Raw genomic sequence first — 121,530 nt, forward strand, 5'->3', positions numbered from 1 at the left:
GTCCAAACAACAACCCATAAAATCACAAATTGGCATATTTAAACAAAATCAAGTACAACCATCAACAGTTCCACCCGTTAAACTTCCTTTTCATTCTTACCAGTGAAAGGTAATACTGTGAGATCTGGTTTGTACTGTAAACCTGTTGGTACACTTTCACATAAAAATGAATGGAATCTGGAAAGGAATCTTCTCCGTGGGAAATGGTCATATTGATGTGCTTCCGCATAGAAATAGTAGGAGGATGTTACCATGGATATTCTTTCAGAGACACCGCTGAAGTGAATTATTTCAACTTGTTGCAATCTGATTTCCTTTATTTTGACTCCACCTGTTGGTCAGTATGGCTCACTGCAGGACGCTCCTTGTCCACAGTGACCATGGTGTCTCTCCTCTGTCTGTAATGTGTCTGACATTTTTTACTTCTTCTTTTGCTTTTCTTTTTCATTAGATGAGGTTAGAGTTAACGTTAGAGGCAGACGATCGCCCACCTTCAAACTTCTTTCGTTTGAATCCTCCTTTTTTGATTTTCTGTTCAAGAAATAGCTCTTGTGTCTCTGTAATGTTTTAACTTCTTAATTCTATTAAATTTACTTGCAGAACAAAAACACACTTTGTAACTGTATAAAACTTGTAGGAGTCATTGTAGGAGCTGATAAAAATAACATAACAATCATTATTCTAATTATATTATTGTAATTAATATAGCCTAGGTTGAGTTGCTGTTACAATACTGGTGCCTGAGAATGATTGAAGAACTTTCACCAAAACCCTGATCATTTTCCTCTAATGTTAACCTAAACCTTGACCTTCAATATTCTCAGTCAATACAGCACGCATGACTGACTCAAACCAACAATTATTACTATCAACGCTGACCAAAACTTTCATAATTTAAGTGCCAAAATGTTCCTTGAAGTGATGGTAAAAATGAGTTTTGAGCTCCATGTCCTAAAAACATGAATTCATCTTGTGTTATTTTTATATTGTCTTCATAGCAGTACATAATTTTTAATCACAATCAAAACAGACTTGTTCAAGCAAATGTGGAGTAGGGGTACAAAGCCCTCTATGATCTGACCTCCTGATAACTATATAAACCCTTAATGAGATAAATTCATTGTTTCTAACTTTGTTAACTTCGTAATTCTATTCAATCTACATCCAGAGAATCCACTTTGTAACTGTAAGCAACTTCTTAATTTTGTAGCTTAAAATGAATGAAGGGATTCTCACCAATGCCCGGTGTAGAATATTCTGCAGAAGAAGAAGTGCTGTATGGACACTTACTTCCTTAAAGTGACAATGGATAAACAAGAGTAATGCCAACAAATGCATACATATCATTTTTATTTTGTTCATGTAATCTCCTTCAATATAATCCTTTATTAGAATCAGTCCCTTTAGTTTCTCAGCCTGAATCTGTTGCTGATAACAGATGACTGTTACAGACTGTTACATTAGCTCTTATATGGATAATTTCTTGCATCCTGGGATCGTCTGTGTGATTCTGGTAGGTCACCAGGGTCACTATTAAACTTACATTGTGTTTGATTTATACAGAAAAGATTAAATAAATAATACAACATATACATTTATCATTAACCTCCAACTTTCAAATAATATGTTTAATATCTGAGGATGACGTTAAAAGCTCTTCCCCACAAACATTACAGCTGCACTACATGTTTTGATTATTTTCCCTGTACATTATGTGTGTTTACCTATGATTGTGTTTTTTTTTTTTTGTTTTTTTTGTGGTGCCCGAATGCAGCCAAACATGGAGCCACCGCTGCTCTGCAAACTCAGAGCCAAAACCTGGTGATTTGGACAAACACATTTTTTACTGTGGACACGACAACAGCACAAAATACACAATGGAACCACTAAAACCGCAATAAATATCAGCCACCAGAAGTCCACTAGTTCAGTGGAGTCCACGATGAAATAATCTGAAATGATAAAACAGTTTGGTATTAATACATGAATAAACTCAAAGATGCTAACGAAATAGAAATAGAAAAAACTGTGTTCTACCTGGAACATGTATGTGAGCCTCTCTGGTCTGGTGGATGTTGTTCTGTTGGACTCTACAGGTGAAGCTGTTGTTGTGTCTCTTGTCCACAGTCACTCTGCTGCTGACAGTATAGAGATGATCAGGACCTCTGACTGTCTCTGGAGGTCCAGCAGAGAGCAGGTTTCCCTCAGCGTCCAGCCACAACACCTCAGGCTCTGGATACCAGCCTCTGGATTCACAGGATAAAGTTGCTCTTCCACTCATGTTGGAAATGACCGTAATGATGGGTGTAGAGACTGAACCTGATGAGGAGACAATTTTCAAACAGTGAGCTCAGTTCAGACTGAACTAAATATGTAAGTCTTTATCAAAAGGCCTCAGTTAATGTTCTTAAACAGTTTGACTCACCAACAATGAGTTGGATGTAATCTTCCTTCTTTATGGATGGAATCAAACACTTGTATTCTCCTCCATCAGACACTTTCACCTTCATTATTTTCATGGAGACGTTTCCATTCTTCAGTTCATCTACAAACAGTCGTGTGCGGTAATAATAAGATGGATGTTGACTCTGGTAGACCAGTCGTCCATCTTCATGGACATGGACGTACTTTGGGTCCAGACCAGGTTTGGTCCACACCACTGTCATAGAATCAGCTCTGATGGAAGGTTCAAGACGACACGGTAGAATGACATCATCACCAACCAGGGCTGCGATTGGTCCACGGGAACAAACTAGATCTGAATAAACTTAAAAAATGAAATAAAATCACAGATTCATGAACTCATTTCAGCCTTCAGGCACTAGAGGTCAGACTAGATCTGCTTCAACAGTGATTTATTTCAACAGTCAGCTGCTCTCTTGTGTCACTGATGCAGTTCCCTCCAAAGGTATTGGAACAGCAGAGCAAATTGCTCCTAAAGCTGCTGCCCCCGTGACCCGGACCCAGATAAGGGAACGAAGACGAGACGAGCTTTTATTTCCTGGTATTTACATCTTGATGTGTTAAACAACTTGGGATATACCACTGTTTGTTTGAACCCATCCATTTTTCAAGTGAGCAAAACTATTGGAACATGTGATTGACAGGTGTTTCTTGTTGACCAGGTATTGCCTTTAAGGTTGATTGTTCAAACAGTAAATCGCTCTGCATGATTAGTCTACTTGTTGGCCTGGGTTGAAACCTAACGTACGCATTTCTTGTGAAGACCAGAGAGCTGTCTATGGGGGAAAAGCAAGTAATTTTCAAGCTGAGAAAAGAAGAAGATTCTTATGGACTGATGAGGCCAAGATTAATCTCAACCGAAGTGATGGAAAGACCAAAGTGTGACGAAAGAAAGGAACTGCTTATGATCTGAAGCATAGAAGCTCATCTGTGAAGCATGGTGGAGCTAATGTCATGGCTAGGGCGCTTCTGGAACAGGCTCATTAATATTTATTGATAATGTAACTGATGATGGTAACAGCAGAATGAATTCCGAAGTGTACAGAAACATTTTGGCTGCCAATCTACAGAGAAATGCATCCAAACTAATCGTGAGGAATTTTATCATGCAGCAGGACAATGACCCAAAGCACACTGCCAACAAAACAAAGGACTTCATCAGGGGAAACAAGTGGAAGGTTTTAGACTAGCAAAGGCAATCACCCGACCTTAACCCAACTGAGCAGCATTTCACCTCCTGAAGAGGAGACTGAAGGGAAAAACATCCCTAAACAAAAAAAGAACTAAATTTGTCACAAATGTCGCAGAAATGTGAATGTGTCAGTATTGTGAAGTGTTTGTAGATTACCTCCATGTGACTGCAGCACAACAATGAAGACGACAGCATGAAGGAGAATAATGTCCCTGAAGGACAAGCTGTTATCGGACGGCATCAATGGACGTGTCATCATGTCTGGAAAACAAGAACATTAGTCTAATTAGGTTCATACACGTGGAATCTGACAAAATGAGTGACTATATTTCTTTTACTTTATGGGTTGTGGTCAGATGGAGACATTAATGATTATATACCTTTAAATGTTTGTCAGATTTCTAAAAGTCAACAAATACAGTAGGCAGGGAAAATAAACACACTGTCAAAAAAAGATATTAGATATTAAAAGATATTAGACAACAACTTTCATGAGTTTGATTCTTACCTGGTTGGTGAGCTTCGCAATCCACAGTTGAACAGTTCCTCCTTGATGTGATGTTTGTCTCACGGGCACCTGACTTATAGTTGTGTTGTATCTGGAGACAGTATTAGGAAGTGGTGATTCCCGCGGCTCTGCTCTCAACTGAAACCACTGTGACAGAACCTCAGCACTTTCACTCTGACCTCTGATAGACTCCGCTGCAAAGCTTTAACGCCAGGATAAGAAAAAGTTATAAAATAAAAACCCTAAAAACTGGGGCGGCTGACCAGCCGGGGGGTGGACCCAGAAAGCAGGAGACTATGAGACTCGAGTAAAAGTCAACCATATGAGTTTATTGAAATCTCTTCAAGGAAAAACAAAAATCCGAAAGGGTTAAAAGGCAAAACTGGAAATTTCAGGGGAAAAGGCAAACAGAAGACGCTGGTTGTCAGCATCAGCCTTGTTGATTTCTGGTTCCTCAGTCTTGTTGTAGTCAGACCATATTTATTCAAACCCAGTGACATTTTAAAGTTGTTCATTTAGATCTTGGTGGTGTGGATCAGTGATCACATGTGTCCTGGCATCCAGCTTGATGTGGTAGGGAGGGGGCTGATGGTTGAACTGTTCCTTAGACAGTATTCATGTCCATTCTTAGTAATGAAGTGCCTGTGTGACTATGCAGGACAGCAGTGAGGATGGACCATCTCTGTGGTAAACGTTGCATTTGATGGTGACTTCTGCAGCTTAGTGACTGTCAAGGCTGAGTTAAAAGCGTTCTTTTAGTTCTGCTTTTTTTTTGCAGGAAACCTAGTTTCATAATAGAGAGTTGTTTGCCTCTTAGACCAAAAAGTACATGTGACAGGTAGACATGAGTGTTTCATTTCCCAATTGACCTTTTTGTTGGTAAATTCTGACTAATGCTGATTTTTAACTCAGGAACTCTGACGTCATTGAAGGTGGTACTACTGTTTCCTGCTCCAATCCCTGTTTTTCTTCTGCAGGTTAGTGTTTGTGTATCAAAATCAGACAATCGTTGTAACTTTTAACAGGGTTTTTATGGCAGCATACTGTGCACAGGTTTGGTCACCAACAGGTGCTGAAGGAGGATATTTTCCTTTCCTTCAGCCCAGGATCTTTACACCTTTTAGAAAGGATAGTCCATCTATGCACAAATCACATGACATTTTTTAGCCTGTTTCCGGTGTCGGTGATTGGTGTGGCAGGATTAAACCAGACCAGCCAACCAGGAGTCAGCAATCAACCCCAGCCTGCTTTAAATACCATGTGTGCCCACAGTTCATGGCGGCTGTGAAGTGTTGATCAGTTGCCTCGCTGTTGGTTGCGTATTTGGTGGACTGTACGTAGAGTGCTTGTACTGTTTTGTATTGGTTATTGTTGGCCCTGTGTGGCCTCTTTTTGTTATACCTTCATTGTGGAAGAGCACTGTCCTTATTTAATTAAACGTTTTACCTCAACCTGAGCCTGACCTGTTCGTTCCACCTCATTACCAGTCACAGTTTTATGTTACTGCCCTCCTACACGAGCCGGGTTATAACAGAGCCTGTAACACTGTAAACCTTCACCGTGTAAGAGGGAGCGCTTCCTATTTTTAAAAGCCATATCTGATTTTAAAGAAATGTGACAGCTATAGTTACTATCTGAGTGTGCAAAGCTGTAGCAAAGCCAGAACAACTCTTTACACGGAAGGATCACACTTGGAACACTTGTGTTATACAAGCTGAAAGCTTAGAGAAGAGGGAGCCTTGAATTTACATGTCATTTTTATTTAGTGTAATGATTATGAATAAATACACTGCAAAAAGAGGGTGTCTAAAAACAAGATAAAAACACTAAATCTGAGGGTGATGGTACTAAAAGCAAGTGAAATTATCTGTCCATGATTTCTTAAATTTAGACTGTTAAACACTTGAAATAAGAAGTTAACTCTTAAAACAATTATCTTACACTTCTAAATCTAAGTTGTTTTTTTTTGTCTCGGTAAGAACCAAGTAATTTGCAGTGTATCATTTAGTGGTAAAATAAAACGGTCAAAAAACATTTAGACCCAATCTCATGTTAGCTCCAATCTTTTGTTCAAGGAGCTATTTATTAATTTTTTTTTTTTTTTGCAAATTTAAGAGCCATTTTACATGAGCTCGTGTGATATCTTTGTTTTTGTTGTGTTGTGAACTATTTTACAGTTGAAAATAAACGTGTCTTGATGTATTTTTTTATAGTAGTGAAATGTATCCAACATTATTGATGGTGTTACTAATTATAACGTTAGTGTTCTAAGGTTAAGGGAAACTGTATTTAACACTGTTCATGGGGCTGAGGCCTTTACTCATCAGTCCCATGAACAGTTTAATGTGTTGCGCCATCTTGTGGTTGAAATGAAACATTGTTCTACTGTAAATCATTTTGAAGAGACATGGAGCAAACAGACATGTTTAGTTTCCTGCTCAGCTGTTAGGGATCACTCAGAAACTCTTTGGTTCAGGAAAAGTGGAAAAATGATGGAAAATGAACCGAGGAGACCACCATCACTGGACAATAAGGACAGTAATAAGGTGACATGAGGTGGATTCATGAATGATGTAAATTTACAGCCACTCAGTGGCAGCTAAGTTGGTTGGTGATGTTTTTATATTTGTCAGATTTTTGTATAAAAAATGTAATTAAGGTGATTATTTCCCCATTTAGAAAATACCATGCGTGTTTCAAGAGTAACATCACAGAGGTGTGGTGTTTTCTTTCCGTGTTGTTGACTCGGTTTTCAAGGGGTACAGGCGTGACGCAACCTTCAGAAACTCGCTCAGCTGGATCGACTGGTCCATGAAACAACAAACACTGCTGAGGCACGTGCAAGTTAGAGTGAAGCCTCTTAATTGTCCATCCTTGTGTGATTGAAACTTGGTCAAATAAACAGGAATTAACACTTTGGAAATAATCTACACTGATCAGCCACAACATTATGACTACTAACAGGACAAGTAAATAACATTTAAACCATCTTGTGATAAGTCAGTGTTCTGCCGGGAAACTTTTGGACGTGGTATTCATTCATGTGGATGTTACTTAGAGATGTAGCAACGACCTAGACCTACCACGACACCCTCACACCCCTTGATGGCAGCAGCCATCCTCAGCAGGATGCACGACTGACAGCATCAAACACAAACCTTACCAAAAAAAACCCCAAAAACAACAAAAAAGGCCCTCCAGGAGGTGGAGGATTCCACTAGAGGGCGCTGTTCATTGGAATTCTTGGAAATCCATGAGGAAGCAGCAGAAGTTCCTAAACAGTTGACATTATTAAAATTTCCCTTTAAGTTAACTTACTTTCTTTTTTAACTTCCTTTTACTTATCGTGTCTTTTGCAGCTAAAGTCAAGGAAACTCCTTTTAAAAGTGTGTCAGCTGTTTAGCCTTGTAATGATTTTTTAAAAAATCTTAGACAAAAGGTTTAAATTTGATGTGGACAGTGGTCGAAACCATTGACCATGTTTTTACAACTGTCCTTACAACTATCCCTTGTCAACATTTCTCTTTTTTTTGCCTATATGATATAATTTATTTTATGAATGGTCCGACCCGCGACTTCTGGCGATGTGAAAGCACCAAAGACAAGTCAACATTATGTTGACGCATTGACGCACTTTTAACATGCCGAGTACCAACTGAAGCCTGTAACAAACTATAATTAGCTTGCTGCCAAGTTTTTGCTTTGGCGAGCTTTAAGCCTCAGGTCACGGATGTTACTACTGCTTGTTCCTGCTGTAATATGATACGTGACATGCACTGGCTGTTCATAGACAAATTTTTTTGTTTTGCAAATTAGCTATTAATTTAATATTTCAGATGTTGAGACATGAGAATGCTATTTTTAAAAATAAAAGGTCAGAAATGTTGTCTTTGTCGTCCATTTAGTTAATTTTATTTCCTCAATAATTTTCCTTGATTACAAATCTAACTCAACTGGTGCTTTAACATATCCAACTTTGTCACACAAGTTTTTTTGTATACTTTAACTCCTCCTGCTTGTACTTCTACTTTACTCTGTGCTGTTGTTTTTTCATTAAGTGTCAATAAAACTCCAATAAAAACGCGTAGACAGTATTAACACAGTATTAAATGCTAAAATATATAAGAATATTTCTTTTCAAGGATGGTAGTTATTAATATAATTAATATGATGTTAATGAATGTTTCATTTTATGTAGCATTGCTTCGTATAAATTAAACGACAACTTGGGTGTATTTAGAGGAAGTGAACGCGTTGTCCATCTTTATGTACCGTCTACAGTGGAGAGGTAGTAAAGACGGTTCATAAACAAAATCAGTCAGCTTCAACATCTGGCTTGTATTTCAGCTTTCTTGTGCATGTGCATACGCTGTTAACCCTAATACTAACTCTAACCCTAACCCTAACCCTAAGATAACCAGATTTCTAAAATGAAAACCGGGGACAGCTTTAGCTGACGCTTTGGGGACTGTCCTCAGATATTGGGGATGTCTAATGTGTAGTTAGACGTGTTTTGCAAATGAGATACACATGAATTTATAATCGAAATGAGAGCTGGAGTGTTTGCAAACTGGCCACTGAAGCACTTCCTGAAGTTTTATTTATGCTGTTACCACTCCTCACTCAGGGGGAGGAGGAAACAGGCCACAGAGGACAGAAGGGAGGGAGTGGTAGTCACACACCCACTGCCCTATATTTGGAATTTGTATTCTGATCTGTTATGCCTTGTTTGATTCTGTAATCTCTTTTTTGTATAAAGCTGCTGTAAATACAACTTTCCTGAGGGAGTCATCCCAAAGGCATCAATAAGAGTCTACGTCTATTTAACAGGGCAGAGTCTGAGTCAAACTCTAATGATCACTTGTGTTGCATCACTTTCAAACTTGGACTGGGTTTCTCCAGCCTCGTGTTGCTCTGCTCTTTGACGTTATCACAAAGTTATTATCAGGGCCGCAGAGATTGAACATGTTCTGCTTTTTGGATTTCACTTCCTAGCTTGTGATACATTGGAGGAAAAAAACAACAAAAAAAAAAAAAACAGCATGGAAATTCCCCGGTCTGCCCTAACAGCTACGCACGCATAGTTCACGAGTTCACGTGTCCACAATAACTGCGGTAATTCAGAAACGCTTGCTGCCACTTAATGTATTTATTTCTCATTTATTGCATTTTATTAAAGAAACGTGCCGGTTTTGGGTATTCACCAAGCAAAAAGCGCTTAGTTCAAACAGGTGAGTGTGGTAAGCTTGGTTCAGCTGCCAGCATTGTTTTATCCCGGGAAAGGTGAACGCACCATAGAGAAGCCACGCCCTCCTCTGACTGTATGAATGAACCTTCACAGACAACCAGCCTGCTCACATCGGAGCGCCTTGCTCCACTGACCCAGCTAAAGAGGAGCGGCCCTGGAGAAGTCTACACCTGGGAATCTGCTTCATTAACACCTGGAAAATAATTCTATCTTCAATGTTTTGGTGATGAATCTTCGCCTCGTTCTCCTGCTTATCGGTCTGCCCTCCTGCCCAGGTGTGAATGAATTTATCAGTTTTTTAATCATTAATTTTCTTCTTATTATTATGATTATTGTTAAAAGTCTATCATTGTAATAGTAGATTACAAACTAACTGGTTTAAAAAGGTTATACCACGTGCAGCAGTCGGGTGAGAGTTGAACTATTTGCAAACACAACTGACTTCCTCGAACTCAAAGTGCGTCAAACTGATCGTTGAACAGATAAGTCGCTTCACTCGGAGCAAATCAAACACGATCCACCTGATAGCAGAAGTGCACCCGAGTGTTTCTTTTGTTGATAATATTTGAGTATGGTTTAGTTAATTCCGAGAAGTTTTTCCTAAATACCGTGCCACGCGCCGATGCCTTCAATGACCCTCGAATCTGCATCGGGATACTCTGTGGCTCTTTGACAGCGCGCAGCTGAAGTCAAATGCCTGGGTCCTGTCTAAACCTCCTGATTCAGATCTGAAGCAAACCAACAAAAACATAAACTGAACATACTCCTGGAGTCAGACTAAACAATGCACGATTGCTTTGTGTTCTTTTATCTCATAGTGCTGCTTTGCTACAGATTGTTCAGATTTTGGTCGTATCATAAGTCTCGACCCTTTTGGAAACAAACAAAAACAAAAAACAATATTACAAAACCCCATGGGTCCGGGCTTCTTGTACACCGTGTCAAAACACGTTCAAAGACGCACATTCTGAATCTGTGACGCATTCAGGGCCAAGATTTCAACAACAATCTTCTATGTGGTGATGGTGGTTAATCCAGATTTTTAGCAGGTTTTAAAGCTATAGGCGAAGAAAAGGGACAGTACTGGTTGATACACACTCGCTATAATACAAAGCTTCTGCTCTCCAGCATTAGTTGTCATTCCATTTAGTGGTAGACTACTACCGAGCTGATACTCTTACTTTTATTTTGACATAGTTTTCCTTATCGTCTCAAACTCTCCTTCACGGCTCCTTCCAAAATACGTAACATAGACTTTATCTTCTCCCCACCTCACAAACTCCATCCCCCACAGTGACAGTCCAGGAGAATCATTCACCACCTTTATGACGCCGTCTCTACATCAACTCGTCATTAAAAGATAAGATTTAGTTTTAGAGCAGGGCTGTTGCGTTAGAAGACATTTCACGTCACTAGTAGTGGAGCTAAGGCCTGTTCAGCTCTCAAATTAACACATGTCCATGGATGCAAGTGGCCAACAGACGGAGACAGATGAATAAATACATCAAATAAAGTGTTATTGCCTTATTATGATGTCAAGCTCCATCCCCCACAATGATCCTCCATTAGACATTAGAACAGTCATGAAGGCTTGTTAGACTGCATTCACTGGTGTACCTAATAATTTGGCCAGAGAGCCATGTTTTATGAAAAAACCAGTAGTAATTAAAGACAGATGAAATCAGACACCACCTGTTCAGGTTGTAGTGAAACCAGGGCGTGGATCCAATGGTTTCACTCTATTTTCCTCGTAAAGCAGGTGTGAGGTTTAATATTTCAGGAGAGTAGCAGAGCCAAGTCAGGCTGCCGTTTCTTTGCTTCTTTTTAATAGTAGCTTCAGTTTAGTTCCTCTGCAGAGTCCAAAACATTTCCAACATGTCTTTGCTGTTTACAGCAGCTAGCCACGATGGCTAATAATAAATATATAAATAGTTCATAATAATAACAACTGTCACTGCTAACAATGCTAATGGCCATGAAGTGAAGCTATTTTTTTATTGTATTGTATCCATGTGGCAAACTGAGGATTTGAAAAAGAGTCTTCAGGCTTTAAGCCACATGCAACTCTAGTTATTAAAAAAAAAAAAAGGGCTGGACAGGTCTGAGTCAGGTCCAGGAAGCAGGAAGTTGCCCGTATGTGGGAGTCATGTGATTCGGCATTTACTACAAGCTTACACACAGTTCTCGGCTCAGCGTTGGGAAAAGAACAAGACTGCAAAAGAGGTGGAATGAAACCAAAAGTAGTGAGTGGGTGGTAACTGTAAATGCCCAATTTTTTTCTTTTTCTAATGATCACAGCTCATAGTTGCAGGCCTGCCCACATATGCAAGGGTCGTAGGAGTGAGTTTACCACAAATTCACGCCCTCTGCAGAGAAAAGAACCCAGATGGCACTTTTTTTTGCAACGACAGTAAATAGTTTTTAGTCCTTATACTTACGGCTAAAACTATGCCACTGTTTGTTTGTTTTTTAATATTCATCCATTTAACCGTCAATAATTGTGAATGGCCTGAAGCCAGGCAAGAATTAAGTCTCTCCACTTAAAAAAAAAATAAAAATTCTTCTTCTTTTGGTTGCCTCGGGTGAAAAGAAAAAATGATTTTTGTAAACATTTCACACACGAGTCTTATTTGCTTTATAAGTTCCCATTCTGGACTAAATAGACAATAAAGCAAAGAATACTTTAGGGCATAGGTCTTCAGTAGGGGGTCTGTGGAAGTACGATGGGAGAGGGGGTCGCATAATGTTTGGTTTATTAGACATTTTTTTAAATATTTGCAATATTACCACTGATGCCTCTCAGTGAGAAGGTCCGCGTTTGGTTCCAGCTTGGGGCTTTCTGTGTGGGTTTTCTCCGGGTACTCTGTTGTCCGCTTTCCCCCCACCTCCAAAGACATGCTCGTTAGGCTAATTGATGACCCTAAATTGACCCTAAGTGTCATTGGGTGACAGCTGGGATAGGCTCCAGGGCTCCCCACGACCCTACAACGGTCTGAATGCCAGACCAGCCATGTTTTTTCATGACAAAAAAAAAAATTGTTTAAATGTACTTCCTCGAATGTCCACTAGAGGCTCCAACTAGAGTCAACCCCCATAGACCCCCAATGTTAAAATTAACATGCTTTGTCTTCTGTTTAAATAACGTCCGGGCTGGAGTCGCATTGCCAAGATGGCGACGGCCCAAGACGACACACACTGAGCTTCAGAATAGCTCTTTAAGGATCATGTAGGTGAAGTGTTAACACCGTCTTTATATACTTGGTGAAATGTATTAATATTGCAGAGGGTTAGGTTGTTGTGCTCCCATTGGGTGCAAGAACTTGATTCTTGCCAGTCAACATTAATAATTGTGGGGGATAATTATTAACATCTGTAAATAGTTACTACAGGTAGTAAACCTCAGACACCACTCTTTTCAGGGACCAAGTCAAATTGCCTACGATTATGATTCCAGCAAATATCACAGTGTATAATCACAACAAACAACACAATGCTAGATAAAATTATGAAATTATTTATTATAAGCGGTGATTATCTTACAATAACATTACATCATAATTTAATTATTAATGCTAAAACTAAACTAACTACTCGTTGCGGTGCGGACGCACCAGACTTTGTCGTTCTGGGTTTGACTGGGGCTCCTTGGCTCGAACAAACAACGGCATCTGTACTAGCTGGTGTAAGGGGGGCTGATCCTCGGCAGCATGTGGGCAAATACAGCGCGTCCATGGGTCGAAGGCAATTCTTCTTCTTTTTAGGACTCCCTGTGTTTGAATTTTACAGCACTTTCTTGTGGTCAGGCTGTAGTTGAAACATGTAGGCCCAAGGTGTACAACAAAAAACAGTGAATGCAACACTGTGATGAAGTTATTGATTAACATTTCATTTTTCTGCTTGATGTTGAAAGGTGATTGTCTATTTTTATTTATTTTTTTAATTGCATAACATCTACTTTATTTGTTTATTTATGTGTTTATTTGCAGGCGAGTCCTCCGTAGATGATGGTCTCCTGGAGAGGGTCCAAGCCTTTGCTGGTGGTCATGCCATTCTGCCCTGCAGCTTTGAAGCCGTTGACCAAGAGGACTCTCCAGCATTCGAGTGGTCAAAGGAAGGCCCGGGTTCAGGAGTGGTCTTTGCATATCGTCAAAGCCGTGAGAACTATATAGACAGGAATCCCGAATTTGACTACAGGGCGAGCGGCATCATGAGAGAACTGAAAGATTGGAATGTGTCTTTGAGGATCTCCGGGCTGAAGCTTGACGATTCAGGAATATACAAGTGTATGGAACTCAAGAACAACCCATCAAAGAAAACTACAAGGGTGGAGCTTCTTGTGGGTACGTCGACTTTTATTTAAATAAAGCTGATTCCTAGACCTTGATTTAACAGCCACTCTGGGAAATTTGATCAGCTACAGCTACTGCATCTGCTATGTGTGCCCTGAACATACAGCAACAACAACAATTGTGCCTCGCCTTGTTTGTGTGAGCTAAGAGTGAAAGGGGAGTAATGTATGTCGAAACCGTGGGTGAGAGAACATCCGACCGTCACTATTCCACCTGGCAGGCTCAACTAGTTGGTAATTAACTTTTCCTGGCGCCCACGCAGTGCGAAAAAAAACATCAGCTTTGAAGTTATGGGTTCATACATGCTTTTCTCTAATGTCTATTTGATTTGATGTTTATTGGAGTATCTCCCACATTAACCCTTTTAATAGTTTAGTGTTCCATATTTGATATCAGTTTCTGAGAAAATATTTCATGGAAAAACCTGCTGTAAACAACTTGAGACATGTCATCTGCCCTCTGGTAGATTTATCCAGGCTCTGCAGTCAGTCAGTAGCTTTTGAAAAGAAACGAAGGAAATTTAGTAAAGGCCGCCGTTTAGTTTCCCTTTTTTCCCCCCAGGGAAATCTTAGCTAATTTTGAAAAGGTTGTGTTAACAATATAAATGATGTTGTTACTGATATTTCAATATAAATATGTAAATGTAATTTATTCTATTGGGAACCTACAATTACTTTATCCAGTATGTCAATAAAATCATGTTGAGTAGATAGATTGATAGATATTGTCATTTATGTCAATTGTTACTGTAATGCCTTCCCTGGTTCACATTGCATTATCAACGATTTTAATTTATTTTTTCCATTTTCAATAATGATCGTTTTTCTGGCTTCAAAAGGTAAAATGAAAACTAGAACAGGAAATTGTGACGTAGTATTTGTTGTATTTGTAGTATTTGTTGCATACAGGGTTCAGGGCCACGCCTGTGTGTAACCCTTCCTTTTACTGTTGCAGTTGCCGAACCCAATCTCTCCATGGTTTCAGCCAAGAACGGATTAGTGACTCTCATGTGTGGCACCGGCTGCTGGCTGCCAGACAAAGAGCCGAGGATGACGTTTCTGGATGACGATGGCAACGAGATCTCGGCTATAGACACGATAAGGGAATACGATGAGCGTGGATGTTACAACATGACAATGATGGTGACTCTCCAGAGAAACACAAGCAGGTTAAACTTCCTTAAGATTCTTACCACCTGTAGAATGTCAGTGAACACAAACAATTATCCTGCGAGGGCTGAAGATGGGCTGGAGTTTATATATTCACTCTCATAGGGTTAGGGTTCGCACAGAGAAGGCCCAGGTTCAAACGATCAATTGTTCGAACGAAGTGATATGAGCAGACGTATGTGTTTATATCAAAATATCACTGTTGATGAAGTGGTTCTGCTGCTTTCTTCAAAATGGAAATATAAAATAATGAGAGGAAACATTTGGAGAAGAAAAAGAAGTCAAAGAAAGTGAGACGCAAAAAAAAAAAATTCAAAGAAGTGAAGTCAAGAACGAAGGTACGGGACGCAGGTGAAAAAAGAAGAAGTGGAAAAAATGGAAGAAGAAATCCAATATAGAACGGTAGTAAAAATGAAGTAAAAAGGTAGAAAAACGCAAAGAAGGTATGGGATGCAAGAAAAATAAGCTATGGGAAGAAAAAAGAGAAGTGGAAAAGTAAATGGAAGAGAAAGAAATCCAATGTAGAGGAAGAAGTTGTAGTAGAAAGTAGAAAAACTCAAAGAAAGTGTGGGATGCAAGAAGAAGTCAAGATTGAAGGCATGGAATGCAAAAAAAAAAAAACTTTGAAGATGAAGGTATGGATGCAAGAAGAAGTTTAAGAAGGAGGCATGGGAAGCAAAAAGAAGTGGGAATACAAATGGAAGAAAAAGGAGAGATCTAATATAGAATGAGAGAACAAGAAGTTGTAGTAAATTCATCTGCATTATTTCAAGCAGTATTGCAGTTTTGCAGTATACAAAATGTTTTTGACTTCAAGACGACAAAAATTCCGGCTTGGTTCATCTTTTACAACACTAGCTGGAAACTCTTCACCCCATGTTTGCCCCACGTTGAGTGAACATGCTCAGAAAGAATGGATTTATTCCAACCAGAGAGAAACCAGCCCATCAAGAGTTTACATGGTCATTAGGAGATAGGGTTATCAAAGATTTGCACCAGCCCATGTTAGATGAGGTCGTTTCATTCTGATTATTAGTGGAGTATTACACAAATACTTAAACAATGTCCTTTTTTTCTCATAGAAAAGTCACCTGCAGAGTTCATGAGCCTGAGTTCGGTCAGACCAGGGACTCCTGCATCCTCATTGCAGGTACAGGTATGTACCTGCAACTCACAATCCACACATTCCTCATTGACTCTGAATGCCCCGCATCCACCTTCCTTCACTGTAGCAAGGACTCTTTTAAAAGTCATAAACTCATCTGAATCAGAGCTATAATTATAATTCTTACGCTCGTATTTTGGCTCGTGCTACGACACATTGGCTTTTGTCTTTAACAAGTCGGGCTTGCAGAAAGCCTACATACATTTTATATTTACAGGTTCCCTGTTGCATTTTAAACAAGTGCCCATACTTCGAGATCAGCTGATTCAAACATGATGGTCTAAATGATTTTTGTTCTTTCAGATGACCCTGAGTGTTCTTTGGCATTGCCCATCATCATCACCATCGTAGGGACAGCTGTAATTTTTGGATTCATTTTCCTGCTATGGAAGATTTGTGTGAAATCTGGTAAGTCAAGGTTTCAGTCAGTAAACACGGTAAAATCATAAAGCCGGGGTTTGTCTGGTTATACAGCACACTGATCAGATGAGGCTTCTCATTATGTACTGACCACAATCTGACACAAGGTGGCAGACGAGCTCCTTTTAGACAGGAAACGCTCACGGAAAAATCATGTAGAGCAGAGCAGCGAGGAGGCGTTCAGAAATCCAAAGGCGCCCTCTTTAGGAGGAAATAAATCTTTCAGACACATGCAGGATATGTTTAAGTGCATTACTCAGATCATAGGTAAACACATAAAGCAAGCGTGGAAACACAAACTAAGGATTCCTCAATGGAATGTCCCTTTTCTTAGGGTTCATGATTCAATGCATGAACAATGTAATTCTGCTGTTTTCCTTCAAATGGCAAGCTGAGTGCAGACCTCAATATGAAAACTACCTCACAAATAAACATGTTTAGGTACAGGAGGTCATCATCAGCACACTTAAGGTGGGTATTTCCCTGGTTTTCACCCCACTGCCAAAGATCCATTCATTATAGTGGCACTTAAAAGAACAGTTAATCCAGTAGAAATGTTGTGGAAGGACCTGAAGCAAGCAGCTACTATTAGCTAAGAGGCCATTAGCTGGGAGGCTAGGAAGCTAAGGAAGAGCTAACTCCAGAGTATTTCTCAGACAGACTTGTTACACTGCTGATTCAGCTTGATGAATCAGTGGGAACTTGACAAACTGTAAAAACCTGAGTCATAGACGCACACTGACAACAACAAACAACTGACCATCGGCTTGTTCTCATGATGTAATAGAACCTGTAGCCAAGGGCATGAAAATATAGTTCCACGTCGTAACAAACATAAAATATTTTTCAGTAAATTTCAGCATTGCTAACAGCAGGACATCTTTATTTTTTGTATTCAAACAGCTGAGACTAAAAAACCGGCTCTGCAGCATCAGAAATCAGATGAAAGTATAAGGAGTGGGGCATCTGAAACAAGGATCCTTCTGCCACAAAGCAACAGCACCATGAAGGCTAACAACGAGCTCAATGACACCATTGAGAATCTGAAAAAACAAGTGGCCGATTTTGAGTCAAAGATTCGTGAGAAAGATGGGATCATCTGTCAACTCCAGAGCAGCTCTCCAATAAGTCCTGTTCCCTGCCACCAGGACAAGCCAGTGACTGGAGGGATTCCTTTCAAACTTGCACCGGACGTCCCAAAACCCCTCGACCAACTTTCTACACCTTCAACCAGCAGAAACCCTCCGAAATCTGTCAGCCTACCACAAGGCCTAAATCAAACCCTCCAAACATCCTTCAACAATCCAACAAGTGGCAACCCATTACAAACCAGCCACACTCTTCTGTCTTTGCATCATCAAGATCCAAAAGAGAAAAAGCAAAAATACTTGAAACGCTCACAGAGTTTCAACCACGACCTCCTCAAAAGTGCTCCTCTGCGTAGACCATCCTTAAGTCATTTATCTGCAAACCGCTACGATGTCCTGGCAGAGTTACCTGAAGATGTTAGCTAATGTTAGCGAGGACATACTGTACGGTTGTTAGCTTAGATCTGTTAAAACACGGTTAAAGATTATGAATAGGAAACTCAGTACCTTTTTGAGAAAGCTTGGTTTATGCTAATGATTTAGTCGCATCTTGTCTATAGCTCTATAAACAAGATGCGACTGAATCATTTTTTAAATGGATTTAATTTTGAACCTGTCCACTATCTACCATCTTGAACTTTTTATGCTTCACTGGGGAATCATGAGGGAACATTTATTTTACTAGCACACTAAAAAAATCTGTATATATATATATAATCTTGTACAGCTGGTGCAAATGTAAATAACACAACTTGTTAAGGGCATTAATATATATATTAATTGTGTATATATGTGGGGTTTAATACTGCTTTGTATATTGCATTTGTATGTACTTTTTTACCGTTTGTAATGCTATGTCACTCTTTTATGAATTCAAATAAACATATTTCAGTTTAAGTACTTACTTGCATGCAATCAGTTTTTCCAAACATTTATTTTTTTCAGTTTTTACATGACAAGTGCAATTTTTATCAGACAGAACTGACCAATATGAAAAATTCTGCTGCCATTTGTTCAGTTCACTTATTAACTATAAATGGGAAAAGAAATGTGTAAGAATTAGCACACCATCCTCATCAAGCAATTTGTCATTCAACACTTTAAAATTGACCATTGGTCTCCAGCTGATGTTCTAGGCTCCTGTATATTCCTTTACCATTCATTCATTCTTTCCTATTTTACCATTCTTTTTTTGATTGAGAGAAAAAAAAAGGTGTAGAATGAAGCCAAAACTAATTAGATGCAGATGAAGCCACGGTAGTAGTGGTAGTGGTAGTAACACATTTTCAATCTCTCATGTTTACGCTAACATCATTATCATCTCTGCTGATAGTCCTGCTTCCCCCAAGTGGCCAAAAACTAAAATGAATGAGCAACTTTACTTTTTTCTTGAGAGGAACAAACACGTTTTGCATGTGTGTGACAGCTATAACTGAGAGAGGAAGTAGCTCGGTGCTTCTGGTTGTCAAGCAGTTGGTAGAGAGACAGGATGCAGTTAACACCGTTCTGCCTGGTCCTGGGTGAGTATAAACATTTAATGTATTTCTGAGTTGAAAAGTCATGAATTCAATTTTTTGCATTTTGTTACATCATTGTCTTATTGTGATATTTTTCTGTTCTGTTTTTCTTAATTCTCTCATCCTCACTTCTTCTTCTTCCGTGAAACTTTTTTCTCTACCTCTTCTCATTTTTGTCCTTTATTACTGTTGTCCTTTGTTTCATATTTTACTTTCTCCATTTCCTCTCCTTTCTTTTGTCATTTATATTTGCTTATTTCTTCTCCTCTTTACACCTCTTTCTTTTTCCTCAATTCATGTCATTCATACAACACTCTATTTCCTTTTTTCATCCATTTATGTGTCCCTCATGGCATTTAATTTTTCTTACATTACCTTAAACCTTCCCCTCAATTTTTCCCTCCTTCCTTCCTTGTCCATGGAAGCCTGTCTTCGGGTCAGCCCTGACAGAACCCAGTTCTTCAAGCTTGACTCCATCTCTCTAAGCTGCGAGAATCAGGTGAACTCCACCGGCTGGAGGGTGAAGAGGCAAACGGAAGGGGGTGGCATCCGGGCCTGTTCCTTCGGTTGGGGCTCAGCCTCTTCAGGACCGACCTGCATCATCGACATCAGCTACCCATCGGACAGCGGGGTGTACTGGTGCGAGTCAGACAGCGGGGAACAGAGCAACACCGTCAACATCACAGTCACAGGTACTGCACACCAGAAGCAAGTGGTGAAGCTGAGCAACGTCCGATTTTGATAAAATTTGATACATTTCTTTACATCTTCAAGAGCGCGTTGTGATAATGGAGAGTCCCTGCCTCCCTGTGTCTGAGGGAGATGCCGTGACCCTGCGCTGTAAACATATAAAAGACTTCTCAGACCACAAGTTTAATTTCTACAAAGATGACCAAGTGATCAAGAGCAACTCCACGGGAGAGATGACCATCACCAGTGCTTCTAAATCCGATGAAGGGCTCTACAAGTGTAGCATCTCAGGAGGTGAAGAGTCGCAGGGCAGCTGGCTGGCTGTTGAAGGTGAGAGAAAAACTCATGCATGTGCAAACATGATGATGCTTACATTTGATTTTTAAGAGCAACTTATAAAAGAAAGTGTGACTTCCAGTCTAAAAGTGCCTGAACACGTTTTGACCATTAGTTGAGGTACAAAGCTAGCAGGCTGTCCATCGGCTAAACACTGAACCCTAAGTTCTAGTAAGATCACAAGCCAACAACCAAAAAAAGTGTTGATTCTTTGACTTCGGTGGTAAAAAACGTATTTCTTTCCACAGCTTCCCCTCTGTCCACAACTTTATCTCCGCCCACAGCTTCCTCTTCATTGTCTGTCTTCAGACTAACGTGTCATCTGGTGGTGGGAGTGCCTTACCTGCTGTCCACCATCTTACTAGGACTCATATACAGAGACAGGAACAGAGGTACATTTAACCTTGGAAACATCAAGGAGGCATCTGTGCTTCTTCTGGCCAAATAACGCAGGCTATAATACAAAACTGTGTTGTGAGTCAGTTGGACTGTTTCCTGTTTAGTCCTAAAAATAAAGGCTTGTTAATTGTTCATTTTCTACAACATAATTATTAAGTTGTGACTTTCAGAAATAAAGTTGTCTAAAACTAGCCAGGTGTCATCTGCATATTGGTTGACTTGCTCGATATTGGTTATATAAAATGTATCCAGTCATCTGAATGACTCAATTACTCTTTTCCTCCAAAAAGGGATGGCAACATATTGTATTGTACATCTTCACCTGAATGTTAAGCTTCCTGCATGCCCACAAAATGTACCCTGCTAACAAAGGAGAGCAAGCAAGCAAAGGAGTTAGCCATGCTGTGCAGATGACTTAAGTTAAAAAAGGTTAGAAGTTTTCGCTTAGAGAAAAAGAGAACAGCTGAATGAGTTTTAAAATGTAAAGAAGCATGACCACTGATATTGTTTTTCGCTTCCTCCTCGCAGCAGCTCGGACACCAAAGAGGGGCAGCGACGTCGTCATCATGGACATAGTTGTGTGACCAGGTGAACACCAAGTGTCAAAGAAATTCAGGACCATGCAGCGTCCCATGGCAGTATTAGAGTCAAAGGCCAACAGAGACTTTACAAAGCATTTGGCATCTTAGAAACACTGCTGACCACTGAACCTTGACTATGAACAAGTTGTGTTTAACTCCCTTCGCCTACCTTTAAATTCATTGTCACTGGCTTCACATTCACAAAATCTTCCAGATGTTGCAGCAGGATTTTCGCTAAGTTTCCCATCAGTGGGGGACTTCAGACCTCAGAGACAGTCAACATTCCAAAATGATTTTGTGCGTATCCATAAAACTTCTGATATCAAATTATTTCATAATGTTTAAAGTAGACACATTTGCCCTTGTCACCATAAATGTCCGCTTTCATTTTGAGTGTTTATTTATAAGTGCTTACTGTGTACGTTCAGAGTTGCACGAAGAACAGTCAAGAGGCCCTTCATTGCCTGAAGACTGTGGTTTGCGTTACACATGCTCCTCCTCTTTGACATTTTTGAATTAGCTGTGAGTTGTGCTGCTTTCAAAGGAGTAGAGAGAGCGACAAGCTACAACACATTTTCAATGGAATCCGGTGATAAGAAGTGATGAGCTTACGTCAGACCCTTGTCGCTACACGTTGGGCCAACCAAGCACGCTACATTTAGTGGTCCTCTGGCACTTAATCCAAACATATGTGGTTTCTCCACTTGTTGCTGTGTTATTTTTACAGTCAATGCCTGTCCCAACGTCTCCTCAAAGAAGGGACAGATTTACCAAAAGAAAATACACATCTTAGTCAGATGGTACTTTAAATTTCAGCGGTGCTTCAGCAGAAACTGATGAAAATCTTAAAATCAGTTATGTATTCTTCAGTCTGGAAGAAAAGAACCAGAATATGTCATATACGTAAGACATATAAAAATCTAATATTTGTAGTAGTGTGTATGTGAACGTACTGACTCCTTAAGCTTTTAAAATATTTCTTAACACTTTGTTTTGGTATGAAAACTTACAAATGACATAAAATGAGTCCAATGTATGGCAGCGGATGTGAACTGCATAATTGTTGTGTTGTGTGTGAAAAGGAAGTGGAGCTCTTATTTGAGAGGTGTTTGTGGTTTGCCCTGCAGAGATGTCTTCATCTGTTCTTGTCCACCTGTCTGTTGTTGTTTTTAATTTGTTTTTGTCTTGACATTTAACCTACAGTGTACCTACATTTCCTGTATCCATGTCTTTAACTGCAAATATCACACTTGACAAATGTACGTCAATGGAAAATTATGTTGGTTGTCTAACATGAACTATAAATCACCAATAGGGGAAAGTTTTATTGTCAGATTTACAGAATCAGCTGTTTATTCTCATGTGGGTCAGCTGTGGTTTAAGCTGTGCCTTCTGAGAAGACACTTTGCCCTTTTAAAGCCCACAACTAAAGAAAATCAGGTTGTCTCTTGTTGTGAAACATGTAAAAAATGAAGTGTATGCACAATCGAGACAGGTGGACAAGTATGTGCTTTGGTTTTTTTTTTCAGTGTGGATGGAAAATGCTGTGGTTTGGCTGCTCTGTGAAGTTGCTTTCCGTGGCTAAAGTTGTATGAATCCCCCTAAAAGACTAGAATTACATCGAATAGGGATTTTTCTTGTTCTTTTGTTGCAAGAATGCAGCACAGGCAACACTTCTTAGGGCAATTTATTTGAATGTGTTCAAAAGAATAACATAGAACATGTTGGTCCAAGTAGCTGTGGAAGTAGGCCACAAAACCATCAGACTCAACACCATCATTGAACCATTGAAGGTTAGCAGTTTTTCTTTGTACTTCAAACAATGGTGACAGGATATGGGCAGCTGGCATTGGAGCTGATAAATATTGAGCCACAGTTACTTTTCAGTGTGATCACTGTAATGTGTAGAAAAGCTAAATAAATAAAAATAACATAAAGATGACACCTGGGTAAAAGAGAGATGGCGTTGGAGTAGTGTGTTGGACCCATAAATCTCTTTTGATAAACATATACATTGCCGTGTCTCCTGATGACCCAGGGCCGATTGATGACCTTTTTAACTTTATTTTAGATATTAAGATGTGGATGGCAGAGAACTTCCTACAGCTCAACCAGGACAAACCTGAGCTTTTAGTCATCAGTCCTGAGACTCAGAGAGAGAAACTTTAACCAAAACAACAGACAACATATGTGTCTCCCTCAGAACAAGTAAAAAACCTGGACTTTATTATCGACTCTGAGCTTGGTTTTATCCCTCACATTAAAAACGTAGTAAAAACGTAAATCCTTTACAATTACTTCAAAACTCAGCAGCACGTGTGCTGACGAAGACCAGAAAGAGAGAGCATATTACACCTGTTTTAAGCTGCATTGGCTCCCCATGTGTTTCAGATCATTCAGGTTCTTTATTGGTATTGAGTCTTAATGCTTGTCCCTCATATTTATCAGATCTGCTTTTACCATATTGGCCCCTAGCAGCCCTGAGGTCCTCTGGTAGCAGCCTTCTAGTGGTTCCTACAGTTAAGACAAAGAAGTATGGTGAGGCATCTTTTCAGTTTTATTGCCCACGTCTATGGTACAGCCTGGTGGAGGACCTCAGGGCTGCACAGTGTTGATATTTTTAAGAAGAAACCCAAGACCAACCTTTTTAGCTTAGCTGTTAGCCAATCTTAAATGTCTATTTTTGCTTGGTTTACATACGCTGGACTAACACTTAGTTTATTTATGTGTTTATTGTTTTAATTGGCATATCCAGCGTAAATATTTATTAATTTATGTTTGTATTAATTTATTTTTTATTCTATTTGCTTACGTTATATAATTATTATCATCATTTGTATGAAAGGTGCTATATAAATAACTGGTGGTTTGCCTCCAGTGGACATCCTAAGTTCTGGTTGCCCAGGTATCCCGGTGAAAATTAGACAATAAAAATATTGCCGCAGTATCAAAAGAGCTACTTCTTATTAAAGAGAAATTACACCAATGATGCACTAGATGGATGCTGTGGTGGTGACTAGCAAGATGTGGCATTAACTGAGATTGAAATTGATTATTTGATGTAGCTCTGGCCTTCCTCAAACCCTAGCCCTAACAGCTGGTCGTCTGGTGCAGTCAGAACCACCTGGAAGTAAACCCACTCAAAACTATAGAGATGATAGTTGACTTTAAGAAGTATACCCATCAACCCCTCAGTCCCTACAGTGGATTCATTCAGGTTCCTAGGGTCCACAATCTCACAGGATCTGAAGTGGACCTCCCAGATATTCTCTGTTTAGAAGAAGAGGTTGGACTTCCAGGAAGTTCATCCTGCCCCAGAAGCTGCTGATCATCTTCTACACAGGAATAATCAGGTCTGTTCTGACCACGTTCATCATGGTCTAGTTTGGATCAGCCACCAGACAGGACAGGGACAGACTACAGAGAACATTATTGGTACTGACCTTCCCTCCATCCAGGACCCGTACTGGACCCGGGCCAGTAAAATCTCCATGGACCCCTCACATCCTGGACACAACCTGATTAGACTCCTCATACAGATCACTGACTGTACACCAAAACCACCCACTATAAACTCAGTTTCTTCTCCCGTGCTGTAGCTCTGACGAACGGCCAAAAGGGGGCAACAGACAACAATGAAAAGACCTCAACCAGCTAATCTCCAGGTTAAAGATACTGCTCATTAATGAAGGAAATAAAAGCAGAAAACATCCAAGCTGATATATTTCAAACACCAGCTTCAGATGTTTCTTTGAAAAAATTATACTTTGATGAAGTTTTCTTATATTAATCAACCAAAAGTTCAAATTAAAGTGATAAAAGTGTTTCGTGAGAGACACCTATGTAATGTGTCTGTGAAGGTTCTCAGTCATCCAGGTCATGGTAATCCAAAAGGCGTTGAATAAGGTCAACTGGACTTGTAGAATTTCTTCAAGACGTTTCGCCACTCATCCGAGTAGCTTCTTCAGTTCTGATAGACTAGTGGGAAATTCCAGTCCAGCTGACCTTATTCAACGCCTTTTGGAGCACTGATGTAATATTTACACACTTCTTGGTGTCATACCCATATCATTCATAACAAGGCAGCTATCGCACATACAATGGGAAGAAACCAAATAAAAACATACAGGTATTTTTACTTATTAACTCATTTGTTGACAATTTACATATATATAAAAAAATACAAGACATCTTACATTCTAGAGAGGAAATGCAAATAATATACTTTACATAAAAAGCTTGGCAAACAGAACTTTTACAGATTAAATGTCATATAAGCAGAGCCAATAGATTATATATACAAAGTTTGGAGCCACCGTCTTATTCAATTCATTGAGACAATGTGTCAAAACTGGTTTTCACTAGCTGTGAATACAGGAATTTTTTTAAAAGTCTCATCTCATCTTCCATACCGCTTAATCCTGAACTAGAGTCGTGGGGGTTGCTGGAGTCTATCCCAGCTGGCATCGGGCGAGAGGCGGGGTACACCGTGGACAAGTCGTCAGCCTATCACAGAGACAAACAACCATTGACACTCACACTCACACCTAGGGTCAATTTAGAGTCACCAATCAGCCTAATGAGCATGTCTTTGGAGGTGGGAGGAAACTAGAGTACCTGGAGAAAACCCACAGAGAGAACATGCAAACTCCATCCAAAAAGGCCCAAGATGGACTCGAACTCGAACACATTTTACTTTTGACAGAGGAAATACTCTACATCAAGTAAACATCACAATGTTTGGTGATTGAATGTCATGTAAGCATAGCTAATAGCTTATATAATGCTCTTCTGCTTCTTCTTCTTCTTCATTGCTCATCATTCCAGTACCCGATGAACACAAGCTCTCTTTTTGCCATCAGCTCGAGCTGCAGGAAGAACAGAAACCATGTTTGTTGGAGTCTTTTTTTTCTTAAGGAGAATATATTGCAACACACTATAAAAAGGCACCAGCTCACTAAGTTCTCCTGGCTGGTTTCTATCATTTAAAGCAACTTAAGATAATGAGAAAATAAGAAACTTCAACTTAATTTAATGAGTTCTTGATGTTCCAACTTAAGGGCTTAAGCCAGTTCAGTGGAATGGAAATTTCAACCTAACTTGACAACGTGCTTTTGACCATTTGTTCCTGTTTTGTTGATGCAGAGACTGACTTCCTTTGACCTCTTTAGCCACAACCACTGGTCTGTATCACAGGAAGAGTTCAGATCTTTAAGTTCAACTCTAGTTTACTGGTTTGTTGTCATCCTTGCTTTTATTTAGGTCAATCACCATGGAAACCGTGTTGACCAATGACACCAAACAAGACTGATATGAAATCTGAGGTCTCTGTGTTAATAGTGTGATCACGTTAATTCAACCATATTCACCACAGAGGAAAACAATAAGTAAAATTTCACAGAAGAAAATTTTCAACAGAAGTTAAACTCTTATAAATAGAAAGAGAAAACTAGAATGTGAATATTTTAAAGTGTCATTAAACCTTCTGAAAACAGAAACTCACTGAATGATGAACTGCTGAGCTTATAAATTCATAACATGAGAACAACGTGGTACAAAACAACACCAGGACCATGATGAAAAGCACACAGAGCGATTTCCTCCCCTCACATGATCAGCCAACAATAATTAAGCATAGATTCAGCTCTTTAGTTTAGATTCAACCAGCACACATTCTATGATAAGATTATATTAACCTGATCACACAGCATGGAAAAAAAAAACTTGTTCTGCAGAGCAACAAATTTCTGATTTGTAGAGCTGGATGTTTTGTGGTAACAGCTGATCAGTGTCTATAGCAGTTTGGAGGAAATTGATCCCATTCCTCAGAACAGAACCACTTCAGTTATGAGGTGTTGGTGGTTTCTGGAAGACATTTCAGTCTTCAGTTCTAAATGACAGTTCAGGTTTTCATTAGAAACATTTGTGGGTGGTTCTCACCAGAATTTCCAACTAACCCTTACATACTGTTGCTATTTTGTACCCTCACTGTATGGTCAAATAATTCCCTTGTAACAAGTATTTTCACAAAAATTATTAACTACAAACCCATTAAGAATGTTTAAATAGCTACTTAGAAAAATGAAAGATTAATTCTGCATAAATGTTTTTAAAAGAGCAGGAAAGCGTGTTTTTTAATTGGAGCCCCCGTCCACCCAGTTGGTGTTTCATTCTCGGTGTGCAAAACTGTGTAGCACCTATATAAAAATATAATTAATGAAAACATTTTTTTTTTTTTGTAAGTATTATGGGTCACTTCAGGAAAAGTCATCAAATTTCAGGCTAAACGACTGATGTTTAGGGTATTTTTTCTCTCAAATTTGACTTGAACAGTATGTGAGGGTTAAAACCAAATGAACAGATAAAGGGAATTAAGACACATCAGTTTGACACATTTATATTTTCAATGGAGATGTTTTCTCACCTCGAGCACACCTTCGGTACAAATGCACAGCCTGTACAAGGATGACGGTGTAGAAGACAAACATAAGGATGAAGCCGATCAGCCTGGTCAAAGTTATGGGAGGAGGAGGAGCAGGAGGAGGAGTGGTTGGAGCAGTTGGATTCTTATGTCTAACTGTGAAAAAGAGAAAGAGTTTAAGAAATCTGTTAATAACACAACAGTGTCTTTAGGATCTGAATGCAGCTGGAAAAACCTCATCCACACTATCAATAATAATCAATACCAAATCCTGAAAAGGGCTCAAATTTAAATCTAATGTTGGGATAAACGTTTCGAAGGCAAGATTAATACATATGTCTGTATCTCCAAACCTCCTCAGACAACCTTACCGATTCTTTATTGATCCATAAGAATCAATTTGAAAATCATGGCAATAGTGAAGCAGCTGGAAATACAAAAGAGGAAACACTACTACATGGAGGAACAAACACAGCTCTTGTGCTCTGTAATAATTAAAATAAGTTAAAAACAATAGGTGGATAATCCAACATTTCCTTGTAACTGGTGGAGGTAGACCAGAGCGTTGTATTAATTAAATGAAAACGCCAGTGAGTCTGGAGGAAGTGTGGGCGGGGCATCAATGTTGTGGCTCCGCCCTCAGACCATACTGATCAAAAAGTCACAACATGGCTCCTTCTATATCCCGGTGAAAATTGCTTCAGTTTGGTCAATGAGAGGAAATGGAGACATGTTGTACATATCTATATACATTCTATGCTAGTTACATTTCAGAGGTCAAACTGAAGCAGAATAACAAAGCAGAATAACTCACCACTCACTGTGAGCAGGCTCTGAGGTGACGCTCCTTCTGAGGGGTGTTGACACTTATAGAAACCTTCGTCCTTCTTGGACACACGTTCGATGGTCAGCTTCCCTGAACTCTCATTCCTGATGAAATCACCATCTTTGTAGAAGAAGGCAAGGAAGTCTGACTTTATTGGTGATTGCTCATCTTTCCTGTAGGAGCAGCCAAGTGTCACGTTGTCCCCTTCCATCACAGGATACACAGGGCTCTCCAGGATCACAACACCATCTGACATGTGGAGGGACAAAAACAAAATTCAATGCTCATCATCCAATGTCCAATAAACAACAACAAGCTCTGTGCACATATCATGGTGTTACCGGTCACTGTGATGTTGATGGTGTTGCTGCATGCCCCCGTGGTGGATTGACACCAGTACGCTCCAGTGTCCGATCTGTACGAGTCCTCAATGAGGCAGGAGGACTCCGCAGGGAGTGCCCAGCCGTGAGCACACTTCTCAGGAGTAAGTGTCTTAGTTCTTCTGTTCACTGTCCAGCCAGTGGAGTTTGCCTCACACTTGAGAGAAATTTTTTCATACGAGAAGAACTGAGATCTGTGGGGAGTGATGCTCAGTGTGGCTGCAAAGATAAAACAGGAAGAACTGAATGTGAAGCTTCTCTATCTATCTATATCAAGCAATATTATGACAAAAATCATTGTGCAACATCTTATAGAGGCAGCAGATGAGAAACTCAGGAATGAACAGGCAGGATTGCGTAAGGAGAAAGGGTGCATTGATCAAAGATTTGCACTTTGTAACATCATCAATGCACAGAATGGCAGAGGCAAATATACATCAATTTTGCTGACTTTGAAAAGGTATTCGATAGCATGTTTGTGGAATAGGTTTATCATTACAAGTTAAACCATCCCTAGCATATAGATATACACATGTGCACCCCGTGTCTTGCCCAATGACAGCTGGGATAGGCTCCAGCAACCCCCTAGTGAGGATAAGTGGTAGTAGAAGATGAGATGAGATGAGATGATATGATATGATATGATATGATATGATATGATATGATATGATATGATATGATATGATATGATATGATATGATATGATATGAGATGAGATGAGATGAGATGAGATGAGATATTTTATATTTTGCAACCGGAAGTCGCCGTTTTCAGAGTAAGAGCATGTATGAGGACGGTGATATGTTTCTGGCCAGAGTGCCCAAATATACGACTTCTATCTGTGGTTTCCCTAGACTAGCCCAGGCTAAAATATCTTTGGAACCTTACTCTGACGTGATGTCAAAACAAGGCTTGGCATCTGCTCTTTCCTGATGGAAGAGGTAGAGTGCAGAGATGGACACGGCAGGAACATTAAAACAAGGACAAACAGACTGACACCGCTTTCACATCAAAAATCCTGCCTTTGGTGTACTTTCACATTGGCAAGTCCCAGGACAGACCTCCCGGGAACTGCATGCCTGTTTTTTTTTTTTTTTTCCTGAAGAATGGATTGGTCGAACCCCCGCTCCTTCAAAAGGCTGCTGATATTATGATAAATCACTGTGGCCTGCACAGATCCCGGTATCTGCCACCAAATCTCCTATTTTCCTCAACTGCAGAGAGCTGCCATGATCATTAAAAAAAGTTAAAAAAGGGGTCAACTGGGTTTGGCCCAGTGTTGGAAAAAGGAGCCACAATCAGGATTCACCGTTTTTCCTCTTTATTGGAAGTCAAGTGCAGGTGCCAAGGTACAAAAATGTGTATTTGTAGAGGAAAACGTCAAAAACAAAAGGCTAAATGCTCAATGGTGTATCAAAAGGTTACTTAATACACAAACAAAGGAAAACGACTTGTACTAGACCCTGACTATGGGCACTAGTAGATATTGGCTGTCATTAGGCCCAAACTGCACACATCCAAAGAAAAATTCTCCCTCCGCTTTTATACGGGAAGCTCCTCCTATATGACAAACCGTTGTTAGTTTAAAATCAATCAACCAGTAGGCTATATTTGCCTATCTCAACACTCTTATAGGAATCCCTGTTTTATCTTTTAAATCAGAACTCATTTACTATTTAAACCCTTAGACAAGCCTTGCTATATCATGCAACTGGCTTACAAATTGGTATACTCCAGGTCTCCCTCTCTACTTCAGTCTTGGGAACCTCCTACATCCGGTTTGACCGTAAGATCCAGAACTACACTAACACACAATAGGCAACAGCAAAGAAGAGGTTACAGCATGAACATGTCTACTTGATGTGGGTGCAACAATTTACCCACTTCATCGATTTATTTTCCTACGATCTGTGCTCAGCAAGTTGGCCGGACAACATACATCGATCTAATATCGTTTTAAAGGGTAATCAATCGATTGTATCGATACTAGGAAATAACGCATTGGATTTAAGGACGTCAGACCTTATATGGATGACTCTTAATGATAAAGGCGTTAAATGTTACCTGATTCAGTCTGCCTGTCTGTGACATATATATATATATATATATATATATATATATATATATATATATATATATGTATATATATATTTGAAGGACTCTGGCTTCCTCCCACCTCCAAAGACATGCTCATTAGGCTAATTGGTGACTCTAAATTGACCCTAGGTGTGCTTGTGAGTGCGAATGGTTGTATGTCTCAGTGTTAGCCCTGCGATAGGCTGGTGACTTGTCCAGGGTGGACCCCGCTGTTCGGTCGATGCCAGCTGGGATAGGCTCCAACAACCCCCCGCGACCCTAGTGAAGGATTAAGCCGTACGGAAGATGAGATGAGATAAATTTGAAGGAGCAGCGGCTAGGATTTAGGAATAGCAGTATATACAGTCAATGGGAATGGCCCAAGCCAATCCTAAATGAATGTAGAGGAAACGAGGAATAGGTATTTATTTCAGTCACATTTCAGTTTAATTTTTGGCTAAAAAGTTAATGAATCGATTTCAACCACGAATCGTGATTCGAATTGAAACATTTTTACAACGAATCTTTACACCCCTAATACTTAAATAAATGATACCCCCTTTCAGTGTGTGCTTCCCTGTGACTGTTCATCATGCTGTTAATGTCTGCTGCTTCCTGGACTAGCCCACCAACGAATGCACTGTTTGTGTCCGTTAGCTTAGCATGCTAACGCTACCTACGGACTAGCTCAGGTACCAGACAAACACAGTAAGTATGCACAACACCACAAGTACACTACTCTACCTGCTGGCATGTTATTATTAAATAGACTGGGTGACTCTGGGCTGTGTGCAGAAGCTGTATGATACACCCTCAACAGCCGGCATGAGTTAACCCCATGACACCACACTTAAGACTGTAGGCTGTAGAACAATAAAAAGTTTCAATGTTCACTAGCTAACAAGATAATGATAAAAAGAACACACACACACACACACACACACACACACACAAAACATTTTAAGCTGTTGTCTTTCTCCTTTTCAGCCTTCGGTCCTGACTTTCACAACTCTATCTGGGCTTTTTCAAAACACTGGCTGCCTTCAAGAGGGTCGTGTTTACCGTCTTCAAAGGAAGAGTTCATGCACGGCCCTTTCTTGTGGCATTTACCACCTTTTAAGTGGAAATTTTTCTAGTCAAGTTGCTTTTTGAGAATTGCTACCATGAGCTCATGAGAAAATTAGAAGAAAATTAGCCAAAAAAAAAAAGAGAACAAAAAGCATCGCTTTTGACATTATTGTCCAGAAGAAACTTTCATAAATACAAGTTAAGTTTAATTTATTCTAGGCTGGTTCATGAGGAAACAAGCACCAATCAGAGAAAGTTTCATTTCCAATGCCAGAATCAAGGATAGAACAACACCCTCAGGAAAAAGAAAAGGTCAATTACTTACAGATCATCAAGCAGAACGATGCAATCGCCATCGTGCACCAGTGTGTTGTACCTTCGACATGTAGTCTACCACATCCTGGCCTGAAAGACAGGAAATTACGAACCACTGCTCAGATAGCAAAAAAAACTCAACACCTATCTCTTTGCTGAAAGCCACAGGTCCGAAACAACCAAGAAGTTGCACTGTACTTGTATCAAACACCTTTCTTTGCATATTTCATCATCACTCAACACTTTAATGAAACAGTTTGGGTTCATAACGTCTGTCGAGGTTGTTATTTCACTTTCATGGGAATATGAGAGTCCAGGGCACTGTTTCATACCATATTTTGTTACTGTGTTGCACTGCCTTACATTCATGACCGCATATCTTTTTCGACCGCATATCTGCTACCAATCAGTTTTAACCCAGATTTAGTAAACGAATCTCCTGCAGGTTTGTGATAAAAAGTCTTCCAGTAACACAAGAAAAGGAGGCCTGTTGGAGTCAGCTTAGTGATGACATCTAGTGGTGAGCTGGAATACTTCTAGAAAAACAGCTGATAAAAGAGAAGCATGCAAGAGGAACGTCTGGATGAACTGGCCTTGGTTTTCTACCACGGAAAGGGAACATGTCAGGTTTCATTCGAATGTGTCCTGTTGTGTGTCAAATAAAGTCAGTCCTAAAGCAGCATGGTGAAATGTTCTGACTCTTGACTCAATGTAGAGACTAAAGGTGTGCAGCTGTCACCTGTTGATGCTGATGATGATGATGATATTGTCATGTAATAAACGTAGACCCTTGTTAGCCTGTTGCTATGCTGCAACAAGATTAAAATTCTATATTTTATTCCAGTACCACCTGATATCACAAATATCACCTCATGCCAACACAAACTCTTCTGACTCTGCTTCAGAAAGTTTGATGAAGTGTCTGTGATGACATGTCAACTTTTTATTTTCTCTAGATACTTGATTTACAGTTGTTCACTTTTGATTTATTAAATCCTCTGGTATTTTTGAGCAGGTCTGAAGTTGTGATTTATGGAAAAAGCAATAAAAAAAATATTCATGTGTGAGGATTTTACATCTGTTTTTTTTTTGCATATGTACATTTTTGCCACAAAGGTGTCCAGAGGGTGCAAACTTTTCAATATGACACCACATAAATAACAATGATGCAATCAAATCAATTTTATTGTTAATCCTTCACATATTCAAGGCTCTAGTACCACCAAAGCCCCATCATCCTACTGTTTATTTTATGAAAAATAATTAAATTTTTGTCTTTTTTTTCTTTTTTTTTGTAAAAATGATTTAAAACTTAGTATTTTCTGACTTGCATTTAAAGGGTTAAAATCCGTAAAACTCTTGAAATTCTGGTCATTTTGAGCAGGTCTGAAGTTGTGGAAGTGATTCAGCTATTCTGGACCTGGAGATGGTAACTATAATCTTTGTTTTGGTGACAGCAGCATGCTGCTGTTTTACTCTTAATTTCTATAAAAATATGATAAAATCAAATGTGACACGAATAAATATAAGATACATGAATTGGTAGAAATTAATTTCATGTGAATTTGAGCCATTGTTCTTGATTTCATCTCGTTTCTTGTTATATGAAGATGGTATGATCACATTATTATTTATATTCATAGAGATGTTGTCTTGTTATAATACAGCATTTAAATGTGTCTTATCTATTTTCTATGTGTTTCTATTCTATTGTTTCTTTCTATGTGTTAATTATTTGACGGCGTTAGTGTCAAGTTACTGCTTGGTTGTTGTTGGTTTACTGGACTCCCTCCTCAGTTTGTGAATGACTCATCAAAGAATGTTGGCGTAATAGTTTAATGGAAACGCGTGACTTGTTGAACGTCCTCTTCCGCCGTTCACCCCTCAGTTTTTTAATTCGCGTTTTTAACAAAGCAGTGGTGCATCCCGTTTTTTTTTTGTTTTTTGTTTTTTTTTAGTTCTTTATCGCTCGACAATAATGTTCTGTTGGAATGTGAAGTTAGCGGAACTTTTATTTGTTTTTTCCTACTTCCTCGTCTGTGCGAAGCTTCAAAGTACAGGTGAGTCTGGATCTGTTTGGATTCAGCAGCTGATCTTTATTTGTTTTGGCATTAATTCAGATTCTTCTCACGTGTCCGTCATTCGTTTAACATTAACCAGAGAATCCGAAACATCCCAGTAGTTTCCCATGTTGTTGTGGCGTACTTTTTTTTTTTTTACTTTCGATTTTCGAAGCTGGGCGTGAATCAATCCAGTCGCTGCTGTGAGCTCCTTGTTAACTAAATGTTTGTGATAACAGCTGATCAGTGTCTAGACTTGAACTTATCTTTATTGATCCCTTTGGCATGACTTCCTCAGGGAAATTATATTTCCAGCAGCTATATAAAAAAGACGAAATAAGAGAAATAAACAATGTACAAAATAACGATAAACTTTTTTTTTCCCGCATTTGTCTGCATTTGTCTGCATAGTTGACTATGCAGTCAACTATAACGATAAACTCTTAACAGATTAAATTGCAAATTACAAATATTGCACAGTGGGTGAGTGACTACCACTACTCTTTCCCTTCCGTCCTCCGTGGCCTGTTCCTTTTCCTCTGGTTGCTCATGACGGTGTGCAGAGGGCGGCTGGTATTGTCCATAATGTCCAGCAGTTTGTCCAGTGTCCTCATTTCTGCCACCGTCACCACAGAGTCCAGCTTCGTGCTGACTACCGAGCTGGCCTGCCTGATGAGTTTATCCAGTCTGGATGTGTCGTTCTTGCACACCACAGTGTAGAAAAGGACACTTGTGACCACAGACTGATAAAACATCCACAGCAGTTTGCTGCAGATGTTGAAAGACCGCAGTCTCCTTAGGAAGCACAACCTGTTTTCCCTTCCCGTACAGGTGGTTGGTGTGTGTCGTCCAGTCCAGTTTATTGTCCAGCCACGGCCCTAGGTATTTGTACGATCCCACCGCCTCCACCTCGGCTCCCTCCAGCACGAATGGTCGCGTTCTTGGTGTAGACCTCCCAAAGTCAATGACCAACTCCGTTGTCTTAGAGGTGTTGAGCTGTAGGTGGTTAATGTGGCACCACTCAGCAAAGTTCCCCACCAGACGCCGGAGTTGTAACAGAAGTCCTAGGTGTCCAGGGTGAAGAGATGAGGGTCCAGCACTGTGCCCTGGGTGGCCCATATGCTGCTGACCACAGTGTCAGACATGGTGTCCTTCAGCCTGATGTACTGTGGCCTGTCGGTGAGGTAGTTGGACATCCAGTCTACAAGGTAGGGGCTGGATGGAGTTAAAGGCGCTGGAGAAGTCCAAAAACAGAATCCTCACTGCTCCGCTTCCCTTATTCAGATAGGAGTGGACAAAGTGTAGCAGGTAGAGGATGGCGTCCTCCACACCAACACCTGCCTTTTATGCGGACTGCAGGCTGTCCTGGGCGTGTTGCATCTGGGCCTTGTACCAGGAGCAACTGCTTCCATAGATGAAATGAAAACTGACTCAGCTCCTTTATTGAATTGTTAGACTTGTCATTTAGAGTCCTGTCATCATCATCAGTCCTTGTTCACTTCAAATTGTTCCTCCCTAGTGTCGTAGATCATCATCCTGTCATGTAGAAGACTCCTAATCTAAATTCACTGTTTGTTTCTCCAGTTGAGCCTGAGGTGATCGGCTCCGATGAACCAGTTGTAGGAGTAGTTGGTGAAGACGTCATCCTGCCGTGTCACCTGAAGCCTCCACATGATGTGACAAGTCTAACAGTGGAGTGGAAACACTATGAAAAGAACACTGTTCACTTCTATCGTAGTTTGGACGATAGTGTAGTATCTCAACACGAGCAGTTCAAAGGCAGAACTTCTCTCTTCCGTGATGAAATGATTCATGGAAACATTTCCCTGAAACTGACCAATGTGACTACAAATGATGCTGGAGATTACACCTGCTATGTTCGCAAACGGAACAGTCAGGTCAAGAAGGGGAAACTTTCCTTAGTTGGTGAGTACAGCTAATGGTGAAACATTTTACAATGAAAGAAGAATCATTTTACATTTTAAACATGTCAATGTTTAACTCACTTTTTCATTTCAACAGTTCAGGAGCAAAGAAACATCAGTAGTTCTAGTGAGTGTGAATATTTGTTTTTACATCTCACTTCAGGTCAAACTGTTCATTTCTTTCATCACATATTTAATGTTTTGTTTCATGTTCATTATCAGATCAAACTTCCAGAGGAGAGGAAGAACGTGACAAAGGTAAGAACTGAAAGAGAAAGTTCCTCAAATTTAACTTTTAAACCAGAGAAGTGAGGGAGACATTACATAAAAAATGAAAGAAAACACAGATATAACTTGTTTTGAATGTCAAGACATTTACCACCTGCAGGACTGAAACTGATTCAAGATGTTTATGCACAGTGTAGTTCCTCTGATGACCACTAGAGGCTGCTCCATCGTGACAGACCTCCACTCACTCTCCAGTTTTTCCAGCATGAAAATAGTTTGAAACTGAATCAATGGAAGTTTGTCAACTGTTAATATCTGCTCTGTAGCTTGTTTTATCTCAGTGGACTCAACTCAGTGTCTCTTATATTGTTCTAGATACTGTGACTGGTGGGATAATAGGTGGTGGTGTTGGTGGTGCTGCTGTTCTTCTTGTCATCATTGTCATCATCGTCATATTGATTTGGAAACGGGATGAAGGTAAATCACCCCTTTCTTCTTCCACACATCTTGACATTAAACATAATGTAGAGGATGTGAAACCATCCGTCCACTTCAACCTGATTATTCAGCTCAGTTTCCTCAGTTTGATTCATGATGACGTCAACGTTTGGTTGGATGTAGTCAGGTGGAAAACATCAAGTTTCTCCATTTCCAGTGTAGTCAGTCAGCTCTTAGCAGTAGTTCAGTTTGATCAAAGACTGTGAAGCATAAAATCACATCCCAGTTGTTGATAGAAAGATGGAGAGAAAAGCCATTGACTGTCTGACTGATTAGTGTTAGACCTCAACTTCTGTCATCACCAGTAACTAGAGACATCACAACCAGGACAGAGATGATCCAGACTGACTCTTTACATTAAATGACCTCACTTTTCTTCATCCAGTTCTGACCATCAGTCTTGTGTCTTCTTTGTTTTCTCAGTCAGAGACTTCTTTCACCATGAGGAAACACCCCAACAAGGTAATCCTATGGAAATCACAGACATCAACAGCTGTGTCATTGTTTGTTGAACCAGTGGTAGTAAGGCTGCCTCCAGTCGTACACCAGGCTGCTGCCTTTCACTATCCACCTATAACTCCACCCAGATCTATTCACAGGGTTACAGTGTAATAATGAGACCAACATTTACCTCATGTTAAAGCAAGAATTGTGTTTTAAATTAACGTTTTTTACTCACATATACTGGTCCCAGTTATTAAAAACAAAACGCCTACCCAAAATATGAACACTTTCAGTTTCTACTGTACTACACAGTTTTCATTTCATACAGTGGATTCACCTCCAAGTAATCAAGTTAATATCTGAACTTCCTTTGAGTTTTACTCATTGACCAAACACAACAATTCTGATGCTGCTGGTTTTATGTCTAACAGATCAACAGCCACAGCAGAACGCACAACAACCGAATGATGCTGAGCAGCATGAGCTGAAGCCTCTCAATGAGTCTGCACAACACCAGGAAAAGAAAAGCCCCGCCAGAAAAAGGAACACTCGCTGATTCCATTATTTTTATTCTATGGTTTTAAATCAGGTATGTTCAGGACGTCACATAAAATAACTATTTAAATAGGAGGATGTTCTTTCTTAAGTTGCTAAGGTCTGTGTGTGCTTTCCAAATGGTGTTCACATCTTAGGCTTGTAGCCTTGAGTCAGTTTTGGAAGCTGTGAACCATCTGCTGAAAATGTCGATTTCTTTTCTTTTCTTTTTTTTTTTTAGAAACTATTTTTAATGTGATTACTTTTTTTTAAAATGCAGTCATTGAACCAAATCTGTCCTAGTGAACTCAATGTTCCACAGTTAGATTTTACTGTCATCATCTGAGCCCATGGAGTTGAAATGGAAATTAAGCGTTGTGTTTTTTGTTCTCTGTATTGGTTGAACACCACCTTGTTTTGGTTTTAGTTTTTCCACACACAAACACTTTCTGGTTTTGTCAGGGTTAGGGTTAGGGTTAGGGTTAGGGTTAGAGGGATTTAGGGTTAGGGTTAGTCAGATATGCCGCAATGCTAGAGTTTGTAAAGCTGCAGAATGAGTTAGTTCAGTTGTGACAGAGGCTGCAGACACACTGTGAAAAGGTGGAATATTTAATGTGTGCACAAACCAAATAAGATTCAGGATGTAATTCATGGGCCAGTTCATGTCACTCAAGAGTTCTCAGTTTATATATGGATCCTTTTAAAGGTAAATGAAGTAAAAAGGTAGAAAGTAACTCATCTGGTAGGTTTAGTCAAAGATCAAGGGAATTAGTTTGGTTAATCAAGATTTAGAACCTCTGAGCTGTGGACCACATCATCAGTAGTAGTAATAAATAGGTTAGAATAGGATTTATAGGACTTCATAGGATGTTTCAGCCATTACCACCAACAGGTCACCAGGGTCATCCCCAAGCGAGGACCAGGGAAAGATGGTGAGGAACAGTTTGGAATGAATGTTAAAATAAACTGGTTGTTGCTGCTGCATTTTAAAGTTTACACTGAGCCACAGTTTGGAGGGGAGAACCTCAGAGAAATAAGTTTTAGATTTACACTCATGAATCATTTAAGCCTCTCACTGTGACTCCTCTTGTTTGTTATTACTACTAATCCTTTGAGTTTGAACAAGCTGAGGATGTGATGCAGCTCCAGCTTGTTTTGGCATCACTTTAGGCTGAACTGGTTTTAAAACAAACCTTGATTGATACAGCAAAGCTCAGTCTAAAGTCTAAATAGCCCGGCTCTATTCTGAAGTCTTTGTTTAGTGGCAGTGATATCACAGGACAGGCCCACCACGTCAGCCACAGCAGGACCCGAGGCAGAGCCAGTATATAACAGTAATAAAGAATAGATGACAGTAATAGTAATTATAATAGTAATAGTAATGTCAGAATTATCTACCTATTCCCTCCTCCTCATGCATCCCATGCCTTGTAAATTACTTGATAAGAATATTAATGAAGTTACTGGCAGAAGTATTGAACGGAGTCATGTTTGCAAAAATGTGACAAAATCTGACCAGATGGCCTGAGTTTCTGTTTTTTTGTTGAGATGAGTTTTCCAGACAGATGTGGTCTGTGAGAACATTCTTCCAATGAGCCAAATTTATGTTATTTTTTGATTTCCAGTTGTTGAGGATAGTTTTCTTGGCGATAGTTAGGGCCATGAGTAGTTTATTGTTTGTTTTGTCCGGGCCAAGAGATGTTGAGTCTCCTAAAAGGCAGAGTGGGAGATGATGGGATGCTATAGCCCAAAATGATCGGACAGTGTCTCTGTGCCTGTGGCGGTGATATGTAACCACTTTCAGTCCCAGTGTGACTGAACTAAAGCACTGTAAAAACAGATACGTAGGAGATGAAGGTGAACTTTTATTTGAAGTATTTCAATGACACTGCATATTTAATGACTGAAACAAAGCCAACAATCCAATGTGAAATCATTAAATCATTAACAGAGCTGCTGTTACAAGTGAAACTATCCAATATGGGTGTGTGTTGTGTTGTTGTGTGGACAGACCTGTGAAAACTGTCCCCCTGTTTGAGCTTTACACACCTACCGTACTTACTAGTGTTTATGTGACTCTACAATGGGAGATGGGTTTTAACTCAAGGAGGACTCTGAGGAGATTGTTTCTATTACTGTTCACAGATATCCAGATTCATCTTTAATGTGTTTTTAAAGCTTTAATATCAAATAAACAACTAATCAGATGTACATTTTTATCGTATTGTGTTGCTATTCAATTCATTTTTGTGTGTTTTTTACTTCTTTTATCAAATGTGAAAATATTACTTCATTATAAATGAGTCCTATTTGTTTGCCTTGACCCTTTCATTTCCTTCCAAGTATGTTGTTTTTGATTATTGTCATCATCATATTTTTGACTATTTCTGTGATTATATGCACTTTGTAAATTATATTTTTAATGAAAGGGGTGTTGGGAGATTTATATGTATGTATGAAATGTCAGAATAACATTAAATAATGATAAAAGTTTTGAGTCAAACGCTGGATCTCTCTTTAACTGAAACCAGATGTTTGTGTTGCTGACTTACAGCTTTTATTCACATGCACCCTCCTCCCTGTTCTGATCTGGGTTTTTATTATATTCAGGACGTGATGTTTGAAAACAGGACTATTCACCCAGTTATTGTTTATCCATACTGTGGTTATTAGAAGTTTACACTTTGTCATTCAATCAGAAACAAATAGCACCCAACAACTGATTAAACACTTCCTCTGGTATATTCTGGGTAAGGGTTCCACACACACCACTAAAGGTTCTTGGTGTTAACAGTTGGTAAAGATAAAAGGTATTCCTAAAGAATCTTCCGAGAGCTCCTAAGGTCAACTAACACATTGATGGTTGATTTAATGATTTCATCTGTATAAAGTTAATAGTCCAGCAACATCTTAACTTTGCTCTCTAACATCTGTCCAGACTTTGATTTTTAACATCCTTCATAATTCTTAAGAGGCAGAAAAAGATGCAAATAAAACAAAACTCTCTAAAAAGTAAAAACTCACCCCTAGAGATGTTGATTCACACTGGTTATGTATCAGAGGACCTCTGTGTTAAGAGGATTATGGTTCAGGTAATATGTGGTGTAATTATTACTTTACAAATCACAGACATGAACATTTCATACGGGATTAAGATCACAGACGACCTCTATAGATTTGATGGTCACTTCTATGTTCATTATCACCAAAGGTGTATTTGTATCCAGCTTTTAGGATCAACCAATCACACCTTTTGAAATGATGCCTCATCTCTAACAACAGGGTCAACCACTTAGATGTCTTTAAATGTCGTTAAAGACTCTTTAAATGTTCTAAAAGAACATTTCCCAAATAAATTAACTCAAACTAAAAACACACAATAATTAAATTCCATAAAATAATAAATACCAGGTGATGTGAGCTGAGGCTAGTTTCAGTGAGCAAGAGAGCAATGAGGCCACCACATTAGCCTGCTGCTAGCAACACATACTAATAGGTAGCTTAGCATGGTACAAAGCTAAAATAGTGCTGACAATTTGTGTATCAAACATTAAAAACCCCAACTGTAACCCTAACACCAGCCACAACCCTAACCCTAACCCTAACAGCTGGTCCTCTGGTGCAGTCAGAACCACCTTGAAGTAAACCCAGTCAAAACTGTGGAGATGGTAATGGACTTCAGGAAGTGAACTCCTCAGTCCCCACAGTGGATTCATTCAGGTTCCACAATCTCACATGATCTAAGGTGGACCTCCCAGATATTCTCTGTTTTCTGTCTGTTCTGTTCTCGTCCATCATGGTCTGGTTTGGATCAGCTGCCAGACAGGACAGGGACAGACTGCAGAGAAGATTATTGGTACTGGATCTTTTATGCCTTTTATCTTAATCTTAAACCTATTTTATGTCCCAATGTGAAGCACTTTGGCTTCCCCTGTGATTTTTAAATGTGCTATAGAAATAAAGTTGATTGATTGATTCCCTCCATCCAGGACCCCCACTGGTCCAGGGTCAGGAAGTGGGCCAGTAAAATCTCCACGGACTCCTCACACGCCGGATACAACCTGTTTAGACTCCTCATACAGATCACTGTACACCAAAACCACCCACCACAAACACAGTTTCATCCCCAGGACTGTAACTCTGACGAACGGCCAAAAGGGGGCAACAGACAACAATGAAAAGACCTCAACCAGTAAGACTTCACAGGGCTGATCTCCAACTTAAATAGATGCGTCCGATAAAAGTTTCTCTTTAAACACACACAATATTTACTCATTTCTCTGTGTCTACATACCAAAAACAGCAATTTATAACAAGGCAGCTATCGAAACTACTGAAAACTACTGGTGATGCACAAATCATTTTTTTTGAACACTTTCATATCTGTCTGTTCATCCGACTCTTTGATGAAGGCTTAAATATCTCTAGTTCTGCCGACCAACAGGAAGAAATCATTTTGATTCATTAACTCATTTGTTGACAATTTATATTTTTTTTAAAAAATGGCAACACATGTTACGTTTGAGAGAGGAAATGCAAATAATATACAGTACTTTACATAAAAAGCTTGGCAAACAGAACTTTCACAGACTAAATGTCATGTAAGCATAGCTAATAGATTATATGATGTCCTGCTTCTTCTTCTTTTGTTCCAGCAGAGACTCATCATTCCAGCACCAGATGATCAGAATCTCTCTTTTTGGCATCAGCTGCAAAAAGAACAGAAGACATGTTTGTTGGAGTCTTGTTATAAGCAGAATATGAAACAACACACTACAAAAAGGCACCGACTCAATAAGTTCTCCTGGCTGGTTTCTATTATTTAAATCAACTTAAGATAATGAGTTAAGAAATTTCAACTTAGTGAGTTCTTGGTGTTCCAACTTAAGGCTTAAGCCAGTTCAGTGGAATGGAAATTTCAACCTAACCTGACAATGTGCTTTTGACCATTTGTTCCTGTTGTGTTGATGCAGAGACTGACTTCCTTTGACCTCTTTAGCCACAACCACTGGTCTGTATCACAGGAAGAGTTACTGGTTTGTTGTCAGCCTTGCTTTTATTTAGGTCAATCACCATGGAAACCGTGTTGACCAATGACACCAAAGAAGATTGATGTGAAATCTGAGGTCTCTGTGTTCTATGTGTGATCAGTTTAACTCAACCACATCCACCACAGAGGTAAACTATAAGTAAAATTTCACAGAAGAAAGTTTTCAACTGTAAGAACAGAAGTAGATTTAATAAGCAGAATGTCAGTGAAAGAGAAAAAAAAATTGGAAAACAGAAACTCACTGAATGATGAACTGCTGAGCTTATAAATTCATAACATGAGAACAACGTGGTACAAAACAACACCAGGACCATGATGGAAAGCACACAGAGCGATTTCCTCCCCTCACATGATCAGCCAACAATAATTAAGCATAGATTCAGCTCTTTAGTTTAGATTCAACCAGCACACATTCTGTGATAAGATTATATTAACCTGATCAAACAGCATGGGAAAAAAACATGATCTGCAGAGCAACAAATTTCGGATTTGTGTAGCTGGATGTTTTGTGGTAACAGCTGATCAGTGTCTACAGCAGCTTGGAGGAAATTGATCCCATTCCTCAGAACAGAACCGTATTAGTTCTGAGATGTTTCTGGAAGACATTTCCTCCAAGTCTTCAGTTCTAAATGACAGTTTAGGTTTGGACCAGCACAGAAATAAATGTCTGCCCTGCTGTCTGCACCTTTTCATCAGAGTCATCTTCATCAGATGAGGAGTTTTCTTCCACGTTGTCTTCCTGCTCTAAATCAGTATCAGACTCATCTTGGAAGAGTAGATCCAGGGCCTGTTGGACATTCAGTCATTGAAATGACAGCCCATACCTACCTTTATAATCTTATGACCCCCACCACATGCACATCCCAACCCAAACAGATTCTAATTTGTTTGGGTAGGGAAGTGCAGGTGCAGATCTTGTGTCTGTGTGAAGGCACTGTCTGACCTCTGGATGACTTCTGTTCTCTTCTGTTCCCATATATGATCACTCCCATGTTGTTTGTTGGTATTTCAATATTTTGGGATTCACCTGCCCCTTCAAAAACCAGCAGGTGTCCGTGTTTGTGGGAACCTGGGCAAGTGTTTTCAGAACAGAGTTCTCATGACAGCGGTGAGTTTCGCTTGGACTTTGTCAACTCTTTTGCATTAACATGCACACAAACATAACATGTACACTGTCAGTGTTTCAAGATTTTACAAAACAGCAAATTTCCTTTATTTGGCCCACACTGGTAGATCTAAAATCTATTTTTTCTAAGGGAAAATGCTTTCAAGTCATATTTTGTTCAATATCTACATTTATCTTTCCATTGTAGTTGTTTTCTTACCTCGAGCACACCTTCGGTACAAGTACACAGCCAGTATGAGGATGACTGTGTAGATGACAAACAACAGGATGAAACCGATCAGCCTGGTCAAAGTTATGGGAGGAGGAGGAGGAGGAGCAGGAGGAGGAGTGGTCGAAGCAGTTGGATTCTTATGTCTAACTGTGAAAAAGAGAAAGAGTTTAAGAAATCTGTTAATACCACAACAGTGTCTTTAGGATCTGAATGCAGCTGGAAAAACCTCATCCACACTATCAATAATAATCAATACCAAATCCTGAAAAGGGGTCAAATTTAAATCTAATGTTGGGATAAACGTTTTGAAGGCATGAATCATACATATGTCTGCATTTCCAAACCTCCTCAGACAACCTTACCAATTCTTTATTGATCCAAAACAATCAATTTGAAAATCGTGGCGATAGAGAAGCAGCTGGAAATACTAAAGAGGAAACACTACTACAAGGAGGAACAAACACAGCTCTTGTGCTCTGTAATAATTAAAATAAGTGAAAAACAATAGGTGTATAATCCAACATTTCCTTGTAACTGGTGGAGGTAGACCAGAGCATTGTATTAATTAAATGAAAACACCAGTGAGTCTGGAGGAAGTGTGGGCGGGGCATCAATGTTGTGGCTCCGCCCTCAGACCATACTGATCAAAAAGTCACAACATGGCTCCTTCTATATCCTGGTGAAAATTGCATCAGTTTGGTCAATGAGAGGAAGTGGAGACGTGTTGTACATATCTATATACATTCTATGCTAGTTACATTTCTGGGGTCAAACTGAAGCAGAATCACAAAGCAGAATAACTCACCACTCACTGTCAGCAGGCTCTGAGGTGACGCTCCTTCTGAGGGGTGTTGACACTTATAGAAACCTTCGTCCTTCTTGGACACGCGTTCGATGGTCAGCTTCCCTGAACTCTCCTTCCCAATGAAAGCACCATCTTTGTAGAAGGCAGCAAGGAAGTCTGACTTTATTGGTGATTGCTCATCTTTCCTGTAGGAGCAACCAAGTGTCACGTTGTCTCCTTCCATCACAGGATACGCAGGGCTCTCCAGGATCACAACACCATCTGACATGTGGAGGGACAAAGAGATAATTGAATGGTCATCATCCAATGTCCAATAAACAACAACAAGCTCTGTGCACATATCATGGTGTTACCGGTCACTGTGATGTTGATGGTGTTGCTGCATGCCCCCGTGGTGGATTGACACCAGTACGCTCCAGTGTCCGATCTGTACGAGTCCTCAATGAGGCAGGAGGACTCCACAGGGAGTGCCCAGCCTCGACCACACTTCTGAGGAGTAGGTGTCGTAGTTCTTCTGCTCACTGTCCAGCCAGTGGAGTTTGCCTCACACTTCAGAGAAATGGTTTCATACGAGAAGAACTGAGATCTGTGGGGAGTGATGCTCAGTGTCGCTGCTAAGATAGAGTCAAACAGAAAGAACTTATGAATGTGAAGCTTCTGTATCTATCTATTTAAAGCTGGAACCAGGGTCACAGGACTTGTGGATGTACCCAACCAGTCCAGGTGTTGAATTTTATTTATTTTATCCTACATATTAAATGCAAATAGTCATCAGCAGTTCACATGATACACCCTGAAACACTTTCTTTGGCTCTGTTCAGTCTGATCACTAGTGTCCATCCTAAAGTCCAGGTGTGAACACTGATCTGGTGTCAGTCCACATGTAGATGTGGTCTGGGACACATGTAAGAGGAGTTGAACTCATTCATTCAACCAGGAAATGATTGTCTAAATAAACAGTGAGAGCCTTCACAAGACTCTGACCTTGGAGCTGGTAACTAACTGAAGAAGAAACAAACCTAAATGAGAATCAACTCATTAGCTTCCAGGGTTCAGTTCTAATCTGAGCTTTGTCTCTCGAATAAAGGAGACTTCCCATCTTGTTCCTAAATCTGGATCATGTCCCAATGTCAAAAAACATCTGTTCCTGGTTCTGATCCAGTGGCAGTTAGAGATTCATTTGAAACAGCAACTGATACAGTATTCTACAGTGGGGAAAAAATCAAATTCTTATAAAGTATATTTGTCTCATTTCTAGTCAAAATATTTCATTACACTTACTATAGACACAACTGCCTAACAAGTACCATTTCAGCAAGATATAGGGACATGTTTTAAGACAATACCACTTGAATATCTTAAGTGTCTTGAAAACATCTTGTTTTGAGTCATATGTCATATGAAACAAGCTTTTTTGACATTTGAAGAGGCTTCTAAGCTGTTGTGTTGTTTGCAAAAGATAAATCATCTCGTTTCAGGAATTAGACTTGGAAATAAATCTTGTTTAAAGGAAAGCCTTAAGTTTCAACGGAATTTGACGAAAACTCATCAGATAGTGACTTTCTGGAGTCTCCGCTGTTTGCCTCATGGATTCCCGGAATGTTGAAGTATTCCTTTAATCAAAATAAAACTCCAACAAAATGGAATAAAATACAATGATGCACAAAGCCAGGATTTTTTAATGTTCAGTTACATAAAATTAATTTCTGCCATAAATCCCTGTTGTGGAAATGGCAGCAGTCTATGGTTCAGAAGCATTGGCAGTTTTACACAAGGGCCAACAGGGGCCAATAGTGCCCCTGTAAAATTGCTCCTGGCCCCTGTTGTGGCCCCTGTGCTGAACAGATAATAGATTTATTAATTTCTTACGGCGGCTCGAAGATCGGAACTAACTAACTACTTGAAGTGCTACACACACAGTGTTACCCTCTATTTTTATTGCGCTTAATCATGGTCTTGGTCTTGTTTTATTTATGAATAGCAAAGCTACTGAAGTCAGTAAACATGAGGTCATGCTTGGGAAATGGGTAAAATAACCAACAGCATGTAGCTACTTGTTTAATGAAAAACTTGAACGGCCTTCTGAGAGAAGATGCTACAATCCTCTCCATTTTCTTCTTAGTAGGCTATCAACATGAAAAGCAAGAAGGACGTTATGTCCTTTTTTTATTTTTATTTATATGTTTCCTCCTGACTGTGCATAAATAAAGAGTGAGATGATGAGTGTGATTTAAATAAAGATAGTGTGGTTGTACATTTAACTCTCATGCTGTGAAAAAGAACTACCACTGTTCAGAAGTGGTCAGGCTGTCTCGCTATTTTACGTTACTGCGCGGGCCTCATTAAATATTAAACGAAAAATGAGAGATGGCACTACTGAGCACATGGTGACGCTGCTACTTAGTTACACACACACACAAACTGATATCAGCATGTAGAGACACGTTAATTAACACTAAGTGTCGACACAGGAACTTAGAGATGGACCCTTGTGATTGGATCGCCTGGGATGGTCTAGATGGGGCCTTATTTTACAGAGCAGAGTTACAGAGCCTTAAAGAAGCTAGTTAATGAGACAAAGTCTGAGGGACTAAAGGAAAAATATAGGAAATAGTACCAAGAAACAAACAAATCAGTGTAAAGGAAAGTCAGAGCAGACAAATATCTAGAAGGAGAGCAAGAGGAAGTCTACAAGGTCAACGAAATTTTGAGTGGCAAACACAGATGAACAACTGAGGCACCAATAATAGACAAAAAGTGTCAGTTCCTGCCAACTGAGTCATAACAAGAGGCTCTATGGGCAGAGCACTTTCTGGAAGTTGCACCACAAACCACCACCCAGAATAGAACCAGATGTCCAGCATGCAGAGAATGGACCTGGAAATTACCACTGAACCACCAACTAAGAAAGGAATTGTCTTAGCTATCAAGTCCCTTTACCTATTTGCGAGAAAAAGGAAATACTTGATGACTGGTCGGAAGGAATCATCATAAAGATACCAAAGAAGGGTAACAACTGAGAGAGTGTACACGGAATGGTGTGGAAGCCCACTATCATCACATCTCATCTTCCATAGCACTTAATCCTCACGGGATCATTCCTATGTTCCCTGGTTCCTATGTTCCCCGCTTTGTATGTGACTGGGGACCCTTTTCTTAAAAAGCGGTTAGACACTGGCTGCCTTCAAGAGGGTCATATTTACCACCTTCAAAGGAAGAGTTCATGCACAGCCCTTTCTTGTTGCCTTCACCACCTTTTAAGTGGAAAGTTTCGTGGTCAAGTTGCTTTTTTAAAATTGCTACCATGAGCTCATGATAAAATTATCAAAAACAAAAACATCGTTTATGACATTACTTTCCAGGAGAAACTTTCACGAGTTTAAGTCAAGTTTAATTTATTCTAGGCTGGTTCATGAGAAAAAAAGCACCAATCAGAAAAACTTTAATTTCCAATGCTAGAATCAAGGATAGAACAACACCGCCAGGAAAAAGAAAACGTTAGTTACTTACAGATCATCAAGCAGAACGATGCAATCGCCATCGTGCACCAATGTGTTGTACCTTCAACATGTAGTCTATCACATCCTGGTCTGAAAGACAGGAAATTACAAACCACTGCTCATATATAAAAAACTTAACACCTCAAACAATATATCCCTTTGGTGATAGCCACAGGTGTAAACCACCAAGATGCTGCACTTTGTTACATTTTCTATGTGTAGATGTGCAGACCTTTATTTGTCTCGTTTGACTTCACTTCCTATTGACCTTCTCATCTCCTTTCTATGCATGTATGACTCAAGAAGTGGAAAGTAAACTTTCATCAGTTCCACATGAAACAAACATGGGGGGCTGGGGGTATAATATCTGTTAACATGGGAATTAGCACACTTGGCCTACATTTAGCACAGTAAGCTTATGGTTAGCACAGTCAGCCTACATTTAGCACAGTTAACCCAGAGTAAGCCTACATTTAGCACACTTAACCAACATGTAGCACAGTTAGCACACTTAACCCACATTTAGCACAGTTAGCATACTTAACCCACACTGAGCACAGTTAACCCACATGTAGCTCGGTTAGCATACTTAACCCACATTAAGCACTGTTAACCTACATTTAGCATAGTTTGGTAGAGTTAACCCACATTTAGCACACTTAACCAACATGTAGCAGAGTTAGCATACGGTTAGCAGAGTTAGCTTACGGTTAGCACAGTTAGCCTGTGTGTGAGAAAGTAATTCGTGCTTATGCCCGTGTGTGTTTGTGTGTGCATCCTACAACTCTCCATGTGTGTGTATCTGCAACTGTAATAACATAGTTATGTGTTTTGTGTGTGTGTGAGGAGGGCGCACTTATGTATGAGGGGCCGTCAGGGACATTATTCAGAATTATCATTCACTTACACTACCGAAATGCTCTCATACACACTACTGAAATTTCAGTGTAACAGGAAGGCGGCTCAAAAGAGGAAGTGTAGACTATTTTCTTCTACGGAGCATTCTGAGGACACACGTGCTGTTTACATGGTGGATGATCGCTGGAGGGAAGGGACAGTGCTTAAAATGAATCTTCATCCGTTCCTCATTGTTTTTTGTTTATTAGTGCAAACTTTATTTTATGACGTGAAAGGGAATGAAGAGGATGTAATAAGTTTTTTTTTTTTTACAAGCGCTTTGCAGTGTATTGAATTGCTTCAATAATTTGACCAGGAAAGGCTTTATAGAGTGCTTGATGACTATACAAGAACTATATCTGCTCTTCATGCGGTGGTGTCCAGATATGATCCTTTGAATAGGGATGTGAGTCACCTACTGGGATCACTGCACAGGTGTTTTCGCAATTTGCTTCATGCACACGAGGCCAGACAGAGGTCTGCTGATGCAGATTTGTTACCCCCAACAACCTTCACTGGTCTCACTGGCCATCCCAGATACACCATAACCACTGAACAGATTTCTCACCTTGTGTCCATTGGCATGACATGGCAGAGAATTGCATCCTGCTTTGGGATAAGCAGAAGAACTCTGTACAGACACAGACAACTATTGGGAATTGAACCATTACGATATGCAGTTATGTCAAATCAAGAACTGGATATCCTTGTGACTGTAATATTACAGAGGACTCCAAATGCAGGGGAAATATCACCCCAGTTCTCAAGTCTTTACATTGGGAGCTACAGGATAGATTTTGCTACTGGTTTACAAATCACTGAATGCTTTAGAGATGTACACTGGAAGTCCTCTTAATTGTTTTAATGTATGTATGTGTATGTGTGTATACATGTGGACACTACATGCCAAAAGTTTGGAAGCAACATCAAATTGATCAAAGTGAATAATGCAAACTGTGATTTGTCTTTTTGTACCTTTGCACTGAAGTTATGACTCTTGAAGGCTCGAAACACCCTTAAATTAAGCCCTTCTTTTCTTTTGTTGACATTTACTCAGCGATGGTCTGGTAACACCGATGTCTACCTAAAGGTAAATTGAGGAAAATGGGGCATATCACTGAAAGGTCTGATTGTGCAGTAAATGTGTCCCATAGAAGTCATGCTGGTTTTTAATCCAGCAGTGTGAACAAAAACTTGAAGTTGCTTCCAAATGTTTGGCCTTTTTATTTCTTGTACTTTTTTTTTTTAGTAGTAGTAATAAATGGGATAGAATAGGATGGATAGGACTTTATAGGATGTTTCAGCCATCACCACTAACATCAGTGTCATCCCCAAGCTAGGACCAGGGAAAGATGGTGAGGAACACTTTAGAATGAATGTTAAAATAAACTGGTTGTTGCTGCTGCATTTTAAAGTTTACACTGAGCCACAGTTTGGAGGGGAGACCCTCAGAGAAAGAGAAGCAGAGAAAGATGTTTTAGATTTACACTCATGAATCATTTAAACCTCTCACTGTGACTCCTCTTGATTGGTATTACTACTAGTCCTTGTGTGCACCTGCCCATGTTTGCCTGTAACAATGGCAAGTACTAATTATTGTACCTAAGGATAAAGCTGTTGATTGAGATGAGTTGTCCAGACAGATGTGATCTGAAACAAGGTTCTTCCAATGAGCCAAATATATATAAGTTATTGTTTGATTTCCAGTTCTTGAGGATGTCAAGGTTCTGTGTATGCCTTTTATTTTGTGATCATGTTTTAGAGTTCTCTGTTTTCTTTTGTCAAGTTTCTTAGTTTTCATGTCTATTGTGCTTCCTTGTGTTTTTGTCATGGACAGTGATTTTAAACTGGATCGTCAAATTGATACTGTACTGTAGTTAAGTTTTTTTCACCTAAAGTGGCTGGCAAAGGTGAAGCCTTCATTACATCTCAGCTGGATTAATGTAACACACTGTGTTTGGGGGTCAGCCACTCCTCCCTTGAACGCCTCCAGTTGGTCCAGAATGTGTGTCTCTTCACTGGAACACGGAAAACAGAGCATGTAAACCCCGTTCTGGCCTCGGTTCACTGGCCGCCCGTGCACTTTAGGGTCCATTTTAAGATTCTTTTAAAATGCTCTGCCTTACCTCTCTGAGCTTCTTCATCTCTGCACTTCTGCTCGGCACCTACTGATCCTTTGTTCCTGAAGGTACCGAGGTCCAAGCAGAAGCTCAGAGGGAACAGAGCTTTTTCTGTTGCTGCTCCTAAATTGTGAAATAATCTACCACTGCACATCAGACAAGCCGCCTCGCTGCCCATTTTTAAAACCCCTTTTAAACCAATTTTTATTCCATGGCATGGAAGTCTGCCCTCGATTGGTGCTTTTATTGCTTTATAGTATTATTATCATTTTACTGTTTTTATTCTTTGTTTTATTGCTTTTAATTGTGTTATGTTGTGTTATGTATGCACTTTGTCTCGGCTGTAGCTTCAAGTACGATATAAATAAAGATGAGTCGAGTTGAGATGTCTGTCCAGGTCATGTGTTGTGTTTCCTGTTTTATTTTGTTTAAGTTTCAGGATTTCCTGTCTTGTGCCTCCCTGTCTCTTGATTATTACTTGGTTTCTCCTGGTTTGATTGCCCTGACCTGTTTCACCTGTGTGTTGTCATCCCTGAGCCCTCTTGTGTATTCAAAGCCCTGATATCCCTTTCTTCCTTGCCTCGTCGTTAATGCTACTTACTAATGTTATTTTCTCCATGTCACATTCCTTATCGTCACATTCCTTTTCTCCATGCCATGTCATGATTCTCTTTGTGTTTTGTATTTTCCTGCCTAGCCTGCAGCACTTTTTGTTCATTTTCATAAAAAAAAATTAAAAAAAATCCCTGGGTTTCCCTCACCTAACCACCTCACTCTATAAGTCTATTGATTTGATGCTCCATTCCATGTTCATTATCACCAAAGGTGTATTTGTATCCAGCTTTTGGGATCAACCAATCACACCTTCTGAAATGACGCCTCATCTCTAACAACAGGGTCAACCACTAAGATCAGAAATTTTGCCTATTCCTCGCTTAGAGTTCTCCAAGAATATTATGTATCACCCTTAAGCTAACACTCCTTTCTAGGAATTTTTAGTCTAAGTTAGAAGCTCTCTAACAGGAAACTAGTCGTCTCTGGAAAAAAGAAATCTAATGAAGCATTCCGTTATGAATAACCAGACAATGAAACTATCAGTTCTGTTTAAGGTCCCCACACCACCACCAGCTTCTTCTTTTCTCTACGTAGGCGAACTCAAAAGACAAACTCTCCCTGTAATGGGGGGCTTTACATTTACAAATATTAATTTCTCTCATGAGGACATATTATGTCTTTGAAGAACAAGAACAATTTCACCGTGTTAAGATGTTCAATTCATAAATTCAGTGTTATACGTCTTCAAATGGCGCCATCTAGTGTTGAAATCACTCTTCACATTTTCATCTTTAAATGTTCTAAAAGAACATTTACCCAAATAAATAAACTCAAAATAATTATATACAACAGTTAAATGCCAAAAAATAATGAATACCAGGAAATGTGAACCAAGACTAGGTTCAATGAGCAACTACAGGGAGCAATGAGGCCATCGGTTTAGCCTGCTGCTACACATAACAGCAGTTAGTTTAGCATGGCATGAACAGGAAATCATCAAGTTATGTATCAAACCTAACCCTAACCCTAGCCCTTACTTGATATTTGATATATTTGCTCACATTAGATAATCCACTTTTCCACATTATGCAGACTGTTGTTCCCCAAACTTAATCCACCAGATGGAGCTAAGGTGGCAATCCATTTCCTGCACAATGTGGAAAAACACAAGCAAATCATTTTATTCATTTTTATTATGTCCAGGTTGAATAAAAAAAAAATACAACTTTTTATATGTTACAGTTGGATGTGGTCATTGCAGATTCATGTATTTTAGTTCTCTGTGAGTATGAGTAAAAAACAGCGTATGAAATTTATAAAATCATCACTCTCCCGGTCACAGGAGAGCTTTGTGACTTTCAGGTCTTCTCAACATCCCTTCAAAGCCCACAGTGCAACGCCAGCATCATGGCGAGAGATCCGACACTGAACTCCACACCAGTAACTTTTCCGACGCCACTTCTTTCAACAGCTGAACATATGCAAGGAAGAAGCAGGAGGAGTTCTTTGAGTTGTTTTATAGTTGTTTGTTGTTGTTTAAGTGAAGATATCAGATGGAGTTTACCTTGCACATCGATCACCACGGCCGTGTTTGTCCAAACCTCTGCCTCACTTGTTGGAGCTGTTCAAATATCACAAAGTCAGATATTAGAGGATTTTTTGATATTACTGCATGACCAGACATTTAAACCAAAGAAACCCTCAGTATGATGAACCACAGTAGGTGCAGGCAAATCATCTTCTACTAATGTTTGTGACAGTTACTGTAGGGCAGCTCAAAAGATTCTGATCAGTGTCTACAGCAGCTTGAGGAGGAATTTGATCCCGTTGCTTCAGTTGTGAGATGTTGGTGATTTCCTCTCATGAACTGGTGCTTCAGGTCCTTCCACAACATTCCTCTTGAGGTCAGGACTTTGACTTGGACGGTCCTAAACATTCATCTCATAGACGCATGTCCTGACATTTTCTTTCAGAATTCACATTTCATTGGTACGTCGTTGATGAGCAGATGCAGCAGAACAGGCCCAAACCAGGACATTAGCGCCCCCCATGTTTCATGGAGGGATGAGGTTCTGATGCTGGAATGCAGTGTTGGTTCATCTCCAAACATGAAGATGCCCAAACATTTAAACCAAACTATTCTACTCTGGTCTCATCTGTCCACTAAACATTGTCATAATTATCTCAGAGTATTATGAAAAAAAATCCACATTTTCCAACAGCTGTCTGCTGCAGATGTAAAAGGACACAATGAAAACAGTGTCTAAAAAAGGAGTTCTAACTGGATTACAAAATATTGTAATCCAGTTTAGCATTTAAAGCTAACAGGAAGATGATCTACAGCTCACATACCGAGGGTAGTGTCGGCTGTAGTTTCCAGGGCAGTCGTAGGCAGTACAGTTGAAGTTGTTGGTTGTTGAGTTGTGGTGGATGGTCCTGAAAACAGAGCCAACAAACAAGGCAAACAGAACAGTGAGAAATGTTGGAGGAAAATAATTAAATATATGAACAAATATCAAAGTGGTGACTCACTGGGGCCAACGCTCACGGTCACACATCGCAGATCAGAGTGATACTTGGTTGGACTGAAAATAAAACACGTTAAGATGAATGCAAAGCTTTACATGATATCTATATATTATATATAGAAGAATTAATACTACACTGACCTATTCTCTGCCTCCACTACGAAGCAGATGGGATGGTCTTCTCCATCCTCCAAGTCAGACGGAGTCCAACTCAGAGTAAACTGTCCTGATCCTCTGGGTTGGTTTACAACACCATGCGGCCCACTGAGCAAAAGCTTGGTAATTCTAAAGGACAAAATCACCATCAGCAACAGAGAAAACACCGTGGTAAGTCAGCAGATATTTTGACAGGTAAATGTGTTGCTTTTGTTGGTTTAACTCACACAGAGTTGGCTGTGTCTGCCAAGATGTTGATTTCCAGAGTCTCGTTAATATAGGCGTAGAGCCGAGCTCCATTTACTGGGGTTGGAAGCAGAAACCTGGGCAAGTAGTGTCCTTCAGTGCAGGATGGCACTGCAGGGTCCACTACAAGAAAACAGGAGCTTTAATCTAAATCTTTAAATCTGCAAATTAGATTTTAATGGAAACAAACAACTGGTCACTGTTCTACATGGGAGCTGTGCCCACGATCTCTCCCATGAGTAGACAACCAGGATGGATGCTGAAAGTCTCTGGTATGGGCATCTCAGAGTTGCATCTCTACTTTTTGCAGATGATGTGGTTCTGTCGGCCTCATCAGACCCTGAACCTCAGAGACTGTTTCCAAGGTCCAAGGACATGGTGCTCTGCCAGAAAATTGTGGCCACTTCTCTCCGAGTTAGGGATGAGTTTCTGTCCCAAGTGAAGAGGTTTAAGGATACTGGAGTAGATACTGATGAAGAAGGGGCTTAGGTGAACATCAATACTCTCACCCATCGTTGCAAACTTTGGGCAGTGATTGAAAGAAATCCATGGGTTGGTTGAGCGCAGCTGTAGGATTGGGGTATAGTTTTATACAGTTTTGGGCAAAGGGATACCCTGGGTATTTTAGCTAGAGGGGGCTCTCAGCTGAGGGACTAGCATGCATTAGTCCCTAGGCATGCTAGAGTTCTTCACTAAGTCTTGTGCCACATAAACCTGACCTTAGGTAAGTGAATGGAAATAGATGTATGAATGAATTCAGTCTGATTGCAGACATTGTGTTTGTAGAAGACATTCAAAGTGAGGTAAGGTTTAGTGTCTGTCCAGCTGACAGTAGTAAAAGCTGTCGGATCAGGAAATACTGACAATAACTGGCAAACAGTTCTCACCCAAATTACTGCAAATTTTCAAATGTCTGCAATATATATTTGCTTTAAGCCATACATATTGTCACCAGAGGGACCTCTGGAGTTCATGCTTAGCCGAGTCGCCCCACCTAACCTATGATAAGTGGATGGAAATGAATGAAGTTTGTCACTCAGGCAACAAGCTCAAGAGGAAGAAGTCGATGCAAATACATGATGTTTCCTCCGGCTGTCTTTATACAGATGAATAGAAAAAAAAGAGCCACCTACCAATGAAAGCAAACCTCAGAGGTATTTTGCTGAGAGCGTCGCTGGGAGTCCTCGTCGTCTCCTGGCCATCACTCTGAATGAGTAAGATGGTGTCTGTGGGGAAGTCCTCCATCTCCAGCTGCACTGCATATGGACCTTGATTACCGATGCCGGTGGATTGAAAGGTCAACGTGCAAGTCTTCAGATACAGACACAAACATTACACGCTGCATTAGATTCCTTTTTTAGAAGGTTAACTACTGAATCGCTTCATCTACATAGCAGTTGCTTTGTCTTTTTCTAAAAAGAATATGAGGAATGTATGAGCATTTATGTGACCACAATGTGCAATGACTGTAATGTGCCTCGTTTTTATATTTATTGATTTTTTTTCTTTTTTTTTTCTCAGATATTCATATTTTCAGTTTTTAACTTGTTGCACTGTGGGTCTTAGAGAAATACATTTTCAGTCCTCCATGTCCTCCTGTTTCACATGACTAAATAAAACAGACTTTGGCTTTTAAAAGTTTTTGGTGTTAATGTGCTTTTAGTATTTGTAGCAACTAGTTGTCGGACAGAAGTTGTCGGTTGATCGATGTTGACTAGCATGACATTTAAATATGTGGTCAAGCATCTTCTTACTAAAATAATTCAAGTAAAACTACTTACTACAGTCGTATGGTGTCTGACACTTACTGACATGGTTTTGAATTTTGAGTAGTTGACACTGTTCGGTTTTCCTTGTGTTTCATGATTTTATTTTGTCAAACTCTTCCTTGGTGTTACTTGTCTTGTTTTCCGCACTTCGTTTGGTTTCTCTGCCCTCATTAGTCTCACTTGTGTCTTGTCTACCCCTCTCCATATATATATAGCCCTGCCTTTTGTTGTCCCACCTGTCATTACCTCGTACTTGCTTCTGTTCTGAGTTATTGTCTTATTTTTTTTCCTTACCTTTTTTTTGGATACCTTGCGTTATGTGCAGTGCCTTTTATTCCCTAGTTTGTACATTTCTATGAAAGTCATTTTGTGTCCAACTTTTAGCTTTATGCTACTTCACCATAACGTTTTTTGTTTTGTTTATATATTTTTTTGGTTTGTGCATTTATAAAAAACTGCCAACTACCCACAGGCCAAAGTCACACATTCATGACACCAAATAAAACCAAAACTTAACTAATTAAGTAGCATATCTGTCACATTTTAGAAGCTGCAGCCTGAAATATTGGGTTAATACTTGACTGATAGAAATAAATCCTCTGTAGACGTTAACCTTTTCAACAATTATACCCAGGTAATTATACTCTGAGTACCTCAGAAGAACATTATTTGCATAAATGTATTTCAAACTTTGCAATTCATAATTCTTATCAGATTATGACTCTGTTTTCATTTCATTTTGTTAACAAATTCTACTCCATGACATGCCACTAGTGTCACCACATAAAGCCCAGCCCAAATGATTTGATCCTAATCATTACCTGAAACAAAACATGAGGTTACATCAAACCTGTACTTGTACTCCCCCTCGCCTCTCTCACTAGGTGTCATCACTGAGTCATTGTGCTATCACTATATTGTTTTTTATAGACTCACTGGTGAGATGGTCAGAACAGAGGGCGGTGAACACGGATTACACTCTGCTGCTTCTGTACTGCCGAATCTGCATTTGACCTCATCTCCGTCAGCGTCGAAGGCCAGCAGGCTGAAGACTCTCGGACAATTTAAGGGAACTCTGTCTCGGGGACATCACAAGAAATGACAACGCCTTCCAAATAAATGTTTAATCAAACCTCTGGCACAGTCTGACAGTCATGAGGTGGGAAATCTGGTAGAAAGTCTGATTTGCTTGCAGACATTTAAACTCAACAAAGCAGCTCACCGCAGAGCTGGAAGGATGGTGGTCTGAGGCGAACGGTTGGGTTCATCTGTGTCGGAGCGAACCCTCAGGTCCACATGGGTCATGGCTCGCCAACTACTGATGCCGTTTTTGAGGTTGTTTATCCAGTCACCGCCGTCCAACCTGTAATGGAAAAGCAGTGGTGGTGAAATAATCAAGGACGAAAGTTGAACAAGGAGTTATCAAACACAGAAGAATATTGATGGTTTTTTGTCAAAGCAGCTCTTATTCCATCCAAACCTTCTAGGATGAGTTTGATTTTTACCATTTGATTGCTAAGGCCAACCTCTGCTAAACAGTGGACATTTTAAATAAACACAATGAACTGAACTTCTACAGCTCTGTTTGTTAAACTGTGACAAAACGCAGTCTTTACGTTATTTATAAAACACCTTTTATACAAATGAATTGCAATCCAAGGTGCATTACACATAGAACAAACCCCGCAGAACCCTCCCACTTCCCACCCTAACACACACACACACACACACACACACTGGCTTCAGTTTTTAAAAGTTTGGATAAAATTACATTTATGTGGCAAAAAACAAATCAAGGATTGAAGGAAAAGCGTTAACTTACCCCAAATCTTCTGGTGTCCTAATATTATTGTATTAACATTATGTTATATTATTGGGCTTCACAGTTAATTGGGTTAATACAGTGGTTAAAACACAATAATCAATCAATATGGTGTGAACTAGAAGACAGATAAAATTAACGGAGTGATGGAGTGTCACTGACCTCAGCTGAAACGGTGTGTCGCTGGAAACCTGTTGAGTCATGACTCCCTCCCTCTGACACCAGTCTACGTCCTGGTTGTCCACCACGTTCAGCTCCACACTCCCACTCCCACAGTCACCGCTGACGCAGTCCCACGTGTCTGAATCTGTGCATGAGCGAAAGCTCAGCTTGTAGTGAAAGACCACCTGCAGCGTTGTGACCAAATAATGACAAAGTTATACACTGTTGATGCGGGAATGCAATGTCTACTGAAGATGTTTTAAACGAGCACGAAGAATTTAATGCTGGAGAGAAGTGGCTCTCGTTTTTGTGCGAGGCCACACTTGGAAACCATCACTACTAATTTGAGTGCTTTGGCAGAATGATGATTGGTCTTTTTTGTTGCTGCTTTCATTTTGTGTGACTCAGAAAGACATAAAAACAAGACAATTTCACAAAAGAAACTTTTTATGACTCACAAACGTTTTAACTTCAAGCTTTAACTTTTTTAACCTGCCACTTTCACATCACATGGAACCAGTTGTGTCATAGAGTCAGGAAGTTGGCATAATGAGGAGGTTGAGGTGGATGGACGGACGAGATTCTCAGTCAAGTGGTTTATTGCGCATGTAAAAAAAAGAAAAGTTGAAACAAATGCAACTGGGCTTTCCTAAGGTTCCAGAAATTAAGCAACATCCAGTTGCTTCTATTTTTGCCTCGTGTAAGAAGATTGTGACCCTGCAGTGGCGTACTCCGGCGCTGACAGAACTCCTGTAGGCGGCTTTCAGACGATGAACAGTGTTGAATCGGCAGCAGAAGAAGTTGATGAGAGAAGAAGATATTTAGTGAGTTGTAGAGATGATACGTGAAGATAACGACATGAAGTGGGAGTAATCTCCACTTTTAGGCAGTGACCAGTGGGAGCTTCCCTCCACCATTTTGTTTCCTTACCAAAGACACTGACTGCGAGCTGCGACAAGTGAACATCTTCATATTTGGGTATAGGACCAAAAAAAACAAAACATTGTGCAGCTTAGTGAGCCGATCATGAGCCAAGAAGAAACCGAAGAGCAATCAATCAGCGGCATTCAGCTCTCTAACAGTCTAACAGAGCCTCCTACTGTGAACCATTGGGCGTTGGCTGGTGCATTGAGTCCTAAACTTAACATCAAACACCACTGTTTCCATGTTTTTAAGTTTTTCAATATTGTTCTTTGTAAAAACAGCTGCTGTCCAACCTTGACTATGTGCACTATAAATATTTAATTTAACTTAAACTTAGAAACAAAAGAAAAACTCTGTTTTGAGATAAAGAAGTTGTAACTAATGATGTATTATTAATGGGTTAGGGTTAAAAAAAATTCATTTTAACGTTCTCAAATTTCAACTTGCATTTCCCAGCACATTTGAAGTTGAAAGCACTAATGTCTTTGAATCTACAGAAAATTTTCATTTTTCTTGACGACTGATGGCAAGAAACCTCAGATGGATTCAAGTGACACCCGGATTGTTCAAATGTATTCACAAGATGGACATACATTTAAGTGTAAATTTTTTTAAGTGGGTTTAAGCTAATGGGGCTCTGAACAACCTTTCCCCAGTAACATTTGAAGTCAACGTTTCATGACTGAGATTATTGGAAGCTTGGACTATGGATGTTGCCCATAGAGTTGAAATAATTTATTTTGGCTCTTGTCATGAAATGTGTCTGAAACAAAATTATTCCAAATTTTTTAAAATTTTTTTATTTAAATTATTTTAAAGGATAAGACGGCATTTCTTCCAAGTGAAGAGTTATGGCTTCATTATCATTTGTGTACCTACCCTGAGAGACCCGTCGTCCCCTCTCTCCTTCGGGGTGAAAGTCATCACCGTTCCATAGTAATGTGAGGCGTGAGAACCAGCGAGCAGCAGCAGAAGAACAAGAAGAAGAAGAAGATGGAGCATCAGCGTTCCAGCCATGGCTGCATCCACTTAGAGCCTTGTCTCTGAACAACACAGGGAGGTAAAGCTTTTAGAATCACTTCTAATCTGAAATGGATGAACATAGACAAAGATGTGACCCTTAAAAAGAAGACCCAGACACTCCTCCTTCCTCCTTTTTTCTCTTCCTCCACCTCCTCCTCCCTTCACCATAATCCTACAACTAAGAGGAGAGGCTGCTCAATACATTTCTACACAAAAAAAAGTCTTTCAGCTTAATTTGCAACAGGTTCTCACGACAATCCTGTTTACTTTTTGTTCTCTCCATGGCCGGATTAAGCTGCTTAACTTTGGGCCCCTGAATGAGCACCCTACCTGAATGCATCATCCTCCAACCTGCCTATGATTCCTCTTATCCAGTTATTACAGCAGCTAACTCACCTGTAATAGAAGAAATGCTGTCACTAACAGATTTATTTAAATCATTAGTCAAACTGTCTTGTAACATCAAATCTTATATGACAGATGCACGTATTTTGATGTTTTCCTCCGTACAAGCGTAAGTTCCTGCTAAAGCTCCTAAGAACCTGTGTGAGAGACTTTGAAGCAGCGACATATTTCACATGTTCTTGTTTTAATGTAAATCCAGAGTTTTAGTTCTGTTGTTTGTTTGTTTTTGTTTGTTTGTTTTTATCTTTCATGTATTTTCTTTTTGTTGTTGTGCAAGTTGCTGTTTGTTCTTTAATGTCACCGCTTTCCTAGGCTGCAGTCTTGGCCAGGCTTCCCTTGGAAAAGTGTTCATTGTGTCATCAGGTAGATATCATGGTATCTACCTGGTTAAATAAAAGCTAATAATAATAAAAAATTAAAATAAAGGTTTCTTCCTATTTAATGGAAGTCATTTCTTTGCCACATCCACCTTTGTGCTTGCTCTGGCAGTTTCAGCCCGGTATTGACACTGTATAAATAAAGCTGAATCGAAAGTTGCCAATATGCCAAGAAGTCCTGTCTGAACTCCTCATCCATCTACTTTGCCACTGACGGTTGGTCTCTAGGCTCTGGTCGCCTAGGTAACATTCCTGTATGTTGCCCAAACATGCGAACCATGAAAATATTGCGTGGGAGTGTTACTTGTGTGAACAGAGCCAGCACATCTCCAAACTGTAAAGAAAATACCATAAACGTCGCTCCATCAAGGCTCACCTGGCGCGCCAGGCTGCTATCAACGTGACTTAAGTGTGTTACGTACCAAAGTTTCGAGCACAAAAAATAAGAAGCAGATCCTCGTCCGCGCCCTTGTCGTCCATCCCGTTGTAGCTGACGGTCAATCGGTTATAACTATACATGCAAATATGCACAAGGCGCCAGAACAACAACCAAGAAAGATTCATTTTATTCAGCTGTTGATGAAACGTCAACCACTCAAGAGTTTAGCGAGTTAACAACCAGGGAACTTCTGCTTCCCTCTAATGGAGGATCCTATATGAGCAGCGACCACACGGAAGCTTAATCTTGTATCTCATAACCTGTATCGTGTATTTCAAAACCTCACTGCACAATATGAAAGGGACATGCAGTGGAGTGAGATTCCCAATTGCTGCTAATAATTAAATAATCCATGGATAATACAGCTGCCTTGCTGATGCACTGATGCTGACTGTCTGGGTCTTGACCGGCCTTGATTCCCAGGCCTCTGATTCACCCTCTCGTGCATTGACAGTTGGATGTTAAAGGGTGGGGTAGCGTTTAGATGTCTGAAATTATGTTCATGTGGTTTTACCCAAACAATGTGTTTGAGGTTTACCTGGTTTATTTAATATCAGATGTTTGAGCAGTTGCTGCAATGCATATAACAAATGAACACGCCCAGAGCGTGGAGAGTGCTGGCACCCTCCACTCTAGGTTACCTAGGTAACCTTCTTGTATACACGGACCAGGCATAACATTATGACCACTGACAGGAGAAGTAAATAACTTTGACCATCTTGTGACAATTCAGTGCTGGGAAACTTCTGGACCTGGAATTCATTCATGTGCATGTTACTTAGAAATGTAGCACCCACCTAGACCAGACAATACAACCCCAACCTCTCAACAAACCTTGATGGCAGCAGACATCACCAGCTGGATGCAGCCTGACACAGACTGACACATAAAAACGACTCAAAAACATGAAGAACAGCACAAGGCGTTGACCTGGCCTCCAGATTCACTAGATCCCAAACTGATCAAGTATCTGTGGGATGATCCACAGAGATCTCTCTCTCTAACAACATCCTGTTACCAGACACCACAGGGCACCCTCAGAAGGTCCATGTCCATTTTCTGAAGAGTTACAACTGTTAGAGGCACAGGGGTGACCTACACAATATTAGGTAAGTGGTCATAATGTAATGCCTCTTTCATGTGATAGCTGGTCAGTTACATGACGCTGCCGCCACCCTGCCTAAGTATAGCTAGTGTCTCTGTTACCACAGAGAGTTTGGGGGGTAGGAACCAAAGTGGTGACTGAGTCACATGTTCAATTCAAATCAATTTTATTCATAAATATATATATCTCAGTCAAACAGATCTACAACTCCCCCAAACTCCATAATTTGTTGTGTTTTTGACAAACATAATGTGAAATAATTGCCACATGCCAAAAATAATAAACCAAAGAGTTTATCAGTTTCACTATCACTTGTCTTTTCTGGGCGTGTTTGTTGAGGAAACGTAGGACATGCATTACAGCAACTCTTCAAACACTGATATTAAATAAACCAGGTAACCCTTGAACAAATTGTTTGGGTAAAGCTGCATGAAAATATCATCGGACATGTAAACGCTGCCCCACCCTTTAACAACCAACCGTTAATGCATGAGTGGGTGAATCAGAGGCCTGGGAATCAGTGCCACTCAAGACCCAGACAGTCAGCATTAGTGAGAGCCTCAGGCAGCTGTACCCATGGACTATCTCACCATATAGTGACATGGTACAGTGCTGAGGTTTAATGGCAGACTTTACTTGCAGGATATCACTTAGTTTTTTGGAATCTCGCTGCTTTGTATTATGTGGTAAGGTTATAAAAAAGCTGGGACATATTTTTGCTTCTGACTTTTCAAAGCTGAAATGAAAGCAGCTTTGTGGTTTAGAGTTTTTACTTTCTTTCTGTCTTTACATTGCCCGGCTGAATGTATATATGTATTTGTGCTGTACTGCTTCATAGTTGTCATGTTTGTGTTGAAGTGTAGGATGACAACAGACAAAGGAGCTCTGAGCTGAAGAGGTCAGAAAAAGAGTTGATGTTGCTCATCAGGCTGTAAAAGGTTCCACAACCACTCTAAAGAGTCTGGAAGCCACGAATAATCCACAGAGAGTCAGACAGATTGAAGACGACTGTTTCCCTCCACAGGAGTGGTCCACCAACAAACATCACTCCATCATAGCGGGAGAGGAACCAGAGGAACCCAGGGGAACTTCTAAACAGCTAAAGGCCTCTCTCACATTGGCTGAAGGTAATGCTGATGAATCCACTCAACAACCAAAGACACTGCTCTCTGTCCAAAAAGAACATTTGAGACAATGTTTAGTGGACAGATGAGACCAGAGTAGAATAGTTTGGTTTAAATGTTTGGGCATTGTCATGTTTGGAGATGAACCAACACTGCATTCCAGCATCAGAACCTCATCCCTCCATGAAACATGGGGGCGCTAATGTCCTGGTTTGGGCCTGTTCTGCTGCATCTGCTCATCATTGATGGATCAATGAACTGTGAACTCTACCATTGAACTCTAAAAGAAAATGTCAGGACATGAGTCCATGAGATGAATGAGAAGAGAAACTGGGTCATGGAGGAAGACAACGGGCCCAAGTGTTTTGTAAGTTTTTGGTTTTATTTGTTTCTGACTCAATGATAAATTGTAAACTTCTAATAATTTCTGCGTTGATAAACAATAACTGAGTTAATAATCATGTTCTCACATATCAGGTCCTGGATATGATTGAAACCAGAACAGAACAGGGAGGAGTGTTTCATTATAACAGAGACGAAATTCATGCTGGTCATGTCTGACCTTTGCTCTGGTCTCAGTTAAAGAGAGATCCAGAGTTTCACTCACAATTTATTCAATTGTGTTATTATTCTGACAACAACATGTAATGACACCTTCAAATTACATTTCATCCTCTGTTCATTATTAATGGACTTGACAAACTGATAAAATCAGTTAATAACACATGCACATAAATCAGTAAAATAGCAACACACATAAAAAACACATAAAAGGTAAACCTGGATATCTGTGAACAGTAATAGAAACAATCTCCTCAGCTGCACCTTGAGTTAAAACCTGTCTCCCATTGCAGAGTCACATAAACAAGTACAGTAGATGTGTAAAGTTCAATCAGTTTTCACAGGTCTGGTCACACAACAACACAACACACGGCCATGATTCATTGTTTCCAGTTTGCCAGCTCAAACAAACTCCTGCACACACACTCATCCATGTAATCATCCTATTAGAGTATCGACTGTTTGTTTCTCAGATAGTTTCACTTGTAACAGCAGCTGTGTGTTAATGATTTCCACTATTATTCCTTTTAGCCAGCAGCACCACAGCAGGAGACACTGGATTGTTGGCATTGATTTAAAAATCATCATTAAATCATTAAAAAATGCTGATACAGTACCAAGAAATTCAAAAGTTCATGTTTATCTCCTACATATCTGTTTTTACAGAGCTTTGGTTCAGTCACAATGGGACGATTACTGAAAGTGGTTACATATCACTGCCATAACAAAGACTTCAGAATAGAGCTGGGTTATTTAGACTTTAGAGATTCGTAGTATCAAGATATAATCAAGATCTGTTGTAAAACCAGTTCAGCCTGAAATGATGCCAGAAACAACCTGGAGCTACATCACATCCTGAGCTTGTTCAAACATGTTGGCTCAATGGACTAGTGGTAATTACAATCAAGAGGAGTTACAGTAAGAAGCTTAAATGATTCATGAGTGTAAATCTAAAACATCCTTCTCTGAGGGTCTCCCCTCCAAACCGTGGCTCAGTGTAAACTTTAAAAGGCAGCAGCAACAACCAGTTTATTTCAGCTTTCATTCCAACCAGTCCTAAACCTAAGCTCTTATTCGCCATCTTTTCCTTGCCTGTAGTTTGGGGATGACCCTGAAGACCCTCTAGTAATAACAAATTAAAAGTGCAGTAATCATGGGAATCACTACTACTGATGATGAGGTCCACTACTCGTAGTTTCTCAATCTTGAGTAACCAAACTAATTCCCCTGATTTTTAACCAGACACACCAGGTCATGAAATTTAAGAGTGACATGAACTGATGCATGAATTACCTGGGTGAGCCATCAATTACATACTTTCACACCCCCAATCCTAAATCTTATTTGGTTTTTGCTCAAATTAGAGACTCCTAACACTAACCCTGACTGTTTAGTTCCTTCACATTGTGGAAAAACAAAAGCCAAAACAAGGACCTAGTGGAAAGCTGTCATTGATGCAGATTGCTGAGAATATGAGTCATTTATGCAAAAGAAAAGCTGATGTTTATCTGCTGGATGAAAACTTTCCATCTCAGGTACTTCCTATCAAACTGCAAATATTCTACCAAAGCTGTCTCCCTTTGCCAGTACGACTGTACTTCACATTTTGTAAAGGAACTAAACTGATTAACCTGGTATAGCAACACTTCATTATGTGGTATTCAACACCTACAGAGAACAAAAAACACATTGCATGATGTTTAAAGTCCATCAATAACTGCCATTTAGTTATCAATGAATTAGTAATTAGTAAACTAATTCTACTTCATGTGCACGGATCATGTGAACCCCGCCCACACATTTGAATAGCATAGCATATCTTTTTAGGAGAATAATCGGTGAATTAGTGTTTAAGCGTAAACTGGCCACACAGCAGATGGTTCACAGCTTCCAAGCCTGAGATATGAACATTGTTTAAAAAACACACACAAACAACTTCTCTGTTATGTCTAAAGCTGCACAAATATAATGAAAGAGATTCCTGACCAAATTAAGAAAGACAAAAAAAAGAGAGTCATCTTTTTTCAGCTGGCACTTTCATCTTCCTAGTGTTGTTCAGACTCATTGAGAGGCTCCAGCTCATGTTCCTCAGCACCATTTGGTTGTTGTGGGTTTTGCTGTGGCTGTTGATCTGTTAGACACAAAACTAGTAGCATTAGAATTGTTGTTATTGGTGCAGTTTGGTCAATGAGTAAAACTCAAAGGAAGTTCAGATATCAATGTGATTATTTAGAGTAAAAAATAGTAAAACAGTAAAAAATGTCAATTCATTTAAACTAAAGTCCTCATTGTTTTAACCTGAGGTAAATGTTGGTCTCATTATCACACTGTAACCCTGTGAATAGATCTGGATGGAGTTATAGGTGGAGACTGAGAAAATAAAGAAACCATAAGACTGAAGGTCAGAACTGGATGAAGAAAAGTGAGGTCATTTAATGTAAAGAGTCAGTCTGGATCATCTCTGTCCTGGTTGTGATGTCTGTAGATACTGGTGATGACAGAAGTTGAGGTCTAACACTAATCAGTCAGACAGTCACTGGCTTTTCTCTCCATCTTTCTGTCAACAACTGGGATCTGATTTTATGCTTCACAGTTTTGATCAAACTGAACCACTGCTAAGAGCTGACTGACTACACTGGAAATGGAGAAACTTGATGTTTTCCACCTGACTACATCCAACCAAACGTTGACGTCATCATGAATCAATCTGAGGAAACTGAGCTGAATAATCAGGTTGAAGTGGATGGATGGTTTCACATCCTCTACATTATGTTTAATGTCAAGATGTGTGGAAGAAGAAACAGGTGATTTACCTTTTTACCATTTCCAAATCAATATGGGGACGATGACAAGAAGAACAGCAACAACAACACCTATTATCCCACCAGTCATAGAACCTAGAACAATATAAGAGACACTGAGTTGAGTCCACTGAGATAAAACAAGCTGCAGAACTTAAGTATTTATAAGCCTCTATGAGCTGTCAGACATATATATAATTTATCATTATCTGTGACACTAAATGTGTGAAGAAAACTTTCAGGCCTAAATCATTCCAGTCTCCAAACATCTTATAAAAATTCACCTGAACAACTGCAAGTACCTGTACTTTTCTGGAACAACAGAGAGGACACTTACTGTTATTTGATGAGTCGAGTGGAGTTTGGCGGTCTATTGACACAAAAAACATCATAGTTAACTAGCAGAGACACTCATTTTCCTTTGTTTTAGCTCCATAGATTAGAATTTGTTCTCATTTAATTCACCTGTGATTAAAATTCCAGACTATCATTAAGGGCATTGATTAGATTTATACTACCAGTCAAAAGTTTGAACGCTCAACACCTTCATAGTTCCTTTGTGTCAATGCACCTTAATGTTTGGCACAGACACTATTAAACTTTTTGTTCAAACAGGAATATATAGACACATGGAAACACACACAACACATTACCTTGGGTCTGGTTCTTGGTTTCTTTTGGATTGACAACTATATAAGAAAGAAAGAGATGAATTCAGTGATGAATGTATTATTGTACAAACAACTACTAACTACTAACCACCAACATCTCACAACTGAACTGGTTCTGTTCTGAGCAAATTTGTTCAATAAAAATCATAATATTTCATTATTTTGATTGGGTTCTCTTTGTCTACTTTCAGGACACAAAATCTAACAATGTTTTGAATCATTTTTATTCAGAAAATTCTATGTGAGTGCATGTGTATTTGTGTGTAATATATAAAATAAAACTGTTTGCTTACCAAGCCGCCAACATTTGAAACACGGACTATTCCGTTTACATAACTTATACAGCCCGTTAGATGATGTTGTCAGATTCAGAATCTTGATTAATCCATTGCTGAAACTCATTTGTGTTTTAGTGCAATCATTGTTAAAATTTCCTCCGCGACAGTAGCCACAGTCAGCTGAATTTATCTCCAGATACCATGAACTGTTGCAGATAAGAGGGTATGGAAGCTCTGCATCACTGCCAGAAGTTTTCTCTAATTTATCACATTTTGCGCCACCTGCAAGTTTAAAAAAGTTAGCCCAGGTTAGTTTTCAGCAATGGTGAAACAGTCAGTCATTTATGAACAAGACAGTCGAATGGCTTCGTCATTTGTTTACATTATGACAGTTTACTCTCTGTGTGTTTTCCAATGCAAAAAAGTCAGCTCTTAGTAACACTACCTGAAAATAGTCAAGACAGCACTATACACTATTTACACAGCCATTTGAAAACTGCAGTAAAGTTACACATGACTGTATTTAGTGAGGTAACTGAATGGGTGTGTTTCACATTTTTACTGCATATGTTCTTTCATATATAGAAAGATATGCAGTACATATTAGAAACTGAACGTACAACATACACAGAACTGTAAATCATTCATGCACATCCAGTCGTTCCTCTCTGTCTGGCCACATAGTTTCATCTACATCACAACCAATATCATCTCTTGCAACGCAGCGAGGAAAGTTTCTCCTCGAGTGGTGAATCCCTCTGCAGCACTCTGCTGTGATGTCATCACATGCTGCATCCATGGCCTCCAGCAGGGCCTTTTGGGTATGTGGATGCTGGTCATAACCTTCCACCTCCAGGACGAGAAAAACTCCTCTATTGGATAATGGTGAGTAGGGAGAAAGATATTTCACCACCACTGCAAACCACTGTTTGACCACATCTGAGTGATGAAAACGCACATTATCCCAAACAACTGTTCAATTTAGAAGACATTTTCAGAAAAAAAAGAAAAAAAGGAATGTATAAAACATGCTTGAAAAAAATGAGGACTATTAATTTTATAAAGAATGACTATTCAGCATTCACAAGTATAGTTAATGCCGAATGACATGACATAAGCAAATGATAACGTTATAAAACATCAGAGAGTTGTATGAAAGTAATTGATGCATGTCCAAAAGCATTTTCAATTTGTTGGAAGGAATGAGAAAGTGCTACAATGATGTGCACAAATGACTCAATGCTGTGGAGGTTGAACTAATGAGCAAATGTTAATAGTGATGTGAGAAATGCAGCAAAGCAACAGAGAAAAACTGTAAATAAGACAAATGGACTATTTCATGACATTAAATTAGGAAATTAATTATACTGGAAAAAAATATATACAGTATACACACACACACACACACACACACACACACACACACACACACGAAACAGCTGCCATTGAGAGAGACCAGACCCCAGCAGCAGTCCACCTTTTGTGGGACACACCATCTTCCGCCTGCTCCGCTGTTCTTTTTGGGTTGCACCTCATCTGCCACCTCCCCCTCGACTTTACCGCCATAGGTGACTCAACAATAACTAACTGGAAAAATTAGGGTGTTGACCGGTAGTGTATATCACAAACTGAAATGGCAAATCTTTCTGGACAGACGAATGACTTTTGAGCCAGAGGTTTCTATGTATTTAAAAATGGCCCAGGCTATCGGACAGCCCAACGAACACATCTCTAGTTTCACTTTAAGAATTAACACTAAACACTCTCTAAAACCGAATCAAATCAAATCAAATCGAATCTAGCTGTATTGTCACTTTGACTCACATACAGACATGAGTTTAGCATTTAGTGCATTTCAAATGATTTCTTGAGAAGAAAAAAAAAGTTGTCGTGTTGTTGGCAACTTAATGCTTTCACTTTCTCTGAACCGCCGTATATCCAAACAATAAATAAATAAACTCGACAACAAGGAAACACTGATACGAAGGTAAATCTACATTATTATCAAGCTGCTTCTTCTCACCTGGATCTGTGGACGTTATCTGAAGAAAAAGGATGAACATCGTAACCTTGACAGCCATTTTTCTACATTAAACGTGGTACAACCAGGAAGAGTGCAATAGATGAAACTAGTTACGTAATTACATATTTACACACTCACACCTGTACCTGTCCGTAGGATGCACCCATAGACACAGGCTAGTGCTGCCCTCTGCTGGATGCTTCACGTATATAGAGAGAGGTAGAGGTATGAGAACCACAAGTAAAAAGAAACAAAATAAAATAAATAATAGTATTATTAAATTAAAATAATCTGTTACAGAAAGGTGTGTGTACAGCTGCATCGAGTTCGGTCTGAATGTTGTCCTGTAGCTGGATCAGTCAGTTGGAGAATGAGCTCCTTTAGCCCATCTATAATCTCGTGTAGAGTAGCAGCAGGTTGTCCATGATGGAGAGCAGTTTGAGTGTCATCCTGTCCCTCACATGTTTCCCCTTTGTCTTATCCTCATCAACTTTAATTTCCTGCTTTGTATTTTATGAATTGTACAAACTGCAGTCTGAGCGTATTTCAACAAGACCCTGTGGTGTAAATTATAGTACATTCATTTCACTTCTCACATCTTTAAAGAGACTTTGAGCAACACTACGGTGCAGATTCCAGATTAAAGGATTGCCACTCATACCCAGTCACTGAAAGATTTAGTCCTTATGCTATCCTTTTAAGGCTTCCCAACTGTCTATAAGTATACTTTTCTGCTGAAAGTTGATCATTCTGTCTGTGTTCCAGAAAACTTGATACAGGAATACAATGTTTTCAGCTGTCAAAATGTTACAGTTTAAATAAACAAGTACACACAACGCTGAACAAACTACACTCTATATGGTTGTTTTAATTCACAATTTAAAAAACAACTGATGGCTTAAAGACCTTCCTCCAGATGGGGTTGCTATTTTTCCTATTCTGTTGCACCTCCAGTAAAACTGATGGCTTCATTCAAAATGCTGTTCGTCACCTTCAAGACACTTCTTGATATTGTTACTGATTCTCTGATGTCTTAACCCCCTTCTTGTTTCATCTTGTTTTGCACCTTCCAACTCAGGAGCTGCACTGGCCAATTATTCAAAAATGGAGTGCTTTCTGTGCGGTGCATGACATATATGTGTCTTTACTGGCCCTTTATAGCAATATATTATTAAGGAGTTACCACGTCGGGGTCGAGAGGCTTGATGCCTTTGCCTGGACATACAATTTACTTGGCCTGGCTATAAACGTGAAGAAAACCAAGGTTCTCCATCAGCCCCCTCCAGACTTCTCCACACCCCCTCAGGTAATATAATTATAACATAGTCTTTGAAAGCGTGGACCACTTTCCCGAGCTGGAAATTAATCTTTTTGTAAAGGCAGACATTGATAGCGAGGTACACCATCGCATCTGCTGTGCCAGTGGAGTCTCCTAGTAAAGCTTCCAAGAAGAGTGTTTGAAAACTCCGACATGCTGACATAGATCAAGCTCCTGGTCTATGAAGCAGTCGTCCTTCCCACTCTCATATGTATATGGTGCAGAAACATGGAGCATCTACAGCTGTCTTACAAGAGTCCAGGAGTCCTACAATCAAAAGTGCCTACGTAGAATCCTGAACATCTCCTGGAAAGACATGTGCACCAACAGTAGTGTACTTGAGGAAGCATGTATCAACAGCATTGCCACCATCATCACTAAACATCAGCTGGGATCAGTTGGCCATGTTATTCAAATGCCGAGCTCTTGGAGGTCAGAAAAAGAGATTCAAGGACAATATTCGGATGAACCTTGAGAAGGTCCATGTAGACATCATTTCCTGGGAAGACCTAGCGAAAAAAACAGAAGCACTTGGGGGGAACACTGCTTGTGGGAGCCACCATCTATGAAGAAGATAGTGAAGATAAGCAACAGCAAAGAAAAGAGAAGCTGTCCACCAAGCAGGCTCATCCACATCCCACTACATCACATCGCTTCGTTGCCTACATTGCCCAAAAAGTGGTTCCAGAATTGACCTCTTCAGCTATGTGAGGACCCAAAAAATATGTTGTTTGTGGTTGTTTGCAGGTGTCTCCGCTATCACATACTGTCATGATGATAGACACACACACACACACACACCCTGACACTCATAAGCCAGTAGCCAAAGTCCTGGCTAAATACAAAGGTTTTTAAAAGTTAACTGAATGCTTTAAGTTTAGGAGGGGTTGAATAAAATAACATTTTAGGGCAAACGATACTTGGTGGTGCTTGTATTAAATGGGCTACCTTGTTTTTACCTTATTTGCCCTTGCTTCCTGCCTCAGCACAGGATGTGGCATTGTGGACTGACTGAAAGAGAAGTGAGAAGCACAAACACCGTCGGCCCTGAACGAAGACCATGTCGCTCTGCCTGGTGATCAGTAAGAAACTTTCCTGTTTTTTTCCCCATAAATCTGTGCTGTTAATGACCATACATGTCTATTTAATTAAGAAACACACAATCTATGGGTTTGTTTTTAGAAACATCCACAACAAAGTCCTCTGCCCTATTTGTTCTCATTGACTGTTTCCATTTCCTGATTTAAACCCACAGCTGCTTTTCTGAGCATCAGTCCTGACAGACTGCAATTCTTCTCATATGAAACCATAACTCTGAGCTGTGCAGTGCCTGGTAACTCCAGTAAATGGACAGTGAAGAGAAACACCTCCTCTGGATCTTCTTTGCCATGTACCAAGTGGGGTGACTTTGCGGGGCCACCCTGCATCATCCAGAGTGTCTACTCGTCAGATAGTGGAGAGTACTGGTGTGAGTCTGAGGAGGGGGAGTGCAGCAACATCCTCAAGATCAGAGTGAACAGTAAGTTTGGGATGCAAAATGTTCCTTGACATCACACTTGTGGTTAAACAATCCATTTAAAAAGATGGAAGAATGAGTGATGTTACTTCCAAACTGCACTGGCCATAGTGATTAGGCTCTGTGGATTTCAAAAACTTCAGATTTAGGATTTTAGGTTATGTGATGAGGAAGAAACACAAGAGGAGAGGGAGGAGCAGGACACAAAATAACTTTAATGAACATTTACAGAACAAATCTGAAAACAGGTCAAATCCACGTCAAAAAAGAAAGCAAAAACCAAGGTACGTGGAACTACGGTCAGTCATAACATTTAGACCACTGTCAGGAAAACAAATTACGCTGACCATCTTCAGCGTTCAAGGTGTTGACCTGGCCTCCAAATTCACTAGATCCACAGAGGACCTCCCCTCAAAGGCCTCACTAACAACATCCACAGGACACCCTCAGAATGTCCATTCTCTGATGAGTCACTACAAGGGAGATCTACTCAATATGTCATAATCGTCATAATGTTATTTGCTGTATGTTTCTCAGGTCAAAGCTGAAACAACATGAACTTTTAGATTTCTAGAAGTTTCATCCAAGCCTTTGGGTCTGAAAGACTGATGGGGAGCTGGGATTTAAGTTGGGACACCTCTGGGTGTTGTCCATAACAAACTAACTCAAATGACTAGATCTTCCAAAATGAGGCCCAATGACCATGTTTTCTCTTTCTGTCTTTCAGTAAATCGTGTGATCCTGGAGAGCCCTGCACTTCCCGTGACAGAGGGAGATAAAGTGACACTTCACTGCTTCTACAAAAAGAAATATGAGAAGCATATTTTATCAAACTTCACTTCTGCATTCTACAAAGACGATGTTTTTATCGATGCTCAGCCTGAAGGGAAGATGATCATTCCGAAAGTTTCCAAGTCTGACGAAGGCTTCTACAAGTGCAAACACCCTGAAGAAGAGTCACCACGGAGTTTTCTGACTGTGATAGGTAAGAATGTGTGATGGGTCATTAGCTCTGTATCTAACAGTATCTTTGATCTATAAGCTAAAAGTCAGTAGCTGAAATTGACCAAGTAAGATTAGATGCTCCATGAATAGAATAGAAAAATCTTTGTTTGTCCCTCAGTGAGGAAATTGCAGTTTGCAACAAATAAAGTGTGAACTGTGTAAAAAAATAAATAATAAGATTTAAAAAAGTAGAATAGAATAAACAATATACACGTATTACAAAAAGTAGTGAATTGCAGCAGAAAGTAATTGGATTGTAACACAACTAAAGGTGTTGGATTGGAAAATAGATTGCTGCTGCCAAATATTGCACAGTATTGCCCGGTAAATGAGTAAGAATTACAACAAAACGTTATAGGGTTGTAACAGAAGTATTGTATGGCAGACTGAGTATTGAGTGGCAACAAGAAGTATTGAATTTCAAATGGATATATAACAGATATTGCACAGGACTGTGCACAGTACAGTGTGAGTAGTGAAGTGATTGGAGTATTTAAACATTGAGGGGTAATAATATTGCATATATTATGAGTGTTCGTTGTGGAGCCTAACAGCAGCAGGAAGGAAAGTCCTTCTGTATCATTCCTTCACATAGTCAGGGTGAAGCAGTCTGTCACTGAAGCTGCTCCTCAGAGCTGCCAGGTCACCCTACAGTGGGTGGTGCTCGTTGTCCAACATGGATGAGAGTTAAGGCAGGACTCTCCTGTCACTGAGTCCAGGGAGCAGCCCAAGACAGAGCTGGACTTCCTGATGACCTTGTTCAGTTTCTTCCTCTCCCTGTCTGTGATGCTGCTGTTCCAGCAGACCACAACGTATAGAATGACTGAGGCCACTACAGAGTCATAGAAGGTCTTCAGAAGTCCCCCTTCACTCCAAAAGACCTCAGACTCCTCAGGAGGTAGAGCCTACTCTATCCCTTCTTGTAGAGCACCTCAGTGTGATGAGTCCAGTCCATCTTGTTGTTGAGGTGAACACCCAGCTACTTATAAGAGTCTACTTGCTCAATGTCCATTCCCTGGCTGTTCACTGGTCAGGGGGGAGAGGCAGAAGGGCGTCTGCAAAAGTCCAAAAGTTTCCAGGTGAGAAGGATAACAGTGTCCTCCACTCCCACATTAGGACAGTAGGCAAACCGCAGTGGGTCCATGGAGGGTCCACCTCAGAGCGGAGATGTTCCAGTATCGGTCTCTCCAGGGTCTTCATCATGGGATGTTAGAGCCACTAATCTGTAGCTGCTCCTACATCTTCCTCCGGTAGCAGGCCTTTCCCTCCCTGATCTTCCTCCTCAGCTCCTCCTTATTCCCTGATCTGAAAGGTCATTTTCTTCTCCTTCAGCAGAGCTTTAATCTCTGAGTTAATTGATGGCTTGTTATTTGAGAAGCACCATACCATCCTGGAGGGAACAGTGTTCTGGAAGCCGAAGTTGATATACTCACTTATATACATACTTATACAGTCTATCATGGCATTGATGTCCCCCCCCAATGAGGATCAGAGTTCTGTCCACACAGTGGTGTTTGAGCAGTCCCTGAGAGCTGCCTTGCTCTCCACCGTCCACCTCCTCACCGTGTACCTGTGTGTACAGAAGGCTTGTATACAAGTTGCAGATGTACCATGCTGTAGTCAGCACTTCCTAGGGGACGGAGGGGGGAGGCAGAATATGCCTCCCTGGTGTTGGCATGAAACAAGTCCACAACAGATGAGGAAGAAGCGTGGTTCAAGTCTCCAGAGATGAAAAAGAGGGCCTGTGAGTGCTGTGTTTGCAGCCTGCTGGTAACTGAGGGCAGGGCATCAGAAGGGACATAAACCACTACCATAATAACATGTGAAAACTCCCGTGGCAGATAGTATGGCCTCATGCTAACTGCTAACAGTTCAATGTCCCTGTTGCACACTTGTGCTTTGACCTTGCAGTGTGTTTACAAACAAAGCCAGGCCTCCTCCTTTCCTCTTACTGCTGTCTGCTGTTCCATCCCCCCGTGGAAGATGAAAGTAATCCAGCAAAGTGGTGGCATCCGGGATGCTCGGTGTAAGCCAGGTCTCCACGAAAAGAAGGACGCTACTTTCTCTGTACTCCTGCTGGTGTCTTGTAAACGCGGCCAGCTGGCCAAGGTCTGAAGCGCCTCTTCTTTTCCCGACGTTGTTTTCCTGCACGGCATCCATGCCGAGTCTAGAGACTATGTAGACAATGTAGAGTCACAAAGATGAAAAAACTACAAGAGCGCAGTGCTGTTTAAAAAAAAAGTATATACACAAAAGTGACAAAAAGAGAAAGAGATCAGGAGGAAGCTGTTGCAATCAGCTGCCAGCCTGGAAGTTTGATGATGATCATGGGCACACAATTTCTTAATATATTAATTAAACAGAAGGATTATAAATTCCTGTGAGCTATTTACAGTCACAATAAAAAAAAATGGTTGGATTTTTGTATTTATTTCTTACCTCAACTCTGATGAACCAGACCCCATTCTTCTTACCTGTTGCAAACATGCCTTCATTACCCATGATTCAACCTGTCAGTCAGCTGCTCAGTGTGAGCGTCGTCGTGTTTAACCTGTTGCAGCTTGTCTGAGGTCTCTCTCCTGCAGCAGAGACGACCTCATTTCTTTCAGACTTATGGTCGGCCAGTACTTCCTCAACAGATCTCACTCAGTCCCACTGAAACTTATATCACACACAATAAGTTATTAGAAAAAATATATAGATTTTCATCTGTTTTATGTTTTTAGATTTTTCCACAATCTCAGCCTCCTGATGTGGCTTTACCTCCTTTTATGTTTTAAAATAATATTTTGTCCTAAAAACACCTCAGTTGATGATGCATTAACTCAAAACTAATGTTTCATCCTCAGAGCGAGCTCCTACTCCTACTCCTCCTCCTCCTTTCATGACTCTGGAGAGGCTGGTGTGTCTGATCCTGCTGTTCATCCTCTACACTGTCATACTGGTAGTGTGCATATACAAATATCGGCGGTGGGCTCGAGGTAAGAACATGAAAACTATAACAGCTCTTAAAAGAAATAGTCCTAGTCCTGGTGCATTAATCATTTTAAAAACAAAACACTTTCCAAACTTGTCAGACAGGATAAACAGTCAGGCCTGTAAATGTAAATAGAAATATGGAGCTTTGCAGAAACATGCAGCTCTAACGTGTACAGCTGTGCAGGCCTGAATCAAACAGCTTCCAGATCTGATCTGAAGACACCCACCTTGTTCTCCTGTTGTTGAATTCTATTCTTCTAATTACAAATCTGCAAGTTGGACAGTTAATCATTTAGTAGTTTCATAGTGTCAGATTGTAGTTGTGTTTCTCTTTCACTGACATCGCACTTATGAGAGCTACTTCTGTTCTTCTGTGAAATCTGACCTATTGTTTTCCTCTGTGGTGAATGTGGTTGAGTTAAACTGATCACACTCTCGACACAGGGACCTCAGATTTTATATCAGTCTTGTACGGGGTCACTGGTGAACACAGTTTCCATGGTGACTGACCAAGGCTCACAACAAACTGCTGCTGCTCTCTTCCTGTGATACAGACCAGTGGTTGTGGTTTAAGAGATTTAGTCAAAGGAAAGTCAGTCACTGCCACAACACAATAACAAAACAAATGGTCGAAAGCAGGAAGTCTCTCCAAAAGAGTTTACATGAACTTTAAAACGTAGTCGTCAAAATAAGAAACTGTAAAAAGTAGGCACCAAAACATTAGTGTTCTCAGCTTAAAACGGAAACTAATGTGAATTTGCTGTTGAACTTTCATTTTACTGTCTTGAAATGTTTTACAATGAAACGAAGCTTCCTGGTTCACTGATGAGGCTTTACGCAGGGCAGCTGATGTCTGACAGATGTGGCCTAGTTGTTAAAGCAAATAAGTTCTTTGACGTTCACGCTGTGGGTGATGCATCACATTCTCCTCGATGAATAAAAAAAACTCCAACACACATGGCTTCTGTTCTTTTTGCAGCTCGAGCGGATGGCAGAAAGAGAACTTGCGTTCATCTGGTGCTGGAATGATAAGTCTCTGCTATTTTCTAACTCTCTATATAATGTGCTCTATATAAATCACCACCAGTGACTAAATGAATAAAAATACCTATATTTTTATTTGGTTTCTGTCATGATTATGTCTGTATCATGTTCTGAGTTTCCTGTTTTATTTTGTTAAGTGTCTTGACTTCCTGTATGTTGTGTTTCCTCATGTTGTCCCCTTGAATGATTATTGGTTCTCCCTGTGTGATGGTTCATTAGTTTCACCTGTGTCTCGTCGTCCCTCAGCCCTCATTTGTATTTATAGCCCCGCCTTCCCTTTGTTCCCTGTTGAGTCGTTTCCTTGTTCCATGTTTCTGTCTCCATGCCATGAGTCCATGTTCCTGCTTTGTTTAGTTTTTGCCTTTTTTTTATTTATTTATTTATTTTTATTTTTTTTTTACAATCCTGCCTGTGCTTTTTGTTGGTTTTCTGTTGCCCTTTTCCTTCAGTCCCAGCCTGCATCTGGGTTCCCCCCTTAAAACCCTCACTACTTGATAGTTTGTTCCCGTTGGGTCGGACACAACTAGAGATATTTCAGCCTTCATCAAAGAGCCGGATGAACGGACAGATATGAAAGTCTTAAAACAAACTGATTTGTGCGTCACCAGATTTTCCAGTAGTTGTGATAGCTGCCATGTTATAAATGGTATTGGTACATAGACAAAGAGAAGTGTGTACATCTTAGAAAAGTGTCTCTGAGGTTGAATTCAAACTTTTGGTGGAATAATGTAAGAACTTTATGAAAGTATAATTTTCCAAAGGAACATCTGACGCTGGTGTTTGAAATGTATCAGCTTTATCAGGATGTTTTCTGCTTTTATTTACTTCATTAATGAGCAGTATTTTTGACCTGGAGATCAATCCTGTGAAGTCTTACTGGTTGAGGTCTTTTCATTGTTGTTTGTCGCCCCCTTATGGTTGTTCATCAGAGCTACATTCCTGGGGATAAAAATGTGTTTATAGTGGGTGGTTTTCGGTGTACAGTGATCTGTATGAGGAGTCTAAACAGGTTGTGTCCAGGGTGTGAGGGGACCATGGAGATTTTACTGGCCCACTTCCTGACCCTGGACCAGTATGGGTCCTGGATGGAGTGAAGGTCAGTACCAATAATCTTCTCTGCAGTCTGTCCCTGTCCTGTCTGGTGGCTGATCCAAACTAGACCATGATGGACGAGAACAGAACAGACCTGATTATTCCTGTGTAGAAGATGATCAGCAGCTCCTGGGGCAGAATGAACTTCCTGGACGCCCAACCTCTGCTGGGCCTTCTTCAAAACAGAGAATATCTTGGATGTCCATATCAGGTCCTGAGAGATTGTGGACCCTAGGAACCTGAACGAATCCACTGTGGGGACTGAGGAGTTCACTTCCTGAAGTCCTGATCTGCAAATGAAGGTGGGAGAGAGGGGGAGGAAGAGTCCAAGGAGAGCAGAAAAAGGGACTGGTTTCAAACTAAATATATTTAATATCAAAACGAAAAGAATAAAAAGGGAGAAACCAATGAACAATTAACACACGAGGCACAAGAGACAGGAAATCCAAAACTTAACAAAATAAAAGAGGAAACTGAAAACATGGTCACAAAATGAAAGACAGACACAGAACCATGACATTTCCAGATCAATACCAGGATTTCAACACTAGATGGCACCATTTAATGACCATTTAATCTAACACGGAACTAATATTGATGAGGAGGAACTGTTCTTGTTCTTTAAAGATAAGAAATGTCCTCGTGAGAGAAATGATTGTTTGTAAATGCTTTAAGAAAAAAAAAGCCCCCAGTTCAGGGAGAGTTTGTGTTTTGACTTTTCCTACATAGAGAAGGAAGGAAGCTGGTGGTGATGTGGGGGCTTAAACATGGTCTGATTATTCATGAGAGACTGCTTCATTCAATTTAGATTTGTCCAGAGGCTAAATAAATAAATAAAATCTGGGACCATATATTTTAAGTTTCCCGTAGAGAGCTCCTAACTTAGACTAAAAGTTCCCAGGATTCTTAGCTTAAGAACGATTACATAATGTTCTTGGAGAACTCTGAGCAAGAAAAGGACAAAATCTCTGATCTCAGTGGTCGACCCTGTTGTTAGAGATGAGGCGTCATTTCAGAAGGTGTGATTGGTTGATCCTAAAAGCTGGATACAAATACACCTTTGGTGATAATGAACATGGAATGGAGCATCATATCAATAGACGACCCACGGCACAAGTTTTATCTGAGGACCTCCAGTAATTTGTAATAATCATGGAGGTCGTCTGTGATCCTAATCCCATGTGTGTTATTGTTAAGTAACAATGACACCACATACTGCAACACAGAGGTCCTCTGATACATATCAAGGGTGAGTCGACATTTCAGTAATTTAGAGTGAGTTTTTACTTTTTAGAGTTTTGTTTTATTTGCATCTTTTTCTGCCTCTTATCTCTGCAGAATTCTGACCTTTTAGCCTCTTAAAAGTCGTCCCTGCTCTTAAAATGATCTGAAGATTCCTTGGGAAAGCCTTTTATCTTTACCAGGATCATCATGACTCTAAGGATTTGACCAATAGGAGCAACTCTTTGAAGAACCTTTAGTCATATGGTCCCTGTCATCTTCAGTGGTGTGGAACCCTGACCCAGAATATACCAAAGGAAACCCAAGTGTTTAATTAGTTGTTGGGTGCTGTTTGTCTCTGGTTGAATGACAAAGTGTAAACTTCTAATAACCCCAGTGTGGATAAACAATAACTGGGTGAATAATATCAAATATCAGGTCCTGAGTACGATGATCTTTAAAGATGTAATCACATTGTTTTAGCAGAAACGTGTTTCATTACAACACAGAAGAAATTCATCCTGATTGTGTCTGACTTTCAGTTAAAGAGAGATGCAGGGTTTGGCTCAAAATGTATTGAAATGTGTTATTATTCTGACATTTCATACATAGATATAAATCCCCCAACACATTTCATGAAAAATATTATTTATAAAGTGCATATAACCACAGAAAAAGTCAAAAACTATCATGACAATAACCAAAAACAACAGATTTGGATGAAAATAAAAAGTTCAAATGAAACAAATAAGACTAGTTTGTGATATAATAATTTTCACATTACATTTGATCCTCTGTTCATTATAAGTGGGTTTTACCAACTGTTAAAAGCAGTTAAAAACACGCACACACAAATGAGTAAAATAGCAACACACACATAAAAACACATGGAAGATAAACCTGGATATCTATGTACAATACTAGAAAACAATCTCCTCAGCTGCACCTTCAGTTAAAACCTGTCTCTCATTGTAGAGTCACATAAACACTAGTAAGTACAGTAGGTGTTTAAAGTTCAATCAGAGAGAGATTAGTTTTCACAGGTCTGGCCACACAACAACACAACACACACCCATGATTCATTGTTTCCATTGTGGCAACTCAAACTCTTGTGCATGTACTCATCCATGTAATCATCCTATTAGAGTATCGACTGTTTGTTTCTCAGATAGTTTCACTTGTAACAGCAGCTCTGTTAATGTCCTTTCAGCCAGCAGCACCACAGCAGGAGACACTGGATTGTTGGCATTGTTTTCAATCATTAAATAATGCAGATACAGTACCAAACAATTCATACAACATGTTTTCTTTTTGAGCACATTTAAAATAAGTTGCTTGGCACCGGGAGCAGATAGAAACAATCAGATATTCACCAAACAGCAGAAACTAACTCAGTACAGTCATTCAGATACTTCACATAAAAGTTCCTCTTTATCTCCTACGTATCTGTTTTTACAGAGCTTTGGTTCAGTCACAATGAGACGGTTACTGAAAGTGGTTACATATCACTGCCATAAACAAAGACTTCAGAATAGAGCTGGGTTATTTAGACTTTAGAGTTTCGTAGTATCAAGATATAATCAAGGTTTGTTGTAACCATCACATCCTCAGCTCTTTCTCACCATCTCCAGTCAGAAAGGCTGAGCTGGACTCGAACCCGGATGATGATGATGTGTGTAACTACTGATACTCTTCTGTCTCTAAAAACATTAAGCTCCACCCACACAATTTGATTGGCCCAGCATATCTGCCTATACAGAAAAATCTAACTGTGGGACCTGGTTGTTACGTACATGAACATTAGAAACATTTAGTTCTCCAGAACAGATCTGGTTAAATGGTCGTACTAAAAAAAATAATCCCATTCAAAAAAACTGTTTCTTCAAAAGAAATCTCACATTTTCAGCAGATGGTTCACAGCTTCCAAAGTTGACTCACTGCTCTAAGCCTGAGATGTGAACACTATTTGAAAAACACACAAACAACTTCTCTGTTGTGTTGAAAGTGGCACAAGTGAAATGAAAGAGATTCCTGAGCACTTCAAGAAAGACAAAAAAAGAGAGTCATCCTTTTTCAGCTGGCACTTTCATCTTCCTAGTGTTGTTCAGACTAATTGAGAGGCTTCAGCTCATGTTCCTCAGCACCATTCGGTTGTTGTGGGTTTTGCTGTGGCTGTTGATCTGTTAGACACAAAACCAGTAGCATTAGAATTGTTGTTATTGGTGCAGTTTGGTCAATGAGTAAAACTCAAAGGAAGTTCAGATATCAATGTGATTATTTAGAGTAAAAAATAGTAAAACAGTAAAAAATGTCAATTCATTTAAACTAAAGTCCTCATTGTTTTAACCTGAGGTAAATGTTGGTCTCATTATAACACTGTAACCCTGTGAATAGATCTGGGTGGAGTTATAGGTGGAGACTGAGAAAATAAAGAAACCATTAGACTGATGGTCAGAACTGGATGAAGAAAAGTGAGGTCATTTAATGTAAAGAGTCAGTCTGGATCATCTCTGTCCTGGTTGTGACGTCTGTAGTTACTGGTGATGACAGAAGTTGAGGTCCAACACTAATCAGTCAGACAGTCAATGGCTTTTCTCTCCATCTTTCTATCAACAACTGGGATGTGATTTTATGCTTCACAGTCTTTGATCAAACTGAACTACTGCTAGGAGCTGACTGACTACACTGGAAATGGAGAAACTTGATGTTTTCCACCTGACTACATCCAACCAAACGTTGACGTCATCTTTAATCAATCTGAGGAAACTGAGCTGAATAATCAGGTTGAAGTGGACGGATGGTTTCACATCCTCTACATTATGTTTAATGTCAAGATGTGTGGAAGAAGAAACAGGTGATTTACCTTTATGCTGTTTCCAAATCAATATGACGATGATGACAATGATGACAAGAAGAACAGCACCACCACCAACACCACCACCTATTATCCCACCAGTCACAGTATCTAGAACAATATAAGAGACACTGAGTTGAGTCCACTGAGATAAAACAAGCTACAGAGCAGATATTAACAGTTGACAAACTTCCATTGATTCAGTTTCAAACTATTTTCATGCTGCCTCTGTTTTTACTGAGCTGTGGCTCATTTCTCCTCTACAGTTAATTCTCATCATACAAGTTATTGCTGATGAACAGTTTAGAAGCTCTGATTGTCTCCAGGACTCCTCCCAACTCCTAACAAGTCAAAAACTGTCAAACAGATGGAGTGAGGGGAGGTCTTTGACGATGGATTAGAGGAACTACAGTGTGCATAAACATCTTGAATCAGTTTCAGTCCTGCAGGTGGTAAATGTCTTGACATTCAAGACAAGTTATATCTGTGTTTTCTTTCATTTTTTATGTAATGTCTCCCTCACTTCTCTGGTTTAAAAGTTAAATTTAAGGAACTTTCTCTGTCTGTTCTTACCATTGTCATGTCCTTCCTCTCCTGTGGAAGTTTGATCTGATGATGAACATGAAAGAAAACATTAAATATGTGATGAAAGAAATGAACAGTTTGACCTGAAATGAGATGTAAAAACAAAAATTCACACTCACCAGAACTACTGATGTTTCTTTGCTCCTGAACTGTTGAAAAGAAAAAGCGACATTGACATGTTTAAAATTTAAAATGATTTCTTCTTTCACTGTAACATGTTTTACCATCAGCTGTACTCACCAACTAAGGAAAGTTTCCCCTTCTTGACCTGATTGTTCAGTCTGGGAACAAAGCAGGTGTAATCTCCAGCATCATTTCTAGTTACATTGGTCAGTTTCAGGGAAATGTTTCCATGGATCATTTCATCATGGAAGAGAGAAGTTCTGCCTTTGAACTGCTCGTGTTTAGAACTGAAATCATCTTTCAATCTACGGTACAAGTGAACAATGTTGTTTTCATAGTGTTCCCACACCACTGTTAGACTTTTCACATCAAATGGAGGCTCCAGGTGACACGGCAGGATGACGTCTTCACCAACTACTCCTACAACTGGTTCACGTGAACCGATCACCTCAGGCTCAACTGGAGAAACAAACAGAGAATTTAGATTAGGAGTCTTCTACATGACAGGATGATGATCTACGACACTAGGGAGGAACAATTTGAAGACAACAAGGACTGATGATGATGACAGGATTCTAAATGACAAGTCTAACAATTCAATAAAGAAGCTGGGTCAGTTTTCATTTCATCTTTGGAAACAGTTTCTCCATATTTACACAGACAAGTTCTTTCAGTGCACGTTTCCACTGGAAGAAACAATATTTCTGGAGCGACTTCACCTTCTACCAAGGTGGATGGATAAAGAAACATGAATATGTATCTTTGAGGATGTTTCTGATTGGTTGACCTGATGCCACATTAGGCTCATACGTATCCGTGTATGTCACTTGTTTTAGATCATATAACACAGAGACAAACAATGTTCCAAGTACAAGTCTAAAAAACTAAAGAGAACCGTTCTATAGAAGGTTCATAGACCAGATTAGACTTTGAATAAACTTGAGCCCCTGGAAACAGGAGAATGTTTAAAATGGTTGTAACTCCTTCATCTTTGCCCCAGTTTGGAGGTTGTGTTGATGTGTTTCCAAACCTCTTAACTCACCAACAGTGAGGCTGATGGAAGCCTCCTTGTTCATTGTGGGAATGGTGCATCTGTATTCCCCTTCATCAGAGAGCTTCACCTGGAATATTTTTAGGGACACGTTTCCATTTTTCAGTTCATCCACAAACAGCCGGGTACGATCACGATAAGATGGATTTTGTTCCTTAAACACCAGTCGTCCATCTTTGTGGAGATGGACACTCCTCGATCCTTCTAGACTGGGTTTAGTCCACTCCACTGTCTCAGAGTCAACGCTGATGGACGGATTAAGACGACAGGGAAGAATGACATCCTGACTCAGCACGGCCACAACTGACTGAGAACAAATCAGTTCAGATTGTCCTTCAAAAACAAGAAAGAAACATACAGTTAGAATGAAAATGTATTTGTCCAGAAGTTCACTCATTTATAGATGAACCTGCTACATATTAAATCAATGTATGAGAATGGGATCTAATTCCTCCAAGTTGCTGTAGACACTGATCAGCAGTTACCAGAAATATTTAGTTACAAGTAGCTTACAGCAGATACTAGAAACAAGGGCTCACTGACTTTAACAAATCACTGATTTATTTTCGTCAATAAACAATAAACCCAAGAATATTATTCCTGTTTCATGTGTTTGATTGGGTTCAAACAAAATCTGTTGAAGTTCATTTTCATTCAGAAATGTAGAAAAGGAAACAAAAACCTTTTCGGGCATGTATCACGTTTAAACATGCTTAATTAAAATGGACAGAGTAAAACTTTTGAATGGTTTTTGAACAGACCTGAAGTACGTATTCTCTGAAATTGGGAGTTATAGCAGGTTACCCCTTGATTCTTTTTGGACTTTGAGTACTTAAGGTTGTTGTTTGCGAGTGAACTGTGATATTTTTGCCTGATTAAATTTACTTTACAACCACTTCCAACACTGCAAAAAAAAAAAAAAAAAAAGCAGAGAACACACAAACAATTTATTCATAAAGTCAAAAACACTGAAATTCACTGATCTGGTTCATTTTCAAACAGCACAAATTGTGTATAAAGCAATAAAGATGTACAAAAGATATGTACTACCCTGTGGACACCTTCGGGCAAAAATGTACACACATAAAGAAACTGCCATAAAATTCTCATACTTCAATATTTTTTTTTTTTTTACCTTTTTCTTCATTTTCATGAATCACTAAAACAACTTCAGATCTGCTCAAAACTATCACAATTTCAAGAGTTTTCAGGTTTTTAACCTTTAAATGCCAGTCTGAAAATACCAAGGTTTAAATGTTTTTTACAAAAAAAAAATAATTATTATTATTATTTTTCATAAACAAAAACAGTAGGATGATGGGGGTTTAGTGGTAATTGGAGTATTGGATATGTCAAAGATTAGCAATAAAATAGATTTGATTGCATCATTATTTTTTATGTAGTGTTTAGATTCTCCCTCTAGACTGGGCCAAAAATGCCCCATAGACGTCCATGGGGGGAGCTGAAAAAAATATTCACACATAAGCTTGTTTGAAGTAACATGAAGGTTACCCACACACCTAAATAATTCATCTAATCTGACAGGATAAAAAAAAAGAATGTCTATATTTAATAGCGTTGTTGTTGCACTTAAAAGTATAGACACTTGTGTGACAAGGGTGCGTTCCAACAGAACAATGTTCTCCAGCGACAAAGAACAAACTTTAAAATAAAATTTAAAAAAAATCAACGGAATGCTATTCATTCAGAAAGCACGTTGGAGGCAGAGGGTGAACAGTCAGATGAGGGAGTGGACAGTAGAGGACAGAGAGGAGGAAGTTCAGTAAGTCATGAATTACATAAACTATTATCCATTAACATGTAGACTACATGTTGCACGATGTTGATTGCACCATTCTGCTTGATGCTCTGTAAGTAATAGACTTTTTTTTTCTTGAAGATCTTGTTCTTGCCTTGATGCAGGAGGCAGAAAAATAGGCAGAGGAATGAAGAGAGGTTAAGTAGTAAGCTATAAATTATCTGCCTTTTTCTGCTCTGTCAGCCTCTTAAAAGTCCTTTTCAAATCTAAAAATACAGCTACAGTTTTACATTTGTGTTATATGTGGAACATTTATTCAAATGTTTTGTCTTTATAATCAAATCCAGTTTAAGAACAGGCCTTTGTTATGTCTCTTCCTTCTTGCTTCCACTTTCTTTTTGACTGATGAGACTCTTCAGTGGATTTTTTGAATTGCTAATTGGCCATATTTGACTGGACTGAAAATGTGTTTTTATTTATTTTGTTCCTTCAACAAATTGGTGCTATGTTAATTGTGTGCAACAAGGACAGCATCCACATGATGCAATCATAAATGGCCTCTGACTGGGTTCTAATTTATTTTATTTATTTATTACCATTAGGCTAAAGCTAACCACATGCGGTTCACATTTTAGCAGCATATTTAGAAGAAACTCACCTGTTTTGCTGTTGTTTACACCAGGGACTGTTGAAAAAGATTAGATTTAGGTAAAGACACAGACAAATATGAATATTTACTAAACTGCTAAAGTTAATGTCATGCTTTCACTTTCAGCTTTGCATGAATCCAAAAACTGTTCAGTTCACATGATTTGTTCTCAACGTTGTTTTCAATTTGTTTTTGTGTCAAGAAAATAATAATCAAGCCATTTCTAGAAGCAGTGACGAATTTATAACATTAAACCTCAAACAGTGTCAGTTCAAACTATTACTAAACAAGAGTCTTACCGTAGTAAATGAATAACACAGCCAGTATTAACAGCAGCTCTTTCATTTTGTTTTCCATAATGTTCCAGCAGAGTTTAGGATTTAATTGAAAAATCAATGACAGCCTTCTTTTTACTCGATAGTCTCTTTCCCGCATCTGAACCTGGAATGTTCATACAACAACTGCCCCAAAATGTTACCTTTAACTTCCTGATTCTTGTCTGGTACCTGTGTTGAGTCATTTGCATTTGTACCCAGAAGGGGGCGGTGTCTATTATCTACTTAATCCTGTGATTGTAATACCAGGGTTGTTGGTTTAAGGAAGGACCCGAGTGCAGCACAAACGGTGACGGGGATTGAGAGAACAGTTTTCAATAAACAAGGAAAAGGGAACTGCAGACAGCAGGTAATACAGAACTCAAAATCACAAGAAACATGACATTCATACAGGATAAAAACCACAGGGGACAGAAAAATTGCATGGAAGAAACACGACGATGCAACAGGGAACAAAGGGAAGGCAGGGCTATAAATACATAGGGGGCAGAGGGATGACGAGGCACAGGTGAGACAAACAGACAGGAAATCAAGAAAAGTCTAACTGATTACGCAGACACATAAGCTGAGGATGTCAGAACCTCCGAACAGACACACAGACAGGGGTAGAGTACAATAGAAAACGTTAATTAATAATTAGCAAAAGTTCATAAAACAAATGGGGGACTCGGATCTGACAGAGAGATGCCAGTCGAAAGCGCAGGCTTCCTTCTGGAGGGCCACAACAACGACGGGCTCGCCTCTAATACAACTCAGTGACAATCCACTACACACCGGGTACTTCACTAGCTTTTACAGCATGCTTTACACGCAGCACAGAGTCAACACACCACCCCACACACGCCTAACCCACAGCATATGACACCCGTAGACTGCCCACCCACAGACCCGTCACTCCTGCCCTGGCAATCCCACCACTTCATATACAATATGAAAATGCACACACTAAATAACGACTATATACAAAGTTAAATGAATGGTTATACTTAGCTCGCCCGCCCAGCGAGACCCTCCCACTGGGGTCTGAGCGTGTACCACCATCCAACTCCCCGGGGCAACGGCTTCGCTGGATAGCGAGGACAGGAACTGGCCGGAGGCAAGAAGGGCGTTGTAGCGGCTGCACAGGGAGCGATGGCCACACGGCACTCTCTACAAAGGCCCTGATCTCACTACAGGAGGCAACCAGCCTCCCATCCTGAAACATGGGGGCGGCTATGGCTCAGTAGCGGGTTGTCTTAGCAGTTCGATACCCCGAGTGTGCCATATGCCGAAGTGTCTGTCAGGCAGTCAGTGAACCCCCAGTTGCAACTGGCACTGGTGTGTGAATGTGTGTGGGTGGATGTGTCTCTGACTGTAAAAGCGCTTCAAGTATAAGAGTGAGACCATTTAACTCACCCTGGCTAACTGTCTTCATCACTGTGACACCCTCCCCAGCTAGCAGTAGTGTCGCTGAACATGTTGCTCCTCCCATCTCATCTCCTACATTTATCTTATTCGATTGTCTCTTCACACACCTCCTCACAGCTGCGCCCCATCAGTAAATAGGAGGAGTCCTCCTCCTGACATCACCGCATGCCAATTTTATGTACGCACACACGTCATAGACATGAATATTCAAGATTTACATGCATGGCTTCTACAGATGGTCCGTCCCAGGTGTTTGTACTCCTCCACCACCTCTACATCCCCATCAAGGACGCTGAGGGGCAGAGGAGCTGTTGCCCTCATCCTGAAGTTATCTCTTGTCTTGTTTTGTCCACGTTAAGCAGCAGGTGATTCCTTCCAACTCCCAACTCCACAAATCTGTCCTCCAGTCCTTTATACTCCTCCTCGTCCCATGCACCGCTTATGCATTATGAGTCATCTGTCAGTCTGAATGAAGCCTACCGAACTGTCCGGCCTGCAACTGGATTCCAAAATTGTAGATCAAGGAGAAAATATTATGTGGTCCGCACTGTTAAAGCAACTGAAAACTGCAACGACCACTGAGACTCTTAAGTATCAGTAATCCCCACCATATATGATTCTATTTAATGAGGACACACTCGTTGCATTGTTTAAATTAACATTTATTGTTTCAGACAGTTGTTACTTTTTTATGTAACTTTTCGTCAAGCCATTACTTAACAATTTTTATTTCAAAGTCTCAACAACAAGCTTCAGACTAGACTTCCCAGTGGCATAACTTACAATAGCATGGTATCAGAACAGAACAGGTCACAAATAATGATTGCACATCAAATAAAACGTTATGTGGTCTATCGCAATTTACAAATCTGAAGGTTGGCATGACAAATGCGTACTTTTCAGTCCATTCGTCATTAAAGGATCCGTTTTCCGCATCAACTTTTCATTTCATTGCCTTTCAGAGTGCCATTTTAGGCTACCTGTGTTAAGAGGCCTTTTCCTTCTCTTAGAGCCATTTGTCATATATGTAGGCATTTGTGTTCAGTGGGTACTACCTGAAATCCACAGTAGGTGGCGTTCTGCACTTTGCGGGATGGTGTTAAATACAACCGGTAATTACTCTGCAAGACTGTGAATAAATGTTGGTGACTGCATACGACGCTCAGGTGTTAACTCATTCTTTGGACCCGGAGACGACGCGTCAACTACGAGAACCAGTGCAGCAGCCCTCTCAGGTGACTTAGGTTTGTTTTGTTATTTTTTTAAGTCACTACACTTTCCACTAACTGAAACCGTATTGAAGCCAGTGATGACCCTGTCAAGGTTTTGTTTCAGCTGTGTTTGTTTTTCAAGTGCTCTTTAAATAAAGTTTACTTGAATTGAGTTGAGGCAAAATATCTCTAGCACTCCTGGTGGTTGACTGCGGTATAAGTGATAGGGGTCTGACTCATAAAGGCTAAAAATGCCTTCAGTTTTGTAATGAAATGAAAAAATATAAACAATAAATAAACATTAAATTTATTTTATTTTATTTGAGGGTCCGGCACCCAAGGTGACTGTCCCTGGCCCTCCGACAAATGTAGTTGGTGACCCCTGCTCTAGGGGGTCTAAAGGTGATCTCACCCGTGGCCTTGGGTGGGCCAGCACCAATCTCTACAGCACCTTCATCGCATGGGATGTAATGGCCACGGAGGCCAGATGGAGACAACTAATGACGTCTTGAACTTGTTTTTTTGTTCATTTTGTTTGATAACAGCATCTTTCATGACCATAGTGTTTTTTTAAGTTTACTGTTCCACTTGTTTACCCAACAGTAGTTGATTTCCGGCTTGAGACAGTTGAGCTCAGGATGTGGGTAGTGGTCTACAGAGAGTCGCAAACCACTTCAGTACAGGATGGAGATCACATCACTGTGCCTGATCAGTAAGAAACTTCTTTTGTCATATTTCATACGATTATTTTAAACATACGCTGTAAATGAGGTTGTGATTTGTATCTGTAACCAAGAATATTTCTTCTTCCGATGAGTGTTTTTTTTTCTTTCCAAAACCGTGTGTACATTTGTACTTTCAAACTTTTTGAGTACTCAGGCATGAAACCAAATGAAACATCTTTGAAACTGTGCATACAGAAAGTTGATGTTACATGCTTAAGAAGAAATATGTTCCTTTGACATTTTAACTATATCATTGGCTTTGCTAATAACTAGACTTTCCTTGGAGCAATTGCAATGTGATGTTTTCTTATTCTAAGTGTACAGCAACATGGTCAGTGGCATTAGGACCAGGTGACTTTGTCTCTGCCACTGATGTCAGGGTTTCCAGTTCTGCCCGTACCATGGAGGATACTGGCAACGATAGTCTGGTAGAACATTTCTGGCAGCTTCCAGCAGACTGGACTTAGACAGACTTTAATGATACACAAGGGAAATTGCTCGGTCAAAGTACCTTAGTTATTGCCAAAAGATGAGTTGTTGTACAGCTGGAAAGAGTTTGGTATAAGAGATGTTCTGTAGTGTTCTATAAATCTGTCAGATGGAGAATGAGCTCCTTTGACCCTCTAATGTTTGGTGTAGTGGATGGGATGGATGGTCCATAATGGAGAGCAGTTTATCCAATGTTCTCCTGTCCCTCATTGAGACAAATGACTCCAACTCCCTACCAATCACATGCCCAACCTTTTGGAAGTACAGGGCACTTGCTACAACAGACTGGTAGAAAGACTCTAGTAAAGAGTCTATTCAGGCCCTTCTTGTACACAGAATCAATGTTGTCCCTCCAGTCCAGTCTGTTGTTCATGTGGACTCCCAGGTACTTGTAGCAGTCCACTCCTTCCACCTCCAGGCCCTGGATGGTGATGGACTCCACTGATGTTCTCTTCCTCCTGAGGTCAGTGACCAGCTCCTTGGTCTTGTCTACGTTCAGGAGTAGGTGGTTTACCTGGGTCCACTCCACAAAGTCTCCTATCAGTGTCCTATACTCCACCTCTTGTCCAACTCTGATACACTCTACCACTGAAGAATGTCATTTCAGAGGAATATATATATATATATACATATATATATATATATATATATGTATATGTATATTAGGGCCGGGACTTTAACACGTTAATTAAGATTAATTAATTACACAAAGATCAACGCGTTAAAATAATTAACTCATTTAATAGGCTACCTGAATCTCTGAAATGTACTATATTCCTGATTATACCATGGTCCAGGTGAATCCTCGACTCTGATTGGCTGTGGGGTGTACATTAAAAAGTGATAATGGACAGCCATAAAGACGTTATGGTCAAATTACCTGATGACAGTTCTAAATCACTGCAGTGGCTCAAACGCTTTGGTAACCGTGGCAACAGAAACACAGACTCTGTCCAGGGAAGGAAGGAGGAGAATATACAGTGTTGACAGTTTTAGGAGTCTGAGAGCCGCCATTAATCACCACTTAAAAGACGTAAACATCATTAGCGACACAGTGTTCAAGACAAGTGATGCTGTTTTCAAGGCAATGCTGAAGCGCTACAGGAATAGCGGGAAAGACACCAGCTTCCACCATCCTCGTATCCCTGAGTTGGAACTTGGAGAAATCAGAAGTTTCTTTCTTCTTGCAATAAAACCAATTTAGGAAACGATCTGTGGACTTTTGCATGATCCTCTGGACACACACAGTAATAAGTGCACTGGCCTTCTATATTTATTTCGAAAGTGATGATGGTAGAAGCAGGTTAATGCCCTTCAAGGTGTCCATTTTCTGAAATTAATGGACGACGCAGAAGAAACTGTCCTCCACGGTTCACGCCTCCGTGTCGTCCATTGATTTCAGAAAATGGACAACTCGAAGGGCATTAACCCTTACTTATGCTATTGTTACACTTTTTGGCAAAAATTGCACTGGTGTGTGTGTGTGTGTGTGTGTGTGTAGGTGTGTGTTCGTTCTTGTTGTAAATGTCCCAATAGCCATGTTTATCTCATGGTCTTTCCCATGTGAATCCACAGCTGCCACACTGACTATCCAACCTGACAGACTGCAGTTCTTTTTGGATGAGGTCTTCACCATGAGATGTGATGTGCCGGGGAGCTTCAGCGGCTGGACTGTGATCAGGAACACCTCCACTAAGTCTTTTGATCCATGTACGAATAAATGGGGGCGACTAAATGGCACCACCTGCAAAAATCGCCATGTGTTCAAAACAGACGAAGGACAGTACTGGTGCAAGTCGGATCAGGGGGAGTGCAGCAACGTCATCAACATCACAGTGAACAGTAAGCAGATGATGTTTGAGGTCGTAGTCTAACACATACATGTTGTATCTAAGGCCTCAAAGGAGAAACATTCAGTTAGATCTTGTTTTGGGAAAGTAGTTAGTAGATTACCCACTGTTTTATTTTTCTGTGTTTCAGCTGGTGATGTGATCCTGGAGAGCCCTGCACTTCCTGTGACAGAGGGAGATAAAGTGACACTTCGCTGCTCCTACAAGGAACTGTATCAGAAGTCTCGGTCAGATTTCAATACTACATTCTACAAAGATGATGTTTTTATCGACGCTCAGCCTGAAGGGAAGATCATTCCGAAAGTGTCCAAGTCTGACGAAGGCTTCTACAAGTGCAAACACCCCCAGAAAGGACAGTCACCACAGAGTTTTCTGGCTGTGAAAGGTGAGAATGTGTCATGGGTCATTAGCTCTGTATCTAACAGTATCTTTAATCTTTAATATCAAACTCAGTAGCTGAAAATGACCAAGTACAATTAGACCCTCCATGATTCATGCATCATGATTATTGATTCCGGTGAGCTGTGTAAATTTTCAATAACACAGAATGCATTTGAAAAAATGGTTGGATTTATTCAAATTACACTTGAAGGAGTTTTAATCACGGGCTTTTAAACAATCTGAACTCTGATGAACCAGACCTAACATCTCATCTTTTTAAAGCCGTTCTTCTTTCTTGTTCCAAAACATGCCTACATTACCCATGATTCAACTGGTCAGTCAGCTGCTCAGTGTGAGGGTTGGTTGTGTTAAACCTGTTGCAGCTTGTCTGAACTCTCTTTCCTGCAGCAGAGATGAGCTCATTTCTTTCAAACTTGTGGTCGGCCAGTACTTCCTCAACAGATCTCACTCAGTCTCACTTCTACTGAAACTTATATCACACACACAATAAACCATAAAGATTTGAACATTATTATGACACCTACACTGTCATACTGGTAGTGTGCATATACAAATATCGGCAGTGGGCTCGAGGTAAGAACATCTCTGAAAACAATAACAGCTCTTAAAAGAAATAGTCCCAGTCCCGGTGCACTAATCATTTTAAAAACAAAATACTTTCCAAACTTGTCAGACAGGATAAACAGTCAGGCCTGTAAATGTAAATAGAAATATGGAGCTTTGCAGAAACATGCAGCTCTAACGTGTACAGCTGTGCAGGCGTGAAACAAACAGCTTCCAGATCTTATCTGAAGACACCCACCTTGTTCTCCTGTTGTTGAATTCTATTCTTCTAATTACAAATCTGCAAGTTGAACAGTTAATCATTTAGTAGTTTCATAGTGTCAGATTCTAGTTGTGTTTCTCTTTCACTGACATCGCACTTATGAGAGCTACTTCAGTTCTTCTGTGAAATCTGACCTATTGTTTTCCTCTGTGGTGAATGTGGTTGAGTTAAACTGATCACACTCTCGACACAGGGACCTCAGATTTTACATCAGTCTTGTTCGGTGTCACTGGTGAACACAGTTTCCATGGTGACTGACCAAGGCTCACAACAAACTGCTGCTGCTCTCTTCCTGTGATACAGACCAGTGGTTGTGGCTAAAGAGATTCAGTCTAAGGAAAGTCAGTCACTGCAACAACACAATAACAAAACAAATGGTCGAAAGCAGGAAGTGAAAGAGTAACATGAAAAACATTACAGCCTCATTAAGTTATATGAACATTTTTCTTGAACTAAGTTTAATACGTTTTTCTAAAGTTAAAGTAATCCAGTGTCTTGACATCTTGTGAGTTTTGTCTGTGGTGAATACTCGTTAAATACTATTTGACTCGTCTTTAAGTTTTGAGTTTTGATAGGGTTTGAATACTTGGAAATGTAGAGGCTGCCACCATGTTCCCATTTTTACCTTTGAAACAAGTCTCTCCAAAAGAGTTTACATGAACTTTAAAACATAGTCGTCAAAATAAGAAACTGTAAAAAGTAGACACCAAAACATTAGTGTTCTCAGCTTAACATGGAAACTAATGTGAATTTGCTGTTGAACTTTCATTTTACTGTCTTGAAATGTTTTACAATGAAACGAAGCTTCCTGGTTCACTGATGAGGCTTTGCGCAGGGCAGCTGATGTCTGACAGATTCAGCCTAGTTGTTAAAGCAAATAAGTTCTTTGACGTTCACGCTGTGGGTGATGCATCACATTCTCCTCGATGAAAAAAAAAAACTCCAACACACATGGCTTCTGTTCTTTTTGCAGCTCGAGCGGATGGCAGAAAGAGTGACTTGTGTAACTTGTGTTCATCTGGTGCTGGAATGATAAGTCTCTGCTGGGACAAAAGAAGAAGAAGAGCATTATATTACTTGGAATAAACCAATATGCCATTTAATCTATTAGCTATGCTTACATGACATTGCTGTGATGTATTTAATGCCTATTATGTAAAATATATTTGCATTTCCTCTCTCAAATGGAACATGTGTTCTATTTTCTAACTCTCTATATAATGTGCTCTATATAAATCACCACCAATGACTAAATGAATAAAAATACCTGTATTTTTATTTGGTTTCTGTCATGATTATGTCTGTATCATGTTCTGAGTTTCCTGTTTTATTTTGTTAAGTGTCTTGACTTCCTGTATGTTGTGTTTCCTCATGTTGTCCCCTTGAATGATTATTGGTTCTCCCTGTGTGATGGTTCATTAGTTTCACCTGTGTCTCGTCGTCCCTCAGCCATCATTTGTATTTATAGCTCCGCCTTCCCTTTGTTCCCTGTTGAGTCGTTTCCTTGTTCCATGTTTCTGTCTCCATGCCATGAGTCCATGTTCCTGCTTTGTTTAGTTTTTGCCTTTTTTTTATTACTTTTTTTTTTTTTTTTTTTAAATCCTGCCTGTGCTTTTTGTTGGTTTTCTGTTGCCCTTTTTCCTTCAGTCCCAGCCTGCATCTGGGTTCCCCCCTTAAAACCCTCACTACTTGATAGTTTGTTCCCGTTGGGTCGGACACAACTAGAAATATTTCAGCCGTCATCAAAGAGTCGGATGAACAGACAGATATGAAGGTGTTCAAACAAACTGATTTGTGCATCACCAGATTTTCCAGTAGTTGTGATAGCTGCCTTGTTATGAATGGTATTGGTATGTAGACACAGAAGTGTGTACATCTTAGAAAAGTGTCTCTGAGGTTGAATTCAAACTTTTGGTGGATTAATGTAAGAACTTTATGAAAGTATAATTTTCCAAAGGAAGATCTGAAGCTGGTGTTTGAAATATATCAGCTTGGATGTTTTCTGCTTTTATTTCCTTCATTAATGAGCAGTATCTTTAACCTGGAGATCAGTCCTGTGAAGTCTTACTGGTTGAGGTCTTTTCATTGTTGTCTGTCGCCCCCTTATGGTTGTTCATCAGAACTACAGTCCTGGGGATAAAAATGTGTTTATAGTGGGTGGTTTTCGGTGTACAGTCAGTGATCTGTATGAGGAGTCTAAACAGGTTGTATCCGGGGTGTGAGGGGTCTGTGGATATTTTACTGGCCCACTTCCTGACCCTGGACCAGTATGGGTCCTGGATGGAGTGAAGGTCAGTACCAATAATCTTCTCTGCAGTCTGTCCCTGTCCTGTCTGGTGGCTGATCCAAACCAGACCATGATGAACGTGGTCAGAACTGACCTGATTATTCCTGTGTAGAAGATGATCAGCAGCTTCTGGGGCAGAATGAACTTCTGGAAGTCCAACCTCTGCTGGGCCTTCTTCAAAACAGAGAATATCTGGGAGGTCCATGTCAGGTCCTGAGAGATTGTGGACCCTAGGAACCTGAACGAATCCACTGTGGGGACTGAGGAGTTCATTTCCTGAAGTCCACTATCATCTCTACAGTTTTGAGCGGGTTTAGTTCCAGGTGGTTCTGACTGCACCAGAGGACCAGCTGTTAGGGTTGGAGAATTTTAGACTAAATAATTTTGCACAGGCCTCCTGATCTGCAAATGAAGGTGGGAGAGAGGGGGAGGAAGAGTCCAAGGAGAGCAGAAAAAGGGACTGTGGGGGGGACTGTTGTTCAGGGTTGGTTAGTAGAGTGTTGGCTGTTGACTGTTTCCGTTCCTGGGTAGAGTGATGTTCCGGTTGCAGAATCGTGGCGATCCTGCAGGAGTTTCTGAGTTTCTTGGAGAGTTGCTGTTGTGAGTCTTGATCATGGCTGTTTGGAAGGCTAGATAATTGTGTGAGAATGTGTCTGTGGTGCTGATTGTGTTTGGGTCACGTTCCATATGCATCCATTGTGTTGTAATGCGATGTATTCTGGTGCGAGTTTCTATTGTGGGCGTAGATTGTTTTATGAAATCTGTGAGATGAGTGGCCTGTCGTAGCATGCCAGGAGTTAGCGCAGTGTCCATGATGTGTTCATGATGTATGAGTCTGTATGAGACTTAGCCTCAGCTCACATTACCTGGGATTTATTATTTTATAGCGTTTAATTGTATTTATTTTGAGTTCATTTATTTAGGAAAATGTTCTTTTATAACATTTAAAGATGAAAAGGTGGAGAGTGATTTTTATCTGGACTCTAGTCTCTTCCTGTCAGGATGTGTAGAGGTGAGGACCCAAATGCAGGAAGAAAGACAAAGTCTGGTTTCAAACTAAATATATTTAATATCAAAGAGAAGAGATTAAAAAGGGAGAAACCAATGAACAATTAACACACGAGGCACAAGAGACAGGAAATCCAAAACTTAACAAAAGAAAAGAGGAAACTGAAAACATGGTCACAAAATGAAAGACAGACACAGAACCATGACATTTCCAGATCAATACCAGGATTTCAACACTAGATGGCACCATTTAATGACCATTTATTCTAACACGGAACTAATATTGATGAGGAGGAACCGTTCTTGTTCTTTAAAGATAAGAAATGTCCTCGTGAGAGAAATGATTGTTTGTAAATGCTTTAAGAAAAAAAAAAAAGACCCCAGTTCAGGGAGAGTTTGTGTTTTGACTTTTCCCACGTAGGGAAGGAAGGAAGCTGGTGGTGATGTGGGGGCTTAAACATGGTCTGATTATTCATGAGAGACTGCTTCATTCAATTTAGATTTGTCCAGAGGCAAAATAAATAAATAAAATCTGGGACCATATATTTTAAGTTTCCTGTTAGAGAGCTCCTAACTTAGACTAAAAGTTCCCAGGATTCTTAGCTTAAGAACGATTACATAATGTTCTTGGAGAACTCTGAGCAAGAAAAGGACAAAATCTCTGATCTCAGTGGTCGACCCTGTTGTTAGAGATGAGGCGTCATTTCAGAAGGTGTGATTGGTTGATCCTAAAAGCTGGATACAAATACACCTTTGGTGATAATGAACATAGAATGGAGCATCATATCAATAGACTTATCAGCTCTATTCCCACGGCACAAGTTTTATCTGAGGACCTCCAGTAATTTGTAATAATCATGGAGGTCGTCTGTGATCCTAATCCCATGTGAGTTATTGTTGAGTAACAGTGACACCACATACTACAACACAGAGGTCCTCTGATACATATCCAGGGTGAGTCGACATTTCAGTCATTTAGGGTGAGTTTTTACTTTTTAGTAAAAGTCGTCCCTGCTTTTAAAATGATCTGAAGATTCTTTGGGAAAGCCTTTTATCTTTACCAGGATCTAAGAATAAGAATTTGACCAATAGGAGCAACTCTTTGAAGAACCTTTAGTAATATGGTCCCTGTCATCTTCAGTGGTGTGGAACCCTGACCCAGAATATACCAAAGGAAACCCAAGTGTTTAATCAGTGGTTGGGTGCTGTTTGTCTCTGGTTGAATGACAAATTGTAAACTTCTAATAACCCCAGTGTGGATAAACAATAACTGGGTGAATAATATCAAATATCAGGCCCTGAATTTGATGATCTTTAAAGATGTAATCACGTTTAGCAGAAACGTGTTTCATTACAGGATTCATTCATCCTGATTGTGTCTGACTTTCAGTTAAAGAGAGATGCAGGGTTTGACTCAAAATGTATTAAAATGTGTTATTATTCTGACATTTCATACATACATATAAATCCCCCAACACATTTCATGAAAATGGTGCATATAACCACAGAAAAAGTCAAAAACTATCATGACAATAACCAAAAACAACAGATTTGGATGAAAATAAAAAGTTCAAATGAAACAAATAAGACTAGTTTGTGATATATATATCACAGTAGTGACAGTAATAGTAGTAATAATTTTCACATTACATTTGATCCTCTGTTCATTATAAGTGGATTTTACCAACTGTTAAAAGCAGTTGAAAACACGCACACACAAATGAGTAAAATAGCAACACACACATAAAAACACATAGAAGATAAACCTGGATATCTATGTACAATACTAGAAAACAATCTCCTCAGCTGCACCTTCAGTTAAAACCCGTCTCTCATTGTAGAGTCACATAAACACTAGTAAGTACAGTAGGTGTTTAAAGTTCAATCAGAGAGAGATTAGTTTTCACAGGTCTGTCCACACAACAACACAACACACACCCATGATTCATTGTTTCCAGTTTGCCAGCTCAAACAAACTCCTGCACACACACTCATCCATGTAATCATCCTATTAGAGTATCGACTGTTTGTTTCTCAGATAGTTTCACTTGTAACAGCAGCTCTGTAAATGATTTCCTCTGTTAGTCCTTTCAGCCAGCAGCACCACAGCAGGAGACACTGGATTGTTGGCATTGTTTTAAAAATCATCATTTAAATCATTAAAAAATGCTGATACAGTACCAAGAAATTCAAAAGTTCATCTTTATCTCCTACGTATCTGTTTTTACAGAGCTTTGGTTCAGTCACACTGAGACGGTTACTGAAAGTGGTTACATATCACTGCCATAAACAAACTTCAGAATAGAGCTGGGTTATTTAGACTTTAGAGTTTCGTAGTATCAAGATATAACCAATTATTTGAAAAACACACACAAACAACTTCTCTGTTGTGTTGAAAGTGGCACATATGAAACGAGAGAGATTCCTGAGCACTTTAAGAAAGACCAAAAAAAAAAAAGAGTCATCCTTTTTCAGCTGGCACTTTCATGTTCCTGGTGTTGTTCAGACTCATTGAGAGGCTCCAGCTCATAGACCTCAGCACCATTAGGTTGTTGTGCGTTTTGCTGTGGCTGTTGATCTGCTAGACATAAAACCAGTAGCATTAGAATTGTTGTTGTTGGTGCAGTTTGGTCAATGAGTAAAACACAAAGGAAGTTCAGATATCAATGTGATTATTTAGAGTAAAAAATAGTAAAACAGTAAAAAATGTCAGTTCATTTAAACCAAAGGTCTTATTGCTTTAGCATGAGGTAAATGTTGGTCTCATTATCACGCTGTAACCCTGTGAATAGATCTGGGTGGAGTTATAGGTGGAGACTGAGAAAATAAAGAAACCATTAGACTGATGGTCAGAACTGGATGAAGAAAAGTGAGGTCATTTAATGTAAAGAGTCAGTCTGGATCATCTCTGTCCTGGTTGTGATGTCTGTAGTTACTGGTGATGACAGATGTTGAGGTCTAACACTAATCAGTCAGACAGTCAATGGCTTTTTTTTTTCTCCATCTTTCTGTCAACAACTGGGATGTGATTTTATGCTTCACAGTCTTTGATCAAACTGAACCACTGCTAAGAGCTGACTGACTACACTGGAAATGGAGAAACTTGATGTTTTCCACCTGACTACATCCAACCAAACGTTGACGTCATCATGAATTGATGAACTGAGGAAACTGAGCTGAATAATCAGGTTGAAGTGGACGGAGGCTTTCACATCCTCTACATTATGTTTAATGTCAAGATGTGTGGAAGAAGAAACAGGTGATTTACCTTCATCCCGTTTCCAAATCAATATGGCGATGATGACAAGAAGAACAGCACCACCACCAACACCACCTATTATCCCACCAGTCATAGAACCTAGAACAATATAAGAGACACTGACTTGAGTCCACTGAGATAAAACAAGCTACAGATCAGATATTAACAGTTGATAAACTTCCATTTGATGCAGTTTCAAACTATTTTCATGCTGCCTCTGTTTTTACTGAGCTGTGGCTCATTTCTCCTCTACAGTTTATCCTCATCATACAAGTTATTGCTGATGAACAGTTTAGAAGCTCTGATCGTCTCCAGGACTCCTCCCAACTCCCAACAAGTGTTTTCTTTCATTTTTTATGTAATGTCTCCTTCACTTCTCTGGTTTAAAAGTTAAATTTGAGGAACTTTCTCTTTCAGTTCTTACCTTTGTCACGTCCTTCCTCTCCTCTGGAAGTTTGATCTGATGATGAACATGAAAGAAAACATTAAATATGTGATGAAAGAAATGAACAGTTTGACCTGAAGTGAGATGTAAAAACAAATATTCACACTCACTAGAACTACTGATGTTTCTTTGCTCCTGAACTGTTGAAAAGAAAAAGCGACATTGACATGTTTAAAATGTAAAATGATTTCTTCTTTCACTGTAACATGTTTTACCATCAGCTGTACTCACCAACTAAGGAAAGTTTCCCCTTCCTGACCTGACTCTTCAGTTTGGGAACATAGCAGGTGTAATCTCCAGCATCATTTCTAGTTACATTGGTCAGTTTCAGGGAAATGTTTCCATGGATCATTTCATCATGGAAGAGAGAAGTTCTGCCTTTGAACTGCTCGTGTTGGAAACTGAAATCATCGCTCAAACTACGATAGAAGTGAACGTTGTCTTCATTGTGTTTCCACACCACCGCTAGATTCTTCACATCAAATGGAGGCTCCAGGTGACACGGCAGGATGACGTCTTCACCAACTACTCCTACAACTGGTTCATGTGAACCGATCACCTCAGTCTCAACTGGAGAAACAAACAGAGAATTTAGATTAGGAGTCTTCTACATGACAGGATGATGATCTACGACACTGGGGAGGAACAATTTGAAGACAACAAGGACTGATGATGATGACAGGATTCTAAATGACAAGTCTAACAACTCAATAAAGAAGCTGAGTCAGTTTTCATTTCATCTATGGAAACAGTTTCTCCATATTTACACCTGTCAAACATGGACTTGATGAACCAAGTGGATGAAACCAAGACAAGTTCTTTCAGTGCACGTTTCCACTAGAAGAAACAATATTTCTGGAGCGACTTCACCTTCTACCAAGGTGCATGGATAAAGAAACATGAATATGTATCTTTGAGGATGTTTCTGATTGGTTGACCTGAGGCCACATTTGGCTCATTCGTATCCATGTATGTCACTTGTTTTAGATCATATAACACAGAGACAAACAATGTTCCAAGTACAAGTCTAAAAAACTAAAGAGAACCGTTCTATAGAAGGTTCATAGACCAGATTAGACTTTGAATAAACTTGAGCCCCTGGAAACAGGAGAATGTTTAAAATGGTTGTAACTCCTTCATCTTTGCCCCAGTTTGGAGGTTGTGTTGATGTGTTTCCAAACCTCTTAACTCACCAACAGTGAGGCTGATGGAAGCCTCCTTGTTCATTGTGGGAATGGTGCATCTGTATTCCCCTTGATCAGAGAGCTTCACCCGGAATATTTTCAGGGACACGTTTCCATTTTTCAGCTCATCCACAAACAGCCGGGTACGATCACGATAAGATGGATTTTGTCCCTTAAACACCAGTCGTCCATCTTTGTGGAGATGGACACTCCTCGATCCTTCTAGACTGGGTTTAGTCCACTCCACTGTCTCAGAGTCAACGCTGATGGACGGATTAAGATGACAGGAAAGAATAACATCCTGATCCACCACGGCCACAACTGACTGAGAAGAAATCAGTTCAGATTGTCCTTCAAAAACAAGAAAGAAACACACAGTTAGAATGAAAATGTATTTGTCCAGAAGTTCACTCATTTATAGATGAACCTGCTACATATTAAATCAATGTATGAGAATGGGATCTAATTCCTCCAAGTTGCTGTAGACACTGATCAGCAGTTACCAGAAATATTTAGTTACAAGTAGCTTACAGCAGATACTAGAAACAAGGGCTCACTGACTTTAACAAATCACTGATTTATTTTCGTCAATAAACAATAAACCCAAGAATATTATTCCTGTTTCATGTGTTTGATTGGGTTCTCTGGGTTCAAACAAAATCTTGAAAAACAAAAAACAAAAACAAAAACAAAAACAAAACCTTTTCGGGCATGTATCACGTTTAAAAATGCTTAATTAAAATGGACAGAGTAAAACCTTTGAATGGCTTTTGAACAGACATGAAGTACGTATTCTCTGACATTGGGAGTTATAGCAGATAACCCTTGATTCTTTTTGGACTTTGGGTACTTAAGGTTGTTGTTTGCGAGTGAACTGTAATATTTTTGCCTGATCAAATTTACTCTACAACCACTTTGAATACTGCAAAAAAAAAAAAAAAAAAAAAAAAGAGCCATATGGATAATTCACACTGGCTGCAGAGAACACACAAACAATTTATTCATAAAGTCAAAAACACTGAAATTCACTGATCTGGTTCATTTTCAAACAGCACAAATTGTGTATAAAGCAATAAAGATGTACTAAAGATATGTACTACCCTATGGACACCTTCGGGCAAAAATGAACACACATAAAGAAACTGCCATAAAATTCTCATACTTCAATATTTTTTATTTTTTTTAACCTTTTTCTTCATTTTCATGAATCACTAAAACAACTTCAGATCTGCTCAAAACTATCACAATTTCAAGAGTTTTCGGGATTTTAACCTTTAAATGCCAGTCTGAAAATACCAAGTTTTACAAAACAAATATATATATATATTTTTCATAAAATAAACAGTAGGATGATGGGGGTTTAGTGGTAATTGGAGTATTGGATATGTCAAAGATTAGCAATAAAATAGATTTGATTACATCATTATTTTTTTTGTAGTGTCAGATTCTCCCTCTAGACTGGGCCAAAAATGCCCCATAGACTTCCATAGGGGGAGGTGAAAAAAATATTCATGTATGAGGATGTGTAAATACACAAGTTTATGACCAAAAAAATGTACATTGTTCAGCTTTCATTAATTAATTCATTCATTCATTAATTCAAAAGCAAAAGAGAATTTGATTTGTAGCCTGTTTTTTGTTTTTTGTATATAATGTATATAATTCATCTAATCTGACAGGATAAAAAAAGAATGCCTATATTTAATAGCATTGTTGTTGCACTTAAAAGTATAGACACCTATTAATGGCGTGTTGGATTTATGCCAACTTAAAATCGAAAGTAAAAAAAAAAAGTACGCCACAAAAACATAGAAAACTACTGGGATGTTTCGGATTGTTAGGTTAATGTTAAAGATATTACAGTGAGAAGAATCTAAATTAAAACCAAGACAAATAAAGATCAGATGATAAATCCGAACTGATCCAGACTCACCTGGACTCTGAAGCTGCGCACGGACCAGGAAGTAGGAAAAAACAAGTAAAAGTTCGACTAACTTCACGTTCCAACAGAACATTATTCTCCAGCGATAAAGAACAAACTTTAAAATAAAAGAAAATCAGTCGACGGAACACTATTCTTTCACATCGTCTGATTTGTTAAAAAGCGCGTTGGAGGCAGAGGGTGAACAGTCAGACGAGAGAGTGGACGGCTATCTGCGCTTCGGCGAGGCACGGTCGCGTTTAATGGTGCATTGAAGTGCATCCCGTAAACTCGGAAGTCTATATTTTTCTTCTTATTTTCATTTGTTGAAATACATATATCAGTCATTACTTTGTTGTTATTTTACTACATTCTATTTAATGATTAAAACTAAATGATAGAACAAAATTATTGAGGCATATTCTGAATCCAACTCATTTCTGCATAGTCAGATTTGAAAACTTAATTAAGAAAGAATCAAATTGTTTTCCGCATACTCTACAGCTACCACTGTAGTGATTTTCAACTTAATTCACTGCATAATTTTCAAATAATCGGATGATGAAATCATACCCAATGAATGATGTATATGGGCAGATTAAAAAAATAATTAAAAAAAAATGTTTTCTGCAAACCCCACCAGGGTATGATTTCAACACGAAATTATTTGAAAATGATGCAGTGAATTAAGTTGAAAATCACTACAGTGGTAGCTGGGGACATGTAGAACTACAATCTGGTGCATCTGACAGTGAAAATTACTTGAAGGTTAAGTTGGCTGTAATAAAGGTTTATGAGTTGGTACCTGAGGCTTACAGACAGAAGTCCCGGGGTGCACGGAGAGAAAACAAAGAAACATATGTAGAGCTTGCACGTGAGTTGTCTACTCTTTTTGGTTGGTGGCTGCTGGCCTCTGAGGTCCAGACTTTTGATCAGCTGTGTGAGCCCTCTGGCCAATCCAAGATGGAGGAAGCAATTTACAAGGCTTCTGTGTTTGTGCCCTTACTTCTTGCCTCTTCCTGTTTGGACCTCGGTCTTGGTTCTTGCTCTCGGGTTTGCCCTCCGTACTTTTAAGGTTAGTGGTGGGATAATAGAGCCTAGGTAAGGTAATTCATGTTGTTTCCTCACTAGTTAATGGGTTGATGTAAGTTATATTTGAGCACTCTTATAGAGAAGACAGTCAGGCCTTTTGTTTCTTTTCTTTTAATTGCAGAGAGTGATAAGGCAGATTTTCTTGTACTTTGTTTTATTTTGTTTGGCACAACTCCTCACAGCTCTTTCTTCCCCCACATTCAGAAAACATTTGTTGTTCACATTATCTAAATTGCAAATTAATGCTTTTTCTTTTATTGCCACACATGCACCTTGGGTAATTGTTTTTGTTGATTGTCAGCCTTATTGTGTATTTTGCAAACTGCAAAGAGAAACAAACCGCTGTAAATCAAAATTATCTTGAGAAAATAAAAAGTTGACATGTCATCACGTACCCTTCATCAAACTTTCTGTAGAAGAGTCAAAAGAGTTAGTGCTGGCATGAAGTGACATTTGTAATATTAGAATAAAAATATAGAATTTTAATTTAACATAGCAACATGCTAACAATGGTGTATGTTTGTTACATGATTATATCTTCTTCATCATCATCAACATCAACAGGTGACAGCTGAACACCTTTAATCTCTACATTGAGTCAAGAGCCAGAACAATTCACCACACTGCTTTAACACTGACTTTATTATTTAACACAAACCAGGACAGATCTGAATGAAACCAGACCAGTTCCCTTTCCATGGTAGACACCAAGGCCAGTTTGTCCAGATGTTCCTCTTGTTGTCTCCTGACACCTCACCTGCTTCTCTTTTATCAGCAGAAAATATTGCAGCTCACCACTAGATGTCATCTCTAAGCTGACTCCAACAGGCCTCCTCTTCTTGTGTTACTGGAAGCCTTTTTTTCTCATCACTAACCTGCAGGAGATGCATTTACTGAATCTGGGTTAAAACTGATAGGTAGCAGATATGCGGTTGAAAAGATTCTGCTTGTCTTGAGAATCTTTGTTGAAACACATTTGACCTTTTGATGATCCTCATCATTACTGATATTGTCATAAGGCAGTGCAAGAACATTACCAAATATAGTACGAGCAGGGACGAAAGAGGGATACAACACGCTGGACTCTCACATCCTCATTAAAGTTATGAACCAAAACCATTTTGTGAGAGTGTTGAGTGATGATCAAATGTGCAAATGCAAAGAAAGCCGTTTGTTTTTGTCAGTGTGCGGACGGATGTGCAGGCGACGCTGTCATGTTGATAGGAGGCCGACAAACGTACAACGTAGCGTCTTGGTGGTTTGCACCTGTGGCTTTCAGAAAAGAGACAAACCAGTTTGTTTGAGGCATTGAGTATTTGCTGTAATTTCCTGCCTTTCAGACCCGAATGTGGTAGACTACATGTTGCAAAATGGCGATTGCACCATTCTGCTTGATGCTCTGTAAGTAATAGACTTTTTTTTCTTGAAGATTTTGTTCTTGCCTTGATGCATTGGAAATTTAACTTCTTCTATGCTTTCTAGAATAAGTTAAACTTGGCTCATATTGGTGAAAGTTTTCAGTAATGTCAAAAGTAATTTATCATTATTATTATTATTATTTTGATAATTTTCTCATGAGATCACGATAGCAATTTAAAAAAAAAAGCAACTTTACTAGAAACATTTCCACTCAAAAGGTTGTGAATGCCACAAGAAAGGGCCGTGCATGAACTCTTCCTTTGAAGATGGTAAACACAACCCTCTAGAAGGCAGCCAGTGTTTTGAAAAAGCCTTGAGTTTCAAAAGTTAAGACTGAAGGCTGGAAAGGAGAAAGACACCAGCTTAAAATGTTCCCTCTTGTTTTCTGTATATTCTTGTCTTGTTGCCTGTTGCTGCTGAACTTTGAAACTTTTTATTTTTCTACAACTTGTCTTAAAAGTGTGAGTTTATTGTGGCTTTTTTTTAATGTATCCATCTGCACCAGGCATTGAGGTTAAAAAGATCTACAGTTGGTGGTTATTGTCAGTGGGCTCCCACAACACATTTCTATTGAATCTTACTTTAATGTCACTCTGAGTTTTAGCACTCCTGGCAGTGTTTATAATCAAATTATTTGAACAATAACAGTGTGAGTATGTGAAAACTGTGTATATATGGTCTGCGTATGTTTTGGTCATCGGTTTCCGTTCAGAAAAGTTCATTAAAAAACAAACAATGAGCGGTTATTTGATTTTCTTTTTAAAATTAAAAAAATAAAATTGGAATTCAAGGCATTTTACTTTATCCGGGCCAGAAGCTCTTTCATTTCCCTTCTTAGTTGGTGGTTCGTTGCTAATTTCCAGATCCATTCTCTAAATGCTGGTCATCTAGTTCTATTGCAGGTGGTGGTCTGTTTAGAATTTCCTAAAAGTACTCTCTGACACTTTTTTCTACTATTGGTGTCTTAGTTGATCATTAAAATGATGTTGTTGTAGACTCCCCCTTCCCCTAACCTTTTCTAGCTGCCTCTTTTGCTTGATGTGCGAGATCTTCTAGATATGATCGTCTCTGGCTTTCCTTTGAACTGCTTTGTCTGTTTCCTGGTACAGTTTCCTGTATTTTATTTTTAGTCCCTCAGACTTTGTCTCATTAACAAGCTTCTTTAAGGCTCTGTAACTCTACTTCGCTGAACCGTGAACATGTGTTAGCTTTGTTATTGGTTTATGTTGAACACATATATGTATATATATATATATATATATATTCTGCTGATTCTGTTGTGGTGTAGTTTGTGAGGTGTGAGGTTTATGAAGCCGGTTGTCATGTTCACATCAATCGGTATTTCTTATCTTGTTATAATCACTCCAGCATCACCTCCAGCATTCTTCCCTCCTACCTGAACATCCTGGCCTTGAAGTGGTGTCCTGGCCGACACTCCTGATCATGTGTGGTGATAAATTCCGAACTGCCCTCCTACTGTCTATCTCTTTGTGCCACTTACCCATCAACCCTCGCCCACAGAGTGCGTGTCACTCTCTCTGCTCACCAATGACTGTAATGCAGACTTTGAGAGAGAAGTACATGGGTGGTTGCCATGGCAACCTCTGACCCTCAGGCCAGATCCACACACACTCAAACACACATGCGCATGTATGGGTGCACTCATCTCTCACACACACACACACACACACACACACACACACACACACACACATTTTCTAGTTTGGATTTGTTTCTTTAGTTAGCTACCAGCTCCAAGGTCAGAATCTTGTGAAGTCCTGTGACCCTGGTTGCAGCTTGATATAGATAGATACAGAAGCTTCACATTCATAAGTTTTTTTTTTGTGTTTGACTCTATCTTAGCAGCGACACTGAGCATCACGCCCCACAGATCTCAGTTCTTCTCGTATGAGACCATTTCTCTGAAGTGTGAGGCAAACTCCACTGGCTGGACAGTGAACAGAAGAACTAAGACACCTACTCCAGAGAAGTGTGCTCACGGCTGGGCACTCCCTGCGGAGTCCTCCTGCCTCATTGAGGACTCGTACAGATCGGACACTGGAGTGTACTGGTGTCAATACACCACGGGGGCATGCAGCAACACCATCAACATCACAGTGACCGGTAGCACCATGATATGTGCACAGAGCTTGTTGTTGTTTATTGGACATTGGATGATGAGCATTGAATTTTGTCTTTGTCCCTCCACATGTCAGATGGTGTTGTGATCCTGGAGAGCCCTGCGTATCCTGTGATGGAAGGAGACATCGTGACACTTGGCTGCTCCTACAGGAAAGATGAGCAATCACCAATAAAGTCAGACTTCCTTGCTGCCTTCTACAAAGATGGTGCTTTCATTGGGAAGGAGAGTTCAGGGAAGCTGACCATCGAACGCGTGTCCAAGAAGGACGAAGGTTTCTATAAGTGTCAACACCCCTCAGAAGGAGCGTCACCTCAGAGCCTGCTGACAGTGAGTGGTGAGTTATTCTGCTTTGTGATTCTGCTTCAGTTTGACCCCAGAAATGTAACTAGCATAGAATGTATATAGATATGTACAACACGTCCCCACTTCCTCTCATTGACCAAACTGATGCAATTTTCATGAGGATACAGACGGCGCCATGTTGTGACTTTTTGATCAGTATGGTCTGAGGGTGGAGCCACAACAGTGATGCCCCACCCACACTTCCTCCAGACTCACTGGCGTTTTCATTTAATTAATACAACGCTCTGGTCTACCTCCACCAGTTACAAGGAAATGTTGGATTATACACCTATTGTTTTTAACTTATATTAATTATTACGGAGCACAAAAGCTGTGTTTGTTCCTCCTTGTAGTAGTGTTTCCTCTTTAGTATTTCCAGCTGCTTCTTCACAATTTTCAAATTGATTGTTCTGGATCAATAAAGAATTGGTAAGGTTGTCTGAGGTTGTTTTGTCTCTTCAAAACGTTTATCCCAACATTAGATTTAAATTTGACCCCTTTTCAGGATGTGGTATTGATTATTATTGATAATGTGGATGAGGTTTTTCCAGCTGCATTCAGATCCTAAAGACACTGTTGTGGTATTAACAGATTTCTTAAACTCTTTCTCTTTTTCACAGTTAGACATAAGAATCCAACTGCTCCGACCACTCCTCCTCCTGCTCCTCCGACCATTCCTCCCATAACTTTGACCAGGCTGATCGGTTTCATCCTGTTGTTTGTCATCTACACAGTCATCCTCATACTGGCTGTGTACTTGTACCGAAGGTGTGCTCGAAGTAAGAAAACAACTACAATGGAAAGATAAATGTAGATATTGAACAAAATATGACTTGAAAGCATTTTCCCTTAGAAAAAATAGATTTTAGATCTACCAGTGTGGGTCAAATAAAGGAAATTTGCTGTTTTGTGAAATCTTGAAACACTGAGAATGTAAATGTCATGTTTGTGTGCATGTTAATGCAAAGAGTTGACAAAGTTCAAGGGAAACTCACCGCTGTCATGGGAACTCTGTTCTGAAAACACTTGCCCAGGTTCCCACAAACACAGACACCTGCTGGTTTTTGAAGGGGCAGGTGAATCCCAAAATATTGAAATACCAACAAACAACATGGGAGTGATCATATATGGGAACAGAAGAGAACAGAAGTCATCCAGAGGTCAGACAGTGCCTTCACACAGACACAAGATCTGCACCTGCACTTCCCTACCCAAACAAATTAGAATCCGTTTGGGTTGGGATGTGCATATGGTGGAGGTCATAAGATTATAAAGGTAGGTATGGGCTGTCATTTCAATGACAGACACCATGGCAGCAAGACTGAATGTCCAACAGGCCCCGGATCTACGCTTCCAAGATGAGTCCGATACTGATTTGGAGCAGGAAGACAACGTGGAAGAAAACACCTCATCTGATGAAGATGACTCTGATGAAAAGGTGCAGACAGCAGGGAAGACATTTATTTCTGTGCTGGTCCAAACCTAAACTGTCATTTAGAACTGAAGACTTGGAGGAAATGTCTTCCAGAAACATCTCAGAACTGAACTGGTTCTGTTCTGAGGAATGGGATCAATTTCCTCCAAGCTGCTGTAGACACTGATCAGCTGTTACCACAAAACATCCCCCTCTACAAATCAGAAACTTGTTGCTCTGCAGACCATGTTTTTTTTCCATGCTGTGTGATCAGGTTAATATAATCTTATCACAGAATGTGTGCTGGTTGAATCTAAACTAAAGAGCTGAATCTATGCTTAATTATTATTGGCTGATAATGTGAGGGGAGGAAATCACTCTGTGTGCTTTCCATCATGGTCCTGGTGTTGTTTTGTAACACGTTGTTCTCATGTTATGAATCTATAAGCTCAGCAGTTAATCATTCAGTGATTTTCTGTTTTTCAATTTTTTTTTTCTCTTTCACTGACATTCTGCTTATAAAATCTACTTCTGTTCTTACAGTTGAAAACTTTCTTCTGTGAAATTTTACTTATTGTTTGCATCTGTGGTGCATGTGGTTGAGTTAAACTGATCACACAGAGACCTCAGATTTCATATCAGTCTTGTTTGGTGTTATTGGTCAACAAGGTTTCCATGGTGATTGACCTAAATAAAAGCAAGACTGGCAACAAACGAGTAAACTAGAGTTGAACTTAAAGATCTGAACTCTTCCTGTGATACAGAACAGTGGTTGTGGCTAAAGAGGTCAAAGGAAGTCAGTCTCTGCAACAGCACAACGGGAACAAATGGTCAAAAGCACGTTGTCAAGTTAGGTTGAAATTTTCATTTCACTGAACTGGCTTAAGCTCTTAAGTTGGAACATCAAGAACTCATTAAATTAAGTGGAAATTTCTTAACTCACTATCTTAAGTTGATTTAAATGATAGAAAACAGCCAGGAGAACTTATTGAGTCGGTGCCTTTTTGTAGTGTGTTGCTTTACATTCTCCATAAGAAATAACAAGACTCCAACAAACATGTCTTCTGTTCCTCCTGCAGCTCGAGCTGATGCCAAAAAGAGAGCTTGTGTGCATCTGGTGCTGGAATGATGAAGAATGATGATGATGATGAAGAAGGAGACCATTAATAATCTATTAGCTATGCTTACATGGCATTTAATCTGCAAAAGTTTCTGTTTGTCAAGCTTTATATGCAAAGTATATTATTTGCATTTCCTCTCTCAAATGTGTTGTATTTTTTACATAAATTGTCAATATTTTTATTTGGTTTTCCGTTGGGTCAGACAGAACTAGAGGTATTTCAGCCTTCATCAAAGAGTCGGATGAACCGACAGATATGAAAGTGTTTAAACAAACTGATTTGTGCATCACCAGATTTTCCGGTAGTTGTGATAGCTGAGAAGTGTGTAAATATTACATAAGTGTCTTTCGGGAGACACTTTTATCTGATGCTGTTCTTTCATTTAAACCTTTGGTTGATTAATATCAGAAAACTTTATCAAAGTATCATTTTCCAAAGGAACATCTGAAGCTGATGTTTGAAATATATCAGCTTTATCAGGATGTTTTCTGCTTTTATTTCTTTCATTAATGAGCAGTATTTTTGACCTGGAGATCAATCCTGTGAAGTCTTACTGGTTGAGGTCTTTTCATTGTTGTCTGTCGCCCCCTTATGGTTGTTCATCAGAGCTACAGTCCTGGGGATGAAACTGTGTTTGTGGTGGGTGGTTTTGGAGTACAGTGATCTGTACGAGGAGTCTAAACAGGTTGTATCCGGGGTGTGAGGGGTCCATGGAGATTTTACTGGCCCACTTCCTGACCCTGGACCAGTACGGGTCCTGGACGGAGGGAAGGTCAGTACCAATAATCTTCTCTGCAGTCTGTCCCTGTCCTTTCTGGTGGCTGATCCAAACCAGACAGGACAGGGACGTGGGGTTGTGGTTAGAGTCAGGGTTAGACTCAAGTCTGACCTCAGCCACAGTTTAAAAAAATAAATAAATAACTGTAGTGGCTTTTCTCTGCAAGTGAAGTTGCTTACAGTTCCGACAGATGGATGATAACAATTGATTTTTAATGTTCTGTTGCCATTTCACACACCCTGCAGCCCCCACCCCACCCTACAAAATATTCTCCCACCACACGATTGACATATTTTACAAAGTGCATGTTGCCATAGAAAAAGTAAATATGTATATATAAATATATATATATATATATATATATATATATATATATTATATATATATATATATATACATATATATATACACACATACATACACACACACACACATATATGTATGCCAATGAAAATAATCAAAAGCAACAGATTTTAAATGAAATAAAAGGTTCAATTGAAACAAATAAGACTTGTTTATTACATTTATCACATTGTATTTGATCCTCTGCCTGGAATGTGCCACACCTTAAACTTGTAGGGCTGTATAGCCAGGTACCAGCAGTTTATTCTACTGTTTGTGTTCTTCTTCCTGTGCAACCATTTCAGGGCCTTATGGTCCAGTTTCCGGGTTAAATAGTCATCCCAGAAGGTAATATCTCATGGAGTCCAAAGCCCATCTGACCACCAGGCATTCCTTCTCCACTGTAGTGTAGCACGTCCCCCTGGGGTAGAAGTTCCTACATTTAAAGGCAATGGGATGAGCATCCTCTGGAGGGCTGCCAAACATAAGGGCAGTGTAATACAGGATGTCTGAGGACCTGCTGATTATATTCAAAGGCCTTCTTCACTTCTTCTGAATGGACGACTGCTGTGACTGCTACAACCACACAACAGAAACTACGTATCTATTTTCACAGTGCTTTGTTTCAGTTCAATCACACTCATACAGTTACTGAAAGTGGTTAGAGGTCACTGTCACTAAACAAAGACTTTAGAATAGAGTCAGGCTATTTAGACTTTAGAATGGGTTTTGTAGCATCAAGTCATTGTCTAGTTTAGCCTGAAGTGATGCCAAAAACCACCTTCAGCTACATCTCATGTTCAGCTTGGTCAAACATTTACGCTGTTGACTCAAAGGACTAGTAGTAATACCACAGGGGTTACAGTGATTCGTGAGTGCAAAATATCTTGACCCAGATTACCTTTCTCTGCTTCACTTTCTCTGAGGGCCTCCCCTCCAAACCACAGCTCAGTGTGAACTTTAAAAGGCAGAAGCACAACCACTTTTCTTCAGCATTCATTCTTCCCTGCCATCTTTTCCTGGGCCTAGCTTGGGGATGACCCTAAATGGAGGATCTAGTGATAATGTCCTAACCGTCCTATGATCCCTGAGATCACTAATACTATTAAACCAAACAAATTCTCCCACCCTTTAACCAAACCTACCAGATGGGTCTCTTTCTAGTTTAGTTTTTACTTTATATACATTTTGTCCTGGTTCTGTCTTTTTTTTTTTTTTGTAATCATGGTTTTGTGTTTCCTGTTTTATTTTGTTAAGTTTCTGGGTTTCCTGTCTCTTGTGCCTTCTTGGTGTTGATTGCTGATTGGTTTTTCCTGGTTTGATTGCACTCATTCATTGCACCTGTGTCTTGTCATCCCTGTGCCCTCTTGGGTATTTATAGCCCTGCCTTCCCTTTGTTTCCGGTTGTGTTGTTAATGTCACTTACTGATGTCACTTTTCTGGCCCTATCTCCTGGCCTTGGCTGTGTACTGTTTCATGTTTCTGGAGTCTATTTTTAGTTCCGAGTTATCTGCCATCCGTAGCACGTTTTGCCTCTAATTGACTCTGCCACCACAACGCCCCTTGCATTTTGTTTTATCATATCTGTAGCTTTAATGTCTGTTGATGACGTGTGCTGCTGCCTTCTTGGCCAGGTCACCCTTCAGAAAGAGATTATGATCTCAATGGGATTTATCTCATTAAATAAAGGTTAAACAAAGAAGAGTAAAATACAAGCACAAATTTAGCCCAGCTCACATTAAAAGAGGTTATACAAGGCGGAGAGAAGACACACCCAAGGTAAGCAAATAATGTTATGGATAATTTTTTCCCAGTCACAGATAAGGGTGTTTCAAGATGTCCCTGAACTCATCACCTAGACAAATACTGTAAGTGGAAATAAATTCAGCCAGTTAAGCGTTAAATCCCTTGTAACCTGAGACTTTCGATTTGTGAACTGCAACATGACAAACCAGAAGTGCAGTGAAAAACATTCCACTTTACAATATGAAGTAGAGCTACTTTTTAGCATTGTGTGACGGAAGCCAGACAGGAGAAAACATGTATCACTTGCACCAGTGTGAGACAAATAAAGCCTGTTTTCTTTGCATGAATTGAAGTTAGGCCTTAAAACCTTTTGTCTTCTCACCTGAAGTGCTGTTTTTCTTTCAAAAATTCATGCAGATTGTGTCAGAAAAGTTTATGCTGATTAATTTTAATTTAAGATGGAGAACTTTGTCTAAAACATCTTTAATATTGTTCTGACATTTCACATTTTCACAAACTCAAACAGAAGAGATTCTCACACCACAATCCTGTTACTGTGCTTCATTAATGTTCACGTGACAATGGCTCAGTCCACCACTAGAAAAGTGCAGAGAAACATGAGTGTCACAATATGAAGGATAATTTCAAGAACAAAGCAAAAAATATTCATTAACAAAGGGTTTAAATAACCAATAAATACATGTTAACCACATTTTTAAAACCCAAGCAAAATAACAGCACCCAGAATACATACAGTAAAATCAAGAATCAGTGAGTTTTAAGACAGTGAAGTCAATAATAAGTACAGTAGTGTTTTAAACATGTGGGGTGGAGTCAGCTAAAATGGACCAGTTTGTCATGACCTGGTTCAAGGAGCCACACCACCAGAGACACTGGTGTACTGGAAGAAGAGAATTTTATTCTTCACCAAACTGAACTGCTTAAAGATCAATGTTGGAAATGTGTAAGTCAGTGGAAAAGGAGCAGAGAGAAACAAGGAAGACAGGATTTATGTAACCTTAACACACTCCAGATCACCCAGCAAGAGGACTTCATGGGTCTTCCTCCCCTCTCAACATGGAGCCCCAACACAGTCCCAGATGTTAGCATATCCTCTGATGTGACAACTGTCCATACTGTGAGACTGAAAGAACAAAGCTCACCTCATCAAGCAGCGATTTGGCAAACTCAACCAACAAAGTGGTCCACACAGCACTACCACCCAAGTTGTTACCGAAAACACAACAAAGACACAGTATTGAGACACAATACTTCAATCACACCTGGATCCATACCATCAACACCCCCCGTTCCTCTCTTGACTTGTTAATTGGGGCACATTTGTCACAACCAACCATGGACACAAAGCATCTGCAGTAAATGGGTCAAAACTAGAACCACCACTCCCACTCGTCCATCTCACAGAGCATCCACCACCGACTCCAACAGTGGACTCTCGTCCTTCCAATTCCCCTCAACCTGGCAGTAATTAAATACACTAGGTTTATGAGGTATGGTTGGAGAGTCCAAGACCTTTAACATTTTATAGCCAATAACAATGACTCACAATGACTACATTGTTGCTTCACCACTAGCTGACCAGTTAGACAATGTTAGCAGGCTAGTTAAGCTAATATGAGTCACTCAGGCGTTGCATAGACGTTTTTGTTTTCTACATTATGCACTGAAGACACCAAGAAGGCAAAAGAATAGAAAAGAAAGAGGAGAAAAACAAAGGTGTGACCCAAAGAGTTGGTGATGCCAACGCTTTTTGATGTCAAAGCTTTACTCATTTTAAAAGAAAAACTAAAATTTTCCGTATCACAGCTCTGACTCTCCTGACTTGAGAATATTAAATATTGATGAGATCCAGTTCAATATATAAAAATGTCACAAAAGCTCATTTACCAAAAAGTGTCTTTTAGCTGACTAACTACTCATTTAAAGTAGCACCATTGACCTGTTAACAGAGGCCATGCTAGATGTTGAGCCTTGCCCCTACATGACAACCAGGTCTATACCTAGTACAATGCAAAGGCTTATAAATTCTACATCGTTTTCAACAAGTGCTTGAAGACTTGAGACCATCTGTTTGAGAGCTGAAGCTGAACCTGACAACAAATTCATGGAATAAACTGTTACAAGCTCAGATCTGAATCCTACTCCAGTGTTGTACAGTGATTTCAATTTAATTTTTCTGCTCAAGTAGGCAAGAAAGACTTACCAAATTCTGTAATGTGCACTTCAATCACAGCAGTTACTCTTCAGTCACAGATTTCATATCGTTGAACACAGTGACAAATAAAGGAATATGTTCTACTTTTGGGTAACCAAAAAGGAGGGAAATGTTGGAATCAGTGTCATCCCGTATTAGATCTGCAGTTGTGTGTGGATAGAGAAAGGCAGCAGCCTGGTGTATGCTGGCTGGAAAGATGAGGCAGTCTTACTTCCACTGTTTCAAACCACAGAGCATCTACGGCTCATGGGATGGCTCTCGATGTGTGATCTCTGTTGTCCATAAGACGCATTTGTATTGCTGTATCCTCAGTTCCTTTCGCCTGATCTGAATTAGAGTTTTTGCGTTGTGACTTGTTTTTCAAACAGCATTTCTTGACTGAGGAAACAAAGAAGCCACAAGACTGACAATCAGGAACAGATGCAGAATTTATTTAACATCCTGACACCTGAGCTTTTGTTTGGTGTGCACTTTAAATTTCTCCCAAGTATTTAAGAAGCATAAAAAATATATGTTCTCATATGTGGACACAGGGATTGACCCGAAACAAATGAGGACACGGGGTCACATCTCTGTCCTGGTTGTGATGTCAGTAGTTACTGGTGATGACAGAAGTTGAGGTCTAACACTAATCAGTCAGACAGTCAATGGCTTTTCTCTCCATCTTTCTGTCAACAACTGGGATCTGATTTTATGCTTCACAGTCTTTGATCAAACTGAACTACTGCTAAGAGCTGACTGACTACACTGGAAATGGAGAAACTTGATGTTTTCCACCTGACTACATCCAACCAAACGTTGACGTCATCATGAATCAAACTGAGAAAACTGAGCTGAATAATCAGGTTGAAGTGGACGGATGGTTTCACATCCTCTACATTATGTTTAATGTCAAATGTGTGGAAGAAGAAACAGGTGATTTACCTTTACACCATATCCAAATCAATATGACGATGATGACAAGAAGAACAGCAGCAACAATAGCTATTATTTTAGCTGTAGCACCTGGAACAATGAAAGAGATACTGAGCTGATTCCAGGGAGATAAAACAAACTACAGGGCATGTTTTTAACTGTTTACAAGTTTCCATTTGTGAAATTTACATTTTACTGAATTATTTTGAATCCCTTTCTGTCACTTCTTGTCCATCTTTACTAATGCTTCCTTGTGTAGTCTGGCCTGACCTGCTATCGACTGTGTATAAACGATAGATTCATTTTCTTTGTCTTCCACTCATTCCCTTCAATAGTAAAAGGTTTTGAAGCTCAGTATGGACTCTCCGTCAGTCGCCATCTTGGCAGCATCTGGCTCAACCTAACTCAAAAACCATCCAAAGGATGGAGCGTGAGTGGAGGCAGAGAGCTACAAAGCTGTCATTTAAAGTTTAATTCTGTTGTAAAGTTTTTTTTAACATGAAGGTCAATGGGGACTAAGTCACTTTTGGAGCCAGGAGCTCTAGAGGACACTAGAGGAACTGCACTTTTTTTTTTTTTAAGCACTTGCCCGAAAAAAATTGTAAATCATTTAAGCAGCCAAAACCTAAATCATTCTGTTCTCAAAACAAATGAAAATGAAAATGAAAAGCAAATGAAGTGCAGTTATCAACTGTAAGCAATCATTTTGTTTCGGGAACACTTAAGACGTTACCTGAGATGGTTGTGTTACGTGTTGGCTTTACAGTTGATGCAACAATCTGGTGGCGATTTAGACCTGAGATTTTAACAAAAGAACATCACATTTACTAGGAAACAACCAATAGACACAAAAACAACAGATATAACTTATTCAGATATTCAGATGTTTAATCAATGACCACTGATCTGACCTGGAGTGACTCGCCTGTTTTCCTCTACAACTATAAGAGAAAATTCAGTCATTATATTTCAAAATGGAGCATAATGTTATTTTAATATGTGATGTTTAAAGTCCTTACCAAGAGTCACAATAATACATTTCATGTTTCCAAACTTGTGGAAGCAGCAACAGTACTCTCCTTCATCAGACTCCTTCACTCTAGAGAGAACGATGGATCCATCTCCTCGCTCCACTTGTTGTATGGAGGGGGGGATGACATTGTTCCCTTTCTCAAAAGTCTGCTTTCCTTTCCAATTTAAAACGTTTGTAGAACCTTTCCTCCATGTCAGGGTATCTTTGTTTACATGGATTTGCAGAGTTGTGTGACAAGGGAGTGTTGCGCTTGTCCCAACTGTTGCGTTTACTGGCTCTGACTCCTTAAAATCTTTCAAAGAAACGTGAGCATGACAGGAAGGTTTCTGTTGTTGCTCTGTAATGAAGAACACAACTATCATTAACATACTGAGCAGAGAAAAAGATCATTATGAAGGCAACATACAAACCAGGAAAAACCAAATACAAACCCCCCATTGGTTTGGCTCATTTCTTGAAACAGAAATTCTCAAAATAACATGGACAAACCTCCAAACCACTTAGCAAATGTTCACAACAGAATTGAATTTCTCATCCATTTCATCAAATTGCAAATATCCTAATACATTTCTCAGCACGTGTGTTAATCTACGTGCTACCTATTACTCTATGAACCTACTACATGCTCTTACTCTGACAAAGGCAACTTCCGGTTGTGAAAATATGAAAAAACATGCACTTTTTTTTTCTTTAACGATTTTTTAAACAGAAAATGAAAATAGGTCGTTTCTTTGAAAATTTGATACTGATAAAGAAAACTGCCTCAAATTGCAATTTTCATTTTTGAATTTTAATATCAAAATGAAATAACTGCTCGTTTTTTGTTTTTTAATATCCTTTTCTGAATGGACAACCCAATGACCAAAACATGCACGGACAGTCCAGCCTCTGCAAACGTTTGGTCATCAACAGATAATCACAACTTTTGCAGCTGACAACACTGATTCACATTTTAATTTGTAAATTAAAGACAATGGTTACAAAAAAAAAAAAAAAAAATGCAATTCGATTTTCTTTTTAAATGTGTGGAAATCGCCGAAGGAAGCGCGCCACATCAAATCTCGCCCGGGGCGGCACCTTGGGTAGGACCGGCTCTGCATCAAGGGAAGACTAACTACACTTTAGCAGTATATTTAGAACATACTCACCTGTCTTGTTATTTCCAGTGGTGCCACCGGAAGCTGTTAAAATATTTTAAGAATATTTTTGATAAAAACGTGGGCAAATAATAAACATATTTATCAAACTGCTAAATTGATGTCGTGCTTTCACTTTCAGTCCCAAATTACAACAGTTCACGTCATGTGATTCCAACTGGCCCGTAGCCTTTAGCGACTTAAAACTGCCAGAAAATAGTTTTGACCAAACAACAGTCTTACCGTAGTAAACTAATAACGCAGCCAGAAAAAACAGCAGGGCTTTCACTCTTCTTCTTATTCTTCCCATAATCTTCTAGCAGACTTCAGGACTCTTTTGAAAAATGAAAGACAGCTTCGTTTTACTCGATGTGTCCTATTCCCTGTCTGAACCGGGCTGCTCTGAAACGTATTTACCTTTGACTTCCTGTACGTAAAACTTCCTGTCCTGTAAAAAAATAAATAAATAAATAAATAAAAAGAAGATACCTGTGTTGATATTTCCATTCGTCCCCAGAAGGGGGCGATAACTACTTAATCTTGTGAAAGGCAGTAGTGCACATACAGTATACTGGACACTAAACCTGATGTTCTGAGCAAAAGAACTTTGCATTTCATATTGAGGTTCAGATTTTTTTCTGAAAAAAGGACAAAATAATAACTGCTGATATAATTTACAGATCTCTAATG

At 39.7% G+C, this 121,530-nt stretch overlaps 12 protein-coding genes and 1 long non-coding RNA gene across 15 annotated transcripts in view; 6 read left to right on the forward strand and 7 right to left on the reverse strand.

Annotated features, from left to right (window-relative positions):
* Positions 1–1,351: 1,351 nt before the first annotated feature.
* LOC125016008 (butyrophilin-like protein 10) lies at positions 1,352–4,368 on the reverse strand. The gene is made up of 5 exons (XM_047598175.1): positions 4,164–4,368; positions 3,812–3,916; positions 2,426–2,767; positions 2,038–2,319; positions 1,352–1,952 (listed from the first exon to the last, which is right to left on the reverse strand). The coding sequence occupies exons 2-5, from the start codon at positions 3,912–3,914 to the stop codon at positions 1,711–1,713; spliced, it is 969 nt and encodes a 322-aa protein (XP_047454131.1). The 5' UTR covers positions 3,915–3,916; positions 4,164–4,368; the 3' UTR covers positions 1,352–1,710.
* Positions 4,369–9,505: 5,137 nt separating this feature from the next.
* On the forward strand, positions 9,506–18,502 carry LOC125015943. Its single transcript, XM_047598046.1, has 6 exons — positions 9,506–9,686; positions 13,398–13,751; positions 14,715–14,928; positions 16,012–16,085; positions 16,398–16,502; positions 17,418–18,502. Exons 1-6 carry the CDS (start codon positions 9,638–9,640, stop codon positions 18,026–18,028), a joined length of 1,407 nt encoding a protein of 468 aa, XP_047454002.1. The 5' UTR covers positions 9,506–9,637; the 3' UTR covers positions 18,029–18,502.
* Positions 18,503–18,592: 90 nt separating this feature from the next.
* On the forward strand, positions 18,593–23,084 carry LOC125015962 (low affinity immunoglobulin gamma Fc region receptor II-like). 2 transcript variants are annotated; one of them, XM_047598096.1, is made up of 5 exons: positions 18,593–19,122; positions 19,545–19,811; positions 19,894–20,139; positions 20,394–20,537; positions 21,073–23,084. In XM_047598096.1, exons 1-5 carry the CDS (start codon positions 19,092–19,094, stop codon positions 21,126–21,128), a joined length of 744 nt encoding a protein of 247 aa, XP_047454052.1. In that variant the 5' UTR covers positions 18,593–19,091; the 3' UTR covers positions 21,129–23,084. The 2 variants fall into 2 exon arrangements, with proteins under 2 accessions (XP_047454052.1, XP_047454042.1); XM_047598086.1 differs by having other exon boundaries at positions 18,593–19,811.
* Positions 23,085–25,254: 2,170 nt separating this feature from the next.
* On the reverse strand, positions 25,255–32,253 carry LOC125016128 (Fc receptor-like protein 5). The gene is made up of 5 exons (XM_047598341.1): positions 32,222–32,253; positions 28,714–28,971; positions 28,361–28,621; positions 27,550–27,702; positions 25,255–25,993 (listed from the first exon to the last, which is right to left on the reverse strand). The coding sequence occupies exons 1-5, from the start codon at positions 32,250–32,252 to the stop codon at positions 25,944–25,946; spliced, it is 753 nt and encodes a 250-aa protein (XP_047454297.1). The 5' UTR covers position 32,253; the 3' UTR covers positions 25,255–25,943.
* A 1,834-nt stretch (positions 32,254–34,087) lies between these two features.
* Positions 34,088–40,393, forward strand: LOC125016117 (myelin-oligodendrocyte glycoprotein-like). The gene is made up of 7 exons (XM_047598314.1): positions 34,088–34,271; positions 35,856–36,197; positions 36,294–36,323; positions 36,419–36,454; positions 36,800–36,901; positions 37,346–37,384; positions 37,798–40,393. Exons 1-7 carry the CDS (start codon positions 34,190–34,192, stop codon positions 37,920–37,922), a joined length of 756 nt encoding a protein of 251 aa, XP_047454270.1. The 5' UTR covers positions 34,088–34,189; the 3' UTR covers positions 37,923–40,393.
* Positions 40,394–43,736: 3,343 nt separating this feature from the next.
* Positions 43,737–57,754, reverse strand: LOC125005375. Its single transcript, XM_047580735.1, has 9 exons — positions 57,707–57,754; positions 56,228–56,405; positions 55,076–55,217; positions 54,834–54,977; positions 54,517–54,600; positions 51,616–51,671; positions 45,446–45,706; positions 45,093–45,353; positions 43,737–44,434 (listed from the first exon to the last, which is right to left on the reverse strand). Exons 1-9 carry the CDS (start codon positions 57,752–57,754, stop codon positions 44,247–44,249), a joined length of 1,362 nt encoding a protein of 453 aa, XP_047436691.1. The 3' UTR covers positions 43,737–44,246.
* Positions 57,755–64,605: 6,851 nt separating this feature from the next.
* Positions 64,606–69,357, reverse strand: LOC125016825. Its single transcript, XR_007113770.1, has 5 exons — positions 68,571–69,357; positions 68,260–68,295; positions 67,944–67,976; positions 67,619–67,702; positions 64,606–66,936 (listed from the first exon to the last, which is right to left on the reverse strand). It is a non-coding gene; the product is annotated as an uncharacterized LOC125016825 (long non-coding RNA).
* A 3,599-nt stretch (positions 69,358–72,956) lies between these two features.
* LOC125005452 (Fc receptor-like protein 5) lies at positions 72,957–74,465 on the forward strand. Its single transcript, XM_047580847.1, is given in 3 exon segments — positions 72,957–72,971; positions 73,079–73,415; positions 74,140–74,465. Coding segments are annotated over 3 exon segments (624 nt in total). The 3' UTR covers positions 74,412–74,465.
* A 16,953-nt stretch (positions 74,466–91,418) lies between these two features.
* LOC125016231 (Fc receptor-like protein 5) lies at positions 91,419–96,303 on the forward strand. Its single transcript, XM_047598572.1, has 4 exons — positions 91,419–91,439; positions 93,517–93,783; positions 93,922–94,176; positions 95,993–96,303. The coding sequence occupies exons 2-4, from the start codon at positions 93,576–93,578 to the stop codon at positions 96,103–96,105; spliced, it is 576 nt and encodes a 191-aa protein (XP_047454528.1). The 5' UTR covers positions 91,419–91,439; positions 93,517–93,575; the 3' UTR covers positions 96,106–96,303.
* A 2,047-nt stretch (positions 96,304–98,350) lies between these two features.
* LOC125015996 (CD276 antigen homolog) lies at positions 98,351–105,360 on the reverse strand. Of its 2 annotated transcripts, none has more exons than XM_047598166.1 (7): positions 105,136–105,360; positions 103,212–103,553; positions 102,250–102,588; positions 102,129–102,158; positions 101,998–102,033; positions 101,583–101,672; positions 98,351–100,892 (listed from the first exon to the last, which is right to left on the reverse strand). In XM_047598166.1, the coding sequence occupies exons 1-7, from the start codon at positions 105,215–105,217 to the stop codon at positions 100,786–100,788; spliced, it is 1,026 nt and encodes a 341-aa protein (XP_047454122.1). In that variant the 5' UTR covers positions 105,218–105,360; the 3' UTR covers positions 98,351–100,785. The 2 variants fall into 2 exon arrangements, with proteins under 2 accessions (XP_047454122.1, XP_047454115.1); XM_047598159.1 differs by having other exon boundaries at positions 98,351–100,895.
* A 1,934-nt stretch (positions 105,361–107,294) lies between these two features.
* LOC125016101 (Fc receptor-like protein 5) lies at positions 107,295–113,759 on the forward strand. Its single transcript, XM_047598288.1, has 5 exons — positions 107,295–107,616; positions 109,498–109,758; positions 109,851–110,111; positions 110,740–110,898; positions 112,613–113,759. Exons 1-5 carry the CDS (start codon positions 107,586–107,588, stop codon positions 112,660–112,662), a joined length of 762 nt encoding a protein of 253 aa, XP_047454244.1. The 5' UTR covers positions 107,295–107,585; the 3' UTR covers positions 112,663–113,759.
* Positions 113,760–113,931: 172 nt separating this feature from the next.
* Positions 113,932–121,231, reverse strand: LOC125016109. Its single transcript, XM_047598300.1, has 7 exons — positions 121,084–121,231; positions 120,853–120,885; positions 119,691–120,041; positions 119,583–119,612; positions 119,405–119,467; positions 118,681–118,761; positions 113,932–118,134 (listed from the first exon to the last, which is right to left on the reverse strand). Exons 1-7 carry the CDS (start codon positions 121,148–121,150, stop codon positions 118,001–118,003), a joined length of 759 nt encoding a protein of 252 aa, XP_047454256.1. The 5' UTR covers positions 121,151–121,231; the 3' UTR covers positions 113,932–118,000.
* The window catches only part of LOC125005534 (Fc receptor-like protein 5), a 3,589-nt gene continuing 3,275 nt past the window's right edge, over positions 121,217–121,530 (reverse strand). Inside the window, exon 4 of the mRNA XM_047580974.1 lies at positions 121,217–121,288. Coding sequence (XP_047436930.1) covers positions 121,217–121,288 — 72 coding nt within the window. The remainder of the gene's footprint in view (positions 121,289–121,530) is intronic.

The sequence above is a fragment of the Mugil cephalus genome, chromosome 1, assembly GCF_022458985.1.
Source record: "Mugil cephalus isolate CIBA_MC_2020 chromosome 1, CIBA_Mcephalus_1.1, whole genome shotgun sequence".
Classification (NCBI taxonomy): domain Eukaryota; kingdom Metazoa; phylum Chordata; class Actinopteri; order Mugiliformes; family Mugilidae; genus Mugil; species Mugil cephalus.

Excerpts from the sequence above, each read along its gene's own strand:
- LOC125016008 (XM_047598175.1), bottom strand. The coding sequence starts at position 3,914 with ATGATGACACGTCCATTGATGCCGTCCGATAACAGCTTGTCCTTCAGG. Across the intron at positions 2,768-3,811 it reads TGTGCTGCAGTCACATGGAG|TTTATTCAGATCTAGTTTGT; the intron begins GTAATCTACAAA and ends TCATTTTTTAAG. Across the intron at positions 2,320-2,425 it reads TTACATCCAACTCATTGTTG|GTTCAGTCTCTACACCCATC; the intron begins GTGAGTCAAACT and ends TCTCCTCATCAG.
- LOC125015943 (XM_047598046.1), top strand. The coding sequence starts at position 9,638 with ATGAATCTTCGCCTCGTTCTCCTGCTTATCGGTCTGCCCTCCTGCCCA. Across the intron at positions 9,687-13,397 it reads CGGTCTGCCCTCCTGCCCAG|GCGAGTCCTCCGTAGATGAT; the intron begins GTGTGAATGAAT and ends GTTTATTTGCAG. Across the intron at positions 14,929-16,011 it reads CTCCAGAGAAACACAAGCAG|AAAAGTCACCTGCAGAGTTC; the intron begins GTTAAACTTCCT and ends TTTTTCTCATAG.
- LOC125015962 (XM_047598086.1), top strand. The coding sequence starts at position 19,163 with ATGAATTCAATTTTTTGCATTTTGTTACATCATTGTCTTATTGTGATA. Across the intron at positions 19,812-19,893 it reads CGTCAACATCACAGTCACAG|AGCGCGTTGTGATAATGGAG; the intron begins GTACTGCACACC and ends TACATCTTCAAG. Across the intron at positions 20,538-21,072 it reads ATACAGAGACAGGAACAGAG|CAGCTCGGACACCAAAGAGG; the intron begins GTACATTTAACC and ends TCCTCCTCGCAG.
- LOC125016128 (XM_047598341.1), bottom strand. The coding sequence starts at position 32,252 with ATGGCGATTGCATCGTTCTGCTTGATGATCT. Across the intron at positions 28,972-32,221 it reads ATCGTTCTGCTTGATGATCT|CCACACTGAGCATCACTCCC; the intron begins GTAAGTAATTGA and ends TTATCTTTGCAG. Across the intron at positions 25,994-27,549 it reads GTACCGAAGGTGTGCTCGAG|CTCGAGCTGATGGCAAAAAG; the intron begins GTGAGAAAACAT and ends TTCTTCCTGCAG.
- LOC125016117 (XM_047598314.1), top strand. The coding sequence starts at position 34,190 with ATGTTCTGTTGGAATGTGAAGTTAGCGGAACTTTTATTTGTTTTTTCC. Across the intron at positions 34,272-35,855 it reads TGCGAAGCTTCAAAGTACAG|TTGAGCCTGAGGTGATCGGC; the intron begins GTGAGTCTGGAT and ends TTGTTTCTCCAG. Across the intron at positions 36,455-36,799 it reads AGAGGAAGAACGTGACAAAG|ATACTGTGACTGGTGGGATA; the intron begins GTAAGAACTGAA and ends ATATTGTTCTAG.
- LOC125005375 (XM_047580735.1), bottom strand. The coding sequence starts at position 57,754 with ATGACACCTAGTGAGAGAGGCGAGGGGGAGTACAAGTACAGGTTTGAT. Across the intron at positions 54,601-54,833 it reads GTAGTGGAGGCAGAGAATAG|GACCATCCACCACAACTCAA; the intron begins GTCAGTGTAGTA and ends CTCTGTTTTCAG. Across the intron at positions 45,354-45,445 it reads CATCAACATCACAGTGACCG|ATGGTGTTGTGATCCTGGAG; the intron begins GTAACACCATGA and ends TCCACATGTCAG.
- LOC125016231 (XM_047598572.1), top strand. The coding sequence starts at position 93,576 with ATGAGATGTGATGTGCCGGGGAGCTTCAGCGGCTGGACTGTGATCAGG. Across the intron at positions 93,784-93,921 it reads CATCAACATCACAGTGAACA|CTGGTGATGTGATCCTGGAG; the intron begins GTAAGCAGATGA and ends TCTGTGTTTCAG. Across the intron at positions 94,177-95,992 it reads GAGTTTTCTGGCTGTGAAAG|CTCGAGCGGATGGCAGAAAG; the intron begins GTGAGAATGTGT and ends TTCTTTTTGCAG.
- LOC125015996 (XM_047598159.1), bottom strand. The coding sequence starts at position 105,217 with ATGTTCTGTTGGAACGTGAAGTTAGTCGAACTTTTACTTGTTTTTTCC. Across the intron at positions 102,159-102,249 it reads GGGGAAACTTTCCTTAGTTG|TTCAGGAGCAAAGAAACATC; the intron begins GTGAGTACAGCT and ends TCTTTTCAACAG. Across the intron at positions 100,896-101,582 it reads GATTTGGAAACGGGATGAAG|CAGATCAACAGCCACAGCAA; the intron begins GTAAATCACCTG and ends TTTTATGTCTAG.
- LOC125016101 (XM_047598288.1), top strand. The coding sequence starts at position 107,586 with ATGGCGATTGCACCATTCTGCTTGATGCTCT. Across the intron at positions 110,112-110,739 it reads GAGCCTGCTGACAGTGAGTG|TTAGACATAAGAATCCAACT; the intron begins GTGAGTTATTCT and ends TCTTTTTCACAG. Across the intron at positions 110,899-112,612 it reads GTACCGAAGGTGTGCTCGAA|CTCGAGCTGATGCCAAAAAG; the intron begins GTAAGAAAACAA and ends TTCCTCCTGCAG.
- LOC125016109 (XM_047598300.1), bottom strand. The coding sequence starts at position 121,150 with ATGGGAAGAATAAGAAGAAGAGTGAAAGCCCTGCTGTTTTTTCTGGCT. Across the intron at positions 119,468-119,582 it reads AAACAGGCGAGTCACTCCAG|GTCTAAATCGCCACCAGATT; the intron begins GTCAGATCAGTG and ends TTAAAATCTCAG. Across the intron at positions 118,762-119,404 it reads ACGTAACACAACCATCTCAG|GTGCTACAGCTAAAATAATA; the intron begins GTAACGTCTTAA and ends TCATTGTTCCAG.